Source organism: Sorex araneus, chromosome 9 (genome assembly GCF_027595985.1).
Source record: "Sorex araneus isolate mSorAra2 chromosome 9, mSorAra2.pri, whole genome shotgun sequence".
Classification (NCBI taxonomy): Eukaryota; Metazoa; Chordata; class Mammalia; order Eulipotyphla; family Soricidae; genus Sorex; species Sorex araneus.
The window spans coordinates 3,792,930-3,902,101 of record NC_073310.1 but is presented as its reverse complement, the minus strand read 5'-3'; the positions used below and the strand labels follow the sequence as shown (position 1 = coordinate 3,902,101).

The 109,172-nt window shown below is 47.1% G+C and overlaps 5 protein-coding genes across 6 annotated transcripts; 4 read left to right on the top strand and 1 right to left on the bottom strand.

The window, feature by feature from the left end:
- Positions 1–1,972: 1,972 nt before the first annotated feature.
- RAD9B (RAD9 checkpoint clamp component B) lies at positions 1,973–25,383 on the bottom strand. The gene is made up of 10 exons (XM_055147081.1): positions 25,347–25,383; positions 25,169–25,312; positions 22,097–22,167; positions 19,719–19,865; positions 18,162–18,276; positions 8,489–8,595; positions 8,318–8,382; positions 7,673–7,795; positions 4,425–4,662; positions 1,973–2,097 (listed from the first exon to the last, which is right to left on the bottom strand). Exons 1-10 carry the CDS (start codon positions 25,381–25,383, stop codon positions 2,050–2,052), a joined length of 1,095 nt encoding a protein of 364 aa, XP_055003056.1. The 3' UTR covers positions 1,973–2,049.
- A 15-nt stretch (positions 25,384–25,398) lies between these two features.
- VPS29 (VPS29 retromer complex component) lies at positions 25,399–37,463 on the top strand. The gene is made up of 4 exons (XM_004611052.3): positions 25,399–25,474; positions 33,435–33,626; positions 36,511–36,746; positions 36,975–37,463. Exons 1-4 carry the CDS (start codon positions 25,472–25,474, stop codon positions 37,090–37,092), a joined length of 549 nt encoding a protein of 182 aa, XP_004611109.1. The 5' UTR covers positions 25,399–25,471; the 3' UTR covers positions 37,093–37,463.
- Positions 37,464–38,982: 1,519 nt separating this feature from the next.
- GPN3 (GPN-loop GTPase 3) lies at positions 38,983–52,420 on the top strand. Its single transcript, XM_004611050.2, has 8 exons — positions 38,983–39,094; positions 40,484–40,592; positions 43,567–43,734; positions 47,406–47,530; positions 48,978–49,093; positions 49,219–49,315; positions 50,477–50,605; positions 51,327–52,420. The coding sequence occupies exons 1-8, from the start codon at positions 39,047–39,049 to the stop codon at positions 51,387–51,389; spliced, it is 855 nt and encodes a 284-aa protein (XP_004611107.2). The 5' UTR covers positions 38,983–39,046; the 3' UTR covers positions 51,390–52,420.
- A 2,438-nt stretch (positions 52,421–54,858) lies between these two features.
- ARPC3 (actin related protein 2/3 complex subunit 3) lies at positions 54,859–64,917 on the top strand. The gene is made up of 7 exons (XM_055147147.1): positions 54,859–55,015; positions 56,858–56,957; positions 60,431–60,507; positions 61,568–61,636; positions 63,541–63,667; positions 63,969–64,063; positions 64,695–64,917. Exons 1-7 carry the CDS (start codon positions 55,010–55,012, stop codon positions 64,755–64,757), a joined length of 537 nt encoding a protein of 178 aa, XP_055003122.1. The 5' UTR covers positions 54,859–55,009; the 3' UTR covers positions 64,758–64,917.
- A 14,059-nt stretch (positions 64,918–78,976) lies between these two features.
- Positions 78,977–103,599, top strand: ANAPC7 (anaphase promoting complex subunit 7). Of its 2 annotated transcripts, none has more exons than XM_055147397.1 (11): positions 78,977–79,168; positions 81,208–81,394; positions 83,664–83,783; positions 89,254–89,365; positions 90,080–90,233; positions 90,821–90,963; positions 93,548–93,665; positions 95,184–95,380; positions 98,905–99,129; positions 100,845–100,995; positions 102,717–103,599. In XM_055147397.1, exons 1-11 carry the CDS (start codon positions 79,068–79,070, stop codon positions 102,904–102,906), a joined length of 1,698 nt encoding a protein of 565 aa, XP_055003372.1. In that variant the 5' UTR covers positions 78,977–79,067; the 3' UTR covers positions 102,907–103,599. The 2 variants fall into 2 exon arrangements, with proteins under 2 accessions (XP_055003372.1, XP_055003373.1); XM_055147398.1 differs by lacking the exon at positions 78,977–79,168 and adding an exon at positions 79,879–79,927 and having other exon boundaries at positions 102,717–103,598.
- The last annotated feature ends 5,573 nt before the right edge of the window (positions 103,600–109,172 follow it).

Sequence of the window (109,172 nt, the reverse complement as noted above, 5' to 3'; positions counted from 1 at the left end):
AAAAAAAAAGCAAAAGTTATTTTCTCATTTAATCATACAAGAAACTCTAAATGGTTGAGCCTATAAATTTAAAACTATAAAATCAGTTTTCAGAAGGTAACATGGAACACTGCTTCATTCCTCTTCAGCCTCCATGCAGTCTAAGGTTTTTAATGTTTGGAGTAAGGGGCCGGGGACTGGGGCCACACTCAGCAGCGCTCACGGGTCACTGCTGGCAGTGCTCAGGAGACACCATATGCAGTGCTCAGAAGTCAACTGCAAAGCCTTATACGCTGTACTGTCTCAACCAGGCAATTCTTTTTTGGGGGGCCCAACCTCAGCAGTGCTCAGAGATTACTCTTGATGGGTTGGAGGATCAGATGGGGTGCCAGAGATCGAACCCGGGTTGCCCATGGCGGGACAATCACCCTACCCACTGTACTATCAGTTTGACCCGATAAGCAAGAATACAATGAGAACAAGGCTCTCGAGGCCATGAGGAAAAGGTGCAGAGGAGTGAGCTGATCTTGGCGGATACCTTCTGTAGTCTGCACTTTCACTGCGGCCAATGGTTTAGCACTGGAGCACTGTCGTCCTGTTGGCCATGGATTTGCTCGAGTGGGCACCAGTAACGTCTCCATTGTGAGACTTGTTACTGTTTTTGGCATATCGGATATGCCATGGGTAGCTTGCCAGGCTCTGCAGTGTGGACGGGATCTCAGTAGCTTGCTGGGCTCTCCAAGAGAGACAGAGGAATCGAACCCAGGTCAGCCACATGCAAGGCAAATGCCCTACCCTCTGTGCTATTGCTCCAGGCCCCCTACCTTTAACACAAATGTGAAAAAACAGATTTCCCACGTTACTAATTGTAGACCTAGTAAATAGTAAAGTCCCAAATCTGAAGATATCCTTCTTTTGTTTGTTTGGGCGCTTACTTCTGGCTCTGCATTCAGGAATTACTCTGGGTGGTGCTCAGGGGACGATATGGGATGCTGAGGATCAAACCTGAGTCGGCCGTGTACAAGGCAAACACCCTCCCCGCTGTACTATCGCCCTAGTTGAGCTACCATTTTATTTACTCTGCCATCTAGAAAGAGGTAAGGTTAAATGTCAGAATGGGGAATTAAATAAAAATTAAATTTAAAAAAATGGTTCAGCACTCAAAGAAAACAAGGATTTGGGGAGATCACAACGGAAAACAAGCCAATAAAGCTTGCAGGTGGTTAACATAACTACTGAAATATGAATGAGAGAAGAATAACCTGCATGATCTAGGAAATAGCATTTTAAATACTTGTCTCATGGCTAAATACAAAATGATGTTTCCAAATACCGTTCCTATAGTTAGCAGCCATTTTTCCAGCAGTCTGGGTTAAGCAATTCTGAAACAATGTGTTCTAGGATCGAACAATCAATATTGTAGATAGAAGAGCCAGATATGTCCATGTCAGACAGGAGTTTATAAACAAGAAAGGGACCGCCACAGACCCTGCGGTGCTGGGTTGTAATTGGAGGTGTCAGTATGAATTCATGCGCTTTTATGTGTCTGTATAAACAAGATATAAAATGGAATTCGTGCGCTTTTATGAGTCTGTATAAACAAGATATAAAATGGACCGGCAAAGCGAGGAGCCTTGAAACAATGGACTCCGTGTGACAGCGCCCACCTCGCCCCCAGAAGTCGGTTCCTCCGTGCCATCCCCAGTCAAAGGAACTAGGGCTCGTGGCACGACTGGCAGATGCCAGGGCTGGAGCGAGAGAAACACAAGTAAACTCTGAATTGCTTCAGGTATATTTATTCTTTCAATATCTAATTATAACTCATCTCATATTTCCAAAACAATAACAACAGCAACAGCAGAACAAGCTTGACGTTCCAGAAAGTAAGGAAGAATTGAAAAATGTTGCAGATTTGTCAAAGGCACCAACCTGAAGCCAGTGGCCAGATCCCGAGCGATGATGGCAAAGTCAATGGATTAGGAGTTTCCAGAGTGGGCAATGCTTCCCCCTGGCGGCCCTGGGGTGCTGGTGCCGTGGTAGCTGCGAGCGGTGGGGCTGCTTCCTGCTTGCTCACTGAAAGAAGGTCGACTTCCAGGCAGCCCCTGAGCAACTGTTTTTCTGAAAAAGGAATAGTAGGTCAGGGAAGTGTGGAGCTCTCTGGATTAGAACCTACAGAATAGAACAGTCTAGGGTGCATTGTTTTAGGTAACAGAAGGAGACAAGGGAAAACTCATTTCCTCTCATAAAAAGAAGAGCAGTTAAGGTTAATAATCAAGAATTTGGGATTGCAGTGGGTAGGGTGCTTGCCTTGCAATCCCCAGAATCCCATACGGTTCCTTCTGTGAGCCAGGAGTAAGTACTGAGCACTGCTGAGTGTGACACCCCCCTCCGGGGGAGGGGAAGAAATCTGATTTCCTTGAATATTAGAATATTAAAAGAGGGTCAGACTGCAGCAATAGGACGCGAAGGTGCTCTTGGGAAGGTGGGTGGCACCGGCCCCTCCCGCCGCCAAGATGTGATGCCGGGGGCCGCACATGTGTGTGGTGGCCTCTCCGCAGCTGCATGAGCGTGACTCCTGACGCCAGCTAAATGTTTCATCATGGGCAGCTCCTCACAGAATGTCTCCAGACTGAACTAAGCCGTGGCCCCATGCCCGCCCGGAGGGGAAAGGTATTTCTCTCTCTCCCCTCTTCCTTGCCGGGGGTGAAGGGTGTGGTGACTGCCATATTATGACGACCACAGATGGGGTTTACAAGCTTGCAATGATCCAATATCTGGAAGAAATCTCCCTGGACTTAGTTGCTTAAGTACAGAAATCCAAAACCTCATATCTCTTCACAACAGGTCTGACTAGTGGGGTACTCCTAACAATAATAGTGAGGTTTGTGTTGAAATATTGAATGTAACCAAAGTAAACAGAAAGTAAAGTGAAATTTATCAGTTCAGTGGGGGGGAGGGGGGCATGGGTTGGGAGGTATACTGGGTTTTTGTTTGTTTTTTTTTTTTGGTGGTGAAATATGGGCACTGGTGAAGGGATGGTTGTTTCAGCATTGTATAACTGAGACTTAAACCTGAAAGCATTGTAATTTTCCACATGGTGATTCAATAAAATAAAAAAAATTAAAAAAAAAAAGAGGGTCAGAGAGGCTGTACAGGTTATAAGGCGCTTGCCTTGGACATGGCCGACCCCAGTATATCCGCAGAACTGTATGCAGTTCCCCGAACACCACCAGGAGTGATCCCTGAGCACAGAGCCAGAAATAAGATTGAAATCTTCACTTTACAGGCAAGCTAGTAATTAATAAGCTGCCACACTGCTGGGCACATAAAAACTATTCAATAAGCACAGGCGTGAAATAACAATAAGTGAAGTTTACTAATTGTACTGCTCAAACGCCTCCAACACAACATGAGATAATGACTTTTAAATCATTTCTCCTTTTAAATGTCTAATTCTAACCAAGCAGGTTATGTTCCCAAATGAGTAATAACAATAACAGCAAAACAAACATGAATAAAACATAAACATGTAAAATTGGGACTATTATTATTTGAGATACTCCAGTTTCTAATGCCGTGTTTACTCTTCAGTAAATAAGGTTTGACACAACAGCATTCTGTGAAGCTTCTCATCCATGTAGTAAAACACTGGCAATAGAATACTGCAACTGGGAGTCTACTTCCAAGAAATGTGTAATGCTTCTTGGGGTGAAAATCACACTTATACTGCTACGGATAAAGTGTTTTCTAGCCAAAAAAATATTAGAGAAGGAAACTTATTTCAAAAGTATCTGACAGTATATTTATATTCAAAAGTAAGTATATACTGGGGCTGGAGCGATAGCACAGCGGGTAGGGCGTTTGCCTTGCACACGGCCGCCCCGGGTTCGAATCCCAGCATCCCATATGGTCCCCCGAGCACCGCCAGGAGTAATTCCTGAGTGCATGAGCCAGGAATGACCCCTGTGCATCGCCGGGTGTGACCCAAAAAGAAAAAAAAAAAGTAAGTATATACTAAGAAAATATACTATTGAGAACAACCAAGTGGCCCATTGTGCTATTTATTTATTTATGTATTTATGTATTTATTTTGCTTTTTTGGTCACACCCGGCGATGCACAGGGGATACTCCTGGCTCATGCACTCAGAAATTACTCCTGGCGGTGCTTGGGGGACCATATGGGATGCTGGAAATTGAACCCGGGTCAGCCGTGAGCAAAGCAAATGCCCTACCCACTGTGCTATCGCTCCAGCCCCAATTTAATTATTTTGATGAGACATACTCTAAATTGGTCTTTTCTCCGTCTACGACTGGCTTTACCGCTGCTCTATAAAAAACCAAAAAGGTTAAATCCCAGGATACGGTTGTGCTGGTGCAGGCACAGGGAGGGAATGGGGTGCAGGGGGACAGGTGGGGACCATTGCTATGAACGGCCTCCCTCTACCTTGCAGTGACACAGAGGCCCCGGCTCTCCCGTGCCGCCGACGCCATGTCCCTGTTCCTCGCTGCTGTCTTCATTTCCTCCTTCCGTCTCAGGGCTGCCGCCATTTTCCGGTGTAGAGAGATGTGTGAGTGTCTCATTAGGGTAAAACCTTTTGCGTGACACTTGTCTTGAGATATTCTCGGGGGCTTTTCCACTGACATTTTTGCCAGCCTTTGAATTTGAGCATATCAGATCTGACCTGAGGTATTAATAGAGATGACATGAATATGCCTGCTTTTAAATATATGGAGATTTCCTAAAACTAAAGAAGCAATGTAGGATGACAGTGACAAGACTGGCTCAAGAAATGAAATATTAAATTATTGAAATTTGGGGCTGGAGAGATAGCATAGCGGGTAGGGCATTTGCCTTGCACACGGCCGACCCAGGTTCGATTCCCAGCATCCCATATGGTTCCCTGAGCACCGCCAGGAGTAATTCCTGAGTGCAGAGCCAGGAGTAACCCCTGTGAATCAGCAGGTGTGACCCAAAAAGCAAAAAGCAATATATATATATATATATATGCAAAATATATATATAAATATATATATATATTTATATATATATATATTTATATATATATATATAAATTTAAGATTTCTGAGGCTGGAGGGGTAGTACAGCAAGTAGAGCATTTGCCTTCCATGCAGCTGACTCCGATTCCATCCTGGCACAACATCTGGTCCTGCCAGATCCCTGAGCAGAGCCAGGAGTAAGCCCTGAGCACCATCAAGTGTGGTCCCCAAACCAACCAACCAAAACAACTGGAGAAATTCAGATTGCATATGAGTTGTGGTATCCCGTGATATGATGACAGGGTCAAATTAGGAAAAGAGCAAATTAATTTTGTACATCTGAATGAAAGAAATGTATGCAGTCATTAAAAATTATTCTGGGGGCTGGAGCGACAGCACAGCGGGTAGCGTCCCGGCCAGGAGCTGCTGCAGGGCTGTGAGCACCTCAGCCATCTGGGGGTGTCAAACTCTCGGCAGCCCAAAAGCGATCGCACAGCAGGTAGCGCGTTTGCCTTGCACATGGCCGACCCAGGTTCGATTCCCAGCATCCCATAGGATCCCCCGAGCACCGCCAGGAGTGGTTCCTGAGATGCACTTACCCATGCGAGCCAGGAGTAACCCCTGTGCAACACTGGCTGTGACCAAAATAGAAAAATAGAAAAAAAAAATTTTCTGGACGGCAGCGCTGTTTGCTCCATGGCCCGAGATGTGCTCTGCATGCAGGAGCTGTGTTCGTCCCCTACACTGCCTCATGCCGAGCCTCGCGGGGTGTGGCCCAGACTACCCCCTCAGAAATCACGTTCCCAAGTCACAATCGGTGATATTGGAACGTGTTTACAATATAATTTTATATGGGGAAAAAAAAACAGGAGACAAAGGCCAGAGTGATACTACAGCAGGGAGGGCGTTTGCCATACACGCAGCTGACCTGGTTTCAGTACAAAAAAGGGTATGAATATACAGAATTAAAAATCTGAAAGAATGGGACCAGAGCAATACTACAGCGAGTTGGGCATTTGCCTTGCATGCAGCCGACCTAGGTTCAATCCCTGGCATCCCACATGGTCCCCTGAGCCCTGCCAGGAGGAATTCCTGAGTGCAGAGCCAGGAGTAACCCCTGAGTATCATGGGTGTGACCCAAAAAGGAAAAAAAAAAATCTGAAAGCAAGTAAAGTAAGCCAAATGGTAGCACAGGTAAGATTTTCATTGTCTTCTTTGTGCTTTTCCGTTTTCCCAGTTGCCCATATAGCTTTGTCACTTCCCTTGTGAAGTACTCCCTTTGCTTCCAGAGCTACTGAGACCGAAAGGGAAAAAGGACCCAAAACCAAATTCACATATCCTGGGATGTGGCAGGGCTCAACATGATGGAGCACCCGTGTGGCACGTGTGGGGTCCTAGTGATGGCCCCCTGAGCACTTTTGGGTGAAGCGCTGATGCCCCCTGCAGGTCGGGGCCCGCCACCCTAAAGTGTCAGCTTAATCACGGAGGTGTGGGGCAGCCCCAAGGGCCGAGCAGAGTCAGGACCGACCTGCCCGCTGCTGTCCCCATCGCCACTGGTCATAACCGGACAACAGAGAGTGTGTCTGCGTCACACACAGCTGGCCTGGGTGTGATTCCTGGCACCACAGCTGCTCCCTGGAGCCCCACCAGGAGTGATGCCTCAGCACAGAGCCAGGAATAAGCCCGAGCACAGTGGCTGGGTCCCAGGAACAAGAGAAATGACGGCTATTTCTGTCTGAGAAACTGTTTTCTAGGTAGTGAACACAGACTTTTCTGTGAATACAACACTGTATTACTCCTAAAAAACAATTACCGGGCTGGAGTGATAGCACAGCGGGTAGGACATTTGTTTTGCACGCGGCCGACCCAGGTTCGATTCCCAGCATCCCATATGGTTCCCTGAGCACCGCCAGGAGGAATTCCTGAGTGCATGAGCCAGAAGTTACCCCTGTGCAACGACGGGTCTGACCCAAAGAGAAAAAAAAAAAACTACCGAAAATGGAAATAAATCAGGTGGAGAGAAGTTGACACTGTGACGCTTGCGGTGACTGGTGCTGGGACACAGTATTCCTAAAACCCAACTACAAATAACTTTGCAAATCAGGTGTCTTAATAAAAAAAATTAAAATTCTGGATAAAGGAATTATGGATAATAGCAAAGATAAACCACATATTATTGTTAATTTCAACTTTGAGGAGAAACGTCAACATCTAATATAGGAGCAGTGGTGTTTCTATTGCAGTGAATTTGGGGGGGAGATGGCATTTGGACCCACATCCTGTGGTGCCTGGATCAAGCTGCATGCAAGGCCAGTGCTTTAACCCCTGGACTATCTCTCTGGTCCCAAAGCTAAGCTTCCCTCTAGCTCTTCCCAGTTCAGTCAGAATTTCTGATTTTCTAACTTTTTTTATCAACTGTTTCCTAAGTAAATGGCACTGAAATATTTCCACATAAGATTACAATAGTTTAGGGCTGGAATGATAGCACAGCAGGTAGGGCGTTTGCCTTGCACGTGGCCGACCCGCGTTTGATTCCTAGCATCCCATATGGTTCCCTGAGCACTGCCAGGAGTAATTCCTGAATGCAGAGCCAGGAGTAACCCCTGAGCATTGCCGATGTGACCAAAAAAAAAAAAAAAATTACAAGAGCTCCTTCCCAGCCCGTGAAGCGCATTGAAGCACCTTCCTCTTTACCTTCCTGGCTTCTGGGAAAGACACAGGGATTGTGGGGAAGACGCTTGACTCGACTCATCATCTAACGTGGCCAAAACGAAGTTTGCTTCCAGTAACATGTCATCAACGCTTAAAGCCAGAGGCCTAGAAAATCGGAGGAAACAGGCTACTCGTTTTCTAATGAACACTGCGGAAATAAGACTCAGCCAGGAGTTAAATACAAAGTCAAAGAAAGAGAAGGAAGAGGAAGAATTTCCCAAAAGTTAGTAGCCCTGAGAGCTAAGCACCACCCCAAACCACCAGATCCCTGTATTTATCCCAGCTATATTTCATACACTTGAATTTATCCCAATTCAATCTCTCTTGAAATTTTAATTCTGCAATTTGTTAAATATTATAAATCCATAGAGACTCATTTAGTCCTTATTATATTTTCTAAGTAGGTAACTTATTCATCATGATATCAAATTTGTAAATTGTCTTCAAGCAATTGAAGAATATATTTTTCTTAGAAAGGTTACCAATCATAAAACACCATGTTATGAAATCTTTCAAAATTTTAGTTTGCTAATAAAGTCAGGTACTCCTGATATGTGTTAATTTCAAAGTGATCCAACCATTTTCATTACTAATATGTAGCAAAAAAAAAAATTCCAAAAGACCTACTTCCCAGGAAAATCAAAATGAATGGATATAGGTGCATGTGTAGCTTCTGAAAATGTCAGCATTCCCTGAAAAAAGAAAGAAGTAAAACGCTTGAAATCTTTGTTAAAAACAAGAAAATAAACAAACAAAAAAACTAGATGAACTTCTCATTATGACACTAAATTTGTTTACCTTCAATTCTTTGAAGCAAAATGTTATTTCAGTGTCAACTCTAACTTGGAAGAAGTCAAACTCCTCAGGGCCAACAGTCATTTCACTGTATATAGGACTATTCAGATCTATTCCACATTGTAGGAAAATAAAGAATAAAATTAGGGGCTGGAGCAATAGTACAGTGGGTAGGGCGTTTGCCTTGCATGCGGCCAACCCGGGTTCGATTCCCAGCATCCCATATGGTCCCCTGAGCACCGCCAGGGGTGATTCCTGAGTGCAGAGCCAGGAGTCACCCCTGTGCATTGCCAGGTGTGACCCAAAAAGCAAAATAAAAAAAAATAAAGTAAAATAAATAAAATTAATTCTAGAGGTATTTGTTTCATTTCAATATAATAAAATAATCACCATTCTGTGACAGACTAAAGACAGCCCATATTTTTTGCCATCTCTTCATGGACAAGTGAGAGCTGCATCTTCTTCCCTTAAGCCTGGGCAAACCGACTGTTCTGACGACAGAATGTGGTGAGAGCCGGCGCTGGGCCCGGGCTTCAGGAGGCAGACCTCTGCCACTTCCCCTATCCTTGACCAGCTTCCTCTTTCCTGCCACGGGTGCTCGTGGGATACAGCTGCCATGCTAAGTTCACGCAGTAGCAAGACCAGTTTGGTAGGAATGTAGGGACACTGGGAAACAACCCAGCCGAGCCCCCAACATCAGCCCCGGCCATGTCAGTGCTCCATCTTGGCCACCGTGGAGATCCCGGCCCCAGCCACCATCTAACTGCAACTGCATGAAAGACCAGACTGAGAACTTCCGTGCTGAGCCTGTCAACCTCAAGGGAATGAGAGTGATTCTAAGCCACGCTATGCTTGAAGCACTGGAGGGCGGGGCGGAGACAGTACAGTGAGCAGAGCTCTTGCCTTGCAGTCAGCCAGCCCAGGTTTGATCCCTGGCACCATATATGGTTTCCTGAACCCACCAGGGGTAATTTCTTTTATTTATTTATTTATTGGTTTTTGGATCATACTTGGCAATGCTCAGGGGTTAGTTTTGGCTCTGCACTCAGGATTTAGTCTTGGAGGTGCTTGGGGGACTCTGTGGGATGCTGGGGATTGAACTTGGGTTGGCTGCATGCAAGACAAATGCCTTACCCACTGTACTATCCTTCCGGGATTATTCCCTCCAGGAATAATTTCTCTGATTCCTGAGTGCAGAGCCAGGAGTAAGACCTAATCACAGCCGGGTGTGAGCCAAAACAAAACAAATCAAAAAAAGGTTCCTTCCATTATGCTCTTTATTGCAATCAACACCAAAAAGAGTATTCCAGGTCAAAATCTCCAACAACTTGTGCCAAAAGACCCTAGACACTTTCTTTTGGGGGACAGGGAAGGTGATGTCTGGGTCACAGCTGGTTGTGCTCATGGCTTACTTCTCGCTGTGATCAGGGATCACTCCTGGCAGTCTCTAGGGGGACCATATGCAATGCTGGTGGTCAGCTGCTAGCAAGGAGATAGTACAGCAGGTATTTCATGTGTCCATCCTGGGTTCGATTCCCAGCGCCCCATAGCGTCTCTGGAACCTCACCCGTAGTAACCCCTGAGCACAGCCAGGTACGGCCCCTAAAAGTGAAACGAATGGAAGAGAAATCTCCATTGCAGGTGGAGAGAGCTGGGTCAGTTGGATCGCATGTTTCCAGTCCTGGCACTATGGGCTCCGCAAGCATCACCAGGTACAGCCCTGAGGCCCCCAGCACCGCCCGGAGCCCCCGTGCTGAGCCAATGGCCAATCACCCCTTGGACCTCCTGAGCACTGTTTGGGAGGCAACTTCCCCACTTCTCCCTACATACCTCAGAGAAAGAAAGAGCAGAGTGAAAACGTTACTGTCATCAGTTGGTGGTGTAACAAAGAAAAAAAAAAGATCAAAGATGAAAACGTTAATGATCTCTTTTTACATCTACCATAAAGCAATAGTAAGTAGTACACTATCAATATTTACTGTATGGTTAGTAACCAGGAAGTCAGAACATCAGAGTTCATCAAAGCAATACGGCAGCTCTCAACCTTACCCAGTGACTCCTCATTAGAACTCTTAAGGCAAACTTTCAGTGGAGTAACAGCAAGAGTAATTTCCTCTTGATTTGATGTAAAAAGAACAATTGCTTCAGCAAGCACTCTATAAATACAATGAAAATATATTTGAAAAACACCAAGAATCACATTAATGGGACTGAGTTGTTTTTTATTTTTTAATTTATTATTTTATTTTTTTAGTTTTTGGGCCACACCCAACAGTGCTCGGGTCTTACTCCCGACTCTGCCCTTAGGAATTACTCCTGCTGGTGCTCAGGAGACCATATGGGTGCTGAGGGTCAGACCAGGATCTGCCACGTGTAAGGCAAGTTCCCTCCCCACTGTAATATTTAATCTGGACAAAATAGGTTATTTTTGTCTGGATTAAGAAAAATTTACCCAAAGGACCTTCTATGAAGGCGGACCATTTAAAATATGTGTACCACTTAAAAGATGTACTTTAAAATGGTAACTTCATTTGAAGAGCAAGAAAATAATAAAGTACACTCATCGTTCATATGTGCAAGCTGCCAAATGAACCAAACAGAAGAATCAGGTGTTTTTGATTCTACATTTTCATATGCCTAATATATATATATATGCATATATATATATATGTATTTTTTTTTTTGCTTTTTGGGTCCCACCTGATGATGCACAGGGGTTACTCCTGGCTCTGCACTCAGGAATTACCCCTGGCGGTGCTCAGGAGACCATATGGGATGCTGGGAATCGAACCCAGGTTGGCCGCGTGCAAGGCAAATGCCCTCCCCACTGTACTGTCACTCCAGCCCCTGCCTGATATATTTTTTTTAAACTTGACCCTGGAGGACTGTGGGATGATACGGGAGGTAGGCAGCCAGTTCCGGTCTGATCCCTGGCACGGCCTGTGGTCCCTGAGCAGCACTAGGGGCCAGTAGAAAGCAGGAGAGCTCGCCAGGTAGAGAAGGGAGCATTGAGTAAAGGGGGTTTGGAGGACCCGCTTGGGTTGGGAGATGCCGGGTTATAGACAATAGATGGAACACAATGGCCACTCGTGCCTCTACTGCAAACCACAACACCCAAAAGGAGAGAGAGAACAAAAGGGAATGCCCTGCCTCAGAGGCAGGGTGGGGTGGAGGGAGCGATGCTGGGGCCACGGGTGGTGGAAAATGGGCACTGGTGGAGGGATGGGTACTTGATCATTGTATGACTGAAACGCAAGCACGAAAGAAGTTTGTAAGTCTGTTACTGTACCTCACAGTGATTCACTAATAATAATTAAAAAAAAGTAGAGCTCGGTGCTCTTGAAAGCAATCCAGGATGGAGTGGGCGGGAGAGTGGGCGGAAGGGGGCGGAGTGGGAGAGTATGCAGAGGCTCGAAAGCGTCAATCCTCTCGTCCTCTGTTGTTTGGGCGAGGGGATTATCTAGTACTTTCAAGATTGTCCTTTTCTCGGGAGGCTCTGGGCGGTGTGGGGTTGTAGCTGGCAGTGCTCGGGGAGTTGCCCACAGTGCTCAGGACACCGGGCAGTGCTGGAATACAAAGCCGGCTCCCGGCCTGTGAGCACCCCCCAACCTGGACCCCGTGAAACACAGCTTTAAGGACAAGTCACAGGTGTAAAGTTATGTGTTTCTCATGGCCTTGGTAGCTGACGGAGCCGTTTGGGGTCATCTGGTAGCCAGCCAGCCAGATCCTGTGGCCAGGTTTTAGTATTTACCGTTTTTATTGCGTTCTAAGTTCTCAACTCCTGTTCTGAGGGGTGGAGTATGGCCACACTTGGAGGTGCTCAGACCCAGTTCGTGGCGTTCTCTCCACCCGAGAAGCCCTTGCTCCCTGCCGGCACTGTCTTACCTTAGCTCTCTCCTGCACTTCCTTTATTTCCCAATTAAACTTGCTATACTTGAAAAAAATAGCCAATAATATAGTTATCTCTTGGTAACTCAGGGCAGGGAGGGCATTTGTCTTGCTCGTGGCCATCCTGGGTTCAGTCCCCGCCATCCCATATGGTCCCCTGAGCACCACCAGGAGTAATTCCTGAGTGCGGAGCCAGGAGTAACCCTGGAGCATTGCCAGGTGTGGTCCAAAACCCAAACCAACCAAACAAACAAACAACAAAATCCTCCACTTCATATAGAAAGCCACGAATGGGCTGTCATAGCACTGTAGCACTGTCATCCCGTTGTTCATCGATTTGCTTGAGCGGGCACAAGTAACGTCTCCATTGTGAGACTTCTTGCTGTTTTTGGCATATTGAATACGCCAGGAGCTTGCCAGGCTTTGCCATGAGGGCGAGATACTCTTGGTAGCTTGCAGGGCTCTGAGAGGGGCAGAGGAATCGAACCCAGGTTGGCGGCATGCAAGCCAAATGCCCTACCCGCTGTGCTATCGCTCCAGCCCTAATGGCTATTTTAGAATTTTATTGGACACAAAATTATTACTGCTATTAGGCAATTATCTACTCCTTCCTCAAAATTTCCTCAGTTTTAGAGCCCTGGGCAGGGACAGGAGCACAGACCGGAGCACATGTTGGCCTGAGGGAATCCCGTTTCTTTTCTTTTCTTTTTTTTTTTTTTTGGCTTTTTGGGTCACACCCGGCAATGCACAGGGGTTACTCCTGGTTCTACACTCAGAAATTACTCCTGGCGGTGCTGAGGGGACCATAGGGGATGCTGGGATTCGAGCCCGGGTCGGCCGCGTGCAAGGCAAACGCCCTATCCGCTGTGCTTTCGCTCCAGCCCCCAGGGAACCCCGTTTCTATCCCTGGCACAGCCTGGTCCTTCAGGCTCCACCAGGAACAACCTCTGAGCACAGAGCCAGGAGTAGCTTCCAATTCCCCCAGCTCAGCCCCGAAATACTCCTCCCAAGTTAAGCAAATAAAAGCGCCAGGACATTAATTATTGACTCGGTAACCACATGATAGTCAGAAAAATAATAGTGAAGTAATTACCTTGGTTGAAACGTAAGTGTGTTAGAACACAAATTCTTTTCAAAAATAACTTGCAAGGGCTGACTTTCTTGAAAATATACATTGTGAGTTCGTTTAATACCTTTGAAAGAATAAAGTAACCTGTTAATTGTTTCGTCTTGGGGACCATGCCTGGCGATGCTAGGGGGGATACACTCATCTTGATGCTTGGGGGTCACTCCTGGCAGTGCTTGGGGGACCCTGAGTTCCCAGGGCTCAAACCCAGGCCTTCCACATGCAAAGCATCCACTCAGCCCCTGAGCCATCTCTCCAGTTCTTGTTAATACTTTAAAGTAACAAACAGATTAAAAAGGGCTGGAATCAGCGGGGAGGGCATTTGCCATCCATGTTGCCCAACCTGGGCTCCATCCCTAGCACCCCACGGTCCTCGGAGCACTCACGGCCAGGAGTGATTCCTGAGTGCAGATCCAGGAGAAACCCCTGAGCATCACTAGGTGTGCCCCCGCAAGAGAAAAATAGAATAGAATAAAAAGGAAGCTCCTTAGGTTACACAGCCACATTTAGAAAATCCAAGGACAGGCTGGAGCGATAGCATAGTGGGTAGGGCGTTTGCCTTGCACGCGGCCCACCCAGGTTCAATTCCCAGCATCCCATATGGTGCCCTGAGCACCGCCAGGGGTAATTCCTGAGTGCAGAGCCAGGAGTGACCCTGTGCATCTTCAGGTGTGACCCAAAAAGAAAAAAAAAAAAAAGTAAAAAGTCCAAGGAGTATTTAAGATCTGGCAGGTGCTTCTAGTGAGAGAGCACCAGTCTTAATGAAGTGTGTTTACTGCCCCCTGGTGGATTACCTGCCACATGGTAGGTAAATTTTCAAATTCCTTTTGAAATACGGGGGGGGGGGGGGGGGGGGGGGGGGGGAGAATGTATGTGTATGTGTATGTGTATCCGCATGCGCGCGCGTGTGTAAAATTTATTCCTTGAACACGTACCTTGCTTGTTGTGTCTAAGTGTCTTTGCTTATTTCCATTCTGAAGGAATATCTGTTCTCTCTCAAACATGTACTTCTCCCTCTCTCTCCCCTCACGTTACTAAGTAAATTTCAATTAAAAACACATTGCTTCACCAATAAATAAATAAGTTAAAGGAGAGAAACACAGAGAGACATACTCAAGAAAGAACATGGGCTTCTCCAGAATGGAAAAAAGAGGCGAAAATATAGGGACTTTTTGTTTTTATTTTTTTTTTTTATTTTTGGGTCACACCCAGCGAGGCTCAGGGGTTACTCCTGGCTCTGCACTCAGGAATCACTCCTGGCGGTGCTTGGGGGACCATATGGGATGCCGGGGATTGAACCCGGGTCGGCCGCGTGCAAGGCAAACACCCTCCCCGCTGTGCTATCGCTCCGGCCATAGGGACTTTTTGGGCTGGAGCGGTAGTGCAGTGGGGAGGGCATTTGCCTTGCATGTCACCAACCCGGTTTGATCCCCCGGCATCCCATATGGTCCCCCGAGCACCACCAGGAGTAATTTCTGAGTGCAGAGTCAGGAGTAACCCCTGAGCATCTCTGGATGTGACCCAAAAAGCCAACATATATACGGAATTTCTTAAATGTATATAAAATAGTGATTGTCACTTCATATAACTGGTTTTCATGGATACATATAGTTCGGACTTCTGGAATTTAGTCATAAACACCTGGGTCTGTGAATTATTTTCTCTTAAGAGGAGGAAAGAAGTGCATTGCAATCCTGGCCCTATGTACCAGGAACTGCAGCCCACAGTTGTTATATATGTTATCTTTAATCCTCACAATATCCATATAGGTTGGACACTTAATCTCCAAAGAGTTTCTCATTGTAGCAGAATTTCAAGGCTATGCTGTTTGGGAAAGTAAAGCTAAAATTTTATTTTATTTTATTTTATTATTATTTTTTGCTTTTTGGGTCACACCCAGCGATGCTCAGGGGTTACTCCTGGCTTTGCACTCAGGAATTGCTCCTGGCAGTACTTGGGGGACCATATGGGATGCCGGGGATTGAACCCGGATCGGCCGCGTGCATGGCAAATGCCCTACCCGCTGTGAGTAAAGTTAAAATTTTAATTCCACTCCAGAACCTAGATTATAAAACCGAGATGTTCTAAAACTTTTCACAGCGTAAAAAAAGTACCCATGAAAAACAAAAGGGATAATTAGAAACATCTCCCAACTTATGTTTTTTACAGAATATAAATATTTTCTGGGTACCAACTATGTACAAGTCATTATTAATTGGTATTTCCTGGGGGCTGGAGCGATAGTACAGCGGGTAGGGCATTTGCCTTGCACATGGCCAACCTGGGTTCGATTCCCAGCATCCCATATGGTCCCCTGAGCACTGCCAGGAGTAATTCCTGAGTGCAGAGCCAGGAGTAACCCCTGTGCACTGTCAGCTGTGACGCAAAAAAAGCAAAATAACTGGTATTTGCTGGATAACAAACTACTCCAGGGGTGGGATGATAGTCCGGTGGGTAACAGTCTTGTTCTGCATGCACCTGACCGGGGTTTGATCCTTTGCACCACAAATAGTCCCCTGAAACCCACCGAGTTATTCCTGAGCACAGAGCCTGGAGGAAGCCCTGAGCACCACTGGTTGTGACCTCCCAAACAAAGCAAAAACCCTCCAAACTCTATGATTCAAAATAGGGGCCAGAGCGATAGTAGAGCGGGTAGGCTGCTTGCCTTGCATGTGGTAGACCCAGGTTTGATCCCCGGAACCAATACAGTTCCCTGAGCCTGTCAGCAGTGATCCCTAGTGCAGAGGCAAGAGTAAGCCCTGAGCATGTCCAGGTGTCCCCCCCCAAACAAACAAACAAACAAACAAAAAAACATTTGTTACTGCTCAATTCAGTTGAGTGGTTCTGCGTTAGGCTAGTTCAGTGTGGGCTGTTGGACGACCTTCCCTTCAGGGCTGGGACAGCGGAGGGCTCTTGCTAGGTCTCAGACTGAAGGAAGGTTCTTTAACCATGAAAGCTGACAGCCTCTCAAGGCCTAGGCTTGGAATTCCACAATGATCACTTCTAGAGATTTCTACGGATAGCAAAGTGAGTCCAAGTTTCAACCAACACTCAGATCAAATAAGGTGCATATTTTAAGGGTTGGAGAGATAGTACAGAGGTGCTTGCCTTGCCCGAGGCCATCCTGGGTTCAATTCCTGGCACCTCACCCTGTCCCCGTGCCCACCATGAGCGACCCAAGTGCAGAGCCAAGAATGAACCCTGAGCACCACTGGTGTGGCCCCAAAGCAAAAACAAAACAAATTCATATTTTAAGGGGTGGGGCTTAAAAGTGATCTGTGAGCTGTATTTGTAACTATATATTTTTGTAACTGTATTTTTGTAACTATACAGAGATAATTTTAGGTGCTGGGGACTTGCAAAGAAAAAATCAGTCAAAAATCTTTAACCTCACATGGGACTGGAGCAATAGCACAGGGGGTAGGGCAATTGCCTTGCATGCGGCCGACCCGGGTTCGATCCCCAGCATTCCATATGGTCCCCCGAGCACCGCCAGGAGGAATTCCTGAGTGCAGAGCCAGGAGTAACCCCTGTGCATCGCCGGGTGTGACCCAAAACAAAACAAACAAACATAAAAATCTCTAACCTCACAGGGCTTAAGGGCTCTAGCAGGGAAGATGTACACAATAAAATAGGAGGCCAACCCCTGAGCACCACCAGCTGTGGCCCAAAAACCAAAACACACACAAAAATTTTTTAAATCAAAACACAGAAGGAACTAATATCAACTATTTCACAATGCTGTACAGCAAGAAGATAGTACTTCTCTAGTATTTAAAATAATTCAGCCACATGGGGCTGGAGCAATAGCACTGAGGGTAGGGCGTTTGCTTTGCACACAGCCAACCCGGGTTCAATTCCCAGCATCCCATTTGGTCCCCTGAGCACCGCCATGGGTAATTCTTGAGTGCAGAGCCAGGAGTAATCCCTGGGCATTGCTGGGTGTGACCCAAAAAGCAAAAATAAATAAATAATTTTAAAAATGTATAATAAAATAAAATTATTCAGCCACAAAACCACCCAGATTCTTTTTATCTTCAGTCCACACCTAGCAGTGCTCAAGGCTTTGAGCTGTGCTCAAAGCAGTGCTCCTGACTCTGTGCTCGGTGATCACTCCTGGCAGTGGCCAGGGGACCACATGGGTTGCCAGGGATTGAACCTGGGCTGGCTGCATGCAAAGCAAGTGCCCTCCCTCCTGTACTATCTCCATGGCGAAACCATACAGATTCTAAGTGACAATGCAGTGAGAAGTCATGGCATATAATTTGAATAGTTTTAACTTGAACAACAACAAAAATACAGTAATTTGAAGCCAGAGAGAAAGTCCAGCAGGATGTTTGCCTTGCATACAGCTGACCCTTGTTTGACCCCCAGCACCCAGGAAGGTCCCCTTGGCCTTACCAGAAGTAATCCCTGAGCACACAGCCAGGAATAAGCCATTAGCAAAGCAGGGTGTGTCCCAAAAACAAAACAAAAAATACAGTAATTTGGGTAAAGGAGATAGTACAGTGGTTAAAGCACTTACCTTGCACGCATTCCACTGCAGGCAGATCCCTGGAATCAGATATGGTCCTGTCCACGCCCCCTCAGCACTGCCTGCATGATCCAAACCCATCCACCCCACCCCTACAAATACAACAATTTAGTTTTCATTATACTTACCATGTTTGTAGAAAAACTGAACAACCACTTTGCACTTATCAGATCTGGTGAATATCTTACACTTCTCTACATTTCTTTCGCGGGAATTCAGACATTTAAAAATGGGCAGGATTGACTGTAACAAATATAGAACAATATATAGTTAATTTGGTCGAATGTTTTTTGGGGAGCTGGAGCGATAGCACAGCGGTTGGGCGTTTGCTTTTCATGCGGCCGACCCGAGTTGGATTCCTCCGCCCCTCTCGGAGAGCCCGGCAAGCTACTGAGAGTATGGAGCCCAAGTGGCAGAGCCTGGCAAGCTACCCATGCGTATTGGATATGCCAAAAACAGTAACAATAAGTAAGTCTCTCAATGAGAGATGTTACTGGTGCCTGCTCGAACAAATCGATGAGCAGTGACAGTGACAGTTTTTGGGAGGGTTGGGGGAGGGTCCCAGCAGGCTATGCTCAGGGCTTACTCCTGGCTCTGCACTCAGGGATCACTCTTGGTGGGGTTTGGAGGACCATAAGTGGGAATAGAGATCACAATTGGGTGGAGCACACATAAGGCACACTCCTTCTATACTTCTATAGCCCCCCTCTTTTTTTTTTTTTTTTTGCCTTTTGGGTCATACCTGGCCATGCACAGAGGTTACTCCTGGCTCATGCACTCAGAAATTATGCCTGGCGGTGCTTGGGGGACGATATGGGATGCTGGGAATCGAACCCGGATTGGCCACATGCAAGGCAAACGTCCTACCTGCTCTGCTATCACTCCAGCCTCCCCTTTTTTTTATCTTAAAGGAGAGAGTGAATCTTCATAAATAAATAAACTTGTCTTATATGCTATTCAGTTTCCCTCCCTGCCCCGAGCAGAGCTCCTGTGGCCAAAGACCTCCAGAGTCTAGCCACAGCCATGCTCAAGGCCCCTCTCCATACGTTCGGACGAGCCTCACGCATGAAGGAACCGGCAGAGGAACCCAGGTGTGTGGGACCCGGGGCTGAGACCTCCAAGCCTCCTCAGATTGGGACTGGGCCTTTTCTGCCCAGATTCCCCATTATCCAATAGCCAGGTGGTCACACCCAGGGACTGCCCCCAGTGCTGTGTAATCCCACTAATGGGCAACATCCAGAGACTATAAAACCAAGCTCCCGGAAGCGCGAGGCCGCTTTTCTATAAGGCATCTCGGCTTTGAAACATCATATAGCCTACTTCTCCCTCTGGGAGAACCTGGCAAGCTACCGAAAGTTTCCTGCCCATATGCGAGAGCCTCAAAAACTCCTCATGGCGTATTCATATGCCAAAACCAGTAACAATGATGGTTCTCAATCTCCTGACCCTGAAAGAGCCTCCAATGCAGCATCGTTGGGAAGGACAAGTAAAGAGTCTTCTAAAATCTCAGGGCTAGGATGAATTGAGACGTTACTGAGACCATTCGATAAATTCGACGATCAACGGTATATTGATGATGATGATGATGATGATATGCTATTCAAACCAAATATTAAGCATAGAATGGATGGTACATATAGTATAACAAATATTTATACAAGAGAAAATCTGTGTCACATATTTACTTTCATTCCCAACTGGCAATTTAAATTTGGTGCTGTATCATTATCCGTTGTCACAGAGGCTGACCACTGATAATGCTGAAAAAACACAGGACAGAAGAGGACACAGCCATATGCTGACCGGCAAGAATTCACAGATCTTAGAGCAAGCTGAAAAAAAAAAGATTAGTTAGCTAGGAGAAAATCAACTCCCTTTAAATTATTAATTAAAAATACTATTAAGTTCAACATAGCAATCAAGTATGTCCAAAATGGTAAGCTAACTGTATTATATTAGCATAAAAATGATATATTTATAACTGTACATATAATTATGAAACATTTCCATATTTTATAATTTCACATAAAGATTATAAGTATGTAATTTTAATAATTTTTAAACTTAACATTAAAATTTATGTACAATTATATGCAAAATATTAATACATCTAATAAAATTTATGGACAGTATTAGTTGGCATTGAATTTGTATATGTATATTTATGCATATATGTATATATATATATATATATATAACTTGATCCCTCTCCCAGTTTTTAAGGGTTAAAAATTATTTCAGTTTTAAAAAATAACAAATCAGGGGCCAGCAAGATAGTCCAGTGGGCATGGCATGTGTCTGACATAGGTTTGATTTCTAGTGCCACATGTGGTCATCCAGCAATGCCAGGCCTGAGTGATCCATGAACATCTTAGGGTATCACCCAAAATAATCCTGAGCACAGAGCTAGGAGTAAGGTCTGAGCATCACAGGTGTGGCCCCCCCCCCAAAAAAAAAATCCCAAACAGTTCTGTATAATAACATTGGTATATCCTTCCTCCCTTGCTGCAGGGAGCTTAGGTTTATTGGGTTACACCATTCACAGTGCTCCCGAGGCACTCCCATTCCTCTGTGTTATTAACTTCCCCAAACCAGTTAATCACCTATTCCCCTAAGCAGCACCTGTGACTTGTAGAGTTAAATTCCCCAGAAATCTCTGGATTTGTGTTTGTAAGTGAAATACTGCTTTTCTCTTTCCCTTATGTCCTTTGCATAGTTTACTTCAGAGCAATGTCCTTTTTGTAAAGACACAAAATACTATGCTTCTGTAACTTGGGGATTAATTGACTCCAAATAATATTTAATCCTAGGCATCTATTTACTCGACTTGAGCCTCAGTTGCCCTTAGTTCCTAACACCCCAAAGAGGGTCCCAAGGAAGGGACTGGATGGACCCAGGGCAAGCTGTGAGCTACCCTGGCATCGAAATGGGCCAGGCCAAGCTCCATAATACTTAACTATAAGAGCACAGATATGGACAAATTCTTTCATGATCCAAAGAGAAGCAACTGGACAAGGACCCTGCTTAGGGTTAGGAAGGGCTCTGTGGTCTGGGATCTATAGCGAGAAGTCCCCAGGGTAGCCACCCTATAAGCTTAATGCATCTCTTACTGTGTCCATACAAAATGACTAGTATTATTAAGAAGTAGAATTAAGATGAATTTTTATTTATTTTTTATTTTTTGGTTTTTGGGTCACACCCGGCGATGCACAGGGGCCATTCCTGGCTCTGCACTCAGGAGTCACCCCTGGCGGTGCTCAGGGGACCATATGGGATGCTGGGAATTGAACCCGGGTCGGCCGCGTGCAAGGCAAACGCCCTACCCGCTGTGCTATTGCTCCAGCCCCAAGATGAATTTTTAAATGGTTGTTGGGCTAAGGAAAGGAGAAACACACCCCTAGATGAAATTCTGCCCTTGAGTGATCTCCTAGCAGGGGATCTTTGCCTTAGAAGAGCTTCCCCGGAAGGAAGGGAAGGGCTTCATATACGTAGATTGTGCTATCTGCCCTAGAGGTAGCTGCTACCCACAATGCCTGAAGGTTGGGCTCCAGACTGCGAGACGGAGCGCGGAGAGTCTAGCCTGGGGGACAGGAGGAGACGGGACTGAGGGGCAGTGTGAGACTGGAATGGGGCACTTGGTGACACTGGAACAGGCATGTGGGGAGAATGGAATAAACGGCAACTGATCACCACCAGCCTGGCGGGCCTGTTCCCTCCTTCATGCATCTGTTGGTGGTGTGGGGAGGAGGCCGTGGCCAGCCAGAGAGACCACGCCGCTGCCGCTCACTTATTTATTTTGTGAACTTACACACAGTTCAGGACCCACAGGATACTTCCACAAGCCCTACCTAACTCCTGATTACCAGTCCATGACTTCTGGTTGAAGTCACTTGAGTTTAATGCCTGATAGTAAAGCTTACTATGCTCTGTATTTTCATATACACGTGTAGAAAAGATAAATGGTAAAACTGATCCTTTCAATTTCTAGATATCTTACTTAACTTTAGTCTGGATGTCAAACATCTCTCTCCTTAACAGAGCTATGAGTTGACTTTTTACTTACACCTTTGTCAGATGGATCCAGCCACAGCTCATCACTGACTCGTGACAGGGCCTGGACTGCTCTCCCAAATACTGTGGAGAAATAGGAAAGTGCTCCTTACATCCTTATCTCTCAAGCACTGAGAACAAATAAGGCTATTCAGTATCCACAGGACTCAACAACACCTTATAGATAATGCTACATTAAGAAATACAGTATAGGAAAAAAAAAAAGAAATATAGCATTGGGGCTGCAGCGATAGTAAAGTGTTTGCCTTGCACACGGCTGACCCGGGCATCCCAAATGGTCCCCTGAGCACCGCCAGGAGTAATTCCTGAGTTCAAAGCCAAAAGTAACCCCTATGCATTGCTGGATATGACCCAAAAGGGAAAAATATAATACAGTACAATACCCTTGGCAAAAATGCCAGACGCATAGTAAGAGCTCCATAAACGACCCACTAAGTGTGACATAATAAAACGCACACTTCAGTACCTTTTCATAGAGGCTAGAATGCCATGAAATGCTGTTATGATCTGGCCTGACACCATTAATATTCTTATATATTTGAATAAAAATACTGCAAATCGATTTTCTACTTTATGCTTATACCATAGCATGAGGCGAACCACCTTCCATACTAATGTGTTTTTAAATAAATGTATCTCTCCCATTTGCTCCCAAAAGTGTGAAAATAAGAGCATGGAGAAGCTGGCAGAAAGGTTTCAACAGGGTGAGGTAAATCGGCCAAAGGACCGGAGCATATGGTGACAGGCAAAGGGTCCTGGTGAGACCCCTAGCACCCAGAGTCTCCCAACTATGTAAGATGTGGCACTTGGCAGGCTGCAGAAGCTCTGGGGAGGACAAAAGTCAAACAATTTTAAAAGGGGGTTGGGGCCAAAGTGGGAGTACAGCAGGCAGGGCACTTGCCTTGCACTTGTCCCACTCGCCTTCTGTCCCTGGCCCCTTATCAGGTTCCCTGAGCACCACTGCTACGAGTAATCCTTGAGTGCAGAGCCAGGAGTAAGCCCTGAGCACCACTGGGTGTGTCCCAGAAAGAAAAATGGCGGGTGGCTTTAATAATTTCACGGGAGGTAATGCTAAGAAGAGTCACAAGAAAGGAATCAGACACTCAAGATGTATTTCAGATGTTTCTGAGCATGGAAAATGCTAGATCTTTACCACCATACACATTTTGACACCCTATCAAAGAGAAGCTTGGGCTAAGTGAACTTTTTATCTAATCTAGTCTAATGCTCTTAATGTTCTTGTAGGAATAAATATAAACGGGCCAGAGAGATAGTCCAGCAGGTGGGGCCCTTGCCTTGCAAACCTGTGAGGGGTTCCCTCACCAGCACTACATACGGCCCCCCAGGCAGCACCAAGAGTGTACCTTGAGCAACTGCTGGGTTCCCCCCCCCAATAAAACCAAAAGAATCCATTTTAAATGTGGCAAACAGGATGCTACGATGTGAGAAATGAATGGCCAAATCAATACACAGAAAGGGGAAAAAATCATTCCAGAAAATCAGATTACTGAAGAATGCCTGAGACGGGGCGGAGTGCTAGGACAGCAGCTCGGGCATTTGCCTTGCACGCTGCCAACCCAGGTTTGATCCACGGCATCTCCTAGGTTCCCCCGAGCACCACCAAGAGCAAATTCCTGAGCGCAGAACTAGTAGTTGCAATCCCTGAGCATAGCGGGGTGTGACCCGAAAAGCACCCCCCCACCCTTCTAAAAAATGCCAGAGAGGGGGGCTGGAGTGATAGCACAGCGGGTAGGGTGTTTGCCTTGCACGAGGCCAACCTGGGTTCGATTCCCAGCATCCCATATGGTCCCCTGAGCACCGCCAGGAGTAATTCCTGAGTGCAGAGCCAGGAGTGACCCCTGTGCATCGCCGGGTGTGACCCAAAAAGAAAAAAAAAAAAGCCAGAGAGTCCCTGGGCATCCCTAGCACTGCCAGGACTGACTCCTTGAACATGGCTGGGTGCAGCGCGCCCCTCCCCCCAGGTCAACGAATAGTGAGTTAGGGGAAACAGGAGGGCCTTAAACTGACCAAGGAAAAAAAAGCACTTGCCCCCTTTGACCACTTCACATTCGCCACTTTTCCCAGGAGCCGGCTCAAGCCGGTCTGTTTGTTCAAAGTCTTGGAACACCCACCACGACCCAAATACCACCCAAGGCAAGGGGGTACCGCAAAGAACAAGACAAGCTCCTGGCCACATAGTGCTTAGAGTCCACAAGGAAATGGCAAATGAAACAGTCGTGCAGTTGCGTATTGAGAATTAAGGTACACAGTGCGCGAGAACTTTCTAGAATTCCAGGAAGCTGCAGCTTCCTGGGTCATCGCGCTTTAAAGAAAAGAATTCACTTCAGACACGGGCCTTTCAATGATCGTTTTCAGACTAGGATCTGTAGGAAAGGACCGTTTTTTCCCTCGAGGTTTCCTGCAGTGACCAGAGTTCCAGAACATTCCATGTATCACTGTCTCTTCGGGCGGCTCCATTTCATATTCTACAGCAAGTTCTACGGACAAAGGAGCTGCTTTTCACTTCAGAGCCAGGAAACAGCTCTGGACTGGAGCGATCCAGTGGCTGATTTGAGATGAAACGTTAAAAAAAAAAAATCCCAAACACGAGAAGAATGTCGCTGAGTCAGGGTGTGGCGTGCACGTGGCTCGCCGGCACCTGAGGCCCTGGGCTCCATCCCCGCCCCCTCCGACCCCCCAAAACGAAGCAAGGTCTGATCTGCAAGTCAAGTCAGGTTTACGGCTTTCTCAGCTCGAACAACGTCCGCTGTCCAAGAGTTCTAGTCTCCTCCGGTCCCCTCCCCAGCACCCCGTCTGGGGGGTCCCCGGTCCCCGTATCTGTCCCAGTGGGGCAACTTCATCCAACGGACACGCATGGAGATAAAAAGTGGGCACGGATCCCAGCAGATGCGTTTTCTCCCCTGGAGGGGCTCTGGGTGGCTCTTTCTCCATCCCCACACTCCTGCGCTTTCTACAGGCAAAGGGGAAGAGACTCGAGGCCACGCGCGGCCGGTGCCCCCACACACGTCGGCCTTTCCCTCTCCACACACAAAAGCCGCTGCACCTTTCCCCTGACCGCCGTTCATCTCGCATTTCAGCATGGCCGCGGGCCGCAGTCGCCGAGGCACCACGCGCTCGGCCGCCCGGAAGTGGCGCGCGCGCTTCCCAGCTGCGCCAGCTCCGCGCCCCGCCCCAGCCCGGAGCCCGGCTTCGCGGGACGGCGGGGAAAGGCCCGTGCGAGCCGCCGTAGGGCGGTCTCGCGTCCAGCTCGCCGCTCATTGGCTGGGAGTGGGGTGGGCGGGGCGCCCCGAAGCCTGAGGAAGAGGGCGGCGGTGATTGTGGTGACTGAGCGGAGCCCAGTGACAGGATGGTGAGGACGGCCGCCGCGGCCGCCGCCGCCCGCCCCTCGGCCGGGATGCTGCCTCGTGGGGAGTCGCCGGGGGGAGGGCGAGGGCTGGGGCGACACCCCGGAGGCCCTGGTGGGCGCGGCCCAGACCCGGGCCGGGAGAAGGCCCGGTGGGAAGGCGTGGGGTGGGGGTGGGGGGCGGTGGTGGGGAGGCGCCGCCACCTCAGGGTGCGGCCGGCCCCGATCGCGCGCGGCCGAGGGCGGCTGCTGTGTCTGTCACGAGACCCGCACGCCCTCGCCGCGGCGGCCTGGAGGCGCGTGCCTGACGCTTCCGCGAGAGAGGGGCACGGCCCCCTTCCGTTTCCAGACGTTTCCTTCCCTCTCCGCCTGCCCCAAGCGCCTCCCACCGTTCCCGGTGTCGCTGTTGGGTTCCTGCCCCCCTGTGGCGAGAACCGGCTTCTGGGCGCAGAGCACCCCCTTCCCCCCGCTTCCCGCTTGGCATCTGCCACCCCGGGGCCGGGGGAGGACGACGGGGGCCCCCCTCGGCCCGGGAGGAGCGTGCCGACGCCTGGGGCCGGCGCCCCGCGCGCGGCTCCGCAGAGGCCAGGCGCGGCGTTTCCTCCCTGGACTGAAATTGTCGGGAAACTCCCACGCCGGGTCTCCCCAGATGCCCGGGAGCTGCCCCCCTCCAGCGCGCTTAAGTGCTTCCAGAGAGCGGCTGAGCAGGGGCTCCGGAGCGAGCGCCGCCGAGCTTCGGGTGTGGGGGGGTGGGGGGCAGATTCCAGAGAATCCCGATTTTGTAGCAGATGGAACCCGGGAGGTGGTGACCTCACCTTCACGACAGCCCACGATCGGGGGCGTGTGCCTCGGTAAACGCTATCGCTCCCACTTTAATTTTTTGCTTTTCTGCACAGACTCCCGTGGTGAGTCTAGAGTGATCACTTTTGAGGGATGCGTTCACAGCCCTTTGCCCGGGAGAAGAGGAAATGACCCGATCTGACTCCCCTATTCATCAGTGTGAAGTGTGCTGAGCGCCGAACACTTTCTTACTTAGGGTGGTTGCACTGGGACATCGTTCTTACCTGTGAAATAGAACGATGCAGAATTGGGCAAAAGCATTAGAAGCATTTTGTTTGGCACAAGAGGAAAGAGTCTAGTTCACAGGAGCGCTCGGGCAACGTTCAGGTGCGGAGAAGCTCGGATTGTAGCTGGAGAAATTTGTGTCTAGGATCTGTCGTTGGTGACTTAATAACTTGACAAATGATGACCTACCAGTAGCACTAAGTTTTCATTTACAGATGTTCCCCAACTTAATGACTTGAAATTTTTTCAGCTTTCCAATGGTGCAAAAATGATAGCCGTTCAGTAGAAACTAACCTTTGAAGTTTGAATTTTGTGTTTTCCTAGAGTAGCAACATGCAGTACAATAATTCTCTCTCTCGGTGGTGACGGTGCTGCTGCTTGGGGGCTGCCCCACTGTGATCTGGGGTCCCTGTGGTGCTGATCAGGCCTTCCAGTTGCCAAGCATGGGCTTCGCTGGTTGAGCTCTCTTCTGCCCTAATACTCTCTGTGTGCTTGGAAGCTGTAACCTCCAGTCCGCTATAAGATTATGAAGGTAGAACCCACAACTGTACAAGAGTAGACGACGTTTCTACACCTGCATACTGGTGAAAACGGAAATATTTTGTCGACTGTTAAGAGAAAAAAAAATTTACCAATCAGTATTTATGTCAGTTTATAGTAGTACTATGACATGAACCAAGTGTACCACGTATTTTTCTAATAACAGGAAATTTCTTATTTTGGCTTCTTGGGTCACACCCCTCAATGCTCAGGAGTTACTCTTGGCTCTGCACTCAGGAATTATTCCTGGTGATGCTCAGGGGACCACCATATGGGATGCCGGGGATCGAACCCGGCTTGGCTGTGTGCAAGGCTAACACCCTGTCTGCTGTACTGTCCAGTGGCAGGAAATTTCTGCCATCATGTCATCATATAAGGACTGTTGAAAACCATTGAATTACCCATGGTTCTTTGCTTTCATATGTTGTGTTTTTGCATCTAATCATATGGGTGGCTATGTAGATGTAGCATATCACTTTTTACTAAGATAATTTTCAACCTTTAATGAGGAATAATAACCCCATTATATATCAAGGGAGATCTGTACTAGAATTTTGAAAATTAAAAAATTAAAGATCAGTACACTTGTGGGGATGGAGAGATAGTAAAGGCTCTCGGGCACTTAGCTTGCATGCAGCTGACTCAGGTTTGATCCCTGGCATCCCATATGGACCCTAAGCCTGCCAGGAATGACCTGCACACTGGTGTGTGTCCCCCCCAAGAAAAAAAAAACAAAAGAAAATAATATACTTGAGGATTAATTAGACCTTAAAAATTCAGAAAATAGGTCCAGAGACATGCGTCAAAGGGCTAGAGTAAATGCTTTGTGTGTGGGAACCCCAGATTTGATCCCAGGCACCTAATGGCTCCCTGAGCACCACTGGGTGTAGGGGGGCCCCCATAAAAAAGAGAGAACATTAAGAAAATGGTATTTTTTTGTCTAACCTGTCACTGAAGGAATCTTTCAAATTGTGTTATAAAATTCTAAAAATTGGAAATAGGTAGGGCATTTGCCTTGCATGCAGCTGACCTGGGTTGGATCCCCAGCATCGCATATGATCTCCCAGACACCGCCAGGAGTAATTCCTGAGAGCAGAGCCAGGAGTAACCCCTGAGCATCACCAAGTGTGACTCAAAAAGAAAAAAAAAATTATTTTAAATTTGGAAATAAAAGGTAGACAATGTGGAGAATAAGATTAGGAAATGCAAATAAAATTGATAAGCTGTGAGTGTTTGAATACACATTTTACAAAACAGCAAATCTTTTATTGTGTGTGTTTTAATGTGCATATGTTTAAAATTACGGCAAATCTTTTATTATTGTTTTGATCCAAGCTGATTTTTAACATTTTCTTTCATAACACTCAGAAATCATTAACAATTGCATATTCATTTGATGTGAAATTTTTGTTTTGTTTTGTTTGTTTGTTTCTTTTTCATTGCTTTCTTTTAACATTGGTCATGTTTCACCCTTTTTTTTTCATCCCCCTGTCTGCAATCAACTTCTTCATCCCACTAAGGCTGGGCACAGAGTAAGTTTCTTCTCTTAGCTCCTACTAACAATGGTGGTTGGGTGTCTTGATTACTGGATTTTTCATCCTTTCAAGGTTTGTTAAACAGGAAGTACCAATTCTTACACATTGATTGCATTGATTCTTTATATGAATTTAACAAGACTGGTATTTCTAGGATCTGTCTTTGTGTTTAAATTATATCTGGGGGCTGGAACAATAGTACACGCATTTACCTTGAACATGGCTAGCCCAGGTTCAATCCCCGGCATCCCATATGGTCCCCTGAGCACTGCCAGGAGTTTCTGAGTGCAGAGCCAGGAGTAACCCCAGAGCATTGCTGGATGTGGACCCCCCAAACCAATAATAATAAAAATTAAGACTCTGGGTGCCGGGAGATGGAGTTCATTCAGCATGGTTAGATTCCTACCTGCAGCCATCAAAGGGTGTAGCATGGAGGTCCTGGGCACTGCTGGTGTGGCTCTGGAGGCCCCCAGCATTGCCTGGGTAACTAGATTGGCCCTGGATATTTCCATTATTTTAGGGCCCTGGCAGACCATCGCTTGGGAGTCTCCCCAAAAAGATCACATCTAATCTGAATAGTCAAAGTATGGAATTTGGGTAACATGATCTTCAGAGTATGACATTTGTTTTGTGGCTTTATTTTCTTTATCATTCAGTTGTGTGTAGTAAACTATATAGTAAATGAAAGAAAATCACAGTTGGGGCTGGAGTGACAGTATAGCAGATAGGGCCTTTGTCTTACACACAGCCAGTCTAGGTTTTTGATCCCTGATACCCCAAATGGTTCTCTGAACCCTGCCAGGAATGATCCCTGAGTGCAGAGCTAGAAGTAAGCCCTAAGCACCACAGCGTATGACCCGAAAACCAAAAAAGAAAAAAGAAAGAAAGAAATGTTTCTGTCATCCAGTTATATCCTTAGACTGTTAATAGTCTTGAGTATGCTTGGGCATAATCCACAGTGGATTATAGAATTGAAGTCATCAATGATAATGAAGATTCTTGCTAAAGTTCTTATAGGTAGCTATCTTCCCCCCCCCCCCAGTTTTGGGGCTGCTTCTGGCCATATTTGGGGCTTACTCCTTGTGCTGCACTCTTGGAGGTGCTCCAGGAACCAAGATATCTTTTTATGAGTTTTAGGTTTGTCTTTTTTATTAATACAGAAATCCATTTTTTTAACCTTTTTTCAAATGTCAGCTTCCTACTTTGACTATGTGCTTCAGCTGATATCTGAAAGGATATCCTATTAAAAATATTGTATTTCGGTATACTTTTTAGTTAATTGTCAGTAAGGGTGGAAACTTAAATGGATTTTAGTTTTACAAGATGCTTTGCTAAGATTCAGATTGAAATAATGTCATTGAGCAGATACCACCTGCAGCTGCGAAGAACAGACCATAAACTTATAAAGGAGAAATGTATTTAACAATAACTTTTCAAATTAAGTTTGTAACCTTGTGTTACTTCAGTTCCTCATATTCTGATATCAGTGCCTTTCCTTTGCACACTTGATTTAGTTGTCATTTTAATTTTGCTCATTTCGGTTTTTGATTAATTTCAGTTTACAAAACCGTTTCATGCTCTATCCTACTTTTAGATATGTAATGTTTTCTTTGATAATAGTAAGCATTTGTTTTGCCTAATTTGAAAGCAGTTAAAAAGATGTGTACATCTTTATGGAAAATATCCTGTCAAAAATGCTTATAGTAAGCGACTTGAAAAAACTTTCCTTTGGGACTGGAGAGATAGTACAAGGAGTAAGGTGCTTGCCTTGCATGCGGGCGACTTCAGTTTGCTTCCCAGTACTGATATGATCCCTGGAACACTGCCAGCAGTGATCCCTGAGCACAGAGCCAGGGGAAGTCCTGAGCACACCCAGGTGTGACCCAAAAACAACTCAAAAAAATAAAACAAGGGGCCAGAGAGATAGAACAGAGGGTAGGGTGCTGCCTTGCACATGGCCCACTCAGTTGCAGTCTTCAGCACTGCTTATGGTCTCCCAAGCCCCTCTAGGGTGATCCCTGAGCGCAGAGTCAAAGTAAACTCTGATCACTGCCAAGTGTCATCACCCGGCCCCCAAAAAAGTCCTTTGGAGGACTAGATAGAATGTATTTGAAGCTATATTATAGCCAAATTATCAGATTGACATTTTGGACAATGTTTTATTAAATACCTGAATTAAACGATATCTATTTAAAAATAAAGGGACCAGCGAGACAGTACAGTGGGTAAAGCCTTGCTTTGCACCTAGTCACCCAGCTTTGTTTCCTGGCACTACATATGACCCAAGCCCTGCCAGGAGTAAGTCCTGAGCACTGCCAAGGGTGGCCCAAAAAAATAAATATAAGGGCTGGAGCAATAATATAACATAAGGTGTTTGCCTTGCACGTGGCCGACCCGGGTTCCCCAGCATCCTATAGAGTCCCCCGAGCACCACCAGGAACAATTGCTGAGTGCAGAGCCAGGGGTAACCCCTGAGCATCACTGGGTCTGACCTCCCTGCCAAAAACAAAAAGAAAAATGTGATAGGACCTGGAGCACAGCAGGTAGAGTACTTACCTTGCATACAGTCAACACCAGTTTAATCCATTATCCCAAGTCCCACTAGCAGTGATCCCTAAGCACAGAGCCAGGAGCAAATCCTGAGCACTGCTAGATGGAGCACCCCCCAAATACAAACAAAATATAAAAGGGCTGGAATGCATGCTTTATAGGCAGAAACCTTGGTGTCTGTCTCCAACATTGCATGGTCCCCTGAGGAACTCTGAATGTGGCCAAAAAGAAAAGGTGTGTTTGTGTTTAATTTTTTTTTTTCTTTTTGGGTCACACCCGGCGATGCACAGGGGTCACTCCTGGCTCATGCACTCAGGAATCACCCCTGGCGGTGCTCAGGGGACCATATAGGATGCTGGGATTCGAACCAGGCTGCGTGCAAGGCAAACGCCCTACCTGCTGTGCTATCACTCCAGCCCCTGTGTTTAATTTTTAATTAAAATTTTATAGCCTTGAGGTGTTTTTTTTGTTTTGTTTTGTTTTTGTTTTTTGTTTTTTTGGGTCACACCTGGCGATGCACAGGGGTTACTCCTGGCCCTTCACTCAGGAATTACCCCTGGCGGTGCTCAGGGGACCATATGGGATGCTGGGATTAGAACCCGGGTCGGCCGCGTGCAAGGCAAACGCCCTATCTGCTGTGCTATCGCTCCAGCCCCAAGCCTTGAGGTTTTTATTCTTACATATTTAAATGCAAAATTTTTTATCACCTGAAACTAACTATGCAGTTTTAAACAACCTCTGGTAAATATATTTAGCTGATCTTTTTCATTTGTTTCAATGCTCTAGTGCACATGAAAGATTGTGAAAATGTTATTTCAATTTGGAAATGACATCCAGTATATAAGTAATTTTATCTAGGCAATAAAAATATGAGAGAGAGAGACCAAGAGATCCTCAGAGAGCTAGAGGACATACTTTACATATGGGAGGACCTGGTTCTATCTTTGGCACTACATGTCAGTGGAGCAGTGAGCTGGGAGTAACCCTTGAGGACTGCCAAAAGCTAATATGGGGAAGTATGACCCCCAAAGCTTATATATATAATATATATATTTTGCATATATATATATGAGTTAAGGTTCTATAATGCAATAAAGAGAAACATTTGGGGGCCGGAGCAATAGCACAGCGGGTAGGGCGTTTGCCTTGCATGCGGCCGACCCGGGTTCGATCCCTGGCATCCCATATGGTCCCCCGGGCACTGCCAGGAGTAATTCCTGAGTGCAAAGCCAGGAGTAACCCCTGAGCATCGCTGGGTGTGACCCAAAAAGCAAAAAAAAAAAAAAGTAAAAGAGAAACATTTGTCCTATTTGAAACTCTTTAAACTCTTTAGAACATATTCTGTTTTTATACCTCTGTAATATCTAGCCAGTAGTTATAGGTATAGCTAAAGTAACAAAAATTTTGGATTCTGTTTCTCAAAAAACTTGTTCATCTAGTAGACTATGAAAATAATTTTTCTATTATTACAGGCTGGAGTGATAGTACGGTGTGCAGGGTGCTTGCCTTGTATGTGACTGACATGGGTTTGATCCCTGGCTTCCCATATGGTTCCCTGAGCGCTGCCAGGGGTGGTTCCTGAGTGCAGAGCCAGGAGTAACCCCTAAGCATCGTCAGATGTGGACCCAAAACAAAAACAAACAAAAATTCTATTATTTGCATGTTTAATTACTCATTTTATTAAGGTTTTTAGAATCAGTGTAAAGTTTTATATGACAGGTACAGGAATATGAATTACCGTATTAGTCTTCAAAAATTCCATTTGAGGGGGCTGGAGAGATAGCACAGCGGGTAGGGCGTTTGCCTTGCACGCGGCCGACCCGGGTTCAAATCCCAGCATCCCATATGGTCCCCTGAGCACGGCCAAGGGTAATTCCTGAGTGCAGAGCCAGGAATAACCCCTGTGCATCACCAGGTGTGACCCAAAAAGCAAAAAAAAAAAAAAAAAAAAAAAAAAAAAAAAAATTCCATTTGATCCAATAGTGTATTATCATTTTGAAAATATTTAGTTATATTGTTCTCTAACTGTATCACTTCATAAAATTTGCTTTTATTCTTGGCAAATAAAATGATTGCGTTATGTATACGTACCAAAATTATATTTGATGTGCAACAGAGCACATCGCCATACATGTGTTTATTTAAATGGTCATGAGAGGAACCATATGTATAACTTCTCTTTGGGGGTCTGGAATGTTTGATAAGTTTGATTTGAAGGGCAGTTATGGGAGGAAAGTTTATAACTTTATGTCTTGTCTCACCTGGGTACTCTAAAGTTGGTGTTGGTGTTAGGAGACCTGCACATCCCACACCGGTGCAACAGTTTGCCGGCTAAATTCAAAAAGCTGCTGGTGCCAGGAAAAATTCAGCATATTCTCTGCACTGGGAACCTTTGCACCAAAGAGAGTTATGACTACCTCAAGACTCTGGCTGGAGACGTTCATATTGTAAGAGGCGACTTCGACGAGGTGATGTATTTCCTTCTCCCTTTCCAAGCTTCCTCCCCATTTTTCTTTTCCTGTTTTAGGAATTGAACCTAGAGTCTCAGGCATGCAAGGGAAGCGCTGTACTACTGAGCTGTAACTCTTTTTTTTTTTTTTTTTTTTTTGCTTTTTGGGTCACACATGGCGATGCAGTAATTCCTGAGTGCAGAGCCAGGAGTAAACCCTGAGCACTGCCGGGTGTGTCCGCAAAATCAAAACTCAAAGAAAAAGGTCCCACAAGCACTGTTGGGAGCGACTCCTGGGCACTTCTAGAAGCAACTCCTGGGTACAGAGCCAGGAGTAGCCCCTAAGCACTGCTGGGTATGATCCCAGACCCACTTTCCCACCCAGTTTGGCCTGGTGCAAGGCAAGCACCTGCCTGCAGTCCCTCATGGTACCATTTTGATGCTAGAATGGAAAGGGCCTCCTTTGTGCATAGTATACCCTCAGCCCTATATTTATTTTAACTTAATTTAAACACCATGGTTTTTATATTTATTTGTTTGTTTATTTATTTGGCTTTGTGGGTCACACCCGGCATTGGACAGTGTTACTCCTATCTCATGCACTCAGGAGGTGCTCGGGGAACCATATGAGATGCTGGGAATTGAACCTTGGTTGGCCTTGTGCAAGGCAAATGTCCTGCCCGCTGTGCTATCACTCCAGCCGCCACCGTGCTGACTCTCTGAGGTTGCACAGGCGTGCTGACTCTGAGGCTGCGTACATGCGTTACAGTGTCTAGCACACTCTCAGCCCTATTTCACTTTTTCATTGGGGCCAACAGTGCTTGCCTGCTAGTCTGCCCAGTGGCTCAGTGTGTAAGTCCATAATTTGGTCCTGCTCAGACTTTGATTTCCCTGCTTGAGCCTCAGATCACTTTGCTGCATGCCACCTTCCTCATTCTACCCTTCATCCCTCCAGTTTCATCACCAAGTAATCTACACGAGTGAGCCTTTTCAGGGGAAGTGAGGTCTCATCAGGGTCCTGATGAGATCCTTCACTTCCTCCCTATCTTAAAGGTTAACTATAAAGGGGATTGAGGGATTTGAGGAAGTGATAGAACTATTTTACATCTTGATTGTGGCAGTGTTTACATTGTTCTATTTGTTAAAATTCCTTGTACACTAAGAATAATTTTACCGTATATACATAGTAAACCTGATTTTAAAGTAAAAAAAATACACTTTTGAATTTTGAAATTTCTGAAGCTCCATCTTTTTTTTTTTCTTCTTCTTTTTGGGTCACACCCGGCAATGCACAGGGGTTACTCCTGGCTCTGCACTCAGGAATTACTCCTTGCGGTGCTCGGGGGATCATATGGGATGGTGGGAATCGAACCCAGGTCGGCCATATGCAAGGCAAACGCCCTACCCGCTGTGCTATCACTCCAGCCCCGAAGCTCCATCTTTGTCCTTAGTTGATGATGATATTTTAAGCAATTATATCTAGGTATCCTCCTATGTAAAATATGAATGAGAGCCAGGGAGATGGTTCAGAAGACTGGGCACATGCATTGTAAACTGGACTCCTGAATTTGCTCCCTGAACACTGAATGGTCCCTGAAGCACTTAACCATAAGAGAAGCCGCAAGCATGAGCACTGTTGGGGTGTGGCTCCAAAATAAAAGAAGATAGGATGGGAATAGGTGATTTCTTTGGTTTGTTTGGCCATACTTGGCAATTCTGAGGACTTACTCCTGGCTCTGTGTTGAAGGGTCACTGCTGGCACTGCTGGATCTAATCAGAGTTGGTAGCATGCAAGGCAAGTGTCGTAACTTTTGTACTAGCTCTCTGGCCCCATAAATAGATGATTTTTTTTTTCTTTTTTGGGTCACACCTGGCAATGCTTAGGGTTTACTTCTGTCTCTGCACTCAGGAATCACTCCTGGCAGTGCAGGGCTTACTCTCAACTCTAATTAGGGGTCACTCTTGACTAGGCTCAGAGAACCTTATGGGGTCCAGAGAGTGAAACCTACCAGACGTTGCACCTTGACTGAATCACTTAATGGTATATGACCTGGGGCCGGCTATTTTAACTTCTCTGCCTGTTTCATTCAAAATTGGGGCTCAGGACTAGAGAGATACTACAGTGGGTGGGTTACTTGTCTTGCATGCAGCCAACCTGGGTTCAGTCCCTGGCATCCCATATGGTTACCCGAGCCCAGGAGTGATTCCTGAGCACTGTCATGTGTGACCCAAAACAAAAACAAATAGGGTTCATAATTCAAACTACCTCCTGGAATTATTTATAAATATTAAATAGATTGGTACTTATAAGACCCATGAAAAAGTGCTTTACTAGTTCAACTACATAAAAGTGTTTACTATCATTTTAATTTAAACCATATGTGAATCGGTGTGTGATTCTTTAGTTTGGTTTTGGGGTCACACAGGCCATCATCAGGGGCTTCTCATTCTGTGCTCATAGATATCCACTTAGCACTGAGGATTAAACGGTTCACAGCTACACACAAAAATTGAGCTTAACCCCCTGAGCTATCTCTTTGGTCCCCTATGATATAATTTGAATACATCCTTTGTTTTGTTTTCTTTAGTTTTGTATTTGGGCCACCCCAGTTATGCTTGGGGGTTACTCCTGACTCTACTCAGGAATGACCCTGGTGGTGCTTAGGGACTAGATGGGAGTCAGGGATAGAACCCGGGTCGGCTGTGTGCAAGGCAAACACCCTGCTATCACTTCGACCCCATTGGATACATCCTTGTTTCAGATTTTATGCTTCAGGTAGTTCATAAATGTGTTGGTTGTGGATTACTGACATAAAAATGTCAATGAGATTGAATTTTTAAGCAGGCTGTTTTTTAAAACCTATATCTCTAAAATACTTGTTTTCTTATGTCTGCTTTTTTAGAATCTGAACTATCCAGAACAGAAAGTTGTGACCGTTGGGCAGTTCAAAATCGGCTTGATCCATGGGCATCAAGTGATTCCATGGGGCGACATGGCCAGCTTAGCGCTGCTGCAGAGGCAGTTTGATGTGGACATTCTTATCTCCGGACACACACACAAATTTGAAGCATTTGAGCATGAAAATAAGTTTTACATTAACCCAGGTTCTGCCACTGGAGCATATAATGCCTTGGAAACGTGAGTCGTATACAGTTTCAGAAATTTTGTACTTTGTAGAGTTAGTAATTGCATATGTGACATTTCATAAGAGAAAATTAGACATTTAATTATAACCATTTTGGCAGTCATCTTTAATGATTATTTTTAGTACGTAACAACCAGATTTCTTCTTGAATTTAAATTTATAGGGCTGCTGCCTTTTACTTTTGAGCACAAAACACTGACATTATTTATATTTTCTTTCAGAAATATTATTCCTTCATTTGTGTTGATGGATATTCAGGCTTCTACAGTTGTCACTTACGTGTATCAACTAATTGGAGATGATGTGAAAGTAGAACGAATTGAATACAAAAAATCTTAAAGCCAGACCCGTCTTGATGATTTTTGTTGTTTTTTCTTCATTTTCTTGTTCAAATCAAGTAATTAAACATTTAAGAGTCACAAAATTGTATCACTTTTATAATATTTTGCAGTAAAATATATCATCTTCTGTTAATACAATGCTCTAAGCTTCTTGTAAACTATAAGAATATATTTAGTTTATGTATATGATTTCTATGAAAAAATGTCCACCACACAGTAAATGGTCACATGTTAAGAAAAATTTATCTTGTAAATATCTTCAAAGTTGATACTTGGAATTTTATTACAAAAGTAGTGCATGGGGAAAAATATTCTAGACTTTCTTGTATACATTTTTCTCTTCAGTAATAAAGTTACCTTTCATTTATACTTTCTTGATAATCAGTGTTTTACTTTTTTAGGAATGTTAAAAATGAAAGACCAGATGAACCCAGACACCCATGTAATTAGCAGATGAAGTGACCTTCAGGTCCCTTCTTTTCTTTATAATATTGAATCATTTTATTTTCTAAACAAGTTACTGACATTAAGTCATGACTTTTCAGACTTTTTAAAAATTTGACTATTCTTATTTTTCAGATTTGAACAGATATTTTTCTTTGTTGGTTTTGGCGCAACACCTGGTAGTGCTCAGGGCTTATCCTGGGTGGGGGTAGGACTGGCTGGAGGGTGGGGTGTGGACACATCATACACACTTATGTGGTGCCCTACCCTGAACAAATATATTCACTTTTTAAAAAAAATTTGGGGCCACACGTGGCGGTGCCCAGGGCTTACTCCTGGCTCTGTGCAGGGATCACTCCTGGTGTGGCTCTGGGGACCCTGCCCTACCCACTGTACTGCCTCTCCGGCCCGGACAGAATCTTACCAACACAATTTAGAAGGGAAATACTGTAGGAAGATCTAATAACGCCAAGTATCCTCGCAACAATTAGAGTCCAAGTGTGAGCGGCAATTGTAAGACAAACTGGACACCGGAGAAGGTCAAGCGCTTCGGCCAATGTCACACACCGGGTCAGTGGTAATTATGAGCCCCTGGACAAAAAGAGGGACAACGTCATGCACAGGGGACTCGGAAGCCCAGCGAGGAGCTAGGGGGGATCCCACGGTGGGTTGTCTAGGTGCCCCCCCCCACCGGTCCCTGCCAGAAGCCCCAGTGACCGGCTTCCATTCTCTCCCCATCCCGGACCCACGAAGGCTCGTCTCCACCCTGGTCCCCGACTCCTCGGTGAGCCCGCGAGCATGGTGCCCGCGGACCCGGGTTTATGTTTTATTTTCAAGATTAAAATATTTGTTTAATTAAAAACACCGTTATTTACAAAGTTGTTCTTTCTACAGCTGTTTCAAGCGTTGAGTGTTCCAACACCACCAGCTAATCTCTCCAAAAACCAGAAACTAATCTCTCGTTTCCCTCCCAAACCCAGCCTGCCGCCTAAGCACAGAACAAATTTATACTCCTTATTCCGATAAAACATTAAAGATCTGGCAAATAAATGATCAGAAAATAAATCACGAAGAGCCAGTTCGTGATTGCTACAAGATTTTAATCCGGGATTTCAGCGCGCAGCCGGAGCCCGGGCGCGGGGACGACGTCGGGCGCGGGGCGCGGACCCGCCCGGGGGCGGGAAGTCGCGGCAAGGACACAGGCTCGGCTCCGCGTCAGTGTTCCAGACCAAATCTCGGGCGCCACCCTATCGCGCCAGCAGCACCGCCGCGGCCGGAGCGGGATTAGTCGCCACGGTAACCGCGGCGCTAAAAGAGCGCTCGCCGCCGCTTCCCGGCCCCCACGTCTGCGCACGCGCCGCCTCCCTTCCCGGGGTGGCCCCGGGCGCTTTCTCATACGGGATTTGACCCGCGGGACGTTCCGTAGTCGGGGGCGTGGCCCAAACTTCGGTTCAAAGGGCATCTGGCCTGGGCCTCACGGCGGCATTCCGGGGCGCCCGGGAGTCGGGATGCCTCGCTACGCGCAGCTGGTTATGGGCCCCGCCGGCAGCGGGAAGGTGAGGGGTCGGCAGGAGACGGGAAAATGGGAGTTGTTGGGGGCCCGGGCTGCTGGGGCTTGGGGGAAGAGCCAGAGAGTGTTTATTGTGCAATAACTTATTCCCTACGCCCCGCACCAGCACCCTGAATTTTTTAAAATTACTTTTTAAAAGTTTTATTTACTTATTTTGCTTTTTGGGTCACACCCGCCGATGCACAGGGGTTACTCCTGGCTCTGCACTCAGGAATCACCCCTTGCGGTGCTCGGGGGACCGTATGGGATGCTGGGAGTCGAACCCGGGTTGTCCGCGTGTAAGGCAAACGCCCTACCCGCTGTGCTATCGCTCCAGCCCCCCAATTTTTTTTTATTTTACAAAGTAGTTTACAATATTTAATTACATTTAATATTCAGACACCAATCCCACCACCATTACACCCTCCCACTACCATATTTCAGGTATTTCCATTCCGAGCCCAAATCCCTGCCCCAAAGCAGAACCGATATAATATATTTTGTAGTATTGTTTAATATGAAAAACCGCTGAGGAGCTGGAGCGATAGTACAGCGGGTAGGGCGTTTGCCTTCCACACGGCCCTCGATTCCCAGCATCCCATGTGGTCCCCTGTGCACTGAAAACCCCTGAAAATGCTACAAAAAAGTATCCTTAGAGGAAAGAGTGCGAAGATTGTTGTATTTTTCATCCAGGGGTCCTTCTGTAAGAGATCACTAACATGTTGTTAAAGGTTGAGCCTACGCCCCAGCCTCTATTCTCATTTTTGTTTATTTTTTGTTTTTGTTTTCTTTGCTTTTTGGGGTCACACCCGGCGATGCATAGGGGTTACTCCTGGCTCTGCACTCAGGAATTACCTCCTGGCAGTGCTCAGGGGACCACATGGGATGCTGGGAATCGAACCCAGGTCGGCTGCGTGCAAGGCAAACGCCCTACCCGCTGTGCTATTTCTCCAGCCCCCCTATTCTCATTTTTAAAGGGAAATAGAACACAGAAAGGTTGAGCATGCAGAGCCTTGCACATACCCGATCCGGGTTCAATCTCCAAACGATGTAGGCCCCTCTGAACACTGCCGTCAGTGACCCCAAAATCAAAGGTGGGGAGAAATCTTCCCTTTCAGTCTTACTTACCGCACCATCTGCCAGGGATAAGGGCACTGGCTGGGAAGAAGGTGCTGGCCTGAGGTCGGTGTGGCCAAGGCAGGACTGCATCTGTACTGCATGCAGTTCCCTGACGCCCAGCCCGGGTTTGGGTCTTTCCCCTGGTATTCAGTCCATTTCTTGGGGGATTAAGGCTTAGTTTGGGACTTAGCAGACACCGATCAGGGGCTGTGGGGGTTTGTCTGGTGGTGTTGGGTCTGCCTGAAGCTCTTGTCTCCTCCTGCCTCCCGGTCCACAGAGCACCTACTGTGCCACCATGGTCCAGCACTGTGAAGCCCTCGGCCGATCTGTCCAGGTGGTGAACTTAGATCCTGCCGCGGAGCATTTCAACTACGCCGTGATGGCCGGTGAGTCCTGGGCACAGCCTGCCCTCTTCTTGGGGGCCGAGAGGCAGTGAGTGCTGCCTCCCGCTTCTGGGGAAGTACAGAAGCTGAAAATTTAGTGCACACTGATCCTGGTAAACAGCAGAAGGTAGAACATCATGCGTTAGCATCCACTCATTAATGTGTGTGTGACAGTTCCCTCTGTTTCCCTTAATAAAAAATGAGATGTCACTGGCTTCACTTTCAATTCTTAGGTCAGAGGGGATTGAACTAAAGTCGGCTGAATGCAAGGCAAGTGCCTTAACTCATACTCTATCTGGCCCCATTTTTTTTATTGATGCTCAGGGGTGACTCCTGGCTCTGCACTCAGGAATTACTCCTGGTGGTGCTTGGGGAGACCATATGGGATGCCGGGGATTAAACCCCGATCGACAGTGTGCAAGGTGAACGCCCTATCCACTGTACTATCCCTCCTGCCCTCTCCCTCGTTTCATCTGTTTTAGAACAGATATTATAATATGCACAGTGTTCAGGATGCAAAAGGTACATGAGAGCGTGCAGGAAAGTTTCATTCCCAACTCTTGCTTTCCTTTGAGGCAGACAATGTTACCTAATGCTGTTAGTGTTTTTCCATAGTATCTTTGCACAAAATTAAGTGTGGAGGCCAGGAAGATAGTAGAGGGGTTGGGAGCAGATAATTTGCATACACAGGATGTTGTTTTAATGCCCAGCACTGCAGGGGCCCCTGAGCACTGTTGGGTGTAGCCCTGTAGCCCCCAAGCACCTTAAGTGATCACCTCAATTTTGGGTGCTGGCACTTGCTCTCTGGCCCCTGGGCCTCCTGAACACTGCCTGGGAGGCCAAAGGGGGAGAAAAAGCCCGAGGCCACGGTGCTGACTTAGAGGGATGGAGTGCATGTTTAGGAAGGCCTGCTGACCACCAGCTGTGGTTCCAAAACCAAGGGGAAAAAAGAGATCAAAATAGAGTACAAGAATTGAAGCATTGGGGCTGGAGCACAGCGGGAAGTGCGATTGCCTTGCACATGGCTGACCCAGGTTCAACTCCCAGCATCCCATAGGGTCCCCGAGCACCGCCAGGAATAATTCCTCAGTGCAGAGCCAGGAGTAACCCCTGAGCATCCTTGGGTGTGACCCAAAAAGAAAAAAAAAACATTTGGTTTATCTTTTTGTTTTACTTTCTGAGGCCACGCCCAGGTCTGCCCCAGGGTTACTGCTGGCTCTGCTCCTGGCAGCACTTATGTGGGGGTGGAATTTGAACTAGACCCCAATCCTTCTTGTCTCTTTGGCCTTTTTGTTTTGTTTTGGGGGCTACACCTGGTGGTGCTCAGGTGATACTGAGTACCTGAGGTGATGCTGATGTTGCTCTCACGCCAGGGCTTTCTGCACTGTCTATCCAGCCCTGCCCCTTTCTTTTTTAAGGACCACCACTGGCCTTCTAAGAGTACTGCCCCTGCTGCTTTTGGTTTAAGTCCACCTGGGAGACTGTACTGCATCCTTACTTGCCAGTGGGATTCTCTTGACTACTGTAATTTGTTTAAGTGTCTTTTTTTTTTCTTGAGGGGTGGGGTGGGGTTTGGGCTACACCCACCAGTGTTCAGTACTTCTGGCTCAGGGATCAATCCTGGTGAGGCTCAGGGAGCTATGTGGGGTGCCAGGGACTGAACCTGTGTTGTCTACATGCAAGGCAAGTGCCCTACCCACTGTTCTATTCCTCTGGCCCCTGTTTAGTTTCTTTCTTTTTTTTCTTTCTAGTTCATGTTCAGTTTCTGTGGATACTGTCACAGTTGTTAGTAGCAGTATCACTGTATCACTGTCATCCCATTGTTCTGTTGATTTACTGGAGCAGGCACCAGTAATGTCTCTATTACACTCATCCCTGAGATTTTAGCAGCCTCTCATTACTCATCTTTCTCAATGATCGGAGGCTCTTTCAGGGTCAGGGGAATGAGACCTATCGTTACTGTTTTTGGCATGTCGAATACGCCACGGGTAGCTTGCCAGGCTCTGCCGTGTGGGGGGATACTCTCGGTAGCTTGCCGGGCTCTCCGAGAGGTATGTATATATCTTTTACTGTATTTTGGGTATGAATACGCCATGGGGAGCTTGCAAGGCTCTCCCGTGCATACAATAGACTCTTGGTAGCTTGTCAGGTTCTCCAAGAGGGAGAACAAGGCTATTAGATGTCCGGGAAACATCTTCCTGGGAAACGGTTCTGGGAGCTTGGTCTTATAGTCTCTGGATGTTGGCCGTTGGTGGGATTACACAGCACCAGGGGCCAGTTTGTGGGTGTGGCTGCCAAGCTACTGGAAAATGGGGGGTCTGGGTGGAGAAGGCCCAGTCCCAATCCACGCAGGCTTGGAGATCTCAGCCCCGGGTTCCGCACACTTGGGTTCCTCTGCCGGTCCCTTCATGCATGAGGCTCGTCCGAACGTGTGAAGAGGGGCCTTGAGCATGGCTGTGTCTGGGTTCTGGAGGTCTTCAGCTGTCAAGGCTCTGCTTGGGGCGGGGAGGGAAAGGCAGGAGCGAGCCAGGTGTTGGATACCATGGGGTTGTCCTTGCTCCCCCTTTCCCCCCTGCCAAGGGAACTTAGGTTTATTGAGTTACTCCCACAACAGTGCCCCTGAGACACACCCACTTCCATCAAGCACTAATGATCCTATATTGCTTTTCTCTTTCCTTTATGTCATTTGCATAATTTAACAATGGCCTTTTTTTATAGACACAGGAAGACAATTAATGCTATACTTGTAACATGGGAGTTAATCGATCCCCAAATAATTTATACTCCTGGGCACCCAACTGACTTAAGCCTCAGTTGCCCTTACTTCCTAACACCCCCAGAAGGAGAGTCCCGACTAAGGGTCTGGGTAGACCCCGGGCATGCTGTAAACTACCCCGGCATCGAAAGGGGACAAGTTATTAGTAGGGAATGTAAATATTTTGGGGTGGGCACTCATGTTCCTGCTTATTCTTTGCAGACATCCGGGAGCTGATCGAGGTGGACGATGTGATGGAGGACGGCTCCCTGCGCTTTGGTCCCAATGGAGGACTGGTGTTTTGCATGGAGTACTTCGCCAATAACTTTGACTGGCTGGAGAGCTGCCTTGGCCACGTCGAGGATGACTACATCCTTTTTGACTGTCCAGGTAGATCACTAATCAGATTGTCATCTTCCCTGGGTTGTGCAGTTCTGTCCTTGGTGGGAGAAAGTGAAATGAGCATCTCATTTGCTTTTACCGCAGATTCTTGGTGGACTGTCACCCCATGAGGGGCTGTGGAACTTTTGCTTGTTTCCTCCTCTTTCGGGGCCACATCCAGAGGTGCTGGGGGCTGGTGTGGTTCCTAACTCTGTTATCAGGAGGTTGCTCCGATCCCTGCTTGGGGGACCATAACGTGCTGGGAACTGAACCCAGGCAATCTGCATGCAGAGCGTGTGCTCAGCCTGTTGTCTCTTGGGCCCCAGGTCATGCAGCTTTTAAAAGGTTTGTTTTAGAGCTGGAGCGATAGAAGAATGGGTAGGCTGCTGCGCAGACACAGGTTCAATCCCTGGGACCACATATGGTGCCCTGAACACCACTGAGTATGGGCCCAAAACAAGGCTTTTTTTAGGGCCAGAGATAGTACAGCAGGTAAAGCCCTTGCCTTACATTTAGCCAGCCCACGTTTGGATCCCTGGTACCACATAGGATTCCCTAAGCACTGCCAGGAGTGATCTTTTAGTGCAGAGCCAGGATTCTGCCCCGAATACCAGTGGGTGTGGCCCAAACCTCCTCCCCCCAAAATAAGAGAATAAAAATTTGTTTTAAAATCATTTTTAAGGGTTGGAGCGATAGCACAACATGTAGTGTGTTTGCTTTGCACCCGGCCAACCCGGGTTCTATTCCCAGCATCCCATATGGTCCCCCGAGCACTGCAAGGAGTAATTCCTGAGTGCAAAGCCAGGAGTAACCCCTGTGCATGGCTGGGCGTGACCAAAAAACAAATAAAACAAAATTGGTAGCACTGCACTGTAGCACTGGCCTCCTGTTGCTCATCGATTTGCTTGAGCGGGCAACAGTAACATCTCCATTGTGAGACTTCTTGTTACTGTTTTTGGCATGTTGAATACGCTATGGGTAGCTTGCCAGGCTCTGCCATGTGCGTAGGATACTTGGTGGTAGCTTGCTGGGCTCTCTGAGAGGGATGGAGGAACTGGACCCGGGTAGACCACATGCAAGGCAAACACCCTACCTGCTGTGCTATCGATCCAGTCCATAAAATTGGTAAAAAAAAAAAAAATCATTTAAAATAATTTCAGGGGGCTGGAGCAATAGCACAGCAGGTAGGGCGTTTGCCTTGCATGTGGCCAACCCGGGTTCGATTCCCAGCATCCCATATGGTCCCCTGAGCACCGCCAGGGGTAATTCCTGAGTGAAGAGCCAGGAGTAACCCCTGTGTATCGCCAGGTGTGACCCAAAAACCAAAAAAAAATTAAAAAAAAAATTTTCAGTATATATTTTATTTGTATGCCTCTTTTTGCTTTTTGGGTCACTGTACAGGGCAATGCACAGGGGTTACCTCCTGGCTTTGAACTCAGGAATTACTCCTGGCGGTGCTCAGGGGACCACATGGGATGCTGGGAATCGAACCCGGGTCGGCCACGTGCAAGGCAAACACCCTACCCGCTGTGCTATCGCTCTAGCGCCTCGTATGCCTCTTTTACATACATGTGCACCCGGGGTTGCTTAAAAAATTCTTGGGGCTGTGGGGAGCCAGGCCAATATAGAACAGTGGGTAGGGTGTTTGCCTTTTACACTGCTGACCCGGAACCCCGGCATCCCATGTGATCCCCTGGGCATCGCCAGGAATAATTCCTGAGCGCAGAGCCAGGAGTAACCCCTGAGTATTGCCGGGTGTGACCCAAAAAGTAAAAAAAAAAAAAAAATTATTGGGGGGAACCAGAGACACTACAGTGGGTAGGGCGCCTGCCTTGCACACAGCCGAGGTGATCCCTGCCACCCTGTATGGTTCCAGGAGGCTGCCAAGAGTCATCCCTGAGCACAGAGCCAGGAGTAAACCCTGAGCACCACCGGGGAATCCCCAAAACAAAAAACAAAAATTGAATATATTATAGGGGCTAGAGAGATAGTGAACTGGGGACATGCCTTGCATGTAGTAGGCCTTACGTATAGGACTCTGAGCAGCCTGAGCCCTCCCAGCAGTGCTGGGGTGACCCTCAAGCATCGGCAGGTGCGGCTCAAAGCAAGAAAAACAATATATTATTTGTAGAGAGTGAGTGACTTCCTTTAAAAAAAATTTGGGGGGGGTCATAGGTGCCATACCTAGTAATGCTCAGGAGTTACTCCTGATTCTGTGCTCAGGAATTACTCCTGGCGATGCGCAGGGGACCATATGGGATGCCGGGGATCGAACCCAGGTTGGCTGTGCCAGGCAAGCGCCCTTCCTGCTGAATTATCTCTCAAGCCCCCTAAAAATGTAATATTTTTTTTTCCAGATTTCTTTTTTTATTTTTATTTATTTTTTTAATTTTTTTTTTATTGAATCACCATGTGGAGGGTTACATAGTTCTCAGGATTATGTCAGTTATACAATACTCAAACACCCTTCCCTTCACCAGTGCCCATCTTCCATCACCAACCCCCCCAGTATACCTGCCGCCCCCTCCCACCTCCCCAGTCCCCACCCTTGTAAGTGATAAGTTTCACTTCGTTTACGCTTTATCTCGATTACATTCCATGTTTCAACACACAACTCACTACCGTTGCTGGGGTTTCCCCCCAAAAAGAAAAAGACAATCCTATTGCCAAGGAAGCATTTGATAGTTCTCCATTGCTAAGAATATAGAGATATTAAGTCCTGCTGTTTGTTACAGAACTTTTCTTTTTCCCCCCTTGCCCCGCGCCACCTAGTTCATGCCTGTTTAGTAATCGCCACGCTGTCTGACAAAGGGAAAAAAACCGAAAAGGATGGTTATTTCCCGTCATCAACCGGCGTGGGGCTCTGGCTTAGTTGATAGTCTAGTAGAGTGTCTGCAAGCAGTTTCTGGAACCAAAGGTCCAGATTCCACCAGCGTCCCGCTGTTCCATGTAGATAATTTTTCCCCTTATATCCCATTCCCACGCCACCAGGTCTGTTTGCTTAATGGACATCACACTATGGTTGATGTCACGCCGCGTTTCTTCCCGAGAAAGAAGGATATTTCTTCTCAGCCAGCGTGGGGATATAGCTTAGTTCAGTCTAGAGAGATTGCTACCACTTTGATTGCCTTCAATATTTTAGCAAAAGACTTACTATTCTTGTTAGGATCTCCCACAAAAGTCCGACCCATTAAGAAGGAACTATTGCATATTGCTGATGCTAAGATGACATTAGGTCGCGCGGCCGCAGTAGCGGCCGCGTGGTTTTGGGTTTCTGTATAAAGTTCAGGGAAAGTACAACCAGAAATAACATCACTACAAACTTTTACCCTTTTATGGTGCTCATAAGATGGAGAAACCTAGAGAGAGGCTCGACGTCTCCATTTTGCGCTCAGAAAGCCGTGGATCCTGCGCTGTGCTCGGGAGGAAGGGATTGAGAGAGAGAGGTTAAAAGAATTGGGGAATGCCCGGTTTCCACTCTCGCAGCCTGCCGTGGGGTCTCCGATCCCGTGCCGGAATTAGTTCAGTGGGCTGCTTGGAGTCCAAGGGCGCTCTTTTGGGCTCTTCCATCATGCTCGATCCGCAGCACGGCCAAAAGGAAAAAATGTAATTTTTTTATTTTATCCCGTAATTGATGGTTTAACGTATTTTGTGTTTACAATAAGCTTGTGTTCTCGTAGGTCAGATTGAGTTGTACACACACCTGCCCGTGATGAAACAGCTGGTTCAGCAGCTGGAACAGTGGGAGTTCCGAGTCTGTGGAGTGTTTCTTGTTGATTCTCAGTTCATGGTGGAGTCGTTCAAGGTTTGGAACTCTATCTGTCCTTGATGTTTCAGTCTCTGGCACAAGCAGAGTACAGATACCTTTAGTTGTAATCGTTTAATTGTTAACAGTTTATGAACTATACCCAGGAGTTACTTAGTACCTATTTTTGTTAAATTAATATTCCAGGAAGAAGGCTCCAGTGACAGCACAGAGCTGGCATGTTCCAGGCCCTGAGTTTGCCCCTTGTTCACTTCCCCGTGTAATTCTAGGCATCCCCAGTTACCAGCTGTGGCTTCAGGAGTTCCCGGGGCAGTGTCAGAAGTAAACCCCGAGCACCACTATGTGTGGCTCCAAAACAAAACAAAACAAATCTGGAGACTAGAGAGATAGTACAGTGGGTAGAGCACTTGCCTTGCACGTAGCCTGGGTGTCATCCCTGCCATACTGCCATCGGGCCCCCTGAGCCCCTCCAGGAGTGATCCCTGGCCACAAAGCTAGGAGCACTACTGGGTATGCCCCAAACTGAAGGGGAGGGCGTTTGGTTCCGTCTCCCGCACCCCGTATGGTCCCCCAAGCCACTCAGGAGTAATTCCTGAGTGCAGAGCCAGGAGTAACCCCTGAGCACCATCAGAGGATTGTGTGACCCCAAAACCAAAAGAAAAACAGCCTGAAGGGGGATAGGTGGAGAGGGAGCGAGAGAAGATACCATTAAAGAGTCCAGAAATCGTTCAAGGCTTAAGGTGCTCACCTTGATGTGACCCACCTGCTTTTAATCCCTGTCACCTCACCTACCTGCTTTTAATCCCTGTCACCTGTATTTCCTCAGTACTGACTCAAACCCACCCTCTCCACCAACATTTTTTTTGTTTTGTTTTGTTTTTTGCTTTTTTTCTTGGGTCACACCCGGTGATGCACAGGGTTACTCCTGGCTCTGCACTCAGGAATTACTCCTGGCGGTGCTCAGGGGACCATATGGGATGCTGGGGATCGAACCCGGGTTGGCCGCGTGCAAGGCAGACGCCCTACCCACTGTGCTATTGCTCCAGCCCCTCCACCAACATTTTAAAATATTGTGTAATTGAGATGTGTGATTGCTATATATCCCATTTACCCTTCCAATCTCACCTTTGAAATCCTAAGGTCAGCTTAGCAATCTTCTCTTCAGTCTTAGCATTTCTTTCCGTATTGTTTATTTTTCACTTGGAGGCCATACCTGGCAGTGTTCAGGGCTCATTACTGGCACCGTGCTGAGGAATCGCTCCAGGTAGTGCTCTGGGAACCATATGGAGCGCTGGGCTAGAACCCAGCCTAGGACCCGGGCTGACCATGTGCAAGGCAAGCGCCTTAAAGCCTGGACTTGCTCGGGGCTCCAATCTTAGCATTTCTCCTACTTAGGTGGGTTTTATCCAGTGGGGATCGGAAACCTTTTATGTGGAGACTGTTGGTGACAACGAATTCATCTTCCCTTTTCTGTTTCCTCTTTTAGTTTATTTCTGGCATCTTGGCGGCCTTGAGTGCTATGGTATCTCTAGAAATTCCGCAAATTAACATCATGACGAAAATGGACCTGCTGAGTAAAAGAGCTAAAAAGGAAATTGAGAAGTAAGTTCACTTTAATTAAGGTCTCATTTGCAGTGCTGTCTGTGCCTTTTACGTTTCACTTAGATTGTCAGTCTACAAATTTAGTTTTTAGAATTCTTTCATTCACCAGTCTCTCATTTTTAAAGGTTTCTAGATCCAGACATGTATTCTTTATTAGATGATTCTACAAGTAACTTCAGAAGCAAAAAATTCAAAAAATTGACTAACGCCATATGTGGCCTGGTAAGATTTTTTATTTTTTAATTGTTGGTGGTGGCGGGGGGGAGGGGCTTCTGTGCTGGGGAGCCTGGGGGCTACTCTGTCATTATTGGCTAACCAGGCTAGTAGTGGTCAGTGCTAGGGCCCAGAGGGCTGTGTCAGCAGTATCGGTTGCTTCCCGGCTATACCCAGCAATGCTCAGGATGCCATGTGGCACCAAGAATCAAGCCCTGTGCTACATCCCTGGGCTGATGAGTTTTGCAAGTGTTTGGGGTGTTTGTTGGTTGTTTTTAAGGTTTGGGGGCCACACCTGGTGGTGCTCGGGGCTATTCCTCCCCTGTGTGCGATGGCCCATATGTGGTGCTTGGATGTTCAAACTGCGTGTTGCAGGGCGAGCACTTTAACCCCGTGTTAGCTCTTCATCACCTCCTCTGCACTTCCCTATCTACATCCGTGTTTTTCTTAATGGTCTGGTCACATGCTTACACTCCCCCAGGCAGTGGCCACCATATGGACGGCACAGACCAGTGCTGTTTCCTTTCATGCTGGGAGCTGTGTGCTGTCTGCTTAGCGGTTAGTACAGAAGTAGGGAGAGAGCTCAGTGGGCAGCGCACAGGCTTTGCACACGGGAGGCCCAGGGTTAATCCCCGGCACCATATGGTCACCACCAGTTGTCTGGATGTGGCCTCCCCTCACCCCTGAAAAAGTTGTCATTGGTTGTAGCAGGTAGGGCGGGAGGCCACTCTCACCAGTGATCAGTTTATTTCTGGCTCTGCCTGCAGAAGTCACTCCTGGTGGGCTTGGGGACTACATGGGATGCCGGGGATCGAACCCGGGCAGGCTACGTGCAAGGCAAGCACCCTATTCAGTGTACTAGCTCTCCTAGTCCCAGAGCAGAGAAATTCTGAAATGTCTCTTCTTCTTGGCCACTTGGCACATCAGAATTGGCCTGTGCCCTTTTGAAATTTTCAGTGGTTGTAGAATGCAGATAAATAACTATGAAAGAAGTCTCTAAGTAATGTTACTAGTGTTCCGGTAGTTCAGAGGTCATTAAAAAAATTAATGCTGATTTGCCGTTGTTCTCTCTGCTCGTTCCTGCACAAACACAGATGGTTTTAATCAGAGGTATAAATGTTTACACTCAAACGTCAACTGAGTGACCTTTCTGAAATCTCCAATTTGTAGATTGATGACTACAGCATGGTTCGATTTTTGCCTTACGATCAGTCAGATGAAGAAAGCATGAACATTGTATTACAGCATATTGATTTTGCCATTCAGTACGGAGAAGACTTGGAATTCAAAGAACCCAAGGTAATTTCTGACGATTTAGATTTGCCAGGGGCCAGAGCATAGCACAGCGGGAAAGGCCTTTCTTTGCCGACCCCAGACTGACGCTGGGTCAGTTCCCCACACCGTGGCTGGGCCCTGAGCAGAGAGCCAGGGTCGCCCCGCGCATGTCTGCCCTCCTGTGGGATCTCAGCAGCTCCTTAAGTTAGTCTCGGGGACAGCAGTAACCTGGGTCTTTCCGGCTGATCTCTGGGTGTGGCTCAGGAACTCAGAACTGGGGGGGGGGGAGAGTAAACCAAAACCATTGTTTTGGGTTAGGTGGCTTTTTTTTTTTTTTTTTTTTGGTCACACCTGGCGATGCACAGGGGTTACTCCTGGCTCTGCACTCAGGAATCACTCTTGGCGGTACTCAGGGGACCATATGGGATGCTGGGAATTGAACCCGGGTCGGCCGCGTGCAAGGCAAACGCCCTACCCGCTGTGCTATTGCTCCAGCCCCTCGGGTTAGGTGGCTTTTGTGCCACAGAGCCTGGTGGTGCTTTGGGACCCAGGCTCAGAAAAGGCAAGTGCCCCACCCCTTGTGCTGTCTCCGTGGCTCCAATTTTGTTACTCTTAATGAGTATCTATTAGTAACACTGGGCACTGCCGCTGGGTATTTCAGAGCATTGCCTGAAAAGTAGATAAATGCATACTGGGTCTGAGGAGAAATCAATGTATTTTCAATTTTGTGTTTTATTTATATCAGGAGCATGAAGAAGAATCGTCTTCTATGTTTGATGAATATTTTCAAGAATGCCAGAACAAATGAAGAGTATGTTAACATGGAATTAGATGCTTGCGAAGAGCTGTTGAATCAAGTTTTTCTTCACTTGAAAGAATGTGCTGCTAAAAAGTTATTTATTTTCCTTTTTTTTTTTTATTTAAGTGCAACAAAATAGTTGATTGAAAGGAATTTGGAGATGGATGTGAAGGGAGAGAAGGCGAAGAATATGGCTTCATGAGCAAACGTGCTTCTCCACAGGAGACAAAAGCTGAGGGGAGAAAGAGAAATCCATGTTCAAGTGAGAACATGGGCTTCTCCGGAGTGAAAAAATCTGAAAGCTGTTTGTTTTCATGGAAAAAAAAAAAAATCCCAAGCAATAATGTGTCTATTATCAGCAGCGTGCCTGAATCTAATGTTGAGTTAGTTTGGAATTGCTGCTGCTTAAAGCAATCTTTTAATAGCATCAGGGCTGCAGACTTAATATAAGGGATGGTTCGTCCTTCAAGTGCAAGATACCCAGGTTCCATCCCTGGCACCATATGTCCCTCATATATCATCAGGAGTGACCTCCAAGACTAGAGATTGAAGTAACCTTGTACACCCAGGTACCACCCTGTGTGACCCAAAATCTTTCCTCTCCCTCAAAGTAAAAAAATATTCATAGCACCAATTTAGATTTCGAGAGTTTGAGGAGGCATAGAACTAGTACTGGAGGTCGGGTGCTTGCCTTGCACGCAGCCAGCCTGGGTTCGGTCCCCAGGGCCCCTGAGAGTTATGGAGCGTGAGCAGTCGCTAAGCTCTAAGCACAGCTAGGTGTGCCCCCCTCCCCAAAAAAGATTTTGAAATTGAAATTGTAATGAATGTAAATGATTTTGTATATAACAAAGTAGCAATGATGGTCACAGCTGCTGTAGGGTAATTTTTATTGATGGGGGGGCAACAGTTATTGTAACATACAATTTTTTTTCCAAAGGAAAAATACCTCGAAAAATTAAGATCATTATCTTACCTTTATCTTTTAGTTTTCCTACACTGAAGATTATTTGTACAATTAAAAGATTTAAAAGTAACTGGTTTAAGATGTGTGTATATAAGAGAAACAATACTAACATTTATTATTATTATTATTTATTTTATTTTATTTATTGTTTGTTTTTAATTTTATTTTATCACCATGTGGAAAGTTACAAAGTTCTCAGGCTTATGTCTCAGTTATACCGTATTCAAACACCATCCCTTCACCAATGCCCAATATATTCCACCACCAAAATCCCCGGTATACCCCCCGCCCCCCACCCCAACTGTATAACTGATGAATTTCACTTTATTTTCTCTTCACCTTGATTATGTTCCGTATTTCAACACAAAACTCACTATTGTTGTGGGAGTTATACCCCCAAACAAGATAGCCCTATTAAGGAAGCATTTGATAATTAGTTTTCCATTAAAAAATTTTATGTTTTCAGGTTTTAGAAAAGGTCGCGTGGCTCAGATGTGTCCCAGTCCCGAATCCCGGAGCCGTGTTAGTTGCTGCTCAGTGTCGCCAGGGCTCCATCTGGAGAAGGTGTGTTGGCTGCACCTCCTCCTTCTGGCTCCCCGGTGTTGTTGGCCCCAATTCAGGTCCGGAGCATTTTCCAGGCCGCGTTGCTCACCAGAATGCCTGCCACTTCTCTGTTGATTGTGGTTAGATGGCGCCGAGGGTGGGTCGAGGGCGTGACTTCCGGCGGCCAGGACCTCTTGGAGTTTGGGCTGGCGCCGTCCCACTCCAGTGCCCCCCCCCCCGCGGCTCGCATGTGTCCCATTCCCGAATCCCGTATTATTATTATTTTTAATCACCGTGAGAATAGTTACAAAGCTTTCCAGTTTAAGTCTTGGTCACACAATGATCAAACACCCATCCCTTCACCAGTGCACATTTCCCACCACCAAGAACCCCAGTATATCCCCCATCCCACCCCTCCCCCTGCATATGTGGCAGATGATTTCCACTTCACTCTCTCTCCACTTTGATCATATTCAATATTTTGACAAAAGACCCACCATTATTATTTGGAATTTTCCCCAACAATCAGACCTGCTGAAAAGGCATCATTGGATAATTTGTTTTGGATTTCTGATATTTGGATTCTGATATTCTGGAGGGATTTCTGCCAAAAGCTGCTGGTTTCTGAGATTGGTTTGTGTGCCTGTGGGATCATGGCTGTTCAGGAGCCAGGAGCTGTTTGTGGGCGGCAAATCAGGGCCTCATTGGGATGGGGAGCGGGGACATTTTATTCTTTTTAATATTTAAATATTCAAATAATACTATTTCCCAGACAAAATTTTTAATACTCAGGGCTTTTTTTTTGGGGGGGGGTCACAACCCTCAATGCTCAGGGGTTGCTCCTGGCTCTCAGGAATTACCCTGACAATGCTTGGGGACGACCATATGGGATGCCAGGGATGGAACATCCTACCGGCTGAACTATCGCTCTGCCCCTCAGGGCAAATATCTGAGTAAGTTAATTTTCCTGTTTCAAAATGTAGGCCCTGATGGGGCCAGGGCATCAGTACAGTGGGGAGGGTGCTTGCCTTGCATGCTGCTGATCCAGGTTCAATCCTCCGCTCCCCACTCCCTCCCCCACCCCTGGCCTTACTAAAAGTGTTCCTGAATGCAGAGACAGATGAGGAAGCCCTGAGCACTGTTGGGTGTGGCCCAAAACAAAAAAATGTAGGCCGTGTTTACAAAATGATTTTGTAGTTTGAGCTTTTTAACACAAAGATTCAGCAGACTTAATTCTTTTTCTTTAAACTTCTTGCCATGTTTTTTTATTTTCATTCAGTTCATTTGGCTTGCATGTTTAGGCAACTGACAGATAGTTCTCTCAAACCTTGTAAGCCGGGCCCAGTAAAAAAGCAAAGTGGAATTTTAAATTGAAGTTTTATTAGTGCTTCTAGATAAGGTGCCAAGAAACATTTTATGTGCTCATTAAATCATAACAGGCTCACATGCCATTTGGTTCTTTATCAACAAACTGATAGAAATGACGCCCTTATAAGGGGGCCAGGGGGATAATAGGGCGGGAAAGTCACCTGCACTGCGCGGGCTGACCTGGTTTCAATCCCCAGCATCCCATATGGTCCCCCGAGCACTGCTAGGAGTAACCCCTGAGCACCACTGGGTCTGTGATCCCCTTCCCCGACTCAAAAAAAAAAAAGTAAGAAAGAAAAAAGCCCTTTATAGGGAGCCTGTAACTTGGGCCAGAGAGAGCGCAGCGGCTAAGGGCTCTGCCTGGCACGTGGGCGTCACTCGACGCCCATCAGCCCGCATGGGCCCCCGAACTGAGCAGCATCGGGTGTGGCCCCCCAAATCAAAGGGGTGTTTGAAAAGCCGGGGAGATGGTTCGGGAGCCCCGGGTGCCATGCCGGGCCCCGCTGGGCAGCCCAAAGGCCGAAGCAAATGGAAAAGACGCGGTCATCTTGAACACCGAGCTCAGGCTCCCCGACGAGCCCCACTTCCGGCTCGGGCGCTGCCGGCGGTTCCGGGGTTCCGCGCAGCCGCAGTAGCAGCAGCCCCGGCGCCGGAGGCCCGCCCCTTCCGGGTCACTTCCGCCTGCCCCGCCCGGGCCGCCAGACCGGAAGCGCTCGGACCCTGTCGCCGGAGCTGAGAGCCGGGTGCTGCCAAGATGCCGGTAAGAGGGTCCCCGCCGGGCTGTGGCGGGTCGGAGAGGGAGGGCGGCGAGAGCTCCGGAGAGGAGCGGCCCGGGGCGGGGGCTGGCAGCGGGGACGCGGGGGTCTGGGGAAGGGAAGGACGGGGTGACAGCGGCGCGGCCCGGGGCGACCCGGGGGCGACCCGGAGGACCCCGAGCCCGGCAGGGTGGGCCCGAGGCCGGGCCGTGCGGGGCCCGTCTTAGCGCCGCGCCCTCCGTTCCTGATCGACTCTGCCACTTCCTTTTTTTTTTTCTCTTTTTCTTGGGGGTGGGGGTTGGGGGTCGCACGAGGCGGTGCTCAGCCTCCCCCGGGCTCTGCACTCAGGGGTCACCCCAGGCGGTGCTCGGGGGTCGAACCCGGCACCAGGGAAACGCCCTCCCGGCCGCACCCCCTCGCCAGCCCCGGCTCTGCCCACTGCCGACCTCAGCTCAAAGCCTCGCGACTGCCGCCGAGCCTGGTGCTGCCTTTCAAAACTATTTTTTTTTTTATGTTTGTTTAGTTTGGGGCCTCCCCGGGCTGTGCTCGGGGCCCAGAGGTTACTCCTGGTGATGCCGGGGCAGCCCTCTGCGATGCCGCGTGCAAGGCAGGCAGCCTGGCGCTCTGGCTCTAAAACTTGTTCTTAATTTGAAGTGCTTTTAAATATCTATTGCCTTTACTTAACGTAACTTCATCTGGATTGCTGTTGTTCTGGGCTGCCCCTGGCTGTGCTCAGGGATCACACCTGCCAGGATAGTGGACAGGAGGAGCAGCAGGTGCCCGGATGAATCGGGGGCCATGTGCAGGCCCAGCCCGTTACCCCCTCTATACTCTCTTCGGCCCCTAATTTTCAATTCTTAGAAATTTTTTTCCCTGGTGCTTTTGGTTTATTTTCCCCCCACACCCCCAGATATTTTGAAATTTTAGTAACAGCTCTATTCACAACCACCTTGCCTTGTAATTCAAAATTATTATTATCATTATTATTATTACTGTTGGGCTGGAGCGATAGCACAGCGGCAGGGCGTTTGCCTTGCACGCAGCTGACCCTGGTTCGATTCCTCCGCCCCTCTCGGAGAGCCCGGCAAGCTACCGAGAGTATCTTGTCCCCACGGCAGAGCCTGACAAGCTCCCTGTGGCGTATTTGATATGCCAAAAACAGTAACAACAAGTCTCACAATGGAGACGTTACTGGTGCCCAGTGGAGCAAATCGATGAGCAACAGGATGACAGTGACGGTGATTATTACAGTTATTATTATATGGCTTTTGGGCTTCACCAGAAGTCTCAGGGGCTGCTGCCGGCTCTGTGCTCAGGGAGCCGTGCAGTGCCAGGGTCACGGGCCAAGGCCTCCCTCGTGCCAGGCCTGCGCTCAGCCCACTGAGCGCTGTATCCAGGCGGACTTTTACTGTTTTCTTTTAATATGTTTGCGTGGGGCAAGTTCTTGGTGACACTTGGCCTGACCCTGTGCGCTTGAAGATCCAATGTTGGGGGGCTGGAGCAATAGCACAGCGGGTAGGGCGTTTGCCTTGCACACAGCCGACTCGGGTTCTAATCCCAGCATCCCATATGGTCCCCTGAGCACCGCCAGGAGTAATTCCTGAGTGTAGAACCAGGAGTAACTCCTGTGCATCGCCGGGTGTGACCCAAAAAGCAAAAAAGAAAAAAGATTCAATGTTGGGGTCCCGGGTGCCACTGCAGGCCACATTCGGAGGCGCTTGAGTGAGTACGGGACGGGGCCCTGGGCTGTCTCCCAGGCTGGTCTCTCGGCCTGGTCAGGCGCCCGCCCTGGGTGTCTCTGTTCCTTCGCTGTCGTGCTGCGGTGTTCACGCCCGATCACCCCACAGGCCTACCACTCCTCCCTCATGGACCCCGACACCAAGCTCATCGGGAACATGGCCCTGCTGCCCATCAGAAGCCAGTTCAAGGGACCTGCCCCGCGGGAGAGTAAGTGGGAAGGCCTTTCTGTGACTTCGTGCTGCGGGGAAGTCACCCTGGGACATCCCGGGACAGGCAGGGCAGGGGTATTTGTGGCTCAGGCCTCGGGTTCAGGGGACTCTCGTGTTTTCTGTTCCCTTGGGGGGTGCTGCCAGGACTGTCGGGCCTGGGGTATACGTGCTGCGTTTAATAGGAAGCTTGGAGCCGGGGGGATGACTCAGAGGGCCTGGGCTCTCCTGAGCACTGTGCCGGTGGGAGCCCCAGGGCACTGCTGGGGAAAGGAACAACAACGCCAAAATTGGGTACTTCCTGCTGCTGACTTCTCCGGTGTACTCTGCTGGGAGGAAGGGATGTGGTTAGTTCTCACCGCTCGCACTGTCAGTTCCTTCAGACTACTGAGCTGCTGTTGCTGAAGAATGCCCTTTCTGGGAAGAAGAGCTTTAACCTCTTCCCCAGCTAAATCTATTTTTATTCTTTGTTTTTAAAAAATATAGGGGGGCGGGGGCTGGAGCGACAGCACAGCGGGTAGGGCGTTTGCCTTGCACATGGCCAACCTGGCTTCGATTCCCAGCATCCCATATGGTCCCCTGAGCACTGCCAGGTGTAATTCCTAAGTGCAGAGCCAGGAGTGACCCCTGTGCATTGCTGGGTGTGACCCAAAAAACAAAAACAAAAAAAAAATTTTTTTGGCCACCTGAAAGACCAAACTCAGGGCTTTCCATGTATCGGGCAAGTACTCTACCAGTGAGTTACAACCCAGCTTCCTCAATCTCCTAGTTTTGTTTTTGGGCCATATCTGGCCGTGCTCAGGGCTCACTCCTGGCTCTGTGCTCAGGGAACGCTTGTGACTCTGCTCAGGGATCCTCCTGGCTGTGCTCAGGACCATGCGTTGTGCTGGGGATAGAGCCCATTGTACTATCTTTGGCCCCAAATAGACTTTATTTACCTGTTCATCCCTCAGTATCTTCATTCTTAACAGTACTTCGATTTTAATGATCTTTTTGGGTGCAAGTGGCAGTGCTCGGGAGCTCTGCCCAGCGTGACTCCAGGGTTGCTCCGAGCACTGCTCAGGAGCACTGTGGTGTCACGGAAACTGGTCTCGGGAAAGGAGCCACTACCCCACTGAGCTATTTCTCCAGCCCAGTACTTGGATTTTATTATTTATTTTTCATGTGGGCCCCGCGGCGGGGCGCGGGTGTATACACGTCTTTGTTGGGGATCCCTCCCGGCAGGGCATGGAGAACATCTGGGATTCAGGGGCTCGTGACTCTATAAGCCCCGTTCCAGGCAAGTGCCCTCCCTGCTGTGCCATCTCTCTGGCCCCTCCTCCAGTCTCATCGCCACTCTGTTTCCTCTCCCCAGCACTCCTGCATTATACTTAGAGCTAATTGGTTGTTTTTGTTTTTTTTTTTGCTTTTTGCTTTTTGGGTCACACCTGGCGATGCACAGGGGTTGCTCCTGGCTCTGCACTCAGGAATTACTACTGGCGGTGCTCAGGGGACCATATGGGATGCTGGGAATCGAACCTGGCTCGGCCGTGTGCAAGACAAACGCCCTACCCGCTGTGCTATCGCTCCAGCCCAGAGCTAGTTGGTTTTTGTACATGCCGTAGAATCCTCAGAGGAGGTTTGCTTTGTGCAGGTACAAAATTAGATCGCATAGAATACAAGTTTTGTGCAAGGCTTCTATTAAAATTTATTTAATGGGGGCATGAATAGAAGCAGCGTGGCTGAGTTACAGAACACTGAGGCTCCAGAATTCCTGCGCGTTTCCGCTGCGTTCATGGACAAGCAACATAAATAACTGTCTCCGCCTGTTGCTGCAGCCAGCTGCCGGACAGCAGGGCCCTGGGATTTTGACCTTTTTAAAATTAAAAAAAAAAAAAAGGATTAAAAAATTGGTGTAATGAGATCTGTCTTTGTCGCAATGGTATTTCTGGCTTTTCTCAGTTGCTCGCTGCCTGGAACAGCTTGTACAAGTGTATTTTAAGTCTTGGTGTTCGTAAAAAGGCATATGTGAACCCCAGCATGTCCCTGAAAAAGCACTGAGAGTCTTATTCTCTCAAACCACAGTCTGTGAATTCAAACAAAATTGAATTATTTCTCTTGTTGTGGTTTTTGTTTTGGGTACTCGGGCTGTTCCCGGCACGGCGTGGAAGTGACCCCTGGCTGTACTTGGGGGTCTGTTTGGTGCCTCGGATTGAGCTGGGGTCAGCTCGCACAGCATCCTGTCCCCCATACTGTCTCTCTGGCCTCTCCTTACGTTTCAAGAGATTGATTGAGGGACTGGAGAGATTGTACAGCAGCGTTTTTTTTTTTTTTCTGCTTTTTTGGGTCACACCCGGCGATGCACAGGGGTTACTCCTGGCTCTGCACTCAGGAATTACTCCTGGCGGTGCTCAGGGGACCATATGGGATGCTGGGAATCGAACCTGGCTCGGCCATATGCAAGGCAAACGCCCTACCCGCTTGTACAGCAGTTTTTAAGGCACTTGATTTGCATGTGGCTCTGACCACAAGCCTGGTGTTACCCTGGCACCCCATAGCGTGGCCCCTAGGGAGTGGCCACTGAGCACCAGTGGGTGTAATTCCTCCCTGGCCCCCCCCCCCAGTTTTTTTTTTTTTAAATTATTGAAATCCTAGTCTATTTTTAGAGAGATGTGTCTGGAAAGATGGCCCCCAAGTAAGAGTTATTTCTGGGAAGTAAGAGGTGGAGTCATAGCATTTTTTCTTTAGTATTGGCTATGTTTTCTAATGGGTATGTATAGTTCTTTAAAAACAAAGACATAAGAATGAATAAGAATAAAAAATACATATATTTATTTTTGGTTTGGAGGCCACACCCGGTTGTGCTCAGGAGCTACTCTTGGCACAGTGCTCGGGGGTGTCTCCTAGCAGAGCTTGAGGGGACCAGGTGGTACCGGGGATCGAACCCAGGCTTCCTCCATGGAAAGCACGTGCTCCAACCCTGGAATCTCCCTGTCCCCTTAAAATACTTATTTTTATAGAAATGATCTCTGATACTTTGTATTTCAGTAGCTTCATTTTGCTAAACTCCAAACTTGACCTTTGTTGGGCTGGAGCGATCGCGCAGCAGGTAGGGCATTTGCCTTGCACGAGGCGGACCCGGGTTCAATTCCCAGCATGACATATGGTCCCCCAAGCACTGCCAGGAGTGATTCCTGAGTGCAGAGCCAGGAGTAACCCCTGAGCATCGCCGGTGTGACCCAAAAAGCAAAAAAACAAAAACAAAACCAAAAAACAAACCTTGCCCTTTTTGCTTGGTGTTCAGTGTTATGTTTTGTTGTTGTTTGGGGCAGGGGAAGAAGGCATTTGGCCATACCCAGCAATGCTCAGGGGTTACTCCTGGCTCCGCACTTAAGAATTGCTCGTGGCGGTGCCCTCCCCACTGTACTATCCTCTGGCCCTGTTACGTTTGGAACCTGACATGCTCTTTGCTTTCCTTCCTTCTGTCCTGCTTAGCAAAAGATACAGATATTGTGGATGAAGCCATCTATTACTTCAAGGCCAATGTCTTCTTCAAAAACTATGAAATTAAGGTAAAGTATAGAGCTTATATATATTCCCCATATTTGTAAGCTTGAGGGGGCCACACCCAGCAGTGCTTAGGGTTACTCCTGGCTCTGCACCCAGGAATTACCCCTGGCGGTGCACAGGGGACCATAGGGGATGCTGAGAATTGAACCCAGGTCGGCCGCATGCAAGGCGAACGTCCTACCTGCTATGCTATCGCTTCAGCCCCACATACATTTTTTTTAAAGTAATATTTCAGACTATGGAACTTCAACCTCTCCTTGCCAAACTTTGATTTTTTGGAATCAATAATGTGAAAAATTAGACTCTTGGTCTAAAAACTCTAGTGCAAACATGCTTTACTATTAAGAATATTTTCTGAGTCTAAGGCATGGTCTCAGTGTTCCATTTCTAAGAGGCATAAATCAATATAACGTCGCCGCATTTCATTCTCTCACTTGACTGACTTCTGATCTCAAGCAGAGAGAAAGGTGTCATTTGTTTGCCAGAGTCAGTAAGTCCGTATCAGTTTGTCCTGGAAGATGGGCCCGTTTGCGGCCGTTCCGGTGCCTTGGCTCCGGCTTCCTTTAGGTCAGGGCTGAGGGGGGCTCTGAGCCGCTCCCCAACAAGGCGCCCGGAGCAGAGCAAGGGCGCCCTAAGCCTCGCCGGCCAGGTGGTGCGCGCCAGGCTCTGTGCACTTTCCTGCCCACGCAGTCGAGGGGCCTGGCCCAGAGCCTGGAAACCGGGGTGGAGGGAAGCGGCGGGAGAGAGGAACAGCCGCACAGCTCTGGCGGCTCGAGGAAGCTGCTCGTTGGCAAATGGAATTTTCAAAAATGTCAAATCCCACCAACATTGCTGGGGTGACCTGTGGTGCTCGGGATGGAGCCTGGGCCCCCCGCATATGCAGAGGCCTTGCCGCCTGCTGAGCTGTCTCCCCTTCCCAGGCACGGGGACTGTTAAGTGACAGTCACTGTGTTGCCACAGTTTTCATTTGCTAATAGAGGACAAAGTGGATTATGCACAGAATTATTGTTTTGTTCAGGGCTGTTACTAAGTTTTAAGTTGTTTTTTTTTTCTCACCCACAGAATGAAGCTGACAGAACCTTGATATATATCACTCTCTACATTTCTGAGTGTCTGAAGAAACTCCAGAAGGTAATTAAGCCTGGGTGACCAGGTATCTGGAAAATATTTTGCTGATTAAGTATTTACACTCCCCCTTTTTAATTGTTTTGGTTTTTGTTTTTGTTTTTGTGCTACACCCAGCAGTGCTTAGGGCTTACTCCTTTCTCTGTGCTCAGGGCTCACTCCTGGTGGGGCTCGGGGGACCCTACGGGGTATTGGGGATTGAAACTTACTTGGCCACAAGCAGGCAAGTGCCCTCCCCGACTCACTATCGCTCTGGCCTCAGGTTTTTTTTTTTTTTTTTTTTTTTGGCTTTTTGGGTCACACCCGGCGATGCTCAGGGGTTACTCTTGGCTCATGCACTCAGGAATACGCCTGGCGGTGCTCGGGGGGACCATATGGGGTGCTGGGAATTGAACCCGGGTCGGCCGCGTGCAAGGCAAACGCCCTACCCGCTGTGCTATTGCTCCAGCCCCATCTGGCCTCAGTATTTATCCTTTTAACCACTTGGACTTGCTGAGATTCTTTGCATAGAAAATACTTCCTCTGACTGGGAGCATGAAATTAAGAGGAACTCTCTGGATTAAAGCCTTGGTTAACTCATGGGAAGTTAAGGATAGTGTTTTAAGATTTTAAATGTATTTTCTCAAGACAGAAATATTGATCAAGAAAAATTGGTAGGGGCCAGAGAGAGAGAGTATAGGCAGATGGGGCTGGCCTTACACACAGCGTCCCCGGTTCAGGGAGGTGATAGCGACACCGCATAAGGGCCCCGAGCACTACCAGGAGTGATCCCTGAGCACAGAGCCAAGGGTAAGCCCCGAGCACTGCTGGAAAAATAAAGGGTGCTCATATTTTATTGAAAAAAATCAAAATCAACATCTTTATTTTCTTCAAACTGTTACTGAAATTTCTCACTTACTCTGGCTGTGAGTGTTGGCAGCCGCTCACAGAGGCGTTAGCTGCAGAGGAAATGATTGCGTTTCTCTGTGACACGGAGGGTTGCAGATAGTTTGAAGTTTGGTTTGTCTACATTGCTGCTTCAGGGATACTCTGGTGAACTGTTGGAATGCCTGAAATGCTGTCGTTAACGTACTGTAAATCATGGTGCCTCAAATAAAGTCAGTTTTCTAAAAATGTTTGCATCGCCTGGTGTGACCCAAAAAGCAAAATAATAATAATAAAAATATGGTTTCTGGGTCCATTACAAGATTTAGCTATATAATACATTAAAGTAACTATAGAAAGTTGGTATTTTACTTTTCTATTATGTTCACTGGCTGGAGTGAGAGCACAGTGGGTAGGGCGTTTGCCTTGCATGAGGCCGACCCCGGTTCAATTCCTCCGTCCCTCTCAGAGAGCCAGGCTGTTTCCTGCTACGGAGAGTATCCTGCCCATATGGCAGAGCCTGGCAAGCTCCCCTAGGCGTATTCGATATGCCAAAAACAATAACAACAAGTCTCACAATGGAGACGTTACTGGTGCCCGCTCGAGCAAATCAATGAACAATGGGATGACAGTGCTACCGTGCTATTTTGTTCACTAAACTGATTCATAGTAGTGTATATCTATTTTTTATTCACATAAAGCATTCTGAGAATAATGATCCATAGCCTTCGATGGCAGAAAGAATCAAAACACATGGAAAACCCCAGTGAAAACTGTATTATCTAAAAAATTACAAGTTGGGGTGTCGGAGTGATAGTACAGAGAGTAGGGCATTTACCTTGTACTTGGACCAACCTGTGTTCGATCCCCAGCACCCCTGAGCTCTGCCTGGAGTGATTCCTGGATGTAGAGCAGGAGTAACCCGTGAGCATCGCTGAGTGTGGGCCCTTCTCTCCTCTCCCCAATTCTAAATCAGTTATTAAGTACTATTTCAGTATGAAATAGGAATATGTATTATTCTTTTTTAATATTTGTTTTTATTTCAGTGCAATTCCAAAAGCCAAGGTGAGAAGGAAATGTATACCCTGGGAATCACTAACTTCCCCATTCCTGGAGAGCCTGGTTTCCCACTGAACGCAATTTATGCCAAACCAGCTAACAAACAAGAAGACGGTAAGGACAGCGCTTACCCCCCCCCTGCAGCCCAGCTGTTTCTCGGTGTGCTGTGCTTGTCGTGACTGGGGCCCGCGCGGAGAGCAGAGTCTCTGCGGGCGCGTTGTTCCCAGTTCGTTTCCCCAAAAGATTCCTAGGGTGGGGTCACATACGGGCCCCGGATGAACCTAGCGACAAAGGCAGCTGCAGTGTCCTGTTTGTAATCTACCCCCCCTCGTCCTGCACCCCCGAAGCCCCCTCACTCGGGGATGCATCTCTCCTACCATCTGTCGGCCCCTCAGCCAGCTTCTTTCTCCTTCAGAAGTGATGCGGGCCTACCTGCAGCAGCTGAGGCAGGAGACGGGCCTGCGACTCTGTGAGAAAGTCTTTGACCCTCAGAACGATAAGCCCAGTAAGGTAAGTCTCTCCTTGGGCGGCTGAGCGACAGATCCCCTTCCCCGTGACTGCCGTGAAGATGCATGCCCCGGTGGCCCCGTGCTGTTCTTTGTTCCCCGCTCTGGGCGTCTCTGAGCTGGGGCATGTGCCTGCCGCCTTGACGAACTGCACGCTACACATCTGGGTGCGTGCAAGGCACATGCTCTCCCTGTTGTGGCATCACTCTGGCCCCTAAAAACAGGTTTTTTTTTTTTTTTGACTGAGATGTCTTGAATGTATTATATTCATTATGTTGGGTGACCCAGGAGTTCCTCAAACAAAAGATAGTTTGACACCTGCTTTGAAGTTTATCATGCCTACTATAAAAATTTGTTATTTAGGTTATTTTGTATGTTTGTTGGGGGGGGTGGGGCACAGCTGGTAGTGCTAAGGGCTTACTCCTGGCTTGGGGATCACGTCCCGGGGGGCTCAGGACACCACAGGGGATGCTGGGGATCGAACCCAGGTTAGCTGTGCACAAGGCAGGTGCCCTGCCTGCTGCCGTGAATGGGCTCTAGCCCCAACAGCCGTGACTCGAGTCCCGTTCTAGTCTCACCGGGGCATGCACGGGGACTGGCCCAGCACTGTTCATTGTTTTGTTCCCTCTCGTCAGTGGTGGACTTGCTTCGTGAAGAGACAGTTCATGAACAAGAGTCTCTCCGGACCTGGTCAGTGAAGGGGCCTCGGCGGGCACTGTCTCCACGGCCTCGGGCAGCGTTTCCCAGCAAGATGTACACAGTTCTTTGCCTTTATTTCGTAAAGTTTTATACAGAAAAGAGCATGTCTTTACTTGAAAATCTCTTTACCCAGAATTGGGGCGGGGTGGGCAGGGAACGAACTGATGATTGAAGAGTAATCTGAAGTGTTCTGCATTATTAAGCTGGTGCTTAATAAATGACAATAAAGAACTTCTCTAGCATTCCATGTTGGAAAAAAATTGTCTTTGACACAGAAAAATCATGTGATTGCTCCTCACACGTCATTATTACGGTGTTTCCCCCTGCCTGTCCCCTGTGTTGCTGTCATTGTGATCGGGGGCTGCACACTTGGTCGCTTCCATACCTCATGGCCAACACTCCCCGCTGCGCTGGGGCTGGAGGCCACAGATACGTGGGGGGTAATGGGCGGCCCCATTTGATCCCTGCAACCACATGGTTTCCCCAAGCCTCGGGGCCCGGAGCAGCTTCCAGCTCGGCATGCAGTCCAAACAAGAGGACAGACCCATAACGGCCGGGGCGGTAATACAGTGGGTAGGCCTGGCACAGCGACCTGAGCTCGGTTGCTGGTACCCGGTGGGTTCCCAGGCACCGACAGGAGTGATGCCTAGAGTAACCCCTGAGCACCCGCGGTGTGGCTCAAAACACAAAATCCTAAAAGACTGACGTGAATGGTTCAGTGATGTTTTTTATACACACACACACACACACACACACATCAGTTTTGGATTTATTTTTCTTTTGGGCTACACCCAGCTATACTCAGGGCTGACTCCTGACTCTGCATCAGGGATCACTCCTGGTGGGGAGCCACAAAGGGTACCTAGAGCCCAGAAATCCTGCTTAGAGACTTCTGGTGTGGGTTCCTTGGCCTCTAGCTAGGGTCGAGGGAGCCTGGCAAAAGGCAAGAAGCTTCAGCAGGGCAGGCTGCAGTGTCGTGGCCTAAGGACAAAGGGAAGGTTACTTAGAAGTAGGACGAAGTTCAAACTTTTGTTGATGCCAGAGCTTTTTTGGTCAGATATGTCATTTTTTTTTTCTTTTGGGTCATACCCAGCAATGCACAGGGGTCATTCCTGGCTCTGCACTCAGGAATTACCCCTGGTGGTGCTCAGGGGACCATATGGGATACTGGGAATCGAACCCAGTCGGCCACATGCAAGGCAAACGCTCTACCCGCTGTGCTATCTATGTGATTTTTATACTGGAATTAAATTCACTGAAAATTGAAATTTAGGACTACATATTACATTTCACAAACCCAAGAGGATGGGTGTGTAAAAACAGCACACGAAGGACTGGCTGGAAGCTGAGTGTTGTTGGTTGTGTTTTTGTTCCGTAAATAAAATTCTTTTTTTGGCGGGGAGGGGTATTGTGAGGCCACACCCAGAGATGCTCAGAGGACCATATGGGATGCTGGGCATTGAACCTGGGTCGGCCATGTGCAAGGCAAACGCCCTCCCTGCTGTACTTGCTCACCAGTTCTCGATAGTTAAAATCTTATTTTAAATCAGCATGGGTGTTTGGATTGGGATTGTTTTGATTTTAGAGGCTACACCTGGTGATGCTCAGGAGCAGCTGCCAGTGGTGTTCAAGGGGTCATGGTGGGGTACAGGAGATTCCGCCCGGGGACCACGTGCAAAGCACAGGCTGTGGCCCTTTGAGCTCTCTGGCCCTCCGGGCTGGAGTCTATGTTGTAGATTTAGACCTACCAGCAAGCCAGCCGACCACAGTGATTCATAGCAGATTAAAAGCCTGTTCCCAACAAATTTGTGGGTTTTTATTTGGTGTAAAACCCCGGCAAGCTACCAAGACTATCCCGTCGGCACAGCAGAGCCTGGCAAGCTACCCGTGGCACATTCAATAATATGCCAAAAACGAACAGCCTCACAATGGAGACATTACTGGTGCCTGCTTGAGCAAATTGATGAACAACTGGACGGACAGTGCAACAGTGTTTTATTGTGGAACTTGATAGTGGAAACCAGCTCACAGCTTATATCCCCTTTGTGCCAGCAGAGGGGAGCAAAGAGCGAACTTGACTTTGAAAACGTACCCTGCTGGCTCATGCAATGGCAAGAACCTTGCTTTTTAAAAAAATATTTTTAATGTATCTGAGAGGACAGTTTCTAATGGTTCTAAATAAAGAGGAACATAATGAATTTAAAAATAGAACTTCAGGGGCTGGAGATACAGTACAGCGGAGCGCGCCTGCCTTGCTTGCAGCCTGGTTGGATAGTGTATCTCCATCTTTGCTCGTCTGATTGCCTGAATACCAGTGTGTGGATGAGAGAGTGTCCCCCGAACTGTCAACAGTGATGTCTTGAAGCTCAAAGACTTGAGCAATCCAGGTCACATATACTGTCATGTTGCTACTTGAACCTTAACGAAAGGAAACTTTTCATTTGGTCACACCCGGCTATGCGGGGGCAGGGGGCAGTGCCAGGGCTGGAACTCAGGCCGGCCATGCATGTGGCATGTGTAGGCTTGTGCTCTATCGCTTGAGCTATTTTCCTGACCCAAAAGCTTTTTTTTTTTTTTTTTTTTTTTGCTTTTTGGGTCACACCTGGCGATGCACAGGGGTTACTCCTGGCTCTGCACTCAGGAATTACCCCTGGCGGTGCTCAGGGAACCATATGGGATGCTGGGATTCGAACCTGGGTTGGCCGCGTGCAAGGCAAACGCCCTACCTGCTGTGCTATCACTCCAGCCCCCCAAAAGCTTTTTTAAAGTGCCAGAGCTCTGGGGCTGGAGCGATAGCCCAGCGGGTAGGGTGTTTGCCTTGCACGCGGCCGACCTGGGTTCGATTCCCAGCATCCCATATGGTCCCCTGAGCACTGCCAGGAGTAATTCCTGAGTGCAGAGCCAGGAGTAACTCCTGTGCATCGCCGGGTGTGACCCAAAAAGCAAAAATAAATAAATAAATAATAAATAAAGTGCCAGAGCTCAAATCTGGGAGGCAGAGGCCAGAGAGATAGTACAGCCGGCACTTAGCTTACATGTGGTCCACCCAGGTTTGATCCTGGGCACCACATATGGTCCCCCAACCCCTGCCAGGTACACCCTGAGCACTGCTGGGTGTGACCTAAAAAGAAATAAGCAAATACATGTGAGGTCTGTGCTTTACAGCTGAGCTACATCCCTGGCTCCAAAACAAAAACACTGGGGCATACCCTGCTGGGTGTCACTCTTAGTGCTTGGGGGTCACTCTTGGCGGTGTGGGGATTGGACCTGGGTTTTCTCTATGAAATGTGCAGTCCAGCCCTTTGCACTGTCTCTCCAGCCCACGAAACTCCTTAACCTTCCCTCCAAATTTCAGATAGCTTAGGGAATAGTGCGGGTGCTTAGAGTAATGGTCTCGAAAGTATATGGTCACGGGTTCAAAACCCTGGTGTCCTACATGCTCTGAGCCTGATCCTGGCATGCCTGCTCTTTGAGCCTGGGGAACATTGAGGCCAAGAGTGCAGATATTGCGGCCAGCTGTGCGAGTCCAGAGAGTCACAGCTCAAAATGTGGTGGAGCAAGCCAGGTGTTGGATATCATGGGGTTGTCTTTTCCCCCCCACACTCCCCCCTGCCAAGGGAGCGTAGGTGTATTGAGTTACTCCCACAACAGTGCCCCTGAGGCACACCCATTTTCATCAAGCACTAATAATCCTATATTGCTTTTCTCTTTTCTTTATGTCATTTGCAAAATTTAGCAATGGCCCTTTTGTATAGACACAGGAAGACAGTTGATGCTATACTTATAATAACATGGGTGTTAATTGACTCCCAAATAATTTTCACTCCTGAGCACCCATCATACTAACCTGACTCAAGCCTCAGTTGCCCTTACTTCCTAACGCCCCCAAAAGGAGGGTCCCGACTAAGGGCTGGGTAGACCCAGGGCAAGCTGCAAACTACCCTGCATCAAAAGGAGATAAGCTAAGCACCATAAGTATAAAAAGTAAAGAGCGTGGTCATGGAACAAACTCTGTCATGACCCAAAAAGAAGTAACTGAATAAGGACCCTGCTGGGGTTAGGAAAGACTAACCTAGCCTGAGGACTGTGGTCTGGGATATATAGCGAGATGTCCCCAGGAAGAGCCAGCCTTTAAGCTTAATGTATCCATTACTGTGTTCATACAGCATGACTAGAAATATTATAAGAAGTAAATTTATTACGATTGTTTAAATGGATTGCTAGTTGAGGAAAGGAGAAAGCAATACACTCTGGATGGAATCACGTCCTTGAGCGGATCTCCTAGTAATCTAGAGTTACACTCCTTCAGAGTGCTGAACCCTCAGGGGAGATTTTGTCCTTGAGTTAATCTCCTGGAACTTCTCCTGAAGGAGGGGCTTTACATCTGTTTGAATTATGACAATGTTCAACCCCACCTATGCGTACCCCGCCCTTCATGATTTCTATATAACGATGCTGTAAGGGGCAAAAGGGGACTGAAGGGGGGACTGGAGTGATAGCACAGCAGGTAGGGCGTTTGCCTTGCACGTGCTGACCCGGGTTCGATTCCCAGCATCCCATATGGTCCCCCAAGCACCGCCAGGAATAATTCCTGAGAGCAGAGCCAGGAGTAACCCCTGAGCATCGCTGGGTGTGACCCAAAAAGCAAATAAATAAATAGATAGATAGATAGATAGATAGATAGATAGATAGATAGATAGATAAAGAGCATGTGTTCTTGAGGTTCTTGGTTTTTATTTTTTAAAAAAGGGGGGGACTAGAGGGAGGCTAGATGACAGTGATGACTGGAAGAGAGGACTCTGAGACTAGGATGAGACGAGGAAGAAAATGTAACGAGGTAGAGGTCTACGAGGAGACAAGAATAATGGAAATATGATGACTGGGATTACGCTTTGTGCCTTAAGGGGAGAGAACAGACGACGCTGGGGAGGAGAGAGAAATACACTGTCTACCGGCCAGTCCGGGGCCTGTTTCTCCACTCCCCGGCCCTTCATCTGTCCATCGCCGTGGGCCGGCTGGGGGAACGGCTCTCAGCCACCAAATGCTCGAGTCCCGCGTGTGCTCCCACGCCTTTCTCCTTCAAAACTCACAGCCAGGCACGGGTGCAGCCCCCTGAAATTACCGCCATGGCTCCATCCACAGTGGAAGGGCTGGGGGTAGAGAAGGGAATCAAAGATTGGCAGGGGCTAGGGGAGCACTCAATGGTAGAGCACAGAATTCTCATATTTGAGGCTGCTAAGAGGTCAGTGTCGGACATACCCACAGAAAAAGTCATAGAAAACCAGTCAGATATTAAGAAAAAAATTACATTAACCCAGACTGATAACACGTCCTTCGTTTCTTTTGTTTGGTTTTTTTGCTTTTTTTTTTTTTTCCACAGCCAGTGGTGCTCAGGTCTTACTCCTGGCCATGTGCTCAGCGCTCACTCCTGGTAGGTTTGGAGACCATATAGGATGTCAGATTGAACCCAGGCACCCGACCTGCCATACTATATCCCAGCCCCACACCTTGTTGCCTTAACAGCTGTTTACATTTATCATTTTACTCTGCTGCTAATTGCTGTCCTGTGTAGGAGGTTTGCAATACGTGGAAAGACTTGAACAAAATTTATGAGAATTATACTATGTTGCATTTTCCATTTCTTCAAAATTATTACTAGAGCAAATGCCTTAATAAAACGTTTGGAGCTGTGTCCAGAAAGGAATGTCATACTGTTACACCGAAAGCCATTTGGTTTGTTTCCCCTTCAGTTTTGTTTATAGATGTTTGGAAGGCCATTCCACGAGGAGAGTTTAATTTTAGGGCCGCATCTGCTCTGTGTCGCTTTTGAGATGAATCGTCCATCACGGTTTCCACTTGACTCTGACACCGCAGCTCCGAGTTACAGGCAATCTGGCAGTGAGCTGAGCACTTTGTGCTTTTAAATCCTGTTTAACTCACAGAGGAACTTTGTGGCAGAGACAAATACTATCCTCTTCCGGTTGGAGAAGCTGAGGCCCTACAGAGAAGAGAGAATTCTCCAGACACATCCCCGGGAGGCTGGCAGAGCTGGCGATGAGCCCGGCTTTCTGAATCCATTGTTGCCCACTCAGCCATTCTGAAACATTTGCCTGGGCCAGAGAGACCAGACCGCTCACTGCACAGGACAAGTGCTTCGTGTGCAGGAAGCCTGGGTTCCATTCCCAACACTTCATGCTCCCCTGAGCACTCCGAGGGAGCACCTCCTCAGCAGAACCAGGAGAAACCCCTGAGCACCCAAACAAACCCAAAAAGGAGGGGCTGGAGCGATAGCACAGCGGGTAGAGCGTTTGCCTTGCATACGGCTGACCCGGGTTCGATCCCCAGCATCCCATATGGTCCCTTAAGCACCGCCAGGAGTAACCCCTGTGCATCGCCAGGTGTGACCCAAAAAGCAAAAAACAAACAAACAAACAAAAAAACCCCAAAAGGATGTTTTCGTGTGTGTGTGTGTGTGTGTGTGTGTGTGTGTGTGTGTGTTTGGGTCACATCCGGGGATGCTCAGGGGTTACTCCTGGCTCTGCACTCAGGAATTATTCCTGGCAGTGCTCAGGGGACATATGGGATGCTAGAGATCGATCCCAGGCTGGCCGTGTGCAAGGTAAATGCCCTCCCCGCTGTACTATTACTCCGGCCCCGGATGTTTGCTTTCTTATACAAGAATTTTTAGTAACTGTTCTAGGCCCACAAGATTGGGGGTTTCTCAGTCTACTTTGCTGTGCTTTTGAAAGGAAAATCTGAACTCTGTTACCCGTTGCTTAACCGTCTGACGAGAGAAGCCCAGCAGCACACAACAGGCTCGCATGTCCAGTGCTGGCGAAGTCCAGGGATGGGAGGCTGTTACCGAGGCGGGGGCGGGTGGGGGGGGTGTTGGCTGTTTATGATTTGGTGGCGACTGAGTTGGCAGCAGGAGCCCAGTGGGACAGGAGAGCCAGGAAGGCGGGTACTAGGCCAGCTGGGTGCCATGAGCAAGGCTGGCCTGAAGGAAAGCTCAGGCTTCGAATGGGTTGGCCATGAGCAAGGCAGGTGTTCCCCCTGCTGCCCTATCCTTTTGACCCCTGCGTCACAGTTTTGAGTCCACCTGCATCACAGTTTTGAGTCCACTTTGAGATTCAGAACCTGAACACGTCGATATGGGTGTGTGCCACCGGTGGCTCACGCTTAGCTGTGTCTTGATTAACAAACTGTAGCACTTGTATCAAGAGCAGCGTGTGAGGGGCTGGAGTGATAGCGCAGCGGGTAGGGCGTTTGCCTTGCACGCGGCCGACCCGGGTTCAAATCCCAGCATCCCATATGGTCCCCTGAGCACCGCTAGGGGTGATTCCTGAGTGCATGAGCCAGGAGTGACCCCTGTGCATTGCTGGGTGTGACCCAAAAAAAGCAAAAAAAAAAAAAAAGCAGCGTGTGAAACTGTGCTCGGGGGCAAAGGGCACTTGGGGGTCTCCCTCCTGTAGCCCTACCCTTCTTTTACACGAGGGACCCGGCAATTGGACCATGAGGACCTCCAACATGAGGACCTTTTGCCTGAGTAATTAGCTGTTTTCTGTCCTTTCAGCTTCAAGTCATTCCAGTCTCTAGATGGCTCTTGTTTGAAAACACATGTCGGGGCTGGAGAGATGGATCAGCAGGGAGGGCACCTGCCTTGCACGCAGCCTACTCAGCTTCCATCCCCGGCACCCCACAGGGTCCCCTGACGAATTCCTGAGTGCAGAGTCAGGAAGAGCCCCTGAGCATCTCGGAATGTGCCTCCCCACAAGTTTAGGGAACTAGAGGGATTGCACAGTGGATACAGCGCTGGCCTTGCAAACGGCTGACCCGGCTTCATCCCAGCACTCTATATGGTCCTCCGAGCACCACCGGGAGTGATCCCTGAGTGCAGGGCCAGAAGTAAGCCCTGAGCACTACCAGGAACAAAAAACAAAGTTTTTTTTTTTTTTTGCTTTTTGGGTCACACCTGGCGATGCACAGGGGTTACTCCTGGCTCTGCACTCAGGAATCACCCCTGGCAGTGCTCAGGGGACCATATGGGATGCTGGGATTCGAACCCAGGTCGGCCGCATGCAAGGCAAACGCCCTACCCGCTGTGCTATCACTCCAGCCCCAAAAAACAAAGTTTTTAATAAGATAGAGTCCACATATGTCATTTAGTCCTGTAAAGAATGATATTCAATTGTTTTTTTTAGCATATTGTTGGTTTTTATATACCTTACCATTCTAATCCGTTTATATGCATAAACTTGTGGCATTCTTTGCATTCATAATCTGTGACATCACCACTATTTCCAAAATGTTTTCATGACCCCAAACAGGAACTCTTCCTATTAAACGGAAACTCCTGGGCTTGAGCAATAGTACAGTGGGTAGGGCATTTGCCTTACATACGGCCAACCTGGGTTCAATCCCCAGCATCCCATATAGTCTCCCAAATACCGCCAGGAGTAATTCCAGAGTGCAGAGCCAGGAGTAACCCCTGAGCATTGCTGGGTGTAACCCAAAATGCAAAATAAATAAGTATTTTTAAAAATAATAAATAAACGGAAACTCCCTATCTCCTTCCTCCTAGCCCCTGGAAGCCTCTAGTCTACCTGTCTCTGAAGTTGTCTGCTCTAGAGGAGTTGTATCTGGGATCATGTGAAATCTGGCCTTTGGGACTGACTGCTTTCACTAAGCATCTTGAGTGTGGGTGGTGGCATACATCAGAACTTCCGCAGGCACAGATGCGATCCACATTGTGGGCCAAGAAAGCTCTATCCCTGCTGCTGCTGTACATTCAGGGGTGTGCCTGGGAACATCAAAATAAAGGGAAACAGGGACTGGAGTAGAGTACAGCAGCCAGGGCACTTGTCTTGCACAAGGCTGATGGGGGTTCGGTCCCTGGCATTCATATGGCCCCATCTCATATGGCATCTCATATGAGCACCCCTGAGAATCACCAGGTGTGACAAAAAAAAAAACCCTGAAAAACAAAAAAGAGGGGGGGCATTCAAAATGAAGACTAAGGCTTTTCATTTTCTTTCCCCCGTCCTCCCCTCCCCTCAAGATTGGGCCCAGGTCCTCCCATATCAGGGCAGGATCTCTGTTGCTGCACGATTCCCTTACCAACTGCTTCTGAATGAGCGGTTTAAGTTAGGTTGGGGCTTTGAATTCATCCACTGAGAAAAGAGCAGTGCCTTTGATGGGTATAAGTTGTGTAACAAAATGTTACATTCATCTACATTCTTTTTTTTTTTTCACCTGGCTTTGCACTCAGGAGTTACTCCTGGCGGTGCTCAGGGGACCATATGGGACGCTGGGAATTGAACCCTGGTCGGCCGCGTGCAAGGCAAACGCCCTACCCGCTGTGCTATTGCTCCAGCCCCTCATCTACATTCTTGAGCAGAAAAGACATACTATTATGTTGTCTGGGTTAGCAGGCATAAACTGGAATGGACAATGTCTAGAAGTATGTAGTTGTTTTTTTTTTTTTTTTTTTTTGGTCACACCCGGCGATGCACAGGGGTTACTCCTGGCTCTTCACTCAGGAATTACTCCTGGCGGTGCTCAGGGGACCATATGGGATGCTGGGGTTAGAACCCGGGTCGGCCGCGTGCAAGGCAAACGCCCTACCCGCTGTGCTATCGCTCCAGCCCCAGAAGTATGTAGTTGGGATATGAGTTTTTGCGAGGGGAGTGGAAGATGAGTTTGATTCTGAGTGCACTGAGTTTCAATAGCAGTGGACAGTCTGTGTGACAAACAGCAGGGAACTAGAAATATACGTGAAAGGCAGAAATAGAAATAGATGGGGGGGGGTCAGAGCAAAAGAACAATGAGCACGGGCCTTGCATGTGGCTGACCCTTTTTGATCCCCAGCAGGGCATTTGCCTTGCATGCAGCTGACCCAGGTTTGATCCCCGGCACCCCATATGGTCCCCTGTGCCTGCCAGGAATGACTCCGGAGCTCGGAGCCAGTAGTAAGCCCTGAGTCCTCCAGGTGTGGCCCCCAAAACCAAAAATAATTAAACAAAATAGACTTGGGGGGTGGAGAGATAGCTGAGTGCGGGCGGCCTCCGCTTGGTTCCCAGCACTGCATGGGTCCCCTGAGCACTACTGTGAGCAGTCCCAGAGCACAAGGGCAGAAGTAGCCCCTGAGTGAGCACTGCTGGGGGTGGCCCCAAAACAAAAACAAAAAGGAGAGAGAGAGAAAGAGAGGGAGAGAAAGAGGGAAATTGCCTTGTTATACCAGTTTTCCTGGATGAAAAAGGAAAATCATCTGGAAGGATGACTGTGTTCTTTCCGTCCAGCTGTTCAGGATACATTATTTGTCCTCAAGTTACTTTTTCACGGAAGGGAAAGCTATTACTGCCGGGAGGCACTTAGGGGATGTGAAGTGAGTTTCCCTGTGAGCAGTTGTGCTGTGTTTATCCCGACTACATAAGACAGATGTGCGGAACCTGTCAAATGCAGCTGGGAAGGACTTTCAGTCTTCGGCAGCTGCAGGATGCTTAGAAGGAAACTTAACTGGAGCAGAACATTCACATTCACAAATTGTTGCTTCAAGCAGGTTCAACAGTCCACATTACTCTCTGGAGTTACACTGCGGCTCCCCTAAAGGTTCACAGCAACTGTCTGCTCAGATCACCCCATCCCGGGCCTGTTTCCTCACTTTTAAATAAAGAAATGCAACCAGAAAGATAATAGAGCACAGGGGCTGGAGTGACAGCACAGCGGGTAGGGCGTTTGCCTTGCACGCGGCCGACCCAGGTTCGATTCCCAGCATCCCATATGGTCCCCCAGCACGGCCAGGAGTAATTCCTGAGTGCAGAGCCAGGAATAACCCCTGTGCATCACTAGGTGTGACCCAAAAGGCAAAAAAAAAAAAAAAAAAGTTAAAAAAAAAAGATAATACAGCACAGGGTCAAAGCACTTGCCTTTCTCCTGGGTTCGATTCCTGACACGGTGTCCTGAGACTGGTCCCTTTACCAGGAGTGATCTCTGAGCACAGAACAAGAAGCCTCTAAGGACCACCAAGTATGCCCCCCCAAGAAAAAATTTCCACAGGAATGAATTCTTCTTTTTCTCTGTCTTTGTTCTAAATTTTCTGCCTCTTTGGGGTGGGTTTATCTGTTGCACACATGTATTTTAGCATTATGGATAGGAATAATCAACTTTTCTGCCCTTTTTAAGCCCTGAGCACCACAGGGAATGCTCTCCACCAAAGAACCCCCCCACCAGAAATTATTTTCATTGAATCCAGTTTATCAAAAAAATTTTAAAATCATATGAAAAAATTTAAAGTGTCAAATTTTCTTGACATAGTATCATATGAAAGTTATGTTATAATGCAATTTTTTGTACTTAATAAATAACTTGTGGTTCTTCATGTGGCATATTTAGAATAAATCTGCATTCATGGAAGAATTCTTGGAAGTGGACCATTTGTCTTATATAAATTCAATGGTGTGTCTTAAAAAAAATCAGCTCCCAAAATTTAAAAAAATGGGAAAAAAACCCAACTCCATTATCTTATAAACAGACATAAAAATAAGGAGCCAGAGAATGAGCTCAATGGGCTGAGCACATGCTTTGTACGTGGGAGGTCCAGGTTTGATAAACAGCACCTCATGATCTCCTGAGCGCCACCAGCCCGGACACCGAGTGCAGTGTAACCCCCCAGCACTACTGGATGTAGCTCCAAACCAAAATATATATTATGGGGGTCGGGAGATGAGGGAGGGGACCTGGGGACTCTGGTGTGGGGAAATGTACACTGTTGAAGGGATGGGTGTTGGAACACTGTGACTGAAACCTAATCATGAACAGCTTTACAAGAATCTATCTCACAATGATTCAGTTAAAAAAAAGTAAAATAAAAAATAAGATTCAGCACCCATTCATGATGAAATCCCTCAGTAAGATAGATTGAAAGGGGGAAAATATGTATTATAAATGTAAATTAATGAGTGAAAAATGTTAATCCAGGGATATGTGGGAGGTTTGGTGGCTAAAAGTGCTGCCCTACATCCCCAAGGCCATTAGTTTGCTCCCCTGTGCTGCCCACCTGTGTTACATAAGGTGGTGGTAATCCTGCTCTCTGGGAAGTTTGGTTTGCAACTCTGGGCACAAGAAGATGGCAAGGTACAGCCTGGCTGTGACTCCCGGGGGGCACATGTGCAAGTACAACCAAGAAAAGTGCAGACTTCAGCCAAGTGTGCAAGCAATGAAATCTGACGTGCAATCCTCAGCAAACACCACAGGTAAATTTGTGTGAGAATCACAATCAAGCGTGTTCAGCAGCAACAAAGAGAAGAGGGGAATAAATAGGAAAATCCACTTCTGGGAATGTATCCCGAGAATGCAAAAAAGCACAGTAGAAATGACATCTGTACCTGTATATTCATTGCAGCACTGTTCACAATAGCTAAAATATGGTAACAACCCAAGTGCCCTAGAACAGATGATTGGTTAAAGAAACTTTGGTACATCTACACAATGGAATACTATGCAGCTATTAGGAGAGATGAAGTCATGGAATTTGCTTATAAATGGATAGACATGGAGAGTATCATGCTAAGTGAAATGAGTCAGAAAGAGAGGGACAGACATAGAGGGACTGCACTCATTTGTGGAGTATAGAATAATGTCACATGAGGCTGACACCCAAGGATAGTAGGTACAAGGGCCAGGGGAATTGCCCCATAGCTGGAAGCCTGCTTCATGAGCGGTGGGGAAAAGGAAGATGGAATAGAGAAGGGATCACTAAGACAATGATGGCTGGAGGTATCAGTTGGGATGGGAGCTGTGTGCCGAAAGTAGATAATGGACCAAACATGATGACCTCCCAGTGTTAAAATGCAAGCCATAATGCCCCAAAGTTGAGAGTATGGGGAATATTGTTTGCCATGAACGCAGGGGGAGGGTAAAAAGGGGGGGTATACCAGGGATATTGGTGGTGGGGAATGTGCACTGGTGAGGGTGGGTGTTTGATCATTGTGTAATTGTAACCCAAACATGAAAGCTTGTAACTATCTCGCAGTCAATAAAACTTTAAAAAATTTAAAAAAAGAACAAATAGGAATCCATTACTTGTTTGTACTGTAATGTTGGATTTATCTTTAATTAAAATTATTTCGGTGAAGGGGCTGGAGAGATAGCACAGTGGGTAAGGCGTTTGCCTTGCACACGGCCGACCCAGGTTCTAATCCCAGCATCCCATATGGTCCCCTGAGCACCGCCAGGGGTAATTCCTGAGTTCATGAGCCAGGAATGACCCCTGTGCATCGCCAGGTGTGACCCAAAAAGCAAAAAAAAAAAAAAAAATTATTTCGGTGAAATTTAATAAAATAATATTTTCACTGTTTCTTTCCTGGCTGTGATTAGACCCTTCTTTCAGGATTATTACTGATGAGAAGACAAGTCAGACTGCAAGAAAAGTATTTTTTTATACAATAAAATATTGTTATTCAACCTGTGAGAAGAACCCCTAAAACTCAGGAGTAAGAAAATGAAAGACTAGATTTAAGACGGGGCAACAGATCTGAACAGGCTCTTCACCAGAGACATGTAACAGGCACATGAGAGGCTCCACACAGCAAACGCAGGAGTACAACTTGAAAAATACACACGGCTAAAATCCAACTTAACCTTTATTAACTCTGACCCAGCGACTTAACTTCACAGGGCAAAAGAGGCGCGTTAGCCTCCGAGCCAGATGTGAAAACCACCTGACGCCCCCGGTACCCACACAATTCGAAGAGGAGGGGGCGTGTCCTTCCTGCTGATGCGCAGGCGCGGCTGTAAAGCGCAGTTAGGGCTGCCCCGGGCGCCTGATTAAAAAGATTTACCTCCAGTGGGCGCGACCTTCCTACCTGTACTACATTTTGTTTGGTGATCAGTGTTCGTACATCCTTACTAATTTCTGACACTCATGTTCTCCTCACACACAAGCATGGGCTTAATCCAAGTTCCCTTTGCTCCCCAACCCATTAAAAGACTAATATTAAGTCTCGTTCACCAAAAGCCAAAGCAAAGCTTTTCGTTCGTTTAAAACAACAATCAAAATCCCCAACAAAACCAAATTAAAACAAACAAAACCCCCCAGATTAAATCATTCCGCTTCACAGGCGCTCGGGGAGACCCTGACACTTTTTTTTTTCACTCAGGCACCTCCGTAGCTGCCCGTTTCCCTGAGGGAGGCGTGGCCGCCTGGGCAGTGGGAGGACCCCGGCGGGGCCGCCATTTTGGAGCGCGCCTGAGGGAGCGCCTACCGGCTTTTGGCGCCGTTGCCGCCGCCGCCCGCGGCCTCGCGGGGCAGGATGAATGTGATCGACCATGTGCGGGACATGGCGGCCGCGGGGCTGCACTCCAACGTGCGGCTGCTCAGCAGCCTGTTGCTTACCATGAGTAACAACAACCCGTGAGTTGAGGCGGGGAGCGGCGTGGGGCTGAGGCGGGAGCGGCGCCGGCGGGGGCCGAGCCCGCGCGTCGTGCGGGACGAGCCGCCCCGCGGGGGGACGCGGCGAGCGGGGGCGACTCTGGCGAGGGTTCCCGCCCCCCCCCCCCCGGCTGTCCCCTCGCCGGGCCGGGCCTGACGCGTGTCGCACCCCTGCGCCGCGCGTGGGGGCGGGGGTCTCCCGGGCCCCACCCCCCGGGGCGCGCCCCCTCGCCCTCGGGTGCCCCCGGCCGGCCCCAGCCGCGCCCCGCACCGTCTACACCCGGCGGGGTCCGAGTTCGCGCGGCCGGTGAGCGGCCCCGCTCTCGCCCGTCACCCGGGATGGCAGCAGGTCGCCCCCGCCGAGCCCGGGCGCGTCGGCCTCGGGCTCGTCCCAGACGCTGTCGGGAGAAGACGGGGGCGGCGGGGTTGGAACCCGCTTCCCGCTCGATCCCCCCCGAGCGCGCTGTGGCCCCGTCGGGCCCCGGCGCCCCCGCGGTGACAGCGCGGCCGCCCTGGTGTGCGCCCGTGAGCCACGCCTCCCCCGGTGCTCCTGCTCGAGTGAGACCCGGGGTCTTCCCTCCGAGTAGGTTAAACTGGGAGTTTTCTTCGGGAGATGTCTTTAGGTTTGGGCCTTTAAAGTAATAACAATAATAATAATAATAATAATAATAAAATTCTTACCGAACTGGCAGTACAGGACAAAACAAAAAGTACAAACAAACCCCGAGCAGTACGGAGCAGGTAAGTGCCCTTCTGAGTCTCGCATTGATCCCCCAGGTTCCCTGTTCCAGAGGCAGCGCTGATTTCTCACGATGGCCCCGGGAATGACGAGTAGGCGTAGGAAGCGTGTAGATTGCAGCTGGTAGCTCCTCGAGGCGGGAGCAGACGCTGGGTTTAGGTGCATGGTTTACGGGCGGTTTGCCCCAGTGTGGTCCCTGACGCTGTGTGTGGGCCTCACAGCGCTGCCAGAAATGACCCCAGAGCACCACTACAACCCTCTAGCCCCTCATCTTATTCAACCCTCTAACCCTGCAATCTTATTCTTCCCGGTCCCCCAGTCTCTTGTTTTGTTTTTTTTTTTTTCTTTGCTTTTTGGGTCACACCCGGCGATGCTCAGGGGTTACTCCTGTCTCTGCACTCAGGAATTACTCCTGGCGGTGCTTGGGGGACCATATGGGATGCCGGGGATTGAACCCGGGTCGGCCACGTGCAAGGCAAACGCCCTACCCGCTGTACTATCGCTCTGGCCCCTGCTCCTGTCATGTTCTGAGCAGTGCTCAAAGTTGTTTGGAGGCTGGAGAGATGGCACAGCCTATAGGATGCGTGCCTTGCAGCGCGGGTTCCATTTTAGGACTAGGGAGATAGCCCGATGGGCTGAGCACATGCTTACATGCTGGAATCCTGTGTTCAATCCCTGGCACCACATGCCCTGCTAGTACCGTTGTGAGTAGCCCCACAAAACCACCCTTGGTGGTTCTAAAATGAAACAAGTTTTTTTTTTTTTTTTCTTTTTTGGGTCATACCCGGCGATGCACAGGGGTTACTCCTGGCTCTGCACTCAGGAATTACTCCTGGCAGTGCTCAGGGGATCATATGGGGTGCTGGGAATCGAACCTGGGCCGCCACGTGCAAGGCAAAAGCTCTACCTGCTGTGCTATTGCTCCAGCCCTGAAACAATTTTTTTTTTTAATAGTAAGTAAAGAAAACATTAGAACAACAATTTACTAGATTTATTTGACCACGTTAGTATAGAGCATGACTCGGTATCTCTCAGTTTAGGAACTAGTACTCTAAAGGATGTTGACTTCTTGTTTCATTTTGTGATGCTGGGTATTGTACCCGAAACCTGAGACATAAGGCAGTTGTCTATTACTGAGCTTTATCCCTAGCCAGTGGTTTGATTTTTTTTTTTTTTTGTGAACTGTTATATAAAGTTTTGTGCTAGACTTAGGCAGATACTAAAAAGGATGGTCTAACATTTTAAAATAATCTACATAAGAGATATTTTCTTTGTTTTCCAGTGAGTTATTCTCTCCATCTCAGAAGTACCAGCTATTGGTGTATCATGCAGACTCTCTCTTCCATGATAAGGAATATCGGAATGCTGTGAGCAAGTATACCATGGCTTTACAGCAGAAGAAAGCTCTAAGTAAAACTTCAAAAGTGAGACCTTCAACTGGAAATTCTGCATCCACTCCACAGAGTCAGGTAATTTTGAAATAGAAATATCATTCTTTTTTTTTTGCTTTTTGGGTCACACCTGGCGATGCACAGGGGTTACTCCTGGCTCTGCACTCAGGAATTACTCCTGGCGGTGCTCAGGGGACCATATGGGATGCTGGGATTTGAACCCGGGTCGGCCGCGTGCAAGGCAAACGCCCTACCCGCTGTGCTATCGCTCCAGCCCCCATTTTTTGCTTTTTTGATAGCGTAAGAGAGAGACTATAGGAGAGAGCACAAGGATTTAATAGGACTCTGGTTGAAATGGAATTAACAAAGAATTATTTGGTTATCAAAGTCAAGCATTGTTTCTCTTTTTTTTTTTTCTTTTGCTTTTGGCCACACTGGTGGTGCTCGTGGGCATCTGTTCTAGCCCGTTGAGTTGTTTTCCTACCCCTGGAACATCATTATTATTTTTGGACCATATGCAGAAATACTCAGAACTTTGTGCTCAGGGTGTACTCTTGTGCTGGGAATTGCATCTAGGTTTATTGCATGCAAGGCATGTACTTGGCTCATTGAGGCAGCTCTCTGGCCCTTAAACCTATTTTTAAGTTGAAGTTACACATGCAGCTTTTATATTTTTGCTGGATGCTGAACTCGGCTTCACATATATCAGGCATGAGCCCTATGGTGCTAAGTCCCCAGCCCTGTAACTTATATCTTCGCCTATCCCCTTCTAATCTCCTCATATTGGTGTATAACTGAGACTTAAATCTGAAAACTTTGTAACTTTCCACATGGTGAATCAATAAAAGAATTAAAAAAAAAAATCTCCTCATGTTGGGAACCAACCCCAGGACCTCACACAGACAAAGCAAGTGTCTTGCCACTAAACTGCATCTGTGGTTTTTTTAAGCAACCAGTTGTCAGAATTTTCTGTTTTCTGACACTGGAATTTTTTTTTTTTAATCTTTTGAATTTATTTTTATTAAATCACTGTGAGATACACATTACAGTTGTTCATGAATAGGTTTTAGTCATACAATGTGCCAACCCGCCCAGTGTACATTTCCCACTATTAATATCCCCAGTTTCCCCTCCTTCACCCCCATTCTGCCTCTATGGTAGGCACTTTTCTTTCTCTTGCTCTCTCTCAATGGAATTCTTGTATATTACCCAAATAGAATCTTTTTTTTTTTTGTGGGGGGGTGGAGGGCAGAGGGTGGCAAGGTCCTGCATCTGGTGGTGCTCAGTACTTAGTCCTGGTTGTGCACTCAGGGATCACTCCTGGTGGGTTTGGGGGAATCTATGTGGTGCCAGGGATTGAATCTGGGTCAGCTACATAAAGGCAAGAGTCCTGCCTGCTGTACTATTACTCTGGCCCAGCCAAATAGAATCGTTCTTAGAAGTAATTTTATAAAAGCCCATCACCATGGTAATTCTTTCCTGTGAGTTAAGTGTATTTTAGAGAATTTTTAAAATTGAGATCATTTATATGTTATAAAATTTCTGAATTTTCATTGGCTCTTAATAGATTCATAAAATTGTGTGACCATCAACTAATTCTAGAACATCTTTGTTACCCTTCGTTACCTAGGTTGGCCATGTGCAAGACAAGTACCCTACCACACTACCCACTATACTATTGCTCCAACCCTCAATGTCACATTTTTATGTGTCTCCTATGTAGCTAATTTTTTGTTTTGTTTTTGGCCTACACTTAGGGTTGCTCAGGTCTTACTCCTGGCTCTGCACTCAGGGATTGTTCCTGGTGGGGTTCAGGGGACTATTTGGGTTGGTACAAGGCAAGTGCTCTATCTGCTTTACTATCTCTTTGGTACCTTATTTAAAAGTTGTTTTAAAAGTTGATTGATATAATAACATTAAAGGTCTTTTATATTTTGGAGTAATACATTGGGTAAATACCACATTTTTATTCATGAGTTGGAGACATTAGGTTACTTTCTGCCTTTTGTTAGGAACGCTGTAATGAAAAAAAAACCCAGTATTTTCAGTTCTCTTCACTGTATGTAGAAGCAAATTGCTATATCACATGGCAGCTCTATTTAATGTGGAAGAGTTGCCATGCTATTGAAGTAATTTTTTTTTTCTTTTTGGGTCACACCTGGCGATGCACAGGGGTTATTCCTGGCTCTGCACTCAGGAATTACCCATGGCAATGCTCAGGGGACCATATGGGATGCTGGGACTCTAACCTGGTCGACTGTGTGCAAGGCAAACACCCTACGCGCTGTGCTATTGCTCCAACCCCCTGTTGAAGTAATATTTGATGAGATTTTTCATTGCCTTTTAGTGTCTTCCATCTGAAATTGAAGTGAAATACAAAATGGCCGAATGCTACACAATGCTAAAGCAAGATAAAGATGCCATTGCTATCCTGGATGGGATCCCTTCAAGACAAAGAACTCCTAAAGTGAGTTGAATTAATGATTGATTGCTTTTCTTTCCCCTGCTATCTTTTTGAGACTCTTCCTCCATGTTTTCTCTGAGAGTCCATCTGAAAGCAGCAGTGTGACTCTCAGTTTGTTTATATGTTAATGCAGTGGAGTGAGAGGGAAGGGAGAGCAGCTTTGCTTTTCTTTTTTCATTTCCTTTTCCTTAACCTTTTTCCTTCTCTTCCTTCCTTCCCTCTGTTCCTTTTTCATTCTTTTCCCTTTCCTTCACGTTGCAAGCATTCCTGACTTGATGCCCGCATATTGCATATGTGCTCTCTGGGGGTTGAATGGGAATTTCTTAGGAGACCCTGAAAGTCCAGCTGATGGAAATAGTAGCTGGATAATATTACCAATGGTTCTTATTTACAGTAGGAAACTCTTTCAGGTGGCAACATTACTTTGTAGAACTTCATTTCTTCTTGTGCTAGGGAGGGAGAGGTCCGGTCACATCTAGGGGCTCGGGCTGCTCCTTGCTGTGCTTGGAACACTGCTGCCCTGCACTGGGCATATGCAGTGCCAGGATTGAACCAGGGTCAGCTTAATTGCCTCAATACTAGCTGGCCCCTGGAACCTCAGTTTCTGCATTCCCTAGAGATCTTTTTTGTTTTTAAATAAAGATAGTTTGTTAATCTTTACTTTTTAGAACTAAAACTACAAGATTTACTTTTATAATTGTGTGTAATATGTGTTTGTGCTTGATTTGGCAACATTGAAGAGAAAATTGAAATCAAGAGCTCTGTTTTAATTTTTTCCTTTTTTTTTTTTGATAATGGCAGGAATTGAACACAGAGCTTCATACATGTGAGATTAAACCACAATTCTGGTCTCATGTCAGTAGTTAATACCTGGAAGGTATTCTTGGGCTCGAGGAGACAGCTCAAAAGACTGGAGTGCTTGCTTTGCATTTGGGAGACTCCGGTTCAGTTCCTAGCACCACATAGTCCCCTGAGCACCATGCCAAGAGTAGTCCCTGACACTGCTTGGTTTGGCCCCAGAACAAATTCTCTCGTCACCCATCTCTCATTTTAGTGAAAAATTGATCTGTTTAGTTGACATAAGAAATATTAGATGTAAGAGATTTTTGTATAACCTTTTGCCCTTAAAAGAAATTAAGCGTTAGATGTTTACTTTATCTTAATTGGTATTTTCTTAATGGCTGTGTGGCTTTGTTTTCTGGGTCATACTAAGGCTACTACTGGCTCTCTGCTCAGGGATCACTCCTGGTGGTGCTGGGGATAAAACTAGCGTTAGCTGTCTGCAAAGCAAGCACCTTAACTCCTGTTCCTACTCTCTGACCCCTGTATGTAGGTTTAAAAGTAATTTAGGGGGCTGGAGAGATAGCACAGCGGGTAGGGCGTTTGCCTTGCACGCGGCCGACCCGGGTTCAAATCCCAGCATCCCATATGGTCCCCTGAGCACGGCCAGGGGTAATTCCTGAGTGCAGAGCCAGGAATAACCCCTGTGCATCGCTGCCATGTGTGACCCCAAAAAAAAAGTAATTTAGGCACAGGAGATTATAGGGCCTGGTTTGTGTTTTTGGTCGGGGAGGGGACTTGAACCACACCTGGCTGAGCCCAGAGTTTACTTTTGGTTCTGTGCTCAGAGATCACTCCTGGTGATGCTCATGGCACCATATGTGGTGCCAGGGATCCAAATCAGGTTGGCCATGTACATGGCAACCCTGTTGTCTCTGACCACCTGGGAGGCCCAGGTTTTAGCACTGCATGTCTCATGGTTGTACCAGAAACATTCTCTCTCTTTTTTTTTTTTTTGCTTTTTTTGGGTCACACCCAGCAATGCTCAGGGGTTACTCCTGGCTTTGCAGTCAGGAATTACTCCTGGCGTGCTTGGGGATGCCGGGGATTGAACCCGGGTCGGCCGCGTGCAAGGCAATTGCCCTACCCGCTGTGCTATCACTCCGGGCCCCCAGAAACATTCTCTGAGCACCACCAGGTGTGGCAGAAAAACCCAAAGGAAAGTAAATAGTAATAAAAATATGTTTGCACCTCCTCATGTTGGAGATTATTTAATATATTCTGTTCTTTTTTTTTTTTCTTTTTGGGTCACACCCGGCGATGCACAGGGCACAGGAGTTAATCCTGGTTGTGCACTCAGGAATCACTCCTAGCGGTGCTTGGGGGACCATATGGGTTACTGGGAATCGAACCCAGGTTGGCTGCGTGCAAGGCAAACGCTCTACCCGCTGTGCTATTGCTCCAACCCTATATTATAGTTTTTAAAAATTAAGATATTTTCCTAGCATATTTGGTGGGTACTGGCTGCTATTAAAAGCATTTTTTGGGCTGGAGAGATAGTATAGTGGTTAGACACTAACCTTGCATGAGGCCCACCTGGGTTTAATCCCTGGTGAATACTTATATGGTTTCCATATGGTTCCCCGAGTACTGCGAGGAGTGATCCGTGAGCACAGAGCTAGGAGTGAGCCCTGAGCACCGTCACGCGTGACCAAAATACTCAAGCTTTTTTGGGGAGCCAGGGAAATAGCTCAGAGAGCCAGGTGCACTCCTGGCATTCACAAAGCCCCAGGCTTAGTTCTTGAAGTTACCTTTCCCTCTGATCACAGCTGATTGTGGCCCAGGCTGCACTCCATTAGCATGCCCAAGCAGTAGATCATTAAGTCATACCACTAGGCCAAGATCACTGGAGTGGCCTGCTAGCTCCTGAAGTACTGCCGGGGAGTTCTCCCCACCTGCAAATAAGAACAAAAGACACTTGGAAACATATAGACAACTGTCAGCTAAATTGCATTCTGGTACTCTGGAAAGCCCTACCCCAAGAGTTAGACTTTTTGCATATGTGGATAGTGCCTTCCATTTGGAAAAGCCAATTATTTAAAAAAAATATTGGGGGGTCCACTCGACTTATTATGACTTCTGTGCTCAGGGATCACTTCTGGCAGTACATGAAGGACCATATGTCATACTGGGGAATCAAATACTCATTGGGTGCATGTAGGGTATGCTGTACCATCTCTCCAGTCCTGATTGTAAATTTTAAATGATGCCTGTTATGTATCTTACTGAAAATGTGCTTTAATTTCTTCCTGTTCATTTACCTGCTTCTCCCTTGAAAGTGTGCCTTAATTTCTTTATATTCTTTTTTTTTTTTTTTTTTTTTGCTTTTTGGGTCACACCTGGCGATGCACAGGGGTTACTCCTGGCTCATGCACTCAGGAATCACTCCTGGCGGTGCTCAGGGGACCATATGGGATGCTGGGAATCGAACCCGGGTCGACCGCGTGCAAGGCAAACGCCCTACCCGCTGTGCTGTCGCTCCAGCCCCATTTTCTTAATGAAGATGTTGAGGGAATTTGATGGCTATGCTCTTGGAAAATTAGTAAAACAAACTCCCCTATCTATGTTAATCAAGGCTTTGGTATTTGAAAAGGGCTAGAGGAGTTGAATTTGTTAGAAGGCAGATTCTACTTCTGTCGTGCTCTTGTAACCAGAAGTAAACAAAGATGCCTTGAACATGGGTAGTATTTGCAGTTTTTTTTTTTTTTCCTTTTTTGGGTCATACCCAGCGATGCTCAGGGGTTACTCCTGGCTCTGCACTCAGGAATTACTCCTAGTGGTGCTTGGGGGACCATATGAGACTCCAGGGATCAAATCCAGGTCGGCTGTGTGCAAGGCAAACACCCTAACTGCTGTACTATCGCTCCAGCCCCATTTACAGTTTTTCTTTCTTGTCTCTTAGGGAGTTAACTGGTATCTCAGTCTGTGTAAGGGACAAGGAAGTGTAAGCCACAGTACATATAAAAAAATGTCAAAATACATGCATATAAATGTCTTAATGTAAACACAGCCACACATTTCTTTTTTTGTTTGTTTGTTTGTTTTTGGGCCACACCATCAGTGTTCAGGGCTTCTTGTTCTGTTTTCAGGAATCACACATGATGGTTCTTAGAGGATTAACTAGGGTGGTAGGAATCGAACCTGGGTCAGCTGTGTGCAAGTCAAGTGCCTTACCTGCGATACTACTGCTCTGGCCCCTTATTTCTTGACATTTTAAAGGAAAATTCCAGCGCAAGATTATTGTTGTATCTCTATAAATCTTTTGTTTTACCACATCTGGCAGTGCTCAGGGCTTACTCCTGGCTCTGTGCTTAGGGATGACTCCTGGCAGGCCTAGGAGACTATATGTGGTGCTGGGGACCAAATCTGGGTTGGCCACAAGCAAGGCAAGTGCCCTACCCATCATACTATCTTTCCAGCCCCACATTGTTTTCTTAGGTTAATGAGACAGATACAGCATTACATTTAAGATTATTATTAAATTGGGATGTTATTTTTTTCTTTGTATTACTAAGAATTTATCTTATCCCTTTAATACCGACATTCTCGGGAACTTTTAAGTTTTCTCAAATTTTCCCTATTGTAATTTTTAGGAAGAGTTATTTTAATAGTGCTTTATACTCTTACATACTTGATTTATGCTAGACTCGTATTTACTGATTTTAAGATATGTTACTAATCTCTCATCTCTAGAGGTCAGTTTGAGTTTAATTTTTGTAGCATTGCTTAGATGATAAGTCAGACATGTGTCAAAATTTTAAGCATGAAAAAGGCTAGAGTCTTAACATGTAGACTAATGGTTAAGAAAAAGCCAAGTAATTTATTTCTGTATCTGTTATTTCCTATTTCAGAAAAATTAGTTTACTCAAAGCTATCTTAAGAATTCTTTATCTTCTGGGGCCAGAACAATAGTCCAGCAGGTAGGGAGGGCTCTTGCTTTGTAGTGGACAACTTGGGTTCAGTCCTCTGAGCTTGCCAGGAGTGATCCCTAAGTGCCACCAGCTTTGACCCGAAAACAAAAGCCAGAAAAAAATAGACAAATGTTTGCCTTCTTATTTGATATTAATTGCATCTAAGATATGTAAACTTGACTACTCCCAGAATAGTTTATCATGTTTCTTTTTGTTTTTTTGTTTTTTTTTTGGTGGGGGCCATGCTCAGCAGTAAGCATGGCTTACTCTAGGCTCTGTGCTTAATGATCACTCCTTGAAGAGCTTGGGTAACCATATGGGGTGTTTCAGCGATTAAACCCCTAGTCAGCTGTGTGCAAGACAAGTGACTTCGTTGTACTATTTCTCCAGCCCTGTACTATGTTCCTTCAAAATCAAGATTCAGATTCACTGGGTTCTTTTAACCTTTCTTGAATGAAGATTATTCTCATTTTCAGAGGCAACAGCTTTAGTCCAGATACTGGTTGGGTAAGTGAGAGGCTAATTTGACTTTTCTCTTAGAATGAGAGCACCTAGGGAAAACAAGATTTTGTTTTGTTTGTTTGGGGTTTGTTTTTTTATTTCCACAGAACGAAATTAGGTAGATTATCCAGGAAGGAGTAGGTTAATTAGCTGGTTAATCAAGGTATATTTGTGATGAGGTATTTTATTTTTAATGTTGTTTTTGTTTTTGCTTATTGCAGATAAACATGATGTTGGCAAACTTGTACAAGAAGGCTGGTCAGGAGCGCCCTTCAGTCACCAGCTATAAGGAAGTGCTGAGGCAGTGCCCGTTAGCCCTGGATGCCATCCTTGGTACATTCTCTGCTTGCTTTCTTGAGATGCTTAGTAGTTCTCAGAGTAGTTCTCAGTCATGATTTTACCTTAAAATATGTTCTGTTGAGGATTTTTAAATTTGTGTTTGTGTGTGATGCTAGGAACCAGTTTGAATGAGCAATATTCATACTCTGGGCTTGAGAGGCATCTTAGTGGGCTTCGGGGGGCGGGGGGGTTGGGGTGTGTGTGTGTGTGTGTGTGTGTGTGTGTGTGTGTGATTGGGCTATACCTGGAGGTACACTCAGGGACTATTCCCATTTTGAGAACCAGGTGGTACTAGGAATCGACCCTGTGCCTCCTGTGTGCAGGGCATGTTCCTAACCCATTGAGCTATCTTCTGGCCTGGAAAGCATGCCTTGCATGCGTGAGGCTTGGCTTTCATCCCTAGCATCCATTACTTGTCCTCAGAGCTACCTTCAGGAGCGATCCTTGAGCACTGCTGTGTGTGCCCTAAAGCCCCTCATAAATAGATAGTCCTTATACTCAAACAAGTGATTCAACAGATTATTGTTGTCATGTGTTCCTTCACAGACAATGAAATAATAAATTAAGATTGTTCTATTTACCCATCTTGCTTAGAAGAGGGAGAGGGTTGCCTTGTATCCTGGAGGAAGGGCAGCCTACAGCTCCTGCATCGTTTTGAAGAGGGTTGCTCTGCCTCACTTTTCTTTCCTCTGCTTTCTTTTGCATTAGGACTGCTGTCCCTTTCTGTGAAAGGTGCTGAGGTAGCATCAATGACGATGAATGTGATCCAGACGGTTCCTAACCTGGATTGGCTCTCTGTGTGGATCAAAGCATACGCTTTTGTGCACACTGGTGACAATTCAAGGGCAATCAATACCATCTGGTGAGAGCCACAAAATTAATTCTGTACTTTTGGGGGCCTTTCCTTGGACAGAGGTTTAAATTAGCAGAGCCAAAAAAAATGATTTGCTTATCTTTTGATGTTGTAGCCAATTGTCCCTGGACTTTTATTAATGTTTTTATGTACTGAATAGTCCGAAAAGTGATCATCTCTGTTGAGGACCCAGTAAGTATAAATTTGGGCTTAGTTTTATAATAGTATTTGACTTGGAATCGTCTTCCTACTCTGGTAAATGTCCAGGGCAAGAGACAGTAACTGTCATTTTTTTTCTTTTTGGGTCACACCTGGCGATGCTCAGGGGTGACTTCTGGCTCTGTACTCAGAAATTACTCCTGGCGGTGCTCAGGAGACCATACGGGATGCTGGGATGGAACCCAGGTCAGCCACATGCAAGGAAAACACCCTACCCACTGTAACATGCTCCAGCCCAAAAGTAGCTGTCTTTTGTGAATGACAATCCTTTTAACATCAAGCAGTGCATGCTACCCACTGAAATAAAATGACAACTAGCAAGTTATTTTAATAACTAAGGGAATTAATACTAATTGTCAGTGTTTAATATTTTAAAGTTCACTAGAGAAAAAGTCCTTATTGCGAGATAATGTGGACCTCCTGGGAAGCTTAGCGGATCTGTACTTCAGAGCTGGAGATAATAAAAACTCTGTATTGAAGTTTGAACAGGCACAAATGTTGGATCCATATTTGATAAAAGGTAAGCAAGTCTTTGAGCAGAGCGGAAGTGGCTGTAGAGGGTAATATCAGAGAGGATAAGGACAAATGTGGCATGGTCAATCTGGTATAATTTTTTATGGAATGCTTATCATTTATTTTTACGTGCAGATCTGGTGGTGGTCAGGATCTGTTATTGGCTCTCTGGTAATTGAACGTGGGCCTCTACAGTGCACATAAGTTCTTTGTACTTCTCCTATGTCTTCATACTCCTAACCCCCATTTAAAAAAAAATTCTTATTTTTAAAAAGTGGGATTATTGGGCTGGAGCGATAGCACAGCGGGTAGGGCGTTTGCCTTGCATGCAACCGACCCGGGTTCTAATGCCAGCATCCCATATGGTCCCCTGAGCACCGCCAGGGGTAATTCCTGAATGAAGAGCCAGGAGTAACCCCTGTGCATCGCCGGGTGTGACCCAAAAACCAAAAAAAAAAAAAAAAAAAAGTGGGATTATTACATGGGTAATTCCATTTTGAGCACTTGAATTCCTTTAATTCAAGTGTCATCTCTGGATACATCACAGCGTTTTTTGGTTGTTTGTTTTTGAGATGGGTCATTTGTGATGTGCTTGACTGAGAAGTTAGATGACATCCTAGAACCAAATGTTCTTTTAGGGGATTTAATTTTGCTCAGTTTTTTGTATAGTTAAAAAGGAAGTAACCCTGAGCACCACCAGGAGTAATTTCTAAGAGCGAACCAGGAGTAACCCCTAAGCATTGCTGGGTATGACCCAAAAAGAAAAAAAAAAAAAGGAAGTAAGTGAATACATATTAAGGAGAGGATTTACAAACTGTAAAAATCAGGGCGGGAGAAATATAAAAGTGTTTAGCCACACCTTGCTATGTTCAGGGCTTACTCCTGATTCTGTGCTCAAGGATCACTCCTGGTGGGGCTCTGGGAACCTTATGGGACACCTGGAATTGGACCCAGGTTAGCTGCACACACAGCTAGCACCTTTTCTGCAGTACCATCCCTCCAGCCCCTAACCAAAAGAATAATATTGAAACATTTAGAGAAGAATATAAAGTTAGAAATGGAGTAATTAGGGACCATTATTAACATAATACCAGAGTTAATGTACATACCTTGCATATGTTCAACTCCAGTCCCTGGCACCGTGTGGTCACCCAGTTATTTCTGGGTGCAGTCCTGGAAGCCTTTGAGCACTGTTGAGAGTGACTCAAGAAGCCCCTAGGCATCCTTGAGGGAATTCCCAGCACTGTAGGACATAGCCCTACATCCTTAGGCCCTTGAATTGAGGGTGCTTGCCAGGAGTGATCCTGAGTGCAGAGCCAGGAGTATCCGCTGTGCTATCCCTTTGACCCCTGCCCCTTGGAAACTCCTAGTAGGAGGGGATTTTCTTAAGCTTATAGATGAGAAAGCAGGACCCAAAACAGTGAATTTGCCTGCCTAAGCTCTCCTTCCTGCCATTGCTTCTCTTTCAAGCCTGTGCTCATGATGAAAATAGTGTTTTAGAAATTTTAATCTGACAGTAGTTGTCAGCTTGGAGTTGGGCTGAAAACCCAGGCCTAAATTTGGGTGCCAGTTGTGAGTTGGAATAATTTAATAATAATAATAATTTAATTTAATTCCTGGGAATTAAAAGGGATAACAAAGAATAGAAGAAAATAAGAGGTGGGTGACATTAAGCAAGGGCACTTTTATTTTATTTTATTTTATTTTTTTTTTGGTTTTTGGGTCACACCCGGTGATGTACAGGGGTTACTCCTGGCTCTGTACTCAGGAATTACCCCTGGCGTTGCTCAGGGGACCATATGGGATGCTGGGATTAGAACCGGGGTCGGCCGCGAGCAAGGCAGACGCCCTACCCGCTGTGCTATCGCTCCAGCCCCAAGCAAGGGCACTTTTAAATCTTACTATTTATTGTCTTTTTGGGTCACACCCGACAATGTGCAGGGGTTTGCTCCTGCCTGTGTGCTCAGGAGTTTCTCCTGGCGGTGCTCTGGGGACCATATGGGATGCTGAGGATTGAACCCAGGTTGGCCGTGTGCAGTGCATACTGCCCTACCCGCTGTACTATTGCTCAGGCCCTGGGCAGTTTTTTTTATAAAGCTAAGTGAGAATAAAAGTGGTGAGTAGGCGGTGTGGGGGGGCATGTGGGAGGATATGTGCGCACATGCATGTATTCTGCAGTGAGATTATTTTAGGAAGAACAGGATGTTTTTTTCTGGAATAGACCAATTTTCACTGAGACTGATTGGCATACTGTATGCCCCTGCTGTACCTAGGCCTCTTAGAACTTATTTGATGCCTTTTTTGCTTGTGAGTTAGAATAGCTGCATATCAGCTTACAGGTTATAGGGACAAACAGAAAATAGTACTGAAAATTGTAGCCTTTCAAGTTATGAGGTAAATCTGTTACTCTTTTTTTATGTTTTTTTTTTTTTTTTGGTCCTCCTAATGGTCACCTTTCAGGAGCTTGAATTGTTGGTGGGAAATGCTCAGGCCCTGCAGGAGCAGGACCTCTGTGTGCTCTCTGGGTCTCGGCTGCGTCCTTCGTAAAGGAGCTCTGCTGCTTTGTTGAAACCAAGTCTCTTCCTTTCCAGGAATGGACGTATATGGCTACCTGCTGGCCAGAGAAGGGAGGCTAGAAGATGTGGAGAACCTTGGCTGCCGCCTCTTCAACATCTCCGACCAGCATGCAGAACCCTGGGTGGTGTCCGGGTATGTTTACACAACTTCTCAGCATTTAATGTAGCTTCCTTAGGAAATTGTGTTTTTTTCTGAAGATAACATAGCCGAATTTGGGTACAATAGTACAATGGTGCTTGGGAGAGCATGCAGTGCTAGGAATTTGACCTATGCATGCAAAACATGTGCTCCAGTTTGTAGAGCTCTCTCTCTGGTCCTGAGAACACAGGGCCACGCTTGCATGAGTGCGTGCATGTGTGTGTTCCTGTGACTTTTTTTGTTTCTTGGGCCCACACTTGGCTATGCTCTGATTTTACTCCTGATTCTGCACTCAGGAATCACTGCTGGTGGGTCTCGAGACCCTGTGCAATGCCAGGGACCAAACCTACATTGGCTGCTTGTAAGGCAGGTTCAGATCATGGTCTGTCTGACTTCAGACACGTGAATTACTTCTCAGTCTCTTTTATCATTTGGACATTGAGAACATTTCCCCATGCTTTGTACTCACAAAGCATGCCTCAGGTGTCAGCTGGTAGAGTAAATACCCTGCTCAGCCGTGCTTTGGAAAGCTGGGCTTGAACAGGCCATAAGTTGTTGCTTTGCTATCGACCTGACTTCCCATATTATCTGAATGTCGGAACCGGAGAGATAGGGATTAGTAAAGCACTTGTGTTGCATGTGTTAGCAAGTCTTACTGAATAATATGCTCAAATCAACAGATTTTATTGTGTATTTTCCCCTTTGCAAATCCATATTCCCCTTCTTAAAAATACTTAGTAGGGGGCCAGAGAGACATGACAATTGGTAGGGTGTTTGCCTTATACACGACCTACCTGAGTTCAATTCCCAGCATCTCATTTGGTCAACAGAGCTCTGCCAGGAGTAATTCTGAGCGTTGAGCCAGGAATAACCCCTGAACATTGTTGGGCGTGACCCTAAAAGAAAAAAACTTAGCAGGACCAGAGAGGTTTTTTGTTTTTGTTTTTCTTTTTTTGGTGGGGGGCTCATACCCGGCGATGCACAGGGGTTACTCCTGGCTCATGCACTCAGGAATTCCTCCTGGCGGTGCTGGGGGACCACATGGGATGCTGGGAATCAAACTCGGGTCGGCCGTGTGCAAGGCAAACTTGCTGTACTATTGCTCCAGCCCTCCAGAGAGTTATTTATTACAGTCTGTGGGCCCTACCACAGGGAGGGAAAAACCAATATTTAGTAAATTGTTCTTATTTTATTTAATTGACTCTAAAACTATTGAATGATTTATAATAAGGATCCTATAGCGACCATTTGATTTTTTTTTTTTTGAATGAAGCTTCTTTATAAAAGTCTCAGATAACTTGTTTTGTTTTTTGCTTTTTGTGTCATACCCAGTGGTGGTGCACAGGGGTCACTCCTGGGCTCATACACTCAGGAATTACTCCTGGCAGTGCTTAGGGGACCATATGGGATGCTGGGAATCGAACCTGGGTCGGCCGCATGCAAGGCAGACGCCCTATGCACTGTGCTATTGCTCCAGCCCCTCAGATAACTTGTTTTTTTTTTCTCCCCCAGGTGCCATAGTTTCTATAGCAAACGTTATTCCCGGGCACTCTATTTAGGAGCCAAGGCCATTCAGCTGAATAGTAACAGTGTTCAGGCTTTGCTACTTAAGGGAGCAGCTCTAAGGAATATGGGCAGAGTCCAAGAAGCAATAATCCACTTTCGGGAGGCGATACGGCTTGCACCTTGTCGTTTAGATTGTTATGAAGGTAAGATTTAAAAATATATAACTGAATTATGTGGCAACAACAGGCAGGTAGAAGGTTTTGTCAACAGTTTCTAAGTTTCATTGTACCTGAGAGTTTTCTGAGGGGTCTCTAAAACAAGTTTTGATCTGGGACCAGAGAGGCAGTACAGAAGGTTAAGGTACTTGCCTTGCATATAACTGGCCTGGGTTTCGTTCCTAGCACTACACATGGTTCTCTGAACCCTGCCAGAAGTAAGCCCTGAGCACAGCCAGTGTTGTTCTCCAAACTAAACCCTGCCTGAAAAATCAAACCCCCAAATCTGGATGTCTTACTACTTCAGTCTTGCTTTAGATCACATTATATTGGGTTGGGAGGTAGGCGAGAGTTTGGTTTTTAATTTAAACAGCATAATTTATAAGGTTGTTCATAATACAGTTTTTTTAGGCATTTAGTGTCCCAGCACCAGTTTTACTACCAGTGTGACCTTCCCTCCACCACTGTCCCCCCACCAAGCCCCCAAACTTGCCCCTTAACAGGCATAAATTTGATTCATATTACTGGCTACAACGAAACGGTGGGGAGCCTTTTTCAAAAAATATATCATTAAAAGAGGATTCCTGGGGCTGGGATGATTGTGTGCAGAATGCTTGTCTTGCATGAGGCTGACCTGGGATTTGATCCGTGGCAACCCATATGTTTCCCTGAGCCCTGAGGGCAAGCCAGGAACAGACCCTGAACACCACTGGGTGTGGCCCAAAAACAAAAAGATTAAAATTAAATTTTAATCTTTAAAATTTTTAAATTTAAAGATTAAATTAAATTTTTTTTAAAAAAAAGAATTTGTGATAATTTTAATATCTCGCAGCAATGATGCGACTAAAGTCAAGAATTTCTTACACTGATTAGTGCTGGTTGAGCCTTCCATTTTATTGTTGCTCGTTGAGCCTGGTAGATTTGGTTATTTGTTTTTATTTATTTATTTAGTTTTTTGCTTTTTGGGTCACACCTGGTGATGCACAGGGTTACTCCTGACTCTGCACTCAGGAATCCTCACTGTGCTCGAGGGACCATATGGGATGCTGGGAATCAAACCTGAGTCAGACACATGCAAGGCAAATGCCCTACCTGCTGTGCTATTGCTCCAGCCCGAGCCTGGTAGACTTCTTTTTTGCTTTTTGGGTCATACCTGGTGATGTCCAGGGGTTACTCCTGGCAGTGCTCAGAAGACCATATGGAATGCTGGAAATTGAACCCGGGTCGGCCGTGTGCAAAGCAAACGCCCTACCCGCTGTACTATTGCTGCAGCCCGAGCCTGGTAGACTTCTGTGCAACTTTTCCATCAAATTTGCAGTGCTTTTCCTGGGTGTTAGTACTATGAAATTTGGAGATGTTGGCCATGCTTTCTAGGAGCTGTAGAGCTGGAATGGTTGATGAGGTTCAGTTGTGGAGCCAGGCTATTTCTACGACAGAGGATGTCGGCTGTGGATGGGGTTTTCCTGGCCTTCTGGCACGAGGGGGAATCTGCCATTCCCTATTATGAGAAGTTCCAGAGTTCCTAGCCCGGTCTACCTGCCTAAGTGTTTTTTGAAAATTCTTGTTTAATGCCAGTGAGTAAACAAGTTTGAGAGCTGCTACTGAGACTTTTAAATTCATTTAGGGTTTGCTGACCTTTCATTGTCTATACTTTTCCTTGTTTTCTGGTTTTTGATGAAAAAGTAGTTGGAGTGTGAATTATTTTTGTTGCCATTTTTCAGCAGTGGCTCTGAATCTGTGTTGACACATTGCTTAGTTACATCCTTTGTTTGGTTTTGGGTCACACCCCTTTGTTTTCAGGAGTCCATGTGATTCCAGGAATTGAACCTGGAACTCATGAATACAAAGCATGTGCTCCAGCCCTTGAGCCATTTCCTTAACCCTGTTAATGTCTTTTTCCCAGTTGTCTTTAATATCGTAGAATAACTCTATCCGTGTGACAGTACTGTTCATGGGAACCAATCTGTTCTGTGTGACCTCCAAAGTGGGCACACTTGGGGCCCAACTTTGTTTTATTTCATCATATTTTAAGTTCATGTGAACTGACCCTAAGAGTTCTAGCTCTCACTGCTTCCGCAACATTTCATGACTCAGTCACAGACATTAAAATAGATCTTATAATATGCAGTTCCCCCAGAGCATGCTTTTTTTTTTTTAAAGAACTTAAAATAAACCTAGAAGTTTAGGAATGATTTGCACTTAACAGGAAGATGAGTTCAAATTTGAGAAAATTTGGATGTTGGCATAAAGAACAAATCTGCATATATATGCAGATAGCTGTGAATGCAGATAGCTATGAATCGGTTTGGTTATCTTTTTTGTTAATGTTTTGTTTTGGGACCACATCCAGCAGTTGTTCAAGGCTCATTCTTGGCTCTGGGCTCGGGATGATATGGGCTGCTGCACCGGGGATCAAACCTGGGTCAGCTGCATGCAGGGCAAATGCCCTACCCAGTGCTATAGCTCTGGCCCAACCTTGTTTTTTTTTTTTTTCACTATTTCAACTAATGATTAGTGTCTACATGCTTCTTATTACTCTTATATTTGTTTCCTTCACTTACTGAAGGTGCCTTTTCAGTGCAAACTTTCTTAGCTTCCATCAATGGGGAAGAGCACATTCTAGCTTTTTTCACCAACACATTCTCCACCCTAATCTCATCAGTTTCCTCCTGACCTACCCTTTGATTTTTGTTTTTTTTCGGGTTGCACCTGGTGATGCACAGGGGTTACTTCTGCCTCCGCACTCAGGAATTACTCCTGGCAGTGCTTGGGGGACCATATGGGATGCAGGGGATTGAACCCAGGTCAGTTGCGAGCAAGCAAACACCCTATCTACTGTACTATTGCTCTGGCCTCTGACTTTTTTTTTTTTTTTTTTTTTTTTTTTGCTTTTTGGGTCACCTAGCGATGCACAGGGGTTACTCCTGGCTCTGCACTCAGGAATCACCCCTGACAGTGCTCAGTGGACCATATGGGATGCTGGGAATCGAACCCAGGTCGGCCGTGTGCAAGGCAAATGCCCTACCCGCTGTGCTATCTCTCTAGCCCCTGACATTTGTTTTTACTTTTTTTTTTTTTTTTTTTTGCTTTTTGGGTCACACCCAGTGATGCTCAGGGGTTACTCCTGGCTCTGACTCAGGAATTACTCCTGGCAGTGCTTGGGGGACCATATGGGATGCCGGGGATCGAACCCGCATCGGCCACATGCAAGGCAAACGCCCTACCTGCTGTGCTATCGCTCTGGCCCCTGACATTTGTTTTTAATTAATGTTTTTATTTTGTTTTTTGTGTGCCACACCTGGCTCCTGGCTCTGCACTCAGGAATTACTCCTAGCAGTGTTCAGGGACCTCAGTGGGATGTTGGGAATTGAACCTGGGCTGGCTATGTTCAAGGCAAACGCCTTACCCACTGTACTATCTTTCAGCCCCTGTCTGAAATTTTAAAGGTCTACAGATTAGAAGGCCCGGCTTGGAATAGAATACGGTTAAGCCTTTTGTGTTTCACTTTTCAGGTCTCATCGAATGTTATTTAGCCTCCAACAGTATTCGTGAAGCAATGGTCATGGCTAACAATGTTTACAAAACTCTAGGAGCAAATGCACAGACCCTTACCCTTTTAGCCACCGTTTGTCTTGAAGACCCAGTGACACAGGAGAAAGCTAAAACCTTATTAGATAAGGCCCTGACACAAAGGCCGGATTACATTAAGGCTGTGGTGAAAAAAGCAGAGCTTCTCAGTAAGTGTATCTAACTTAATTTCCTTGCTTGTTAATTGTATAAACCTGATCTCAGTTGTATTTGCCAGTTCCTAGTGCTCATTAGTGACCAATAGGTGTATCTTTTGTAGTAGGTTGAGCCCCAGGGATTAGTTTATATTTAACGTAGCCGAGTGTAGCCAGCTTAGACCTGTTGAATTGGCAGTGATTAGCTCAAGTCAGCTGCACTTAGTTTGTATAGTTTTTGGTTTTGGTTCACAGCAGTGCTCAGGGCTTTCTCCTGGCTCATGCTTCGGGAACACTCCTGGCTGTGCCCAGGGGACCACATGGGGTGCCAGAGATCGAACCAGGGTTCGCTCCATGCAAGATATGCACCCTGCCTTCTGTACTATGACTGAAGGCCATCCGTTCGTATATATTCAGCTAACGTCAGTCTGATTTTAGTCATCCTGAAATAGTTGGACTGGATAGGACTGGATTTAATCATCTTGAGTCACTTTGACCCATCAGGATTCTCTTACATCTCTTTAAGTTTTGATTTATGATAAAGCTCAAGGTTTAAGTTAGTTTTGCAAATGAAATGCTTCTTGACTTTAAGGTTGAGAATACATTTTTTTTTTTAAGAAATATTTTATTGAACCACCGTGAAAAAAAGAAAAAAAATACAAAGCTTTCAGGTTTAAGTCACAGTCAAATACTGATTAATCCACCATCCCTTCACCAGTGCACCCGTTCCACCACCAAGAACCCCAATACACCCCCCCTCCCACCCCACCCCCTATCTAAATAGCTAATGATATTCCCATTATTCTCTATATATATTGAGTACATTCCATATTTCCATACAGAACTCACTATTATTGATTGGAAATTTTCCCCAACAATCAGGCCTGCTGAATAGGCATCATCTAATAATTTCTCTTCATTGCTAAGAGTGAAGACTTTAAGTCTTCACTCTATCGCGGCCGCGCGGTTTTGGGTTTCTAATATTTTAGCTCAGTTCACAGTCAAAATGGATGGCTGCAAGAATCCGCTCTGGTGCCAAAATGGGTTAGGAGACCTCAGGATCACAGTCAATAGGCTCGGAGGGTCTGTTTCTCGTGCCGCGGCTCCCGGTTCATCTCTGGGCGGAAGGCGAGCCGGGAACACCCCCCCTCCCAGGACCACCTACAGGCTACGTCACTAAAGAAAGTCCTACCTCCTGGTGGAGGGGTCTTAGAGGGTGGCTCTTACCACGTGGCTGCTACCGCTGCCGCCATTTTCGCTCAGAAAAATGGGGTGGAGAGGGAAAAAAATCCCTCCCCGGGCTGCACGAGGTTGTAGCTCAGTTCACAGTCAAAATGCATGGCTGCAAGAATCCGCTCTGGTGCCAAAATGGGTTAGGAGACCTCAGGATCACAGTCAATAGGCTCGGAGGGTCTGTTTCTCGTGCCGCGGCTCCCGGTTCATCCGAGAATACATTTTTAAGGAGCCAGGAGCCAGAACTAGCCAGGCGTGGCCCTAGAGCACCAATGGGTTTTGATCACTCCTCCCCCTCAAAGTGCATTTTAGAAAAATAACACCCTACAGATGAATAAAAATTCAGATGAGCTTATTCTTTTTGCCATGACATTGTTCTGGGGAATCTATAAATAATGGTTAAGTTGTGATTATTACAATTTTTTAAGTATGGTGGGATGCTAATCCATCTCTAGATATTGCGTAAATAGGAAAATGAGTACATTTTTTCTTTTCAGGCAGAGAACAGAAATACGAAGATGGAATTGCTTTGCTGAGGAATGCACTAGCTAATCAGAGTGACTGTGTCCTGCATCGGATCCTAGGAGATTTCCTTGTAGCTGTCAATGAGTATCAGGAAGCAATGGACCAGTATAGTATAGCACTAAGGTAGGCACTTAGCCTCCTGGGGGGAAAGTCACTGAGGGGTAGAGGAGGCAGGGAACTAGGTGACAGAAGTTCTGGAACACACACTTTGTGCTGTGTCCGTGGTTGAAAACAGTAATAATAATGGTAGAAGAATTATTTGTAAATTGATGACTTCTAAAATTTCCTTTTTAAGCATATTAACGTTGAAGAAGAACGGTCTCATTCATAGCCAACCCAGAACACTATAACATGTTTTCATTTGTGTAGATCATCTTCGTGGCTTTGCCCACACATAAACATATTTTTATAGGGTTATACGTAATATATATTTATATTCTGCTTTTTCAAATCAAAGTATTGTAAGTACTTTCCCATATTCCTATCTACTGTAGTAGTAATGAACTTGAGTTCTGAAGTTTAACTACCTTCACATGTTATCTTGGGCAAGTTACTAACAAATTTTCTTGTCTATATCTACCTTACTAGGTATTAAATAAGGATTTAATGATTATTCCATGTAAAGCTCTTAGCACTGTGCCTGGTACATGGTAATTACTAAATAAATAGTGGTATTCTTACTGCTTAGTACAGAAGTGATTTCTTTTTGATTTTGGGCCGCACCCGGTGGTGCTCAGGGCTTACTCTTGGCCCTGTGCTCAGGGATCACTCCTGGCGATGCTGGGGGACCGTATGTAGTGCCAGGGATAGAACAGGGGTTGGCAGTGTGCATGGCAAGTGCCATAATTCTTGGACTATTGCTCTGGCTTTGAAAGTGATTTCTTTTGAGGGTTGACTGTGTAGATTTAGAGCATAGGCCTATTTTTATACAAGTCCTGGTCACTTGTTCAGAGTTGAGCACCACTTATGTATCTGGCGTCTCAGTGACCCCTGAGCTGTTGCCATCCCAGGATCTCTCAGTGCCAGACATGCAGACTGATCAGAGCAGTGAATTTAGTGCTTCCATAGCCGTCTCAGATCAGGTGAGGGCTCTGCAGGTATCAGCGGAGGAGGTGCTGCAGACACATCCTGCGATTAGATCAGTACAAACAGGATTCTAACAGATTTTATCTACTTTTTGGGAAACACTCGGCTGAGAAAACAGCAGAGTTTCATTAGGGGTGGAGTGATTGGACACTTGCTGACCTAGATAATGGTCAGAGAAGCAGAGAGGCAAGATTGCTTAAGAGCCAAATTAGTAAATATTCTGGACCCCCTAATCTGGGGATTGGCTTCTGTAACCATGTTTAGCTTCTGGCTGCCTGGATAGGAGTAGCTTTAGGTCCTGGGGTCTAACCTAGTTGACAGAATCTGTTCCGTGGTATTGTGTGATGTTTTGGCTGATGAGTGAAATACCGATATGTTTGATTCTAAAAACCTGGAACAGTTTTATTTGCAGAAAATTGTGTCTGTTTTTGTAATCCTGTCATTTTAAGAAATTTAATTTTTTTCTGTTAATGGTTGTTTGTTTCATCTAGTAGATTCCTCTAGCAGAATGCTAGAATATAACAAGATCTAAGGAATAAGTGCAGAAGACTCAAATTCAATTTTAAAAATCAGGAAAAGCTAGCCCCTTTTCACTTGCAGCTGTGGACTCCTTTGACTAGCCTGTGGACCTGAAGTGGTTTGGAGAGGCCATGCGTTAGCAGCGTGGTCATTTCACTGCCATGTCAGGGAGATGACACAGCATCCAGCAAGAAGCAGGGCAGAGATTCAGGCCTCTCCTTTGTTTTGTTATCCCCTAGTTTGGACCCCAATGACCAGAAGTCTCTAGAGGGGATGCAGAAGATGGAGAAGGAGGAGAGTCCCACGGATGCCACTCAGGAGGAGGATGTGGACGACATGGAAGGGAGTGGGGAAGAAGGGGACCTGGAGGGCAGCGACAGTGAGGCGGCCCAGTGGGCTGACCAGGAGCAGTGGTTCGGCATGCAGTGAGGCAGGCGGCAGCTCTGGCCACACTGCCCTGCCCTGCCCCGAGCACTTCCTGCGGACTGAAGGATCCTGTAGGAGCCTGCTCTCTGGGAGGACCATGATTCAGCATGCGATTGGTTGCAGCAGGGGTTTCTGCCTCTTGCTCCATATTGCTAGTAGTGACTTCTTTTTCGAAACTGAGCCTGATCAACCTTCCATGTATCTTCAGCCTCCCCCGCTTCAGCCAGGGCGAACTGAGGAAGCACTCTGGGAGGCCTGCTGAGAGCTGGGCTTGTGGGACAGAGTGCTTTCTCTGTATTACTGATTCGCAATATGAAAGCTCCAGGATAGCCAGTGTTTTGTCTGTGGTCTTACGGGTGGGTTCGACGGAGTGACCTGTCACTCAGAGAGTCATCTCCGGAGTTGGACAGCGACACAGGCAGGTCCTTTGAGAGAGGGTTCTTGTTCCCAGCAATCATTGTTGGTCTGTCCAAACCTCCCTTTTAACCTTGCTTCCTTCTGCAATGTTAGTAATGCCTTAAGCTGACAGTTGCTATTTTGCAGAACGACTTTCCTACTTGCTAATCTGGTAACTTGCCTATGAACCTAGGCTTGGATATGAGAAACAGGTGTGACCTAGAGCATGAACGGAGGCACACCTTGGGGTAATAACTAATAAAATGTTTTTGTACAGTAAAATGGTGTTGGGTTAATCAGAATGGAAGCCCTTTGTAGGTTCTTACTTTTACTCACAATGCATTGATTCAGTTCCAGATTATTTGTTAAATAGACTCCCTTCCTGGTGCCTGGAGTCTGGAGGATTAAGATCCTCAGGTAACAAACACATGAGCTATTTATCCTTTACATTTTTGGTTGGTAAATTCCCTCAGAGAATTATTGAACAGATTTTAGGCTGGTTCTGCCTGATTCTGTCAGGGCAACTGAAGGTGGAGTTTGGTTTCAGAATCTGCCCTGGGATCAACCTGGGTGCTCATTCCCTGGGCTTGGGGCTGAAAGACTTTACCTGCTTTTTTCCCCTCCTACCATGTGACACTTTTTTTGGGGGGGTTACACCTGGCAGTGTTCAGGGCTGACTCCTGGCTTTGCATTCAGGGGTCAGTCCTGGCAGTGCTCAGGGGACCATATGGGATGCCACGTCATGAACCAGGGTAAGCCGCGTGTAAGGCAAACGCCCTACCAGCTGTACTACCGCTACAGCCCCCCAGCCCCATGTGACACTCTTGATGTTAACTTAGAGGTGGAAGTTGGAAGAGTGGCAGAGTGGGAACCCACATTTTGGTTATTTTCAAAGGTTAATTTGATGGAAATGGAAAAACGGAAAGTATAAAAACAGTGGAAGTATGCAGTAGTTTAGGAGATAGACCATCTGGTGACTACAGCTTAAAATAGGCAAAAAGTTACCGTTAAAGTATCTTTCAGTATGAGGACAGTCTGGGCAGCATCACTTGAGGGAGGCCGGCCATTGTGGCCAGGGGCTAATGTGCCCCTCAGAGGACATTGCTTGCTCACTGCATACTTCTGCCACCTCAGGACAGTGCTCACTGCTCAGCTCACCTCTGACCTGTGGTCCCCAGTCAGTGCACCGGGAGGGAGGCACAGCCTCTTTCCACTCTCCTGATGCTGGGAGGAAGCCTCAATCTTGTTTCTGCCTGTCAGGCTTCTCATTTTGACCCCCGAGATACCCACCAAAGGCAAAAAAATGTTGGAGACCTTGTGTGTCAACTCTGTCACCCTCCTATCAATGCCCTTTTTTTGACTGGCCCTTTCTGTGCTTGTGGGATGGGCTGAGGCTTCTGGTCAGTCTGCCTTGTCTGTCCCAGCCATCAATATCTGGGCTGGATTCTTCTGCCCCCTCCTACCTCCACCCTAAGTTCCAGGCCACAACTGGATTATGAGTTGTTTCCAGTTTATCTGACATTGAGCCGGAAGCACTCCATCAGAGAATGGGAGAGTTTGACTTGGATGGTGCTGAAGATAACATCTGACTGCCACTGACACTTGCCCTCACGTACACACAAAGCACCATATCAGGGTGGGGGACCCCAGTAGATTGCCCAGCTCGTGTCTCAGTGAGCTACCTGCTGGAACTGGCAGCACCACAGGGACTTTCTGGGGTCTGAGGTTTCATGCCACCAGTGAGGGGTGTTTTAATTTCCATCAGCTTTCACCTAGCACAGGTTTGGAATCCAAGCAGCTGGGTTCTGAAAGCCCCAGCCCCCCTCTGGGCTGAGGACAGAGAGCGCCCGGGAGTTCAGCGTGGCACCTTCACCAGGGTAGTGTAGATTGCCAGGCCTTCCCCAGGGGGCTGTGGGGACGGGGGTTCTGAAACTCTTGCCCCTTCCCTTTGGAGGTCCCTTAGCAGGACGCAGGATCTAAAGAATAGGTGTTCCTTTTTTGATTTGGCTTTTTTATTTTTATTTTTTTAAGGCTTTGGGTTCCCACCTAGAGATGCTTAAGGGTTATATCTGGCTCTGCACTCAGAAACAACTCCTGGTGGTGCTCAGGGGGCCATATGGGGTGCCAGGGATTGAACAGGTCAGCTGTGTACAAGGCAAGTGCCTTGCCTGCTGTGCTATTGCTCTGGCTCCATTTGACTGTAACTTCTGAACCCCTGCCCTGTTCCAGGGACTTGGCAGATATGACTCCTGTGCTCGCAGGGATGTGTTCAGGAGCACTCCTTGTCAGAGCCGGTGTGGAGGCCATACTTCAGCCTCGCAGGAGATCACATCAGCTTTCGCCCACCTCTGATGGCCAGACTTGTATGATGTGCTTCCCAAGGCCTAATGTAAACCATCCAAATTCAAGAGCTGGGCTCAGAAGTCTGATCTTGACATTTGTCACCCTGACTCCCTGTTTTGGTAAAGGTGTTCCCTGGACCAAGTACCAAGAATACTGAGGTGGGTTAAGGGTCCGAGTAACTGCAGGCTTGACCACAGTGAGAGCCCTCACTGTGCAGCTGCCTCAGACGGAGCATTTCTCAGGACCAGCTCTCTGGAGCCCAGGCCTGCTCGGCCGGCCCTGAAACCGTGAGCGACCCTGCAGTGACCCTGCAGCTGCGTCTCTGCTGACAAGAGGCCCCCAAGGACAGCAACCAAGCCAGGCCCGCCAGGAACCCTTGGCACCGGAAGGGCCCTTTAAGGTAAGTGCCCTGCTAGCTGCCCTCCGGTCTCCCTGCGTCTGGGGAGCAGCGGGTTTCTCCCCGGCTCTTGGTGCATCAGGCCCGAGGGGGCCCCTGGGGTCGGAACTTTCCCAGATCACCATTGTTGGCGGCAGGCTCCTCACTGAATTCACAGACCACACAACAGAGCAACACCCAAATAAGCCCGAAGTCCATGAGTTGGTTTCCTTAGCAGCTAGAGAAACAGTTTGAAAGTAACTACTGTTGTGCGGTGCTGGAGGGAATGGTGTGCACCGTTCTCTGGGGCAACGCCTGGCAGTGACTCAGAAATGGAAACTTCCCACATGACCCAGCAGTCCATTCTGGAACTCGCTCCAAAGGACTCAAGCAGGGTCTCAGGATGACGTGCCCAGCCATGTGCAGCAGCACTCCCCAGGGACAATGGCCTAGTGTCCACTGTCCCATGAAAGGATAAACAAAATGCCTCTGGTCCGTACAGTGCTATATTGGAAAAAGAAGGAAATCCTGTCACACGCATGAACATAGATGGAGGTTGGGGACATTCTATCGGTGAAATAAACTAATCAGAAGAGATCCCGGTGTGACCCTACTTGTGTGAGGCCCCTAGTGGAGGCAAGTGCGTCAGAGTAGAGAGGCGGTGACTGGCGAGTGGAGTTGGTGCTCAGTGGGTCTGGGTTTCTGCCTGGAACATGGAGCGTTTTCTGGAGGGACATGGCTGTGGCTCCAGTTGGGCTGTGCTTAAGCTGCTGCCCTGTGCCCTTCAACATGCTTAACACAGGGCTAGAGCACAAAGGATGGGAGCACATGCTTATATGCAGAAGGGCGGGTCGGTCCCACATACCACATGGTTGCTGAGTATTCTGGGCACACCCCCACCCCAAGAAAAGTGAAGATGGTAAATTCTGTTATTTATGTAAACAAATGGATTGTAATCGAATTTCAGATAGCATGATTTAATATAAAATGCAATATGTAGTTGATACTGTTCTCACAATGGAGACGTTTGAGCAAATCGATACAAAAGTTTGTACTTTTAAAGTATTACACTTTTCTATTCTTCATGGTACCCCCAAGAGTCCCCACAAAATACATTTCTACTACCTTTAGAAGAAGTTGTGAGATTGTTTTAGGAGATGGGTCGGGAAGCATCCCCAGTGGTCCTAGGGGCGGCTCCTGCCCAGTGCTGGGATTGAACCCCTCTTGTAAGGCATGTGTTCTAGTCCAGTGCTCTGTCTCCCTGCACCCCAGGTTTTACCTTAATGAGAATTACGTGAAAAGTTACAGCAAAGCAGTTGTGCTAAACAAATTTCTTAAAAGTGGTGATGGGTTTTTGTTTTTTTGTTTTTGCTTTTGTTTTTTGGAGCCTATCAAATTGCGTTCAGGGGACGGTGTGTTGCTAGGGATTGAACTCGGTTCATCTGCATGTGAGGCAACCCCCTTATCCACTGCACTACCCCTCTGTTGATGGTTCTTTAATCCTTGTCATTGAAGGAAATGTTTCCAGTTTTGATGGCTTTTGTTTTGGGGGGCAATACTTGTGGGACTCGGGCAAGCCAGTTCTACTCCGGGCTCTTTCCTGCTGGTCTCGGAGCGTCATGTCAGTCTGGGATCGAGCTAGAGTTTGCTGCTTGCAGAGCGGGAGCTTTCACTCCTGTAATTTCTCTCCCAATTCCTGGTTTTATTTTGGAGCCCCCTAGCCCCAGCTCTGCTTGGCGCTTGCTCCTGTTGCTTACGGACCACGTGGTGCCCAGGGGGCTTCCATGCAGAACATGTGCTCAGCCCTTGGAGCTATTACTCCAGCACTATTTCCAGTTTTGTACATAATTGCTACTATCTGCACCGCCACATTCTGGCATAATATTCCAGATAGCACAGAGATTGAGAACTTGTGGAACTTCTGGACAGAGTATGTAGGACTGTAAGGCCCCTCCCTCTTCCCCCACCCCTCCCACCATGCTAGGGATCAAACCCAGGCCCACCCCAGGCAAGACCTGTACCCCAGCATGGAACCTCCAGACTGCAAAACGATCAACGTTTGGTTTTATTTGCTTCAGCTTCTGTCCTGGGTGCTGCTCTGGGTTGAACCATGAGCTTGCCCTGTCTTCTCACCCAGCCTTCCCTCCTGATTCTGGCTCAGAGCTGACTCTGGACGCATCAGGTGTGTGCGGCCCCTGCCCTGGGTTTTAGTGCCATCCTCGATGTAAACTTGACACACCTGATTGCTGAAAGAGCGAACGACCATATCCACAGTGCTCAGCCTCTGCCTTTCAAGGCTGCCAGCACCATACTCACTCGCCGGCCACCTGCATCTCCCAGGGCTTCTCATAACCCTCTGGTGACCTTTTTTGCTCACAGCCTTTCCTTCCTAGGGCAGACTTCCAGGAGGAATTTCAGAGCGAAGGCCGTAGTGATCTCATCTGGTCCCCTGCAGCCATTAGCTCCAGGTTTGGGGGACCAGTCCTCTCCAGCCTTGGAAGCACCCGTCTCACTTCCCTACCAGATTTGGGAGCCTCCACTTTCTTGGACCTTTGGGATTTGGGGCTCCTTCCCCACACTGCCAACTCCCCTTTTTTTTTTTGACTTTTTGGGACACACTGGTAATGCTCAGTTACTCCTGACTCTGCACTCAGGAATTACTCTTGGCAGTGTTGCGGATCAAACCCGGGTCAGTCACATGCAAGGCAAACACCCAACCCGCTGTTGTAGTCTTCACCTCTCATCATAGTTCACTGTGCTCCCTCGGGTTTTTTTATTTTTGTGCAGGAACTGAAAGGAAGTGGCCAGGAGCAGCATCTGTCCCCAGTCCTCACACTCAAACCCCTTCTCAGCAGCCAGCTGACCCCGAGCCCCTGGGCTTGTGGCTTCGCCCTCTCCTGTCCAACTGCTCTTCTCTGGGCCTGACTGAAGGAAAGGGAGAGGGATGTGCCCCAGCACTGACCAGGAAGGGAGCTCAGATGATCTCAAGGTCTGTGGTGACCCCTCACAGGTCAGGAGCACCAGTGGCTTTTCCCACAGACTCTTGCTCTGCCAGGGTGCCAGGGTTAGGGCTGCCCAAGAGGGGCTGGACAGAAGTGTTTGAGTTTTGGAGTTCCTCTCAAGTGATTTGGAGGCATAGGGGCTGCTTCTGCCA

What these genes read in the sequence shown, in the direction of transcription:
- ANAPC7 (XM_055147397.1), top strand. Translation starts at nt 79,068, where the DNA reads ATGAATGTGATCGACCATGTGCGGGACATGGCGGCCGCGGGGCTGCAC. An exon ending in CATCCACTCCACAGAGTCAG is followed by an intron (nt 81,395 to 83,663) that starts GTAATTTTGAAA and finishes ATTGCCTTTTAG; the next exon opens with TGTCTTCCATCTGAAATTGA. An exon ending in CAGTATAGTATAGCACTAAG is followed by an intron (nt 100,996 to 102,716) that starts GTAGGCACTTAG and finishes GTTATCCCCTAG; the next exon opens with TTTGGACCCCAATGACCAGA.
- ARPC3 (XM_055147147.1), top strand. An exon ending in TCAAAAACTATGAAATTAAG is followed by an intron (nt 60,508 to 61,567) that starts GTAAAGTATAGA and finishes TCTCACCCACAG; the next exon opens with AATGAAGCTGACAGAACCTT. An exon ending in AGAACGATAAGCCCAGTAAG is followed by an intron (nt 64,064 to 64,694) that starts GTAAGTCTCTCC and finishes CCCTCTCGTCAG; the next exon opens with TGGTGGACTTGCTTCGTGAA.
- RAD9B (XM_055147081.1), bottom strand. Translation starts at nt 25,383, where the DNA reads ATGAGCGGCGAGCTGGACGCGAGACCGCCCTACGGCG. An exon ending in GAACGGCGGTCAGGGGAAAG is followed by an intron (nt 22,168 to 25,168) that starts GTGCAGCGGCTT and finishes ATTTCTCCACAG; the next exon opens with TATTTGGGAGAGCAGTCCAG. An exon ending in CATTTTGATTTTCCTGGGAA is followed by an intron (nt 7,796 to 8,317) that starts GTAGGTCTTTTG and finishes CCGATTTTCTAG; the next exon opens with GCCTCTGGCTTTAAGCGTTG.
- GPN3 (XM_004611050.2), top strand. Translation starts at nt 39,047, where the DNA reads ATGCCTCGCTACGCGCAGCTGGTTATGGGCCCCGCCGGCAGCGGGAAG. An exon ending in GCCCCGCCGGCAGCGGGAAG is followed by an intron (nt 39,095 to 40,483) that starts GTGAGGGGTCGG and finishes CCCGGTCCACAG; the next exon opens with AGCACCTACTGTGCCACCAT. An exon ending in GCTAAAAAGGAAATTGAGAA is followed by an intron (nt 49,094 to 49,218) that starts GTAAGTTCACTT and finishes TCATTTTTAAAG; the next exon opens with GTTTCTAGATCCAGACATGT.
- VPS29 (XM_004611052.3), top strand. An exon ending in TAAGAGGCGACTTCGACGAG is followed by an intron (nt 33,627 to 36,510) that starts GTGATGTATTTC and finishes CTGCTTTTTTAG; the next exon opens with AATCTGAACTATCCAGAACA. An exon ending in GCATATAATGCCTTGGAAAC is followed by an intron (nt 36,747 to 36,974) that starts GTGAGTCGTATA and finishes ATTTTCTTTCAG; the next exon opens with AAATATTATTCCTTCATTTG.